We start from the raw sequence: 141,098 nt of genomic DNA on the forward strand, positions 1-141,098 counted from the left end.
GGCCGGTCCATTTATCATAGAACCAATCACAGTTATATGGATTTTAAAATCTTTTCTACTTTTCGATCTGGAAAAAAGATACACAATAGAAAATGAGAGATTATTATGAGCAGGGAAACACAAGCTGATCCGAAACCATTGAGACTTCACATATACAGCGATCCTCCCTGAGCCCAACCAGCCCTGAAAAAGCAGACAGGCTATACAGCTGGGGTGAAATGTATCAGACTCTGTAACACAAATCATATGGAAGACGACGTTCATAAGGAATATAAATCCATTCACTGATATCAAAATAGAAAAACATTCTAATCTTCTTACCATGTGATTAGAGATCAATGTAAGAAGCTGCGTACACGAAACGGGGCACACAGTCAACGACATAGGCTGCGTCCACATCTCGGGAGAGCTTCAGGCGCTTGCGCAGAACATACCTATATACCCTTATTCATTGTCATTTTGGCCTCCATCAAGGTGGTACATATAAGCATATTTTTTTTCAAACTGTTTGAAAGCATTGTACACTGCTTCTCCTTACAGGCTGGGTCAGAGTAAAAAAAAATGTTTAAAACCATTGGAGATTGCTTTTCCTTATAGACTGGGTCAGAGTGAAAAAAAAAAAATTATATATATATATATATATATATATATATATATATATATATATATATATATATATTAGTATTCTATGCCTTATACATTTTTTTTTATATCATGGCAAATGCACGACATACACCACTTTACCGCGGTATATGTCAAAGGCTACATTGGAGAATAATCATGACACGATGTAAGGCTTTAATGAGAAGTGAACACAGCCAAAGTCCTGTATAATAAGCCCTACGTGTTAAAAGTAGGATTCTCCTTTAAATAACCATATACTAGAATATACGTCCTCTGTTTCTAAAAAAATATAACAAATGTCATATGTCAGTTTTTTAAATGAGCAGATATTAGATGACAATATAATATATACAGAGATTGTTAAAAAAAAACTAGGATATGCTGAAACTGCAACAAAATACTACATTTATGGACGATCCATACAAACTCCTCTCTGAAGATACAGGTTGAAGAAATATTCACCTTCCGTGGACAGAAAACCTTCTTTCCCTATCAGCACAGTGATTATTTCCAGGTCTTGGTGTCATAACCAAGGCTTTACGTGGTATAAAAAATCCCTTCTACTAACTGATGAAATAATTCGGGGATGGCAACTTCACTGGTAACACACAATGATGGACATTTGTCAATACTGGGTCAAACAAGAAGCAAAGCCGTTGCTCAATGCAGCCACTCCAGTTTGAGATCATATTCTTCAAAATTAAGAACTGAAATCTCATTGGTTGTTATGAACAATTAATCCACTCTCGTTTGGCACTAGCTTTGATAAATCCCCATTAGCTGCGATTTCCGACACCTTGCAACTACTATATATTGTAAGTTTGAGCATGTAGTGCACTAGAAATGTTCCATAAACAATATGGCTAGGCTGGTTGAAGAACACTATGGCTAGGCTGGTTGAAAACACTATGGCTAGGCTGGTTGAAGAACACTATGGCTAGGCTGGTTGAAGAACACTATGGCTAGGCTGGTTGAAGAACAATATGGCTAGGCTGGTTGAAGAACACTATGGCTAGGCTGGTTGAAGAACACTATGGCTAGGCTGGTTGAAGAACAATATGGCTAGGCTGGTTGAAGAACAATATGGCTAGGCTGGTTGAAGAACAATATGGCTAGGCTGGTTGAAGAACAATATGGCTAGGCTGGTTGAAGAACAATATGGCTAGGCTGGTTGAAGAACATGTAATGTTCGACAATTTGCACATTGACTGACCCTAAAAAGTTTCCAAACCCTATTCTATCACTATGCGCAATTAACTAATGAACTCATCATGAAAAGAGACATTAGGTGGAAGTTACACATATTTCCCACCATAAATTTGCAAGGTGACAGCAGAATCTATATATAGTCCATCTGAGCCTCATTAACGTTGCCTATAACCAGCTATGAGCCGGGCTGAGCAGATCGCCCAAACCAACTATAGTATCCAGTGATGAGACTATTAAAAAGTTCTAAAATTAAAAAAATATATACTCTACTCAAATGAGAGAAGGTCTGGATGAGGACCCTCATTATCTAGAGTTGTTTTTCTTGGCCAAGAACTCCAGTTGGAATGATTGGCCTGCTCTTCTATAAGGTCTTCCTGGCTGATGCAGGACTTCACTCCTTTTTTGTCGGAGTTGTGAGATGATTCCCTGAGGTTTGTGTCAGGAGATTCCTTGTGAATAAGGTCAGGGACAGACAGAGCAGTCTCAGGAAAGGCTTCCTTTTGGTTCTCCGTAGACACTGAAATATCAGCTTCAGCTAGTCCATTAGGCAGTGTATCTGGTAGGCTGTTGGGCGATTGAAGATCGTTGATTTCACCAACATGTTCAGAAGTGACATCAACTGCTAAATCCAAGCTGACAGCCGTGGAAATAACCGGCTTTTCTGGGCTGCTCAGTACAGGGTTGGAAGAGATCATCATATCTTGAGTGGTCTTCAAAGCTCTGGAAACTCTCTTCTTTATTACTGGTGGTGGTGGGTCAAGTCGGGGGAAACTCTCCACAAGCTTGGATCTGTAATCATTGACAGAAAAGTGGGGAATGTATTAACTCAACAACTAGTAAAGGAATAAAAATAAATCTGCGGTTAAAACACAACCAATGTCAAATTCACAAGATGTTTATACAGCAGTTACTGTTCAATGGCTCCAAGGCCTATGGGGAAAGCCGGGTGCGAAGAGCTGCCTTGAAGCACTGGATGATCGTTTTTGTCTATTTTCTTTTCCTTGATTGGTTTAGTCTACTTTATTTCCTTGACTCAACAACTCATTGTTCTCATCACTGACCGTGTGGACATGAGCAATGTTGGGATCTACGTTATATGGGTTCCCAATAACACTGTGCATGCTGAAATCCATGTGAGATCACGTACAGATATACCTTGTCCACAGGAGACAATACCTGCGAGTAGAGAAGACCCCAAGTACAGTATGTTCCCCTGTCCGTTTATGGAACCAGAAATGGCTTCTAGCTGGAGAAATCATTAGTGGACCAAAAACTTATCTCCCTGAACACAATGTTTTAAATCAACTGCCTAGAAATAGAGTTAAACAATATATTCAGCCATGATTAGGAAGAGCTTAGAGGCCTACTGCAAATTATCGATACATGGTGTTCAACCCCTTTACCCCCGAGGGTGGTTTGCACGTTAATGACCGGGCCAATTTTTACAATTCTGACCACTGTCCCTTTATTCTGACCACTGTCCCTTTATCTGGAACGCTTCAACGGATCCCGGGGATTCTGACATTGTTTTTTGTGACATATTGTACTTCATGATAGTGGTAAAATTTCTTTGATATGACTTGCGTATATTTGTGAAAAAAATGAGAATTTAGTGAAAATTTTGCAATTTTCCAACTTTTAATTTTCATGCCCTTAAATCACAGATATGTCACACAAAATACTTAATAAGTAACATTTCCCACATGTCTACTTTACATCAGCACAATTTTGGAACCAACACTTTTTTTCGTTAGGAAGTTATAAGGGTTAAAATTTGACCAGCGATTTCTCATTTTCGGGGACATGCCATTTTTTTATTACAGCGATACCTCATTTATATAGTTTTTTAATGCTTTGGCGCTTTTATACAATGGAAACTGTTTTATAGAAAAAAAAAAAAATGTTCGCATTGCTTTATCCTGAGAGCTATAACTTTTTTATTTTTCTGGTGATGGAGCTGTATGGGGGCTCGTTTTTTGCAGGACAAGATTAAGTATTCAGCGGCACCATGTTTATTTATATCTGTTTTTTTTATTGGGTTTTATTCCACTTTTTGTACAGCAGTATAATGATAAAACATTGTTTTTTGCCTTTTTTTATGGTGTTCACTAAAGGAGTTAAATAGTGGGACAGTTTTATACGTCGGGTCGTTGAGGACGCGACAATACCAAATATGTGTACTTTTATTATTTTTTTTCACTCATTTATTTACAGATACAATATCTTTTTTTATTATTATTATTTTTTATATTTTTACAATCTACCTTTTTTTTAACTTTTTTTTTTTTTTTTTAACATTGTCCCACTATGGGACTATCCTTTTTTGCAGGCTGATTGCTTCTACAGCATGGAGATGAAGCAGCATCCCCATACTGCAGAAACTGTCAGCTCTGTACTGACAGAGAGACTTGCTCATTATGCGCCGCGCATGATCAACAAGTTTCCTAGGTCTGGTGACCCGGATGTTGACATCGGGTCACCATGGCAACGATCGGGAACCTGCGGGGTCTCGAATCCAAAGGCAGAGGGGCTGTCAGCCCTCTGCCGGCTCACGGAATGCTGCGATTGTAGCATTTTGGGGGTTAAAGTGCTGGGAGCGGTCTGTGACCGCTCCTGGCACTTAGTGCCGGGTGTCAGCTGTCAGAATCAGCTGACACTCAGTGGCGATCGCCTGTGCACCCCCCAGTGCGTTCGGGCGATCGCCTAGATGTAATGACCCGTCCCTGGTCAAATAAGTCCTGGACACATGGACGGAATATTAGGTCTCATGTCAGAAAGGGGTTAAGAAGGTATTCACATAATCAAATCCATGTCTAGAAGTCCTACAGATGAGTGGAACAATGGTCACTCGTGGATCTCAGTGGGTAGGCACTATGTTTTGATCCAGGATCCCTGGCACGGCCACTATGGTGTCACCAGGACTCCACAGTACAGACACAGCTGAATATAATGGTGGAAAAGGGAGCCACGATGACGTCACCTACTGTGTGAAGCCTCGGTCCACATACGTCACAGAGTGGGAGCGGGGCTACACAAGTAGGTCAGTACTTGGAGAGTGGGAGGGGGCTGGGTGGCCATCAACCACTGTGCGGGGACTTTTTGGTCCATCATACAAAGTGTGGGGAACTTGTGGGGTCATCATACTGTGCTTATGGGGGAGTTCACTGTGCAGGGATCATTTTTGGGATCATCATTAGTGATGAGCGAATATACTCGTTACCCGAGATTTCCCGAGCACGCTCGGGGGTCCTCCAAGTATTTTTTAGTGCTCGAAAATTTAGTTTTTATGGCCGCAGCTGAATGATTTACATCTGTTAGCCAGCATAAGTACATGTGGGGGTTGCCTGGTTGCTAGGGAATCCCCACATGTACTTATTCTGGCTAACAGATGTAAATCATTCAGTTGCGGCAATAAAAACTAAATCTCCGAGCACTAAAAAAATACTCAGAGCACCCCCGAGCGTGCTCGGGAAATCTCGAGTAACGAGTATGTTCGCTCATCACTAGTCATCATACTTTATGGAGGTCATGAATGGGGCACTGTAGTGGGTGAGAACACTAAGGCTTCAATATGCGCCACATTATGGTGTAAGGCTATGTGCACACGTCAGGATTTCTTGCAGAAATTTCCTGAACAAAACCGGACATTTTCTGCAAGAAATCCGCATGCGTTTATCTCGCGTTTTTTGCGCTTTTTTTTTTTGCGGATTTTTTGCGTTTTTTTTCCGGAGGTTCCAACTGCAATAATATAGTGGGAAATCCACAAAAAATCCACAAAATTAATGAACATGCTGCATTTTTTACCACAATGCTATTTTTTCAACGAAAAAAAAACGCAACATATGCACAAAAATTGCGGAATGCATTATAAACGATGGGATGCATATGTATGCGTTTTTTAAGCGTTTTTATAACGAAAAAAAACCGCGAAAAATCCTGAACGTGTGCACACAGCCCAAATGTCACAATATTATGACCTGTGACCTTGCCTACTCCTCTGAATAGTTTTCTTTATTATTAGGACTTTTGCTATGTGGCTCCATCATTTCTATATATGTACCTGGTTGTCATTATTGGGGAATACCTTTGTATGGCTTTAAAGGGAATCTGTCACCAGACCTTTGCCACCTAATTTGAGAGCAGCATAATGTAGGGGACACAGACCCTAATTCTAGCGATGTGTCGCTTACTGGGCTGCTTGCTGTAGTTTTCTGAAAATCACTGTTTCATCAGTAGGAGATTATATTAGAGGACTAGTAAACCTGCTGCCATATAGTCCTCCATATTCACGAGCTCTGTATAACCCCTTCCCCACCACCCACTGGCAGCTTTCTGTGTACTCTGTGTATAGGCAGAAAGTTGCCAATCAGTGGTGTGGGCAGGGTTATACAGAGCTCAGCATTCAGAGAACTGCTAGATCTGTAGCAGAGAAAAGAAGGATTTTATAAAAAAAAAAATACAACATTCAGTAAATGACACATCACTGGAAACAGGGTCTCTGCCCCCTTTATAGGGAACCTGTCACCACGCCTGGTGTTTTTAACTAAAAGAGCCACCTTGTGCTGCGCTAATGCTGCATTCTGTCTTTTATTTGGGGTCCCTTCCAACTCAGAAATATTTGTTTTTATAATTTGCCCGCCATACCTGTAGTCTGACCGGGGGGGGCACGTCTTTTCCCCTGGACACAAACGCCTCCCAACCATCACTCATTTCCTCCGGGCGCTGCCTCCTCTGCCTTCATTTACGTCCCCGGCGCCTGCGCTGTAAGTTTTTTTGGGGGCATGCGCAGTTAGCCCTGTCCTTCGACTCACATCACATGATGTCTTTATTCTCGCGCCTGCGTGTACCGCGGCCCCAGATCCCTCCCCGCAGTGTGAATAAATCAGAAGAGACTGCGGGGCGGGATCTCGGGCCGCGGGTCCATGCAGGCGTGAGAATAAAGACATCATGTAATGAGGAGGTTCAGACTTTTCTTATGGGGGTTTGTCCACAACAATACATTGTGGAAGAAAGGTCTGTGTGTTCAGTATGGTGCTGCCGTAACTAATCCTCATGCACAGCTCCATTCCTTTGATTTCCCCCTCTACAGCCCATGTGGGCTCTCTTCTCCCCGTGATTTTGAGGATTGTGTGATCTCCCACTACCTTCCCGCTGCTGTCTGCCATGGCTGCTGTCCACTCTCACTGCACAAATACAGAGCCTATTCCACCTTTTACCCCTGTAGATTAATGCGCCCTACAACTCCATTCAAAGTCAATAACGCTGAAGAATAAAGCTGAGTGTATGGGTAAGGTGGGATACCCCTTGTAGCAAAGCCTTGTAGGCTAGGATTAAGTCCTAGGGCTCCAGGTCCTGATTAGGTGTACCTGGATAGCTAGGACTAGAACCAGGCCATGGGCTCCCTGGTCAGTCAGCTGGGGAAGCGGAGCAGAGTGGATTGTGTGTTGGAGCTGGAGCGAGACAAGCCAGAATCTCTGAGAAGAGACTGCACCAAACTCCATGTATCACAGCTGTGACCGAACTGGGACTAGCTCAGCCATGTCCGAGTAGCCAGGGGCTGTATTGCTTAGCTAGTGCCTGGACAAGGCTAGGGATTTAGGTTTATGGCTTTGTTCTGTCCAGTGGAAACATTATTCCGTGTGGGATATCAAAACTCTGTGGCTTCGTGTTCCAAGCAGCTGCTCGATACAGTGAACCCTTACACCCTTTAAAGCTTTTAATAGACGTCACCTTAAAAATATACAAAGTGCAATTCTAACCATACACAATAATGGAATCCGATCAGTGCAATATTGGACTGGGACTCACATTTCTTCATTCCCAAGGCTGAGAGTCCGCTCCTTGATGGACAGCTCGGATGCTACATTCTTGTTGACTTCCATGATCCCAATATCCCCTTTGTCAGTTTCTTTTCGTCGTAGAAAATCATTCACTTTGGCTCCAACTGCTTTTCCCAAGTTCTTCAAGTGCTGGGTACTGCCTGCTAAAATGCCAACCCCCGGTATATCCGAGTTACCCGGAATAGGTTTTGTCAATTGATTTAGCGAAGAGCTCAGCTGTGGCTTTGGCATATGGGCTGCAATGGAGTTCTGGAACATGCTTTGGTCAACTGTGAAACAAACAGAGAAATAGGCTAAGTATCAGAGGACCTGGATTATCTCAACACATTGTACCCAGCAGAAGACACCGACCATCAGACAAGGTGATGCCAGCTAGGACACCCAAGCATGCGGCATACAATTTCTCTTATAACTTAGCATTATAAAGCAAATCGCCTGTAGACACTTGGACCCCCAAACCTCATACCGCCCATATGCCTATCATATATTGGAGATGCTCCTCACAAGTAAGGATCAAGTTCCTTCAAAACTCGACTTTCTATTAAGAAACAACCTATGAGATATATACAACGAAGAGACTACAAGTCGGAGTATCATTATTACCGGTAATAATAATATATTATTAATGGTCAATTTGCAGTCTTTCATTGAGCAGAAAAGCACAAGCCTATGGCCCCCAATGCAGTCTTTGAAGCCCCCGATGCAGTCTGTGAGGCCCCCGATGCAGTCTTTGAAGCCTCCGATGCAGTCTGTGAGGCCCCCGATGCAGTCTGTGAGGCCCCCGATGCAGTCTGTGAGGCCCCCGATGCAGTCTGTGAGGCCCCCGATGCAGTCTGTGAGGCCCCCGATGCAGTCTGTGAGGCCCCCGATGCAGTCTGTGAGGCCCCCGATGCAGTCTGTGAGGCCCCCGATGCAGTCTGTGAGGCCCCCGATGCAGTCTGTGAGGCCCCCGATGCAGTCTGTGAGGCCCCCGATGCAGTCTGTGAGGCCCCCGATGCAGTCTGTGAGGCCCCCGATGCAGTCTGTGAGGCCCCCGATGCAGTCTGTGAGGCCCCCGATGCAGTCTGTAAGGCCCCCGATGCAGTCTGTAAGGCCCCCGATGCAGTCTGTAAGGCCCCCCATGCAGTCTGTAAGGCCCCCGATGCAGTCTGTAAGGCCCCCGATGCAGTCTGTAAGGCCCCCGATGCAGTCTGTGAGGACCTCGAACCATGAGGACATAGGCAAATAGATATAAATTATGATTATGGAAGAATTAGAAGGCCGTATAACATGTGCATGGACAGGCCGGTTGCTTTCCTAACCAGAGTGTGACAGCTGCATAAAAATACATGCGGTCACGCTGGGGTTGGGAGAGCCACCGGCCAGAGCATTGCGTTGCGATCCTCTTCCAAGTTATACGGCCGTGTGACTCTTCCCTTACAGAGACTCATTACTGGTTGTATCAGAAGTTAATGACCTGCTTTAAGAACGCTCTTTTTCAGCTTAAAGTCACATATCGAGCATTACAAGAATATAAGGGCCCCGTACCACGATGAGCACCTCTAGCAGCAAATGAATTCCATTTAGAAAACTATTATTACTGGCAATCTTTAAGTATTATTTCACCCCCTAAAAAACTATTTATATCCCCATGTAGCCCTATCAAAACCAAGTCCAGCAATACCTTTACATGTCCAATCCATTCCTCCTTTACTGAGAAATCAGCATTTGAATTGATATGTAAATGAGGCTGACAAACTACTTGTAGATCTGGTGCCTCTGTCACTCCAGCTCTATTCCATGCCCAGCACCGCCTCCCCCTGCTTGACTGATCATCTCTATGTTGAGTGATTTCAGGAAAACGAGCTGTCAGTAAAGCGGGAGGAAGCGGCTCTGGGTGGAGAATAGAGCTGGAGTGACAGAGGCCTCAGATCTACCTTATCCATTTACATATGAATTCAAATGTGGATTTCTCAGTAACGGAGGAACGGACTGGCCATGCAAAGGTATTGCAGGTCGTGCCTTGGAAAGAGCATAAATAAGATTCGGGGTGAAATCCTGCTGACAGGCTCTCTTTAAGGTCTCCATTTGTCCTATGTGTATTTTCTTCCTTTACATGATTTCCGAAAAATCTGCTTTCCATTATTATTGATCGACATCTGTTATATAACACACATTCGGGTGAAATGATTTTCAAATATGATTAAAAATTATAGTTCTCGGCAAAACACTGTCCTGTGTAAACAGGACATGTGATGCAGTGTAAACAGGACATGTGATGCAGTGTAAACAGGACATGTGATGCAGTGTAAACAGGACATGTGATGCAGTGTAAACAGGACATGTGATGCAGTGTAAACAGGACATGTGATGCAGTGTAAACAGGACATGTGATGCAGTGTAAACAGGACATGTGATGGAGGGAACAATGATAATGGAAAGCGCACATAGTCTGTTACTGATTGGTCTGTGCACATAAGAACTGTGGCTTTCCAATGACCGCCAACTGGCTTACATTACATGTAGCTGATCGGCAGCCTTTAATTCTGTGGGTCAACAGGTCTAAATGCCCACTTAGGCACTTTCTCCGCTACCTTGGTTCTCTATGAAAAAGACATTACCAGACTCCCCTGGTGGCGGTTCAGGTCCCTGATGAACAAAAGGATTGGCCGTTGAAGAACAAAAGGATCGGCGGCTGAAATGCCAAAAGTCGGGAGACCCCCATACACACTAGAGCATAAAGTTTAGCACAGTCCTAGGTTCCCGACCCCTGTACTGAGCCTTATAGAGCCTCCTAAATAGGAGGTAGGGGGATCCTCCAGTAAGGGGCTTTCGGTGACCCATATACATTCACAATAACGGGATATGCCAACGTTACTGACAATGGGACCACACAATAATAAGATCATCACATACCTACACAAACACAATACACCAGTACTGCAAAAAGAAAGACACAAAATCACAGAAAACAGGATCCGAGTCACAGAGCAGGTTAGCCTTTCAGCCTCCACAAACACAACATTTTCACAACAGACTATCAAAGGGCAACATGAAAGTCTTACCTGACTCAGATTACTCGGATGGCAAATAAAGGAGGGAATACAAAAAAGATGTGAATCCAAGTATAATTTATAAAGAGGTTTGGCAAAAAGAAGCAGCGCACATGCAGGGGGTTATCAGAGAGACCGGCAGGTCGGACATTCGGAGGTGCAGACATAAAAGGGTTTACGATCTTATAAAAAAAAAAAGCTACTTCAATCTACCTGAATGCTCACCACACTGCGCCACCATAGGGCAGAAGTATGTTTTCTTACGACCAAGTTCTTGTACAGTTTTGTACATTATATGTGATTCGATTCTGCCATGGTTTGTTGTGGGTGACATAACCAATACAAACATCTACAGTGTCCATGATTCCTCTACGTCCAGCTGTCTGCATGCCCCTCTGTTAGAAGGTTTACGTCTATTGTGGTCATTATTCACTGGCCTAACCAGCAACACAGATCTGCTGGTTCTGGAGAACGTGCCATCTGCTGCCCAGCATGTACAACACAATCCCTCCTCAGATGGAGGAGAACTAGGGAGCAGCAGAAATGAGGGGCATGTGATGGAGGATTTCTTCTACTTCAGGGAGGAGGAAGAACTCACTATTAGTGATGGGCGAACCTGCTCGGATAAGGCTTCTTTCATACTTCAGTTGTTTGGCGTCAGTCACTTCCGACATAGTGACGGATCCGTCACAATTGTTGAGAAAACGGTTCCAACGGATCCGTTTTTTTGACGGATCCGTTACTTGGGGGTTGTCTAGGAAAAGTATCTACTTTTTGGAGCATGCGCAATTGAAAAAACGGATTGGGGCGACGGATCCGCCGAAATGATGGTCGCGACGGCTCCGTCGCCCATAGGCGGCCATTTTATGGAATGACGGACGCGACGGATCCGCTGCGAACCGTCATTTCGGCGTTGACAAAAAACGTTTCAATGTCCGTCTATATCTAGACAACGTCCGCCAAATTTCGACGGATCCGTCGCATGACGGATGGAACTGACGACCATCCGTCACAATCCGTCGCCAATGCAAGTCTATGGGAAAATAACTGATCCGCCACAAGACATGCAGCAGCGGGGACCCGAACATATTTTTCGAGCACGCCGTAGACACTGGGTTAGCACCAGAGCATGCTCAGATAACACCTTATCCGAGAACGTTCGCTCATCACTATTAACTATGTTTTAAGTCCGCAAACAAGCAAGTGATAAAGACCAGAAATAAGGCCATGTTCCTTCAGCAAGACTGGTTTGCCAAGTTATTTTTACTATGGACAGTAAATCACATAAAGTTTTAAATGATAGAAAATTCATTTAAACCATTAAAGACCTGTGACTTATAAATACGTCACAGGTCCGGTGCCAGGAATATAGAGCAGGCTCAGGAAAATAGCTCGCTTCATATATTGCAGCTGCCGGCTATATCAGAGGCAGGTGCTGCTTGTATACCTTGATCACTGCTATTTAACCATTTGAATACTGCCGTCAATATCTGGACAGTGATTAAAATGGTGCAGAGGCTCTGTTGTGCGCCCACCGCCCCTCCCCCACCCCCTAAATGCTATAGTAAAGTGCCAATAGAATAACAAGGGTCCTAGCGAACCACATTCAGCGCTGACGGTGGGTCGCATGCCACATCCAGCTCCTGCCTCACTACCAGTAGTGACACCCAGAGCCCCCCATTACCGGTATTATGACTGCCAAAGCTGAAATCACACCAAGGCAGTATGCCAAGCCCCAGGGTCTCCTATCTTACCCCCATCCAGATCTGCTCTTCTGTGCAAGCTACACACAAGTCACCATCTAGCGATCTGCTCCTAATAGCGGTTTGCTACAAATGGTGGTAATGCCCCAAGCTGACAGCCACGAGCCACACATCACGGGCCCACGAGCCAAATGTGGCTTTCAAGCTATAGGTTGGAGACCCCGATATATCTGCAGCAGAGCTACCAGTTTTGTGAATGCTAAGCCCTGTATAACCCCACCCACACCACTGATTGCCAGCTTTATGTGTACACTGTGCATAGGCAGAAAGCTGCCAATCAGTAGGGAGGGAAGCGGGCTTATACATATGGAGGACTACATGGCAACAGGTTTACTAGTCCTCTAGTAATAATCATCTGCTCATAAAACAGGGATTTTGTCAAAACTACAGCAAGCAGAATAGTAAGTGACATCACTGGAATCAGGGTCTCCGTCTCTACATTATGCTGCTTTCAGATTAGAGATTAGGTAAGAACCTGGTGACGGAATCTCTTTGGTAAAAAAAAGGGAAAAAAGTGGAGTCAGGTAATGTGTTTGCCTAATTTATCCATTTATAAAAGCCTGGAGCAAGCTGCTTTGCTGGTTTGGCTGTTTTTTCTTTCTTTAGGGAAGGGCTTGTAAATGTGAACGTTCTGGGTAAGTTGCCAACAAACAGTTATTTAATTTACTAAAAATCAGTAAAAGGTCACAGAAAAAAATTAGTTTTCCAGATAGTGGACGTCTTCTGCACATCTTCCAGGATATCTAGGTGTCAAACAAAGCAGAAGAGCGGGGGACATCTTTGGGACTTAGTCAGGGGGTGAACCAGCTTTTCTCCCATTCCCAGTCTGGTTCGTCTCTAGGTATACAGCAGTCATATCAGGAGGAGAAAATGCATTATTCTCACACATAAGCCTGGAGCAGTAGTTTGTCAGCTTTAATTTACGTCTGTATTAATGCAATGTCTGCAAGAGCTGGGTTTGCAAGGTCGGCATTTTTACGACTGGTGTAGTCAGTGACATTTTTCTTTATAGGGTATGTCAGGCCGATATTGACAGAGTTGTAGCTCATTCTTCAGCTTTCCCAGGAGAGACAGCACGGATCAATAGACATTCATTTACACAATAGATTAATCGATAAGAATATATTGGATGGGCGGCAGGAGTGAAGAGTTGGATGGTCCGGTCCAAAAAGTGATAAGTAGTACAATTATTCAGATGATGAGGATCCTTCAGTTATTCCTGGGTGTGAAAGAAATTGTCAGAAAGTATGTCTAGGTTATGTTAGAGTTACAGGGGCAAAACTACCGGGCGCGCGCAGGGGCAAAACTACCGGGCGCGCGCAGGGGCGTAACTATAGGGAGCGCTCAGGAGCGTAACTAGGAGGCGCACAGGGGCGTAACTATGGGGGCGCGCAGGGGAGAAACTATGGGGGCGCGCAGGGGAGAAACTATGGGGGCGCGCAAGGGAGAAACTATGGGGGCGCGCAGGGGAGAAACTATAAGGCGCGTGCAGGGGAGTAAATATAGGGCGCAACTATACGTGGTGCGCAAGGAGAGTAACTAGGGTGCGCGCAGGGGAGTAACTATAGGGGGCGCGCAGGGGAGTAACTATAGGGGGCACGCTGGGGATTAACTATAGGGGTGCGCAGGGGGGCTAACTGTAGGGGGTGCGCAGGTAAGCAACTATAGGAGGCGCGCAGGGGCGTAACTATATGGGGTGCGCAGGGGAGAAACTAAGGCGCGTGCAGGGGAGTAACTAGGGCGAGCGCAGGGGAGTAACTATAGGGCGCGCGCAGGGGAGTAACTATAGGGGGCGCGCAGGGGAGTAACTATAGGGGGCGCGCAGGGGAGTAACTATAGGGGGCGCGCAGGGGAGTAACTATAGGGGGCGCGCAGGGGAGTAACTATAGGGGGCGCGCAGGGGAGTAACTATAGGGGGCGCGCAGGGGAGTAACTATAGGGGGCGCGCAGGGGAGTAACTATAGGGGGCGCGCAGGGGCGTAACTATACGAGGTGAGCAAGGGTTGCAGATGTACTTAGTTCCTAATGCCTAGGGCGCCCAAAAGAGCGTGATCATAGATAAATACAAATAAAAAAATCCTTATCAAAAGTTAAAAAAAATAAAAATAAAAATATGTGTAATGCAGAATGTCTTGATAGAATATACTAAGGATAGCATGTCCAGAGAGAATCGCTTCTACTAATTCCGGGGCCCTAATTTTGGCCACTGGTTCCACTGTAGCTATGAAATCTGTGGATCCGAGTATCTTGATGTTGGGGCTGGTAGTAGCCGTCAGCCAACAATAATGGTATGGAAGAGGCCCACCTAAGCTGCATTGGTGTGAAAATGTAACTTTGCCACTTTATGGGAGTGGGTGAAAGTGGTTGGTCCTTAAAGGAAATCTGTCACCAGGTGTTTGCTACTTAATATGTGATGTATCACTTAGTTTACTGAATGCAGAAGTTGTGACACAGTTTTTAGATGTAGCAGAGCGCAGAAAGCTGACTCCAACCACAACACAGCTCTCTCTCCTAATTATGTCCGTAATTTAGTGCAAGTCTATTAAAATACTTACCGGTCCCAATCTGCCCCCTTGTCCAGTTATGATCTTCTGGCTCCTGGAAAAGTGTAAAAGTGGCCACGTGGGCCAGAGGATGCAGGAGCGGCGCTGGAAACGGCGGTAAATGGTGATTGCTAAGCGGTTTAATACACTTACATTACATAAATAATTAGGAAGGATTAGGGCAAAAAAACGTGGTAAGACATTTTCTTCATGGCGCAGTGCAGTCGGCCACCACTATACTACGATATGGAGGAATTGTGAAGTCACTTGTACAATAAAGTTAAAAAAAAAAAATGGATACAGAATTTAAAAGAGCATTCCGTTGATTTTTTTCCCTTTTTGTTAGTAATCACTTATGTAAGTGTAATGAGTGCAGTAATATATTCACCGGTTGCCATCTCCTGCCGTTTTCAGCGGCGCTCCAGTACACTACGTCGTCATATGATCACATTTGTGACCTGCTACATCTCTGAGTGTCTGACGTGTGGAGCAGAGGTCGTTTTTTAAAACTTCTCCATGTAAATCCATGAGATTTGCCTTTAAAAAGTAATGGCCGCTCCACAGCAGGGTTCAGATTTGGTCACGTGACGCTGTAGTGCACCGGTGCGCCGCTGAAAACGGCAGCGGACGACAACAGGTAAGTATATTACGACACTCATTAACATACATACGTGAGTGCTAAAAAAAAAAATGTAAAAAGTCACTGGCGGGCAACTTTAAAGCCATCCTATAAGCTCTGCCATATTGCCAGGGAAAATTAACAGCATATAGCTAACGATACAAGAGTCCAACATATGGAAGATACTGAGCAAGGATGCGCAATGCAGGACTGAGAAGAGAAAGCCACTACTTTGCGAAACACACACTGGTGCCCGTCTTCAGTTTGCTGAAGGTCACCTCAACAATCCAGAAGGCTATCGGAACAGTGATTTCAGGACAGAAGAGACCAAAACAGAAATTTTGATTGACATGAGAAAGAAAACCGCTGTATCACAGCATTAAACCTCATACCATGTGTGAAAGGCGGTTGTGGTGTCATGGCTTGGGCCTGTTTTACTGTATCTGGGCCAGGACAGCTACCATCATTGATGAAACAATGAATTCTGAATGATACCATCAAATTCTAAAGGAAAATGTCAGGACATCTGTCCATGTCTTAATGCAGTAAGAGAACGACTCAAACCGCACAAGTCGTTCTACAAAAGAATGGTGAAAGATTAAAGTGAAAGTTTTGGAAAAGTCAAGTCAAAGTCCTGATTGTAATCCTATAGAAACCGCTCATAGGAGAAATCCCACCAATATAACAAAGGTGAAGCTGTTTTGTAGGAAGAAGTGGACTTAAAGGGGTATTCCCATCTCCAGGATCCTATCCCAATATGTAGGAGGTGTAATAATAATACTATTAGCAAATACCTCCAATTGGAAATGTAGTATAGTTCTTCTCATTAACTATGCTGCTTACCCCAAGTGCAAGGCATTGCAGCAGCTTAGTAATCCATGGTTACGACCACTCATATAGTGACAGATATATAGTGGCAAATAGCAAAATATAAAAGTTATTTAAAGGAAGGAGGGTTGCAGAATAAGCTGAAAGAAATGGTAAAAGCACAATTAAAAAAAAGGAAGGATAAACTTATCTGTAAAATAATGTATTAAAGCCAAAGTAAAGAATACAGAAGACAGAGAGAAATGATAGAAATATAAGGTTTATTGTCATTGAACAAAGGAGAGGTAAGTGCACTTAATACAGACACGGAAAGTCAGCATTTCTCTAAAGAATTACCAGCACAAGGATTTACATGTATATTGGGTTTTTCACACCAGAGGGCAGCAGAGAGTCAGGTACTAAGATCAGGGCGCGGGAGGCATCACTGGTTTATCATTACTAGCGGAGTTTGTACAGCATTCGATTATTAGTACTATTACACACCGGAGAAACAGGAAACAATGCTACAGTTTTCCCAAAATGAAATATTTGGCTGCTGATGAAAAATAAAAAAAATTGACAAATAAGAAAAAAAATAAAAATACAAAAATGTATATATATATATATATATATATATATATATATATATATATATATATATATATATATATATATATATATATATATATATATATACACACACATATATATACATATATATATATATATATATATATATATATATATATATATATATATATATATATATATATATATATATATATATATATATATATATATATATACACACACACATATATATATATATATATATATACATATATATATACATATATATATATATATATATATATATATATATATATATATATATATATATATATATACACACATACATACATACATACACACACACACGCACGCACACAACAATCTTGGCTACTAAGCACGGCAGAAGAAAAAAAAAAAATCCACAGATCTATTTCTAATTTGCAAAAAAATAAAATTATCGACATAAACCTTCTCCTTCTCCCTACACATGTTGAATATGTATACACGGAGCGTATGGAGACACTGAGCACAGCCGACTGGGTCACTTTTTTGTACCATGCACTTACCATAAAAACTATTCAGCAATCATTCCCGTACAGGAGGTGTACAGTCAGGGCTGTCAATGGAAGGGACTTTGAAATAATCAATAGGACCATACAAAAAAATAAATATAGAAATGATAGGACCATAAATGAAATATATAAATGATAGATCCATAAATAAAATCCAGAATAAATAATAGTGCCATAAATAAAATCAATACAGAATAGGGCCATAAATACAGTATATACTCGAGTATAAGCCGAGAGTTTCAGCCCATTTTTTTAGGCTGAAAGTGCCCCTCTCGGCTTATACTCGAGTCGTTGTCCCAGGGGGAGCGGCAGCTGTCATATACTCACCTGCTCCCGGCGCGTCTCTGCATGTCCCTGCTTCTCCGGCGACGGCAGCTTCTTCCTATGTTCAGCGGTCACGTGGTACTGCTCATTAAATATGGACGCGACTCCACTCCCATAGGGGTGGAGCCACATATTCATTACTTTAATGAGTGGTACCACGTGACCGCTGAATATAGGAAGAAGCTGCCGGTGCCCGGAGAACCATCTGTCAGTGAGAAGCAGGGACCGCACCGGGAGCAGGTGAGTATGACAGGGGAGGGTGAGCAATCCGATATTCACCTGTCCTCGTTCCCCCGCCGGGTGCCGCTCCGTCTTCCGCATCCTCTGCCTGTGACGTTCAGGTCAGGGGGCGCGATGACGTGTTTAGTGCGCACCGCCCTCTGCCTGAACAGTCACTGCGGAGAGAAGGAAGACAGAGCGCGGCGGTGAAACGGGGACAGGTGAATATCGCAAGTGCCGGCGTTCCCGCCTGCTCAGGACAAGAGGTGAGTGTCATTTTTTTTTTTTTTTTTATCACAGCAGCATATGGGGCAAATGTTTGTATGGAGCATCTTATGGGGCCCATCATGAACTGTATGGAGCATTATATGGGGCTCCTGATTCAATATGGATATTCAAAAGCACTTAACCTACTGATGTCTCAATTAATTTTACTTTTATTGGTATCTATTTGAATTTTTGAAATTTACCAGTAGCTGCTGCATTTTCCACCCTGGGCTTATACTCGAGTCATTAAGTTTTTCCAGTTATTTGCGGTAAAGTTAGGGGGTCGGCTTATACTCGGGTTGGCTTATACTCGAGTACATGCGGTAAGATACATAATAAAAAATAGGGCTATAAATAAAATACATAATAAATAATAGGGCCATAATTAAAATAATAAAAGGGTCATGAGCAAATAAAATAATAAATAGTGCCATAAATAAAATAAATAATAATAAATAGTGCCATAAATAAAATAAATAATAATAAATAGTGCCATAAATAAAATAATAATAAATAGTACCATAAATAAAAATAAATAATAAACAATAGGGCCATAAATAAATACATAAAAAGGGCCATGAATAAAACAAAATAAATAGGACCATAAATAAAATGTTTAATAATAAATAGGACCATAAAGAAAATAAATAATAATACATAGCGTCATAAAAAAAATAAATAAATAACAGGTCCATAAATAAAATGAGTACGGTAATAGGATCACAAATAAATAAGTACGGTAATAAACTATAAAAGACTATAAAGGACTATACAACTATAAAGAAACAGAATAATAAACAATAGGACATAATTAAACAAAGGTTTTAAAAATGTAATAAATGAAAGAAGGAACACTCAATGTCTGTCTGTAGAGGTTCTGCCCAGAGAGAATCACTTATCTGCAGCCAAGACCCTCCATGCCCCATACACACTGATGGATCATTGGGCTGACCGCTCTCTCCCGCCACCCCCATACACATAGGAGAGCAGATTAAACGGCTGCAGACACCTCTGGCGGGTCCTAAATTGCAAAAATGTCGGGCAGATTGCAAAAAGAGCAGGAGGATTAAAGACCGCACACATGGAAGAGCTCCGTGCCCATAGCTGGAGGGGCCCTGTATGTGACACTCTGGTAATGGGGTCCGCTCGTTACAGGAGGGCTATAATAAATGTTATGTTACCAACTAACGCACACTCTGACCCCAATCATCATCCTAAGCTAACATGCGCCACCTGCTGGTGATGGACAGAAGTGCAGCTGACGAGGAGCACGATTCTGCTCCCAAAACCCAAAGCCAGGAGCGACAATGATCCAGCTAAGGTTTGGATTCAGTGACAGGGTGAGGGGAAGAAATGACAGCGAGAAACCAGGCTAATCAGCGCTCTTACAGAAAGGAAGAAACAAAAGGATCTCTTCAATTGGTCGCCGCATCTTCCTAAATAGATAAAACTGCAAAGTGGCTTGAAAAACATTCATCTTTGTAATTTTTTCAAGTACTGGAGGTTTATTCTATTGTGTAGTACTTATAGTCTTGGTTACCGACCACCGCTGCAGTCCTCTTCAAGGTGGCCGGATTTCTGGACATGAAGCGCAGCACTCACACTCCTTGTTATAGAGCTTGTAAGCGCTGCTATGGAACCGGCCAGCATCCGTGCCCCTACACTCCTCCAATGTTATGGAGGCAAAGAGAGAGGGCACTTTGGGCCAGCAGCGCACATAGAAGCAGAGGGGCGGGCTGTTCCAGAGTAAAAGATGATATGACAACCCCTTTAAATATCACTTTATCCATGGTCATGTTAAAAACTTGTTAAAAGATAGATCAGACATTAATATATAGGGCATCTACGTCTACAGATGGTTAAAAAAGAAAAACTAATTTACATACTTTTCTCCCATGAAGCACTACTTGTAAAACTCCATAGTCAACTGTCTCCCTAAGGCTACTTTCACACATCAGGTTTTTGCCGTTAGGCACAATCCAGCGAGTTTTGAAAAAAACATCTGTTTTTTTCTGCCGGATCCGTTTTTTTCTCATAGAGTTGTATTAGTGCCGGATTGTGCCTGATGGCCACACATTTCATCCGTTTTTTGCCGGATCCCCTCTCTCTCTCTCTCTCTTGTCCCTGGGAACAGGAAGTCCAAATTGTATGCCCAATAAACAAAAACGGATCCAGCCAAAAAACGGATCCGGGACATCAGTTTTTCACAATTTGCACCGGATCCGTTTTTTTTACACAAATAGACGGATTATGCCCGAAGGCAAAAAACTGATGTGTGAAAGTAGCCTAAAAGAGCCAGAATTTCCCCCATAAAAAAGGCTGTCATGAAAACAACAAGGATATGTCTAGAGTACAGTGCGAGCAGAGAGAAAGCAGAGTGCGAGCAGAGAGAAAGCAGAGTGCGAGCAGAGAGACGAGTGAGAGCAGAGAGAGATGAGTGTGAGCAGAGAGACGAGTGAGAGCAGAGAGCAGAGTGCGAGCAGAGAGAGATGAGTGTGAGCAGAGAGAGACGAGTGAGAGCAGAGAGAGCAGAGTGCGAGCAGAGCGAGAGACGAGTGCGAGCAGCATGAGAGACGAGTGTGAGCAGAGAGAGACGAGTGAGAGCAGAGAGAGCAGAGTGCGAGCAGAGCGAGAGACGAGTGCGAGCAGAGAGAGACGAGTGCGAGCAGAGAGAGCAGAGCGAGAGACGAGTGCGAGCAGCATGAGAGACGAGTGTGAGCAGAGAGAGAGATGAGTGCGAGCAGAGAGAGAGACGAGTGCGAGCAGAGAGAGAAGAGTGCGAGCAGCGTGCGAGCAGAGTGCGAGCAGCGTGCGAGCAGAGTGTGAGCAGTGCGAACAGAGTGAAAGAATGAGAGCAGAGAGAGAGCAGAGTGCGAGCCGAGTGCGAGCAGCGTGAGAGCAGAATTAGAGCAGAGAGAGAGAGAGAGAGTCGAGTGTGAGCAGCGTGAGAGCAGAGGGAGCAGAGAGAGAGCAGAGAGAGAGCACAGTGAGAGCTGAGTGAGAGAAGAGTGTGAGCTGAGTGAGAGCCGAGTGTGAGAAAGTTGGCAGATGATTGTTCGGCCGGTAGGCACCTAATGTTTATGGGCGACTATAAGGATGAGAACAATAAAGTAATTCAGAAACCGTAACAAGACCCAAAGTATGTAAGTAATAGAAAGTTTTGGACTCTATAGACAACAAGAACCACAGGTTTGGGTAATATCTTTCTGTCCCCCCTCTCCTCCACACTTGTGCTCCTGCACTCTCTACGATAGAGCTGCTGCCAGACTCCTCCGATGGAAATAAAAACCTCACCAAGAACAAAAGAATCAGCAGTCTGAAATCGGGCATTCCGAATCTTTATTTCCCCCAACATCATCTGTCGAGGGAGAGAGTCGGGTGCCCCCCATACACAAACACTATCTGTCGTGCCCACCGTTACTGGCAATATTGGCTGATGTCAGTCTAAAGTGTAAGGGGTCTATAGAAAGAGCCTTCCAACCAACAACTACATCCATAGAAGTGGCCGTGTGATCCGGTCAGGACTATATGGACCCCTTACTACATAGAGCGCCATTGTGGCTACCAGAATGATAAGAATGGCTCCTGCCAGCTTTAGTAAGAGCTTCTAATAGTTATGGCCCCTAGTTAAAGATGACTTTTGCCATGCAATCCCTTTTGATGAATAGACGCCTCACCTTACACAACACACCTACCTATACATCACTGTACCAGCCAGAAAGACAACTACGGAAAAGAACTCATTGGTGTCGTAAAAATCATAAAAAGGGAAGGAAGATGAAAAGGAGAATCTCCGAGGCTCAGAACTCTGGCTCTACAGACATAAGCTTGGGCGGATGTGAAACTTCTGTACATTCATTAGATAAGCCACCCGCACAGGGCTGTATACCCAAGTGGACAGCTTTATTATATAACGTTTGTGTACAATGCCTTATGACTTTATTGCATTGTGTTACGCTGTTCGGAAACTGTCCCATGAAAAATATATCTAACTTCGGCACATTAGCGGCTACCTTTTGGGAGAGCGATCTTACAAGTCCTGAGAGAGCGATCTTACAAGTCCTAATGATCAAGGGGCTCAACGACAGACGGTGCATGCCCCCCGGGTAGTCTCATACGACTGGGGTGACTATATAGAAGGCTCCGATGAACCCACCAAGTTCTTTTATACATGCCTTATATTGAACGACTTGTGGCAGATGTCCATTAGATATACCATAGCTATAATCTAATAATCTAAGAGCCAAAAGCATAAATGAACATTGGAGACGGCTACAAATCTGGCTGTCTTTTTAGGAGAAGCACGGTACTTAGTTATAGCGAACAGTGCAAATATCACAGAGTACAAATACAGCGGACGCCCCCGATGTCACAAACACAAGACCGGACCAATTCAATCTACGTTCTGGAGTCTTTCCTCTAATGTTCACACTGCGATCTCATCGTCCAGACTGTCCCCCAACATGTCTCTGTGCAGGACGTGAGCCAGCCTCCCACCCTCGTCCTGCAAGGACTCCCTCTCTTCACTCTCGTCAGTGTTGGATTCATATTCAGATGCAATTCCAGATTCTCTGAACCTATAAAGCTCGAGGCTGCCAAGAAGTTCACCAGCTCCTTCCCCCTCACCAGGAACAAAGCGGTAACACTGCACCTTCACCAAGCAGTCTGTCCTACCTAACGGGCTGCCCAGCTGGAAGGAGGGATCAGGATCGCTCAGTGGAGGCAGATCTTCTGGTTTCGGCGTAGAAGGATCGCAAAGCACTGGAAGGATGCTGGACCGGAACGTGATTTCAAGGAGGCTGTCCTGAGATCCCACTGCAAAAGGTAAGGAAATGAGATTTCCATGAGAAATATACACAGCAGAGACAATTATACACATTACTGAGGACATATAAGTAACCCACACAGGTGAAGAACAGCAAGGAGGAACTTTTACGAGGTCAAATAACTAAAGGCCATTAAATGTATTATTACACGGAACCTGTCACATTGAACACTCAGTTCCATCAGCATCTCTGAGTGATATTATTGAGAAGTGGAAAGAACCGCAGGATCCTAGCCATGAAGTGGAGACCACGAGAAGTTACAGAATGGGGACACAAGGTGCTGAGGGGCAGAAGGCATTAATATCGCCCAGGCTCTCCTGACTCCATACAAGAGAAGGTCTGAAGTCTACAGTTATGGACATCAACACAATGAGCCACAACCGGGAGCTTCATGACCACGTAGCTTCATGAGAGATTTACATCCCAAGCACAATGCCAAACGTCAGAAGGAGCAGTGTGAAGCCACCATCACTGGACTCTGGCTCAGTGGAAACATGTTTAGTGGAGTGATAGATCACAATTATCTGCTATCTGATGGAGGAGTCTGGGTTTGGTGAAGGCCAGGAGAACGTTACCTGCCTGACGGATAATGCTATGAGGATGTTTTTCAGGGGTCAGTCCAGGCCTCTTCGTTCCAGTGAAGAGACCATGAGTTTGCTCAAAACGAGGTCCATTAAGACATGTTTGGGTGAGTTTGGTGTGGAAGAACATGACTGGTTGCCCAGGGCCATGACCACAACCCCATCCAACACCTTTGGGATGAGCTAGAAAGGAGACTGTGAGCCCGTCCCTCTCCTCCATCATCAGTGTCCAACCTCACAAATGTTCTTCTGGACAAATGGGAAAAAAAAAATCCTATAGACATCTGGAAAATCTTGAAGAAAGCCTTCCCAGAGGAGTGGAAACCTTTACAGCGTCAAAGGGACAGCAGACATCCCCATATTTTATATGTTCCTTTCACACACCCTGCAAATCAGTGGCGGTGAGGAACAAATTGGGTTTTTAAAATTACAAATGCTGCCACATTGACACAATATCTGGGAGATTTGCTTTCCTGTGTGCATGAGACTGCATGGAAGACAAATCTGTAGGCTCTTAAGAAGTTTCGAGAGGCTTCATAAGAACATCTGTTTCATGAAGACTCATCTACATATGCATCATTCTGCCAAGCAGCAACAGATTGTGCCCTGATAGTGAAGAGCAGTCTATATATTAATGTGCATGGATGGCTCTCTTACTGAATGACTACCATTTCTCCTGTGTCAGCCACCGCAGAGGACAGAATAATCAGCTGCTTAACCCCGATATTATCAGTCACTTGTCCTTTCTTCTTGGGAGCTGATCTACTGATAACTTGGGCAGTTACAGATTGAAGTAGCAGTTTTCACTATAAGGGGTGTCTATCAGCATAAAATGACTGTTCAAACAAAGCGCAGGCGCTCGGCGCACCCCTGGTGTGGCCAAACACCTTATCATGGACTTACTTTCCCTTTATCTATGCTTTTCCTCTGGCTCTGGTAAAGTTAGAGCTGTCAATCAAGGAGGAGAAGTGCATACAGATAAAACAAGCAGGTAGAGAAGATGCACTCGGCTTGCCCAGGCCAAAGGTGCACTAAGCGCTTGTGCTTGGTTTGAACAGTCAAGTAAACTAACAACCACAAGTGCCCGTCTCAAGGAGAACTTACTGGGATTTTTTCCAGACAACTTGTACTCCAGTTCCTGCACTTGTTTTACCAGCAGAGATATGTGCTGCAGCAGGTCCTTATTCTGCAACAGCAGCTGATGGACCCTCGCCTGGGACTCCAGCCGGGCGGCCGCTTCTGCCGACAACTGGTCCTTCAGCAGATGAACCTGTGGGGCACAGGACATTCTCCAGTACATGAGGCATTACTGAGTTCCTCCATTGTTTTATGTGCACTATCGTTATCTCGGTCTTCTCTTACCTGCGCAACAGCAACTTGTGTCTGCTGCTGCTGTTGTTGTAGCTGCTGCTGAAGCAGCTGGATTTGGTGGTGAACAGAGAGTGGCGTTCCTGGGGAAAGCTGGCTATCTGATGGGAGCAACATCCTGGGAGAGGCTAGGACTGTTTCCTAAAGTGAAAGACAAGGTCAGTGAATGGGACCTACCACTACCACTGTTAGATTTAAAGGGGTTGCGCAAATGTAGGCCTTTTTTTTTTTTCATTTTTAGTTAAAGGGTTTTTCCCATGAACAAAGTTCATTTTAATTAATAGATCTTGGAATAATAATATAGGCTGTATAACAGCTTACGATGGGGGGCTGATGTGTCTAATAACAATCTTTGTGCAACGCTACAGAATGTGAGGGCGCTATACAAGGGAAAAAGGCTAACAGTGTAATCAGTCATTAGACCCTCATAATCTTGCTGTGACAACAGGAATCTTACGTTTATTCTCTTTTCATCAGGACAGTCATTCTCCCTTTTTACTGCATCCAAATCCGTAACACCACGATTAATTTTAGGGCGCTGGTCTCCAGGCAGAGGACTGTCCAAAGCGTCAATATCCGTCTCATCGGCATTGTGATCCACGCTGGCAACTACATGTGTTACTGAAGGACAAATGTAGAAGACACATCATGGCAAACACAGGCGTAGGGGGCAGGTGGGAAGGCAATTCCCAACATGTAAAGCTAAGTTACACACCAGTAGGGTCCAACCACTGGACCACCGCCAATCCCAAGAACTGGGCTGTAAAATGCTTTGTGGGAATGGAGCGGTGGCCATCACTCCATTCATTCTCCAGAAAAAAAAAAAAGGGGCAGTCTATGTGTCATTTCGGGCCGCTGTATACAGAATGGAGCAGCAGCGCGCATGCGCGACAGCCACGCTGTTCTGATGGGTCATCTTAGAGCCTCAATAACCTGTGGTGGTCAATCCACCAGGAGCACCATTAACTTTACATGTTGGGAAGAAACCCTTTAATGCAAGGACAACACGGACTAAGAAAATGGACATTTTTAAAATTAAGGATAACATCCGGGCAACAATCAGCACGAGCTATCCTACAAGCTATGTGACGTGGTAGGAAATGTGGCTCTTGGACGTCATTTACCTGGCACACCGGAGTCATCGGTGCTCTTCTCGCTATCAATATCCTCCCGTCCATCCCCTCCTTGTTCTGTGTGCTGCAAACTCAGCTTGTGGCAAACCTCGAACGCTTGGCCCACAGTCCGCACCACCCGCATGGCTTGGCTCTACAAAAAGGTGTAAATTCAGTATAAAAAGGCAGGTGAACGTGCAATGAACGTAGGTAGGGCTCCTACATCATCATGGGACACGTGGAGGATGAACATTCGCTAGTAGACGGCGCAAACAAGAGCAAAAATGCAAATATCCAGGACAGATTCATTCTACAGGGTTACTGAGAGGGGGTGACTGAGGATAGCCATTACTGGATATATTCCTGGCTGCATTGTGCCTCCATTTCTTCCCACCATTCTCATCCATCCGTTCCATTGACATAAGTGCAGTGCGAGCCCCCCATTCTGATGATCGCTGGGGGCAGCAGTCATGCAATCCACACCGATCTATAGATTATCACATCAATGCTAGGTGGTCATTTCCAAAGCCTGAAAGACCCCCTTTGATAACAGAATGACTACAACACTTAATCGTTTCCGCTCGAAGAACATGAAACCACTAGCAGCAGATTAGTTACTAATAGCTAGTCATGGAGGACGGAACATAATGATATAGGTACTGACCACAAAACTCTACAGATAGGGCAACCAGTAATTAGAGGGATTACCCTGGATTACCCAATCTCTCCCATTAGAGGCATCACTGAAATTGCTGAACTTATATTCAACAGGATATACACTCACTGGCCACTTTATTAGGTACACCTGTCCAACTTCTTGTTAACACTTAATTTCTAATCAGCCAATCACATGGCGGCAACTCAGTGCATTTAGGCATGTAGACATGGTCAAGACAATCTCCTGCAGTTCAAACCGAGCATCAGTATGGGGAAGAAAGGTGATTTGAGTGCCTTTGAACGTGGCATGGTTGTTGGTGCCAGAAGGGCTGGTCTGAGTATTTCAGAAACTGCTGATCTACTGGGATTTTCACGCACAACCATCTCTAGGGTTTACAGAGAATGGTCCGAAAAAGAAAAAAAATCCAGTGAGCGGCAGTTCTGTGGGCGGAAATGCCTTGTTGATGCCAGAGGTCAGAGGAGAATGGGCAGACTGGTTCGAGCTGATAGAAAGGCAACAGTGACTCAAATCGCCACCCGTTACAACCAAGGTAGGCCTAAGAGCATCTCTGAACGCACAGTGCGTCGAACTTTGAGGCAGATGGGCTACAGCAGCAGAAGACCACACCGGGTACCACTCCTTTCAGCTAAGAACAGGAAACTGAGGCTACAATTTGTACAAGCTCATCGAAATTGGACAGTAGAAGATTGGAAAAACGTTGCTTGGTCTGAGGAGTCTCGATTTCTGCTGCGACATTCGGATGGTAGGGTCAGAATTTGGCGTAAACAACATGAAAGCATGGATCCATCCTGCCTTGTATGGAGCATCTTTGGGATGTGCAGCCGACAAATCTGCGGCAACTGTGTGATGCCATCATGTCAATATGGACCAAAATCTCTGAGGAATGCTTCCAGCACCTTGTTGAATCTATGCCACGAAGAATTGAGGCAGTTCTGAAGGCAAAAGGGGGTCCAACCCGTTACTAGCATGGTGTACCTAATAAAGTGGCCGGTGAGTGTACATGTGTCGTGCACAGAACACAGACATCTACAGAGCATGTGCACAGAACACGACACCTACAGAGCATGTGCACAGAACAGACATCTACAGAGCATGTGCACAGAACACGACATCTACAGAGCATGTGCACAGAACACAGACATCTACAGAGCATGTGCACAGAACACAGACATCTACAGACCATGTGCACAGAACACGACACCTACAGACCATGTGCACAGAACAGACATCTACAGAGCATGTGCACAGAACACAGACATCTACAGAGCATGTGCACAGTACACAACATCTAGAGCATAATATATATGAAAATTTATTAGTACAAAATACAATAAAAGACTAGGTAAAAAGTTTACTATAGGACACAATAGGATGAATGTAAAGCATGCACACACCGCAAGCAAAATGCAACCGTGCAAACGTAGATGTGCAGACCAGGAAACAGATCGGACACAAGTCCGTATACATATGTAGAGAGGGAGAGGATAATTAATGAGAGACAACAGATACTGTATGTGTACAAATACTATATATGTACAGACTGCCAATATACATGTGCACAGGGATAATACCCCGTTGTGGACTTCATTACAAAATAGCTATATACCATATGGCTACAACCAATATGGAAAAAGGGATCTAACCCTCACAAAAATGGTGTCCAAGCACTATATACACTAAGAATGCAGCTGCAGCACATAGACAATGGGGTTCTATTCTATGTGCTGCAGCTGCATTCTTAGTGTATATAGTGCTTGGACACCATTTTTGTGAGGGTTAGATCCCTTTTTCCATATTGGTTGTAGCCATATGGTATATAGCTATTTTGTAATGAAGTCCACAATGGGGTATTATCCCTGTGCACATGTATTTTGGCAGTCTGTACATATATAGTATTTGTACACATACAGTATCTGTTGTCTCTCATTAATTATCCTCTCCCTCTCTACATATGTATACGGACTTGTGTCCGATCTGTTTCCTGGTCTGCACATCTACGTTTGCACGGTTGCATTTTGCTTGCGGTGTGTGCATGCTTTACATTCATCCTATTGTGTCCTATAGTAAGCTTTTTACCTAGTCTTTTATTGTATTTTGTACTAATAAATTTTCATATATATTATTCTTTGACTTTTTGTCATTTTTTCTGTGGTTTCCACACCCCTGTTGTTGCTATTGGTAACGATTAGTCATTAAACTAGTCCTATGGTAAATGACTATTATGTCATCTAATATCAATAAGGGATAATCATGTTACTATATACCATTGTTTTATTTTTAACATCTAGAGCATGTGCACAGTACACCGACATCTAAAGAGCATGTGCACAGAACACCGACATCTACAGAGCCTGTGCAAAGTACACGACATCTATAGAGTATGTGCACAGTACACCGACATCAACAGAGCATGTGCACAGTACACCAATATCTATAGAGCATGTGCACAGCACACAGACATCTAGAGCATGTGCACCGGCATCTACAGAGCATGTGCACAGAACACCGACATCTACAGAGCCTGTGCAAAGTACACGACATCTATAGAGTATGTGCACAGTACACCGACATCAACAGAGCATGTGCACAGTACACCAATATCTATAGAGCATGTGCACAGCACACAGACATCTATACAGCATGGGCACAGTACACAGATCTATAGAGCATGGGCACAGTACACAGATCTACAGAGCATGTGCACAGTACACTGACATCTACAGAGCATGTGCACAGTACACTGACATCTACAGAGCATGTGCACAGTACACTGACATCTACAGAGCATGTGCACAGTACACCGACATCAACAGAGCATGTGCACAGTACACGACAACTACAGAGCATGTGCACAGTACGCCGACATCTATAGAGCATGTGCACAGTACGCCAACATCTATACAGCATGGGCACAGTACACAGATCTATAGAGCATGTGCACAGTACACTGACATCTACAGAGCATGTGCACAGTACACTGACATCTACAGAGCATGTGCACAGTACACTGACATCTACAGAGCATGTGCACAGTACACTGACATCTACAGAGCATGTGCACAGTACACTGACATCTACAGAGCATGTGCACAGTACACTGACATCTACAGAGCATGTGCAAAAGTACACCAACATCTTTAGAGCATGAGCAAAGGTTGTACCTTGTGGACAGATTCCTGACAATTAGCACCCTGGTTAAATGACAGTCTTGATGTTGGCCAATTACATTTCAGAACAAAGTGCACACACCTGCTAATAAGAATATGGAATAAGTTTCTCTGTAGGACTCTGTTCACATGTCAGTTTTTTTGTTCCATTTCAGGAACTAACAAATGGAACAAGAGATGTTTCCTCAGTTCTGCCAGTGCAAGCAGAGGAGTCCCACTGATCACTACGGGGTTACTTTTGTGGATGATTTTTCAGAACAGAAAAAGCCATTCTAAGAAATGGATCCCATAGTAATCAGTGTGGCTCCTATGCTCCATCTCTATAAGTGATGCAACCGATCTTCTTTCCTTTTGTCTGTTCCTAAAATGGAGAGTAGACATGTGAGCGGAGAGGCGACATATATACGAGAGCACAATGCATGGGAATGAGGATTAGATTCAAGAACCCTAATAACATCAAGGGAAAAATAAAAAAAATATATAACAGGGGTGTCGAGTACACATCCTTTTATTAAGGGGGTATTCTGTTCTCAACCCCCTTGTACCCAATCACTGAGCTCAGCTGCTCTGCCGATGCAGATGGTACGGGGTGCTGAGCCCAATGATTAGCTGCAGCGGTCATACAGTGGTTACCAACAAATACCAGAGCAACAGAGGCCGCGCTGGACATGGGGAGGGCAAATAATGAAAATTATTACTTTTAGCCAGGGAAAGCAGAAAAAAGTTAACCTCTGAATTACCCTGTAACAATTGTTTTCAGCACTATTATACATAAGAGAATGGCTTCTAGGCTCTGTTCACACCAGGTGGGATAGACTGTACCTTTCACGTTTGCTGCATGCATGTAACTGTATACTCATATGCAATAAATCCACTGCAGGGGCAGTATGGAGGGAAAGGGATTTAATTAAAATGGACTAGCAATGCTTGCGAAAATATATGACCCCTGCACAGAACAATGTGAAAAACAAACTTCAGAGGACACCGATTTATTTTAGCAGCGACCCAGGAGACTTAAGATATTAAATTCTCCATGGAAACAGGCAATAATGAAATAAGGGACCACAATGTCCTCCTTTAATAACGGCAGATCTCTTGAATACTGAACTGCACAAATCAGGAAGCGGCAGCGGAAGGCTGTGAGCCAGCCGAGGTGAGGAGAACAGCTGGAGGCCGCCGCTTTGTATGCGAGTAGCCAGGGGAAGCAGAAGCTATGGCCGCTCATTAACGGCATGAAAGACTTTGTAGCCGATGGGCAGTGGCAGAAGCGATGAGACCCCCAGACAGGAGATGTAACGCTATATGCCGTACCGGTCATATACTGGGATCACAGCTACTGCAGACGGACATGGGCGACTATATACCATCCTTACACTGTTACCGCTTATTCAGACACCACTATTCTCCATGTACGGGAAAAAGAGACAAACTGCTTCTTCACCATTCTTTCTGACAGTCCGTGAAAATCAAACTACACTCAGATATCATCACATATACAGAAAAACCAAAAAGAAAAACCCTTAAAAAATACTTTTAATAGATCTATATTAAAAGATGTAAACCATCACTGAAGAAACATTTACAAAATTACAGTACAAAGTACCCACACCCCAAGTTGGGTAAGGCACTGGGTACAGGGCAAAAATATAGTACTTAGGAGGGAAAGTATGCCTGTACATATCCCCTAGGGGCTCCTAATAGGTTGACCCTTCCCTATCAGTGGGGTCATGGTTCTTCACGCAGTAAAGTCATATGCTTAATCCACCATAGTAAGTTACTTATCTGGTCATTTCTGATCATTTGTCCCAGTCTTATGTATAGCGTCCCTACGCGTTTCGCCCTCTCCCATCAGGGCTCATCAGGGGACAGTAAATAGGAGCGTGCCGAAGTGGCAATAGTGATCAAATGTGGTACTATTGCCACTTCGGCACGCTCCTATTCATTGTCCCCTGACAACAGCTTCAATAAGTCATGGTCACTGGAAAAATCATGCAGTTGGTCTCTATCTAGCACATCTAGCTTACCCAGATGATTATTTGTTAACTGTGACCCTGATACTCAGGGTTATTTTCCTATTTACAGATACACCTAGCTTTTTGTGTATACGGGGTATTTTTGTGCTCATTAGTTTTTTGCTAGATAGTGATTGTATGCGTGTGGGGTTTAGGGTGTGGGTAGTTGGCAGGGATATCCAGGGCCAGGAGGGATAGCCGACGAGGAGTGGGGGCGCCACATCGATTATAGGGTGCCAACCTCCACTGATAGGAAGGGTCAACCTATTAGTAGTCCCTAGGGGATTTGTACAGGCATACTTTCCCTCCTAAGTACCGTACTATATTTTTGCCCTGTACCCAGTGCCTTACCCAACCTGGGGTGTGGGTATTTTGTACTGTAATTTTGTAAATGTTTCTTCAGTGATGGTTTACATCTTTTAATATATATCTATTAAAAGTATTTTTAAGGGTTTTTCTTTTTGGTTTTTCTATATTATACCCTTCATCAATTTTGTTTTGGTTTTTCGCATCATCACATATACACAATGCCGCTGAGTATGAGAGCCAATCATCCATCCGATACCCATACATAAAGAGGAACAATAGGGTGCACTAGGTACAGTGGGTAAGGGGTGTTCGGGGCTGGAGCTAAATGTCTGCAGTCACATTACATCATTGGCAAAAGACGACAGTGTGTAATATGGAAACTGATTCTTATCAATTGCCGGAGAAAACAGACAATTACAAGCGATTTTGCATACTGGCAATCACGTGTTAACTTGATTATCCTCCGCTTCTCTCAATAGGACATACTGGCAGTCACATGCCGACTAGATTCTCATCCATAGGACATACTGGCAGTCACATGCCAACTAGATTCTCATCCATAGGACATACTGGCAGTCGTGTGCCGACTAGATTCTCATCAATAGGACATACTGGCAGTCACATGCCAACAAGATTCTCATCAATAGGACATACTGGCAGTCGCGTGCCGACTAGATTCTCATCAATAGGACATACTGGCAGTCACGTGCCGACTAGATTCTCATCAATAGGACATACTGGCAGTCGCGTGCCGACTAGATTCTCATCAATAGGACATACTGGCAGTCACATGCCAACTAGATTCTCATCTATAGGACATACTGGCAGTCACATGCCAACTAGATTCTCATCTATAGGACATACTGGCAGTCACATGCCAACTAGATTCTCATCCATAGGACATACTGGCAGTCACATGCCAACTAGATTCTCATCCATGGGACATACTGGCAGTCGCGTGCCGACTAGATTCTCATTAATATGACATACTGACAGTCACATGCCAACTAGATATTCTCATCAATAAGACATACTGGCAGACAAGTGCGGACTATGTTCTCATCAATAGGACATACTGGCAGTCATGTGCCGGCTAGATTCTCATCAATAGGACATACTGGCAGTCACATGCCGACTAGATTCTCATCAATAGGACATACTGGCAGTCACATGCCAACTAGATTCTCATCCATAGGACATACTGGCAGTCACATGCCGACTAGATTCTCATCTATAGGACATACTGGCAGTCACATGCCAACTAGATTCTCATCCATAGGACATACTGGCAGTCACATGCCAACTAGATTCTCATCTATAGGACATACTGGCAGTCACATGCCGACTAGATTCTCATCTATAGGACATACTGGCAGTCACATGCCAACTAGATTCTCATCCATAGGACATACTGGCAGTCACATGCCAACTAGATTCTCATCCATAAGACATACTGGCAGACAAGTGCAGACTATGTTCTCATCAATGGGACATACTGGCAGGCAGATGACCGTCCGCTCGATCTGGTTACTGAGGAGAATCCTGACAGTGAGAATAATGCTCAAAAATTTAGATCAAACCAGGAAAACCCCTTTAACTAGACCTCTACATATAGTAGCAGAAAACCAGGTAAAAAGTCATGAAAACCTATATGGTATAAGGAAGGAATAGTAGGAAACACCCAGGCAAAATGAATAGCAACACAGAGCAAAACAGGAAAAAATAAAACAAATATGTGGCAGGAAATGGCTCCAAGAACGGATCAGTGTATAAGGACATAACATGGGCAAACAGGGACAAAACCCCCTGAAATATCCCACTCCTACCACTGTGGTGAACAGAGGTGTACTGTGTTACCTGGCGTGAATGCCGCGGTTCTCCTGAGTCTGGAATGGTGCTTCTTTTGGCCCCGCACCTCTCCGGCCCTTAGATATGGCCCCTTCTTCCCTGCATATAAATTGAGTATTTTAGCCAATGGAGTGTGGTCCTCAGGAAGATGCCCAGAGAGAAGAGCTCACACCAACACCCGGTTGGCAAAGACTACAAAGGGGGTCATATCTCAGGGATGGAGGGGCGCGGGGAGTTCGGGAGCACAAGAACAGAACATGGGATTCAGGAGATAAGTGGCATTTTCACCAAGTAAGAAGTGCCCCATCTATGGCCCGCGACAGGTGGTCTCCAGAAGACATTACTTCTAACATTTTGTTGCAAAAACTTTGTGCAATCAAATCCAGCATATAGGAGGCCGACCCCCGATAGGTCACTGGTGCAACATGAAACACCCCGTCTGTGCACAGTATTAGGCTCAAGGCTGAGAATCCTGCAAATAACCCCTGAGGGCGCAAAAAAAAAAAAAATATGAAAAACACAACTAAATTGTATTCACAATTCTACAAAACTGGAAACATGAGCTGAAGGGACTGATTAGCTATGAACTCTCCTCTAACAGTGTTATAACGGAAAGTTACAAAAAAAGCCACCAATGGAGGAGAGCTTGGGTTGTCTTCATTTGGTCATTTGTTAAAAATGTAATCAAGTCTTCATTATAGGCGATAACGTGCCGGTCAACGGGGGTCTGACAGCTTGGAACACCATTAATTCCAAGGATAGTGCTCAGAGATCCCATGCTACAACAGAGTGGCGGGCGTCCATGATGGGCGTCCATGAGCGCCACCACTCCGTTCATTGTGGGATTGCTAGAAAAAGCCAAGCACTACTCTCCATTATATCCAACAGTCCTATAGAGAAGGAGTAGAGCGGTGGCGCAAGTGTGCTGCCATCACTATCGCCACTAGACGTTTCAGGGCCCCGTTCCTGGGATCACGGGGGTCCCGGCAGTTGAATCCCTACCAAATCAGAAAATTACCTATTTTATGATGGGTGATAACATTTATTCTAGAGCGTAATCTTAAAGGGTTTGTCCCCTACTCTGAAAACCCTTCTCAATCATTATAAATAATAAGATCTATACTCGCCTCTAATGTGAGCGCCATTCCAGAGGTGTCGGCACTCGCTCATCTGTGACACTTACGTCACGCGATAAGCCACCGCTTCATTCTCCTCAGGACAAATCAAGACATCTGGAGGAACTCAGATCTGTGGCTCCTCTCTCATGTTCTCCGGAGGGGAGAGGACAGTGAAGCGTCCGGTGACGGGCTGCAGGGACCGCGAGACGTAACGCCACGCATGATAGCCTCGGAAGCAACACCACTGGAACAGCGCTAGTACTGAAGGTGCGTAAAGGTGTTCTTATTTTATAAAATGGAGTTGTCCAAGTAGTGGACAACTCCTTGAAGACTTTCTATCCACTACCCTGCACGTCTCACAGAGTTCTCCCTATGCAGTGTGAGATAGAACAAGGGGTTAATCCTTCGGTCACACTTACCTTCTTCTTGGACTTGAATACATTGCAGCGGAAGGTATTACTGGAACCGTCTCTGGCGATGTAACTGAAGATCTTCAGGTCTTGGGAGTCATGAGAAACATAAAATATTCTGCACCAAGGAAATGGAGAAAGTCGGATCAGAGGTGTCGGGGTGAGTGATGGCTGCACAAACTGGATCAGCAGATTTAGGGTGTGTGCACATCCAACTTCTTTTGCGGCAAAATCGTCAGGCACTAGATCCACAGCAAGTTGTTTAAAAATTTACTGCAAATTTCACCATCCACAATGGAAATAATCTGCAGAATCAGTCAATGTCTGCTGCAGATTATCTCCATACCGTGTGGATGAGAATTTATTAAATGCTCCTTCAGACAAAGCAAAATCTGCTGCTTATCTGCCCCAGTTATAAGGGTCATCCGGCCTTTGGCTACAAGTCTATGAGGATCAACAAGTCTGCACTCCTATAGATTAACAGCAGACTTGTACTCCAAGGCCGGACCACCCCTTTAAAGAGTTTCTCCCTACTTCATGGATGGATATTGTCAGATACGGTTTGTAAAAACAAGCCGTTTTGCAATTTACGGCTTATTGAAATTTGCACCTGTTCTTGAGATGCTCACACTCTTCTCGTCAGCTTGTTGCCTGGGAGACCGACCACCGCTGCTGTCTAGCTTGTAAGCACAGTGATAAAGCTGGCTGGTATAAGAAGGTAACGGCGCTCAAGTGATTCTGGTCAGCCTCAAAACCGTTCTTACAAGATAAACAGAAAATAGATCTAGGGAAGATCTTGGAAACACTGCTCCTGATCTGATCTGCTGTCTAGTAGTGATGGTCGGTCTCCAAGGCAACCAGCTGTAAACAAAAGAAAAGTAACTTGTTAATATCTCAAGAACGGCTGACAATGTTAATAAGCAGCAAATTGCAAACTTGATTTTATTTAGAAGCACCACGGACAATACTCATTTATGAGGATGGGAAGAACGTTGTCGTATCTGGGTGGCAAATAAATTGTGTTCCTGGGTAAAAATCAACTATAAAAAGATTTCATGAGCTGAAAAGAAAAACACAATAAGAAAAAAAAAAAAGTAAAATTATGTATAAACAATCTCGTCTTTTGTCAGATGATTCCTTTTTCATGAAGAAAGCAATTTACAGGACATGGTAATAAAAGGAGGACACGAGATCTGTTTTTTGCAGTGTTGAACGGTGGCTGATGGATGCACGTAACGCAGTCATGGTACCAGTCACATCCGTTACTGTGAGCAGCTACATCCTTCTACAATTACGGTAATTGCTTTTTTTTTTTTTCCCCCCACTGGCAAAATGGAATATATTTCTTGTATGTGTTGCAGGCACCAACCTGTAGATGGGATCTTGCATGACCATCATCTTGCTTTGATCCCAGTCCCATTCCTTCTTCTGTAACAAGACACGGTTAGTCAGTAATGGTGAGCACACGGCCAGATAGCTTCTCCCTACATAATTACTCCCACAATGTCTAAACTCGATAGATATAGATTTAATTACCCCGCTGCAAAAACCTGATTAAAGAAGCACTCCTCCTCCTCCTATCAAAGTTTTTATTCTCTTAATATATTGCAGTCATCATATTACGGTATATAGCACTGTGTACTTACAATTGCTCATTTTGCCTTTCTACCCAGTAAATTCTTCTCTTTTCTCTGCTCTGTGTAGAAGCAGGAAGTCTCTTTTCCCTTCATTTATCCTTCCCCTCTTCGACTATTGACAACCAGGCAATCCCCACATGTACTCCGCCTGGCTAATAGCTGTAAATCATTCAGCTGCGGCGATGAAAACTAAATCTCCGAACACTAACAAATACTCGGAGACCACCCGAGCAACAAGTACACTCGCTCATCACTAGAAGAGAGTGAATGGGGACACAAATCCTAATAATCTGTGGGACCCCCAAGTGATCAGAAATGTATCAACTATGGTGAGGTCAGCTAAAAGAGATCTTTTCTGTTACAACCCTTTAAATATTTTAAAAAATATATATTTAACAATTAAACAAAAAAAAAAAAAAATCTAAAAAAGTTGAAATCACCAAACAAATAGCAAAATATAAAAAAAAATAACATTTAGTATTGCTGCATGTGTAACTGCTCAAACTAATAAAAAATATTTCTCATTAGGTGAACGCTGAAATAAAAAAAAAAAAAAATACACAAATGCAGCATTGCATCAAAAAAGCAAAATGCAATAAAAATTAAACAAAATTTATCAATAAAATCTACAGCTCAAGGTGTAAGGCTGCATGCACACGTGCAGGATTTTTCGCGTTTTTTCGCTATAAAAACGCGATAAAACCGCAAAAAAACACATACATTAAGCATCCTATTATTAGAATGCAATCCGAACTTTTTGAGCACATGTTGCGTGTTTTTTTATTCCGGCGTGGAAAATATACAGGTCCTTCTCAAAAAATTAGCATATAGTGTTAAATTTCATTATTTACCATAATGTAATGATTACAATTAAACTTTCATATATTATAGATTCATTATCCACCAACTGAAATTTGTCAGGTCTTTTATTGTTTTAATACTGATGATTTTGGCCTACAACTCCTGATAACCCAAAAAACCTGTCTCAATAAATTAGCATATTTCACCCGACCAATCAAATAAAAGTGTTTTTTAATACCAAACAAAAAAACCATCAAATAATAATGTTCAGTTATGCACTCAATACTTGGTCGGGAATCCTTTGGCAGAAATGACTGCTTCAATGCGGCGTGGCATGGAGGCAATCAGCCTGTGGCACTGCTGAGATGTTATGGAGGCCCAGGATGCTTCAATAGCGGCCTTAAAGGGCCACTGTCACCCCCCCCCAGGCGTTATAAACTAAAAGAGCCACCTTGTGCAGCAGTAATGCTGCAGTCTAACAAGGTGGCTCTTTTAGTTTTTGATTAAGTTATTACCGCAATAAAACGTTTTAAAAATTGGCCAAACGTACCAGCGATTGTACCGGGAGGCGGTCCGAAGCGTCCTCTATGAATCTTCAAACTGCCGTCACTCTTCTCTTCAGGGCCGATGGTACCCGCCCCCTTCGCGTTGTTGCTTCAAATCCGGCGCCTGCGCTGTGCGTGCCTGCCTGGGGCCTGCGCAGTCTTCTTTGGCCGTCATCACTCACACGCAGGGTGCCTGACTGCGTCTGTGCGGGCAGTGCGGCCGCCCTGTTACTGAATCCCCGCCCCGCACTGTGTTATTCATTATGCACACTGCGGGGCTGGCATTCCTGGGCATGCGCACTGCACTGCGCTGTTCAGGCCCTCCCCCAGCTCGGACGTTCTCCCTTGTCTGACGTTGCCCCTGCTCCCCCGCCTTCCGGCATTATTTTCGGCTGCCAGATTCCAAAATCTGGTGAGGATTAGTGTATATGGCGGCAAGCTGCTGTGTGCTTTGTCTCTCTCTATGTGTTTGTATGTTTTAATGCAAATGCATATTTACACCAGCAGCAATGAAAATTAGGTACTTGTGTGGGTGGCCATAAATTACAAAGCACTGATGATCAATACTGTTTTTTTGGGGAGCATTATAGGTTTACATTGCGTTCGGGCAATACGTTTTGCGAATATAGCTAGCGTATTGCACCAGCGCAATGTCTTTAGCGGGATTGCTTTTGCCGATCCCGCTATCGCAGATCCACAATCTGCGCTAGCGAGGAACGGAGCTGGGACGCTGAAAGCAGCATCTGAGGTCCGACTGAAAATAACGGCACATCGCAAGGGCGTGCCTAAAAAATGGCATGCGCTAGCGATGCGATCCAGATCCTAAACACATTGCCGCCAATGGGTGCGCTAACGGACCCGTTGCATGGCGTAACTTGCGACAATCACGCCATGCAGCGTACTCCTTTAGCGTTAACCCATTAACGCTTAGTGAACCTATTCGTAACGCATTGAACATCAGTAAAGGAGGAGGGGTCTGCATTATACCACATCAAAGAACAATAAACGTTGAGGGGTGACCATTATTACACCGTACTGCAGATCAATGCACGGTCAGGGGTCTGCATTATTATACCGCACTGATCATCAATAAACGGTGAGGGGGATCATTATTCCGCACTATAGATCTATAAACGGTCATGGTGGAGCATTGAGTGGAGCACTTAAATACGTGGCACTGAAATACGTGACACGTGGCACTGAAATACGTGGCACGTGGCACTGAAATACGTGGCACTGAAATACGTGGCACGTGGCACTGAAATACGTGGCACGTGGCACAGAAATACGTGGCACGTGGCACTGAAATACGTGGCACTGAAATACGTGACACGTGGCACTGAAATACGTGGCACGTGGCACTGAAATACGTGGCACGTGGCACTGAAATACGTGGCACTGAAATACGTGACACGTGGCACTGAAATACGTGGCACTGAGTGCCACGTGCCACGTCAGTGCCACGTGCCACGTATTTCAGTGCCACGTATTTCAGTGCCACGTGCCACGTATTTCAGTGCCACGTATTTCAGTGCCACGTGTCACGTATTTCAGTGCCACGTGCCACGTATTTCAGTGCCACGTGCCACGTATTTCAGTGCCACGTATTTCAGTGCCATGTGTCACGTATTTCAGTGCCACGTGCCACGTATTTCAGTGCCACGTGCCACGTATTTCAGTGCCACGTGCCACGTGCCACGTATTTCAGTGCCACGTATTTCAGTGCCACGTGTCACGTATTTCAGTGCCACGTGCCACGTATTTCAGTGCCACGTGCCACGTATTTCAGTGCCACGTATTTCAGTGCCATGTGTCACGTATTTCAGTGCCACGTGCCACGTATTTCAGTGCCACGTGCCACGTATTTCAGTGCCACGTGCCACGTATTTCAGTGCCACGTATTTCAGTGCCACGTGCCACGTATTTCAGTGCCACGTATTTCAGTGCCACGTGTCACGTATTTCAGTGCCACGTATTTCAGTGCCATGTGTCACGTATTTCAGTGCCACGTGCCACGTATTTCAGTGCCACGTATTTCAGTGCCACGTGCCACGTATTTCAGTGCCACGTGCCACGTATTTCAGTGCCACGTGCCACGTATTTCAGTGCCACGTGTCACGTATTTCAGTGCCACGTATTTCAGTGCCACGTATTTCAGTGCCACGTATTTCAGTGCCACGTGTCACGTATTTCAGTGCCACGTATTTCAGTGCCATGTGTCACGTATTTCAGTGCCACGTATTTCAGTGCCACGTGCCACGTATTTCTGTGCCACGTGCCACGTATTTCAGTGCCACGTGCCACGTATTTCAGTGCCACGTATTTCAGTGCCACGTGTCACGTATTTCAGTGCCACGTATTTCAGTGCCATGTGTCACGTATTTCAGTGCCACGTGCCACGTATTTCAGTGCCACGTGCCACGTATTTCAGTGCCACGTGCCACGTATTTCAGTGCCACGTGCCACGTATTTCAGTGCCACGTATTTCAGTGCCACGTATTTCAGTGCCACGTGTCACGTATTTCAGTGCCACGTATTTCAGTGCCATGTGTCACGTATTTCAGTGCCACGTGCCACGTATTTCAGTGCCACGTGCCACGTATTTCAGTGCCACGTGCCACGTATTTCAGTGCCACGTGCCACGTATTTCAGTGCCACGTGCCACGTATTTCAGTGCCACGTGCCACGTATTTCAGTGCCACGTGTCACGTATTTCAGTGCCACGTATTTCAGTGCCACGTGCCACGTATTTCTGTGCCACGTGCCACGTATTTCAGTGCCACGTATTTCAGTGCCACGTGCCACGTATTTCAGTGCCACGTATTTCAGTGCCACGTGCCACGTATTTCAGTGCCACGTGTCACGTATTTCAGTGCCACGTATTTCAGTGCCACGTATTTCAGTGCCACGTGTCACGTATTTCAGTGCCACGTATTTCAGTGCCACGTGCCACGTATTTCTGTGCCACGTGCCACGTATTTCAGTGCCACGTATTTCAGTGCCACGTGCCACGTATTTCAGTGCCACGTGCCACGTATTTCAGTGCCACGTGTCACGTATTTCAGTGCCACGTATTTCAGTGCCACGTGCCACGTATTTCAGTGCCACGTATTTCAGTGCCACGTATTTAAGTGCTCCACTCAATGCTCCACCATGACCGTTTATAGATCTATAGTGCGGAATAATGATCCCCCTCACCGTTTATTGATGATCAGTGCGGTATAATAATGCAGACCCCTGACCGTGCATTGATCTGCAGTACGGTGTAATAATGGTCACCCCTCAACGTTTATTGTTCTTTGATGTGGTATAATGCAGACCCCTCCTCCTTTACTGATGTTCAATGCGTTACGAATAGGTTCACTAAGCGTTAATGGGTTAACGCTAAAGGAGTACGCTGCATGGCGTGATTGTCGCAAGTTACGCCATGCAACGGGTCCGTTAGCGCACCCATTGACGGCAATGTGTTTAGGATCTGGATCGCATCGCTAGCGCATGCCATTTTTTAGGCACGCCCTTGCGATGTGCCGTTATTTTCAGTCGGACCTCAGATGCTGCTTTCAGCGTCCCAGCTCCGTTCCTCGCTAGCGCAGATTGTGGATCTGCGATAGCGGGATCGGCAAAAGCAATCCCGCTAAAGACATTGCGCTGGTGCAATACGCTAGCTATATTCGCAAAACGTATTGCCCGAACGCAATGTAAACCTATAATGCTCCCCAAAAAAACAGTATTGATCATCAGTGCTTTGTAATTTATGGCCACCCACACAAGTACCTAATTTACATTGCTGCTGGTGTAAATATGCATTTGCATTAAAACATACAAACACATAGAGAGAGACAAAGCACACAGCAGCTTGCCGCCATATACACTAATCCTCACCAGATTTTGGAATCTGGCAGCCGAAAATAATGCTGGAAGGCGGGGGAGCAGGGGCAACGTCAGACAAGGGAGAACGTCCGAGCTGGGGGAGGGCCTGAACAGCGCAGTGCAGTGCGCATGCCCAGGAATGCCAGCCCCGCAGTGTGCATAATGAATAACACAGTGCGGGGCGGGGATTCAGTAACAGGGCGGCCGCACTGCCCGCACAGACGCAGTCAGGCACCCTGCGTGTGAGTGATGACGGCCAAAGAAGACTGCGCAGGCCCCAGGCAGGCACGCACAGCGCAGGCGCCGGATTTGAAGCAACAACGCGAAGGGGGCGGGTACCATCGGCCCTGAAGAGAAGAGTGACGGCAGTTTGAAGATTCATAGAGGACGCTTCGGACCGCCTCCCGGTACAATCGCTGGTACGTTTGGCCAATTTTTAAAACGTTTTATTGCGGTAATAACTTAATCAAAAACTAAAAGAGCCACCTTGTTAGACTGCAGCATTACTGCTGCACAAGGTGGCTCTTTTAGTTTATAACGCCTGGGGGGGGGTGACAGTGGCCCTTTAAGCTCATCCAGAGTGTTGGGTCTTGCGTCTCTCAACTTTCTCTTCACAATATCCCACAGATTCTCTATGGGGTTCAGGTCAGGAGAGTTGGCAGGCCAATTGAGCACAGTAATACCATGGTCAGTAAACCATTTACCAGTGGTTTTGGCACTGTGAGCAGGTGCCAGGTCGTGCTGAAAAATGAAATCTTCATCTCCATAAAGCATTTCAGCCGATGGAAGCATGAAGTGCTCCAAAATCTCCTGATAGCTAGCTGCATTGACCCTGCCCTTGATGAAACACAGTGGACCAACACCAGCAGCTGACATGGCACCCCACACCATCACTGACTGTGGGTACTTGACACTGGACTTCAGGCATTTTGGCATTTCCTTCTCCCCAGTCTTCCTCCAGACTCTGGCACCTTGATTTCCGAATGACATGCAAAATTTGCTTTCATCAGAAAAAAGTACTTGGGACCACTTAGCAACAGTCCAGTGCTGCTTCTCTGTAGCCCAGGTCAGGCGCTTCTGCCGCTGTTTATGGTTCAAAAGTGGCTTTACCTGGGGAATGCGGCACCTGTAGCCCATTTCCTGCACACGCCTGTGCACGGTGGCTCTGGATGTTTCCACACCAGACTCAGTCCACTGCTTCCTCAGGTTCCCCAAGGTCTGGAATCGGTCCTTCTCCACAATCTTCCTCAGGGTCCGGTCACCTCTTCTCATTGTACAGCGTTTTCTGCCACATTGTTTCCTTCCAACAGACTTACCATTGAGGTGCCTTGATACAGCACTCTGGGAACAGCCTATTTGTTGAGAAATTTCTTTCTGGGTCTTACCCTCTTGCTTGAGGGTGTCAATGATGGCCTTCTTGACATCTGTCAGGTCGCTAGTATTACCCATGATGGGGGTTTTGAGTAATGAACCAGGCAGGGAGTTTTTAAAAGCCTCAGGTATCTTTTGCATGTGTTTAGAGTTAATTAGTTGATTCAGAAGATTAGGGTAATAGGTCGTTTAGAGAACCTTTTCTTGATATGCTAATTTATTGAGACAGGTTTTTTGGGTTATCAGGAGTTGTATGCCAAAATCATCAGTATTAAAACAATAAAAGACCTGACAAATTTCAGTTGGTGGATAATGAATCTATAATATATGAAAGTTTAATTGTAATCATTACATTTATGGTAAATAATGAAATTTAACACTATATGCTAATTTTTTGAGAAGGACCTGTATATATATATATATATATATATATATATATATACCGTATATATATATATATACCGTATATATATATATATATATATATACCGTATATATGTATATATATATATATATATATATATATATATATATATATATATATATATATATATATAGTAGAGGTTTGATATTGCCATAGACCTGAATAGTCATGCTTGCAATCATTTTTACTATACTATAAAAATGAAACTCAAAGAACAATGCACAATTGTGGGGGGTTATCATCTCACTGCACTTATAATTTACTGAGAATGGGGGGAAAAAAAATTATACGGTAAAACTTAAAAGGGGTATTCCCATCTCCAAGATTCTATCCTAATATGTAGTAGGGTAGTAGGTGTAAAAATAATATTTGCAAATACCTCTAAGAAATGTAGTATAGTTCTTCTGATAAGCTATGTCGCTTTTCCCATATGTAGTCATTGCAGTAGCTTATGTGTCCATGGTTACGATCACCAACAACCAACTGTCACTATATTAGTGGTCGTAACTGTGGATACCTAAGCTTCTGAAACGCGCCGCAGATGGAATAATCAGACAAACTATACTACATTTCTAATTGGAAATGTTTGCTAATATTATTACATCTACTATATATTGAGATAGGACCTCAGCGATGAAAATACCCCTTTAAAAGTGTCCTTCAAAACTACAGCTCACGCCACAAAAAAAAAAAAAGCTCTCATATGCCTATGTCAGCACAATAATAAAAAGTTTATGGGTTTTAGAAGAAAAGAAGGGAAAAGCTGCAGAGCAGAAATGAAAAATAATACAGTCCTTAAAGAGAACCTTTCATTGGATTTTTTTAAGCTTAAACTGAGTACATCCTGAAGCTGGCGCTGCACCACTGATTCTGTAACAGTTTTTCTTGTTCTTCTGTGTCCCTCAGGTCCAAAGTTCTGTTGAAGAATTAAAAATGGTGCAAATTTTGCCTTCAACTAACTGGGCGTGTACTGCAGAGTTTCTGGGGGCGTGGCCGTGTTTTTGATTGGCCAGCACCAGAGGAGAAAACACAACTGTCACCAGAGAAGTTCTATGGTACACGCCCAGTTAGTAGGAGGTACAATTTGCACCATTATTATCAGGGGTATAACTTTGGATTGAAGAGGCATAGAAGAAAAAGAAAAACTGTTCCAGAATCAATGAAGCAATGGCTGTTGGAAGAGGTACTAAAATTAAATAAAAAAAGTCAGTGAAAGGTCCCCTTTAAGAGATTAAAATTATCCCCATAGCTCAAGAAAACTGAAATGAACATACAGAAAATATGCCAGTCACCTTCTTTTTCTTCTTTAGGACCACTTTCACTCCATCTACAGACACCAGCAGGTTCACTTTCTTCTTCTTGATATTCTTTGCTTTGAATTCATACTGCAGAAAAAAAAAGATGAACGTCAATATCAAAGACTACAGAGGAAAGACACAGAGGGGTCAGCCAGTCAGGAAGAGGTCACCATCATATATCAATGAAGAAGGGAACAATACCAGATTTGGGGTTTCATTCATGCAGCTCTGGGGGGAGGTGTTGGGGACGCTAGGCAAAAGAAAGGTCCTACAAAAAGAAGAATACAGGCATCCATTTAACTTGCCATACAATGTCCCATAAACCTAAAATTAAAGGGCTTGTCTGATTTTATATTAGTGCTGCAGTGTAAAACATGGTGGAGAGCAGAGCAACAGCCTGAACCCCTAGTGAGACTACCAGAACTTCAGACGGCCTTCTTTAGGTGGTTTTCATGGAAGATTAAAATAAAGCGTACTTTATGTTCAGATATGGATATATAGCAGGAAAGTGGGTTATCCTGGACCCGGCCTTAGGGTGGATCACACGGGTGAAGGTTTTCATGCAATTTTTGAGACAAAGAAAAAATTAAAATAGGATGTAAAATGTAAAAAAAAAAAAAAAAAAGCACTTCTTGATGGCCCCAAGTCTGGATTTAAACTAATGAAGCCCGCAATCCAATACTGCATCTATGATGGTAAACCTATGGGTGATTGTACAAATGATAGCTAGAATGCAGTCAATCAGCTAAAAAATGTATAGTAAGTAAGTGACAAATTATAAGGATTTTCAATAAATTCTGGATGACTTTTTTACCATGTTCCTTCTATATGACGGATGTAACACCGGGACGCCTGCAGTTTTACCAAGGGCAGAAAATAAATTAAATAGGAAGAAAAAGGGTATGGCTATGTGCACATTGAATATTTTTGGAGCAGAAACTGTACAAATCCTCCTGAAAAACTCGTCAAAAAACATTTTTTTCCACTTTAGTTTTTGAAAAATGTCTGGTGGTGAAAAAAAAAAAAAATGTATGTCACTTCTTTAAAGCCCTACCAAAACTGCTTCAGGAAACAAAAAAACCCTCATCCAAAAAGGAGTGTTTCTTGAAGAAGTTTCAATTAGAAAACTTGTTGTTCTTGACCACCTCAAAAAAAATTCAATAAGGCTGTGTTTACACGTTGCATTTTTTTACTGCGATTTTAATGCAAATTTTAAGATGCTTTCTTCACTACCAACCACAGCTGTGAGTTTTCAGAAATCTCATACACACCATTTTTTTTTTTTTTTTTTTTACTGAATCGGAAAACTGCGGTGTTTTTAGTATAGCTATTCATTTTTCCAAAAAGAAAAAAAATTATTATTTTTTTTTAAAACAACAACAAGCAGCTGCACATTTGGCATATCACATCTATCTTATAAGTATATCCTCTCTAATTTACAGTGCTGCATTTTTTACATTTGCAGCACGTCACTTATTTCAGCGTTTTTGCAGAGCTTTTTCACCAATAAACAGCAATGCGCAAGCGCAAAAACACAGCAAAAAATGCAGGTATCAGGTTTTACTACGTTTTTAGAGAAAAAAAATAAAATACAGCAGTATGTGAAACCCATTTATTTTTCTAATTTTCCTAAAGGCCCCGTCTCACACAGCGACGCTGCAGCGATACAGACAACGATGCTGATCGCTGCAGCGTCGCTGTGTGGTCGCTGTGTGGTCGCTGGGGAGCTGTCACACAGACCGCTCTCTCCAGCGACCAACGATCAGGGGAACGACTTCGGCATCGTTGAAACTGTCTTCCCTTGCCGTCTGCTTCCTGCTCTGACTGAGCCGCCGTACACTGAGAGCAGAGCGCAGCGGTGACGTCACTGCTGTGCTCTCACTTCTCACTTTGCGGCGCTCAGTCAGAGCAGGAAGCAGACGGCAAGGGACCTGACGGGCAACAGATGGTGAGTATGTACTGTTTGTTTTTTTTACATTTACGCTGGTAACCAGGGTAAACATCAGGTTACTAAGCGCGGCCCTGCGCTTAGTAACCCGATGTTTACCCTGGTTACCAGTGAAGACATCGCTGGATCGGTGTCACACACACCGATTCAGCGATGTCAGCGGGACCTCAACGACCAAAAAAAGGTCCAGGCCATTCTGACACGACCAGCGATCTCGCAGCAGGGGCCTGATCGCTGGTACGTGTCACACATAGCGAGATCCCTACTGAGGTCGCTGTTGCGTCACAAAACTAGTGACTCAGCAGCGATCTCGCTAGCGATCTCGCTATGTGAGACGGGGCCTTAACAGCCATTCCATGTGAGGAGATTGAGACATTATGGTTTAAACTTAAGGCCCCGTCTCACATAGCGAGATCGCTAGCGAGATCGCTGCTGAGTCACTAGTTTTGTGACGCAACAGCGACCTCAGTAGCGATCTCGCTATGTGTGACACGTACCAGCGATCAGGCCCCTGCTGTGAGATCGGTGGTCGTGTCGGAATGGCCTGGACCTTTTTTTGGTCGTTGAGGTCCCGCTGACATCGCTGAATCGGTGTGTGTGACACCGATCCAGCGATGTCTTCACTGGTAACCAGGGTAAACATCGGGTTACTAAGCGCAGGGCCGCGCTTCGTAACCCGATGTTTACCCTGGTTACCAGCGTAAATGTAAAAAAAACAAACAGTACATACTCACCATCTGTTGCCCGTCAGGTCCCTTGGCGTCTGCTTCCTGCTCTGACTGAGCGCCGCAAAGTGAGAGCACAGCAGTGACGTCACCGCTGCGCTCTGCTCTCACTGTACGGCGGCTCAGTCAGAGCAGGAAGCAGACGCCAAGGGACCTGACGGGCAACAGATGGTGAGTATGTACTGTTTGTTTTTTTTTACATTTACGCTGGTAACCAGGGTAAACATCGGGTTACTAAGCGCGGCCCTGCGCTTAGTAACCCGATGTTTACCCTGGTTACCCGGGTGCTGCAGGGGGACTTCGGCATCGTTGAAGACAGTTTCAACGATGCCGAAGTCGTTCCCCTGATCGTTGGTCGCTGGAGAGAGCTGTCTGTGTGACAGCTCCCCAGCGACCACACAGCGACCACACAGCGACGCTGCAGCGATCAGCATCGTTGTCTGTATCGCTGCAGCGTCGCTGTGTGAGACGGGGCCTTTAGGATTAGTACAATTTAATTAAATTAGTGATACGCGTAAAGCAAACATTGGCCGACCAAGGTGTGAAATTGAACAATACCTTACCAACAAGGGCCGACCAAAGTGTGAAAGTAAAGTGTGTCCTACAAACTCAATGCTCTGCCAATGTCTTAGGTAAACTATTCCCGACTACTCACTTCTCACACATTTGTAATTGTGTATTATATCTTGAATTCCTATAACTTTTTTTTATTCACAATAGTCACTTTTTTCAGACAGAAAAATATTTTTCCACTAAATAATTTGATCAATTTACCCCCTTTTTTTTTTTTACCAAAAATAGTTTTATGGTTTCACACGTCGTTTATTGGTGACCTAACACCTTGCATTGTTCATGCTTCTGTGGTGGAAGCAAAGATGAACTTTGGGATCCTGAAAAACCCAACAAAGCAGCTTCTTTACTGCCGAGAGAGCAGCATGTGAACACAGCCTAAGGAAGTGGAGAATAGAAACAAGACTTTGCACGGATTTCTGTGAACTTCCTCAGAGGGAGGTGCGATACATGATGGAGCCTTCCATGACTCGTTAGTCAGCACCTCAGCATCTCCCTCAGGTTACAGACTGGGAACAAGGCCAACCGCTTATAACGTATTGACTCCAAAACGCTCCCCTGAGAACCGAGAAGATATTTAAATACACAGGATGATCTCATTTATTAAAAGCCAAGCATGAGTAGGCCGCCTATAGGAATGAAACCTTTTCATCAGAATGACGTCTGTATATTGGAATCTTAGAGGCCCATTCATCAAGACTTGCGTTCCTTATGCCAGTCTTGGAGAATATGATGCACCAAATTGTCTGTTCAGGTGCCAGCCCCTTAGGCTACTTTCACACTAGCGTTAACTGCATTCCGTCACAATGCGTCGTTTTGCCGAAAAAACGCATCCTGCAAAAGTGTTTGCAGGATGCGTTTTTTCACCATTGATTAACATTAAGCGACGCATTGTGACGGATTGCCACACGTCGTGCGACGGATGCATCGTGCAGTGGCGGACCGTCGGGAGCAAAAAACGCTACATGTAACGTTTTTTGCTCACGACGGTCCGCTTTTTCCGACCGCGCATGCGCGGCCGGAACTCCGCCCCCACCTCCCCGCACCTCACAATGGGGCAGCGGATGCGCTGGAAAAATGCATCAGTTGCCCCCGTTGTGTGGCGGAGACAACGCTAGCGTCAAGAACGTCGGCCCGACGCTAGTGTGAGAGTAGCCTTAGGCTGTGGCTACATGGGGACACATCAGAGATGATCGTACCACCTCTTTGTAGCCACTGGTGGGGATGGCAGCATTTGGACTCAACTTAATAGACAGTATTGGAACATCTTGGCAAATTGCCAGCCAACCCCTTTAAAGCAGTAGGATTGGGCATTTTTTACATGGGATTATGGAAACGGTTTCTACTAGGGGTTGTGCACACGACGGATGTTCTCGTAGTGATAACCGTGCTACCTATGATATTCGATAGGGCTCTTCATAGGTCTCTAATTTTTGTTCCTTGCACAGAGAGGTCTGTGAAAAAAAAACAGAGACATGTCCGATGGTGATCAGAGCGTCAGATCAAAATGAGCAATGCAAGTCTATGGGTCCGTGAAACAAAAAAAAATACAAATAAAATAAATCAGACAGTACTTCGGATGACATCCAAGTGCAGTTCGATTTTCACTGACTGTCAGAATAGAGAAGGGGAAAAACGTCTATTTTTTTTTCAAATGCCACTCTGATGAGAATAATACGATCATTTCACTCAGATGGAGGGCAGCACGGTGGCTCAGTCGTTAGCACTGTAGCCTTGCAACGCTGGGGTCAAGGGTTCAAATCCCACCAGATATAGTGGTAATTTGCATTTAAACTGGAGCAGTGACTACAGGGAAGAAGTGAAGTTATATTCTCCCTGCAGCCGATCGCTTTCAGTCATTAGGCCGGTGCAGGGGGCTGTTACTCGCAGCAGCTGTAATCACTTTCCCTGCACATTGACTGACAGCCTGCTCTGCACACACACACTGTCAGTCAGGGTGCAGGGGAGTGATTACTGAGAATGGGCAGCACAGTGGCTCAGTGGCTAGCACAGTAGCCTTGCAGCGCTGGGGTCCGGGGTTCAAATCCCATCAAGGACAACATCTGCAAGGAGTTTGTATGTTTCCTCCGGGTTCCTCCCACCACTCCAAAGACATACCGGTAGGGAATCTAGATTGTGAATGATGATGATGATGTCTGTAAAGCTGTGTGGAATTAATGGCGCTATATAAGTGAGTACAATAAATAAATGTGAATAAAACGGAGGTGTGACTCTACTCTGAAAGCCATGGAACTATGGTAGAGACCTTTTTATTAGGGAATTTTCTTTGGCTTTCTTTTACTTGCCTAACATAGGACGCTGAATATCGCTGTATGGGGAGGGAGAGTCCTTTCTGGCTTATAGGAGCCATCCAGTAATACGATGTTCAGCATTGTGGTATGTTTGGAGGAAAAATTGGAAATCTATTTTCAGGCATCTTCAAACCTCACAAAGACATGTCTATTGGTGCCATCAGTGGGGCCGCGGAGCACGGACTCCCAACAGTTCACAAACTGAAATAGCCATAGGGTTCCCTGAAACATCCAAGCCGTCTTAGATTTCTGCTACAAGAGTCCACGCGATTATTTCACTAGTGAAGAATCACAAGGTTCGAACCAGGAAATTCAATAGATGGAACTTTCAAGCCTTCTCCAAAATTGGTTCAGATACATCAGGAACTGGTCTAGCAGTGTCGGCCATAATGGGACCTTCACTGGTAGCAACACCTACATCTCCGTAGAAGGTAGATCCTCCTTTAAATTATCCGCTGCATGAAAGAGCCGTAACCATTAAGGTACCTTCACACGAAGCGACGCTGCAGCGATAGCGACAACGATGTCGATCGCTGCAGCGTCGCTGTTTGGTCGCTGGAGAGCGGTCACACAGACCGCTCTCCAGCGATCAACGATGCCGAGGTCCCCTGGTAACCAGGGTAAACATCGGGTAACTAAGCGCAGGGCCGCGCTTAGTAACCCGATGTTTACCCTGGTTACCAGCGTAAAATGTAAAAAAAACAAACAGCACATACTTACATTCACGTCCCCCTGCGTCCACTTCCTGACTGACTGAGCGCCGTACAGTGAGAGCAGAGCGGTGACGTCACCGCTGTGCTGCTTTCACTTTCACTTTGCGGCGCTGAGTCAGAGGAGGAAGCAGACTGCAGGGGACGCAATGTGAGTATGTGCTGTTTGTTTTTTTTACATTTTACGCTAGTAACCAGGGTAAACATCGGGTAACTAAGCGCGGCCCTGCGCTTAGTAACCCGATGTTTACCCTGGTTACCAGTGTAAAACATCGCTGGTATCGTTGCTTTTGCTTTCAAACACAACGATACACAGCGATCGGACGACCAAATAAAGTTCTGGACTTTATTCAGCGACCAGCGACATCACAGCAGGATCCTGATCGCTGCTGCGTGTCAAACGAAACGATATCGCTAGCGAGGACGCTGCAACGTCACGGATTGCTAGCGATATCGTTATAATGTCGTTTCGTGTGAAGGTACCTTCAGGCGAGAAGTGTGAAATTTAGCATAATCCAAATCATCTGCATGTCCACATGAACCGGATAAATCGCTGATCCTTAAGGTACCGTCACATAAGCGACGCTGCAGCGATAGCGCCAGCGATGCCGATCGCTGCAGCGTCGCTGTTTGGTCGCTGGAGAGCTGTCACACAGACCGCTCTCCAGCGACCAACGATGCCGAGGCCCCCGGGTAACCAGGGTAAACATCGGGTTGCTAAGCGCAGGGCCGCGCTTAGTAACCCGATGTTTACCCTGGTTACCAGCGTAAAATGTAAAAAAACAAACAGTACATGCTCACCTGCGCGTCCCCCAGCCTCTGCTTCCTGACGCTGACTGAGCTCCGGCCCTAACAGCACAGCGGTGACGTCACCGCTGTGCTTTCACTTTCAGTTTAGGGCCGGCGATCAGTAGAGTCAGGAAGCAGAGGCTGGGGGACGCGCTGGTGAGCATGTACTGTTTGTTTTTTTACATTTTACGCTGGTAACCAGGGTAAACATCGGGTTACTAAGCGCGGCCCTGCGCTTAGTAACCCGATGTTTACCCTGGTTACCAGTGTAACAGAATCTGCCCAGGGGACACACAGTGATCGTAGGTCTCTTATCTCTGTAGTATCAGGGAACCTTCAATATCTCCTGGACGTCCGCTAATAAAGCGAGTTGTGAAGACGACGTCCTCATGAGTGAATGCAGATCAGGATGTTCTCATGCGCGATGCATGGAGTAATTACCTAATAATAAAGTTGGCGGAGGCAGCTGGAGCCATACAGTATAGTGACGGTAATGGGATGTCTGGCTGTCAGGGGACGATAGAAAATGAAATACCATTTTATTGTGGCAGCTGGAGAGCTATTTCCGGCATGGCGTATAATAATGCATCTGAAAAGCGAAGAGACGGAACGAGGGAGATCGCGGTTCACACGTCAGATCGGGTGTACGGTGGTGTGAAGAGTAATAGACACTGGCACATTCGGAGGCTTAGGCTTGGTTTACGCTGGGCGATATCTCCAGTCAGACAGATGGTGATGGGAAGTCATTTTCCAGTCCAGAATCTAAAATCTGCATTTAAATTAAATATTCTCATCCAAGCAAAACAAAGCTCTGCCATTACCCCTAATTCCATTTTATGGCCAGTGGTCATTAGTAATAAGGCATTATCTGAGCTAACCGATTGTCACGTGCTAACCGATTGTCTTCGGCGTGCTCGTATACCATGTCCGAGTCCCTGCAGCTGCATGTCTCATGGCTAACAAACAACATGCAGCCGCGGGGACTCGGACATACTATTCAAGCACGCCGAAGACACTCATGAGCATGGATAACACCTCATCACAGTACGTTCGCTCATCACTAGTGGTCATATACACCTTACCACTAATGGTATGGGGGCCATGCTATGTAGGCGAGATCCAATACGTCTGTTCATAATGGGCAATCGTCACCATTTTCTGTCATTTTTAATTGTATTTAATCAACAACGATGGCATGAAAATCCAACAGGTCCAATATTTAAGAAGGAAAATAGACGTAGCCGACAAAACCCTGTGTCGCTTGAGTATTATTAATTTTCCCCCATTACCATTGCTATCGTCATGTCCAACCTGAAATCTTTCTAAAATTATAGTGATTAGTGAATTGCAGGGCCTTATACTTATTAAAACAAACCTTGAAAAAGTCCAGGCTGTTAGCAAATGACCGTTCAAGGGTCAGATGGTCGTATCCAGACGGACTAAGGGCCCGAATTAAACTTCGCCCACACGATCCTCAGGTTAACGTGAATCAATGCTTCCCCCAACAGATCTTGTTTTCAGATTTCCCTGGTATTGCATATGTGATGGATTATATTGACAGTACTAAGGAAATCCTGAAAACATGATGCTGGTGGCACTTGAGGACTGGAGTTGGTGGAACACTGACCTAGATGATGCAGCAACCCTTTACACTTGCACGTATGGCGCACGTAAAATGATTACTGTGCCCACACAAAGGCAAATACACTGCACATGCACAGGTCTTTGTCAGAAATTTATGTGCAGACCTCCATGATGTTACTGCAACAAACAAGGGACTGAGCAAGCAGTCAACACTTAATTGCAGGTGCAATGGACTTATGAGCATTCGAGGAGCGGGAGTTTTTAAAGTCCATTTTCGATGGTATGCGATGGCAATAGACTAATCTGTAGTTTAGAAAGGTCATTTTAGGTCAACAGGGTTGTGGCAATGGTTTATAAGAGTGAATACGTTTAAAAGGCCCCCTTTCTGCAGGTTCAGACAGTCGCAGGCTTGTACTGGCCCATGGGAGAACAGGAGAATCCTTTGGTGGGCCCCTGTGCTAAAGTGGGCCACCACCCTCTTATATGAGCAGTACTTGGCACAATATACTGGAATCACTATGTACAGGCAGAGGCAGCTTCTTATTCATTTAACAATTTGTCAAGTTTATTATATAAATTTGTGATTGAGGATAATGTCACATTTGTATGTAGCTGAAAAGTCCGGTCCTGGAGCTGGTTACCGGCGGGCCCTTGGCACCCCAGTCGGACACAGGACAGCCACATGTCATCCACAAATTCGCTATACAGATCTCTGTAATATATTGGGACTTTTGAGCTCATCCACTTGAGGATGGGTGCAGGAGCCGCCTGCTATGGCATGGCATGCACTATCATGGTGTGTATAAAGGATCAGAAAAGTGCATGCTGTAATCTCTTCCATGAGGTCCACTGGTCCATATGGAAAAGTTCTCTCATGCATTAGCTCCAACTAGTCGATGTGGTGTCCGTGTGCGGTCAATCACATGCATACTGAAAATACGCTCAAAATTAAAACTGCAGCACCAAGTAGGAAAAGTCATGGACTTATAGAAATCAAAGGATGGTTAGACCTATTAAAGATATGCAAATTATAAAAAAATATAAACTAAATTTTCTAAACATTTCTATTTATATTCAGCATGGAGTATGAGCGCCACCAGAAGAGGAACACGCACTTGCACGTCGTGTCTGCAGAATGTTCCTCCATGCTGAATGTACCTGGGAAAATCATCAAGATCTGTTGCTGGCAACTCCTTTTGTAATTGCTAGTTGATGATATCAGGACCAGTTTTAGAAACAGTGGGGCCCTGGGCAAAAAGTGGGGTCCCAAATGCTAACAGAAAATTTTTCAAAAGAAGGTTGTGGAGACACTGGGTCAGCGGGTGATCTAGTCAGCTATCCGAAACAGCATTGAACCTGGGCACAACCCACCGAACATCCGTTCTCCTTTTACCGTTGACATAATACTACTCAGACAACACAGAATGAGGGTAAAACAGTGTGGCAATACTTTATTGAACCACAAAAGAGATAACCTGTAGAACCCAAGATGTTGCAAAATTACACAGTCTCACCCTTCCGCTGACTCAACGGGATAAGAGCAACTGTGACTTCAGAGCTTCCAGGGCCGTCTACCCCACCTATGGCTCGCTCAGAGAGGAGATAACGACAAGCTTAGAAAGTTGACAGTCCATTGAGGTATAAGGCCAGTTGACCGGAGGGTGAAAACATGGCTTCTCCGAACATCACCATAGAACCAGGTGACCCGTGGGTCCCATTCCTGGAATATTCAAGAAGTCTCTGGGGGTTCAGGTGACAGGAGGGTCCAAATCCTGTCTACCCCAAACTTATCCATGGTTCAGTGAGGGTCAATGGAGCAGATCTGTATTCTTTCAACCGGGGCCATGGTCCCCTAAGCTGACATCCTGTAGAATGAGAAATGTGTGTCCCTCATGATGGAGCCATGATGTCTTGGGTGTTATCTTGTAAATACGGTAGTCTCTGGTTCTTTAGATCTCTGGATCTCTTGGATGTCCTCCAGTATAACTGCACAATATGTTACAACAAACGTTAACTTAAAAGTCAATATCAAAGGCTTATACGAACAAAGTCTGCTTTTCTTGACCAACCAGAAAAACACAAATTCAAAAGTCAAACATATAGATAACAGTTTATTCCTCTTGGCTTACTAGAAAATAGACATTTGGTTAATTAAGATAAAATGCTGTATCGTTACAGAGGTGTTGTGAGCGATTCCCCCTTGGTACAGGTCATACAAATTATCACCAAAAAAAGGCCCATATCTGGCACCTGTATGGCAGATTTAAAAAATAAAATAAAACTAATTAGTCATTGAAGAAGTTGGAATAAAATAACAAAAACTGGACACTTTTCACCTGGTGACAGGTCCTTAATAAAGACGGCGCCTTTGTTAGCCTGCAGTTCCATGACGGCATGAATAACAGATCAATAATAAATATATTGTAAGGCAGGGTTTTTCCCTCCATTAAGGTAGCAAGGCAGTGACACAGGTAGATTCAACATAAAGACTTTACGTGACATTTTCACAAACAAAACGCAAACCTTTCACATCCAGATCGCAGCCGGTAACGTCCATATACAGTACGCTGCCGTGGGCACCTGCACCACCGCAAAAATCTCGCATGCCGTGTTGGCTTTACCCAGGTCTCTGGCTCTGGTCGGTGTTCAACCTCACACAGCCAGGCACACAGAACCTACAGCTCTGGTGCACACAACACCAAAAACCGACACACCCAACCCTTACCTGCAGGCATAAATGTAAACTGTGGCCATGGGCTACTTGCAAAACTCAGACTGGAGGGAAAGATCTGTCCCAATACCTTCCTACAGATCTTCCCAAAAATAAAGGCCCTCATCAGGTATTCCTAAATCTGACTTGGTCAAATAACTTGACCCAGTCCACATTTTTATTTGGTGTTATAACCCCTGCTGGGACTGTGATTACAACGCTCTTCGGCGCATTCAGTGGACACGTAGCGACCCTCGTATACGATTACCCTCACTATACACGGGCTGTAAACAGAGATTGAATAATAATTAGATTTATACATGCTCAAAAATAGTGAATGAGGTATGTCCAACCCAATTGGTCAAGTCTGAGACTTTCATACTTAATTCAATATGACAAAAGAGTAAGATAAAAATGAATAAGCAGTTTGATTTTTATAAAATAAATATACCCGGTAGTTTTATTCCTTTAGGTGAGAAGATTATTACATTCCACCATTAGCCTGGTCTATACATACACGTCAGTGTGCCCCGCGTTATCCACTACGCACTGCCTACAGCCAGTCATAATGAGAAAATAAGTGGAATTAAATAACTTTAATGACATCAAAGTGAAAGACTGCGCTGCTCTCTGGTGCTATAAGAGGGCACTCTGTTTCTATGGAAACCACTGTATGTATCACGCACAGAACACAGCTGATCTGTATACACCTCTCGGATACCGGCCTCCTTATACGTGCTGGGGTTCGCTATGCCGATCTAATATATAGGGACATCAGAATGGATTACCGCAAGAGCTCCCATGTAAGCCCATGTTCAGATACACATCATGGGCGGCGCATACGGCTACCTATTGCGCTGCAGCAGGGTCACAATTGGCAATCAGATTCCTGACCGTTCCATGCGCTAATATTAACTGCATACTCACAACTGAAGCACATTAGTGGCCATATGTGTATGTGCTAGTGATGAGCGAGTATGCTCGTTCCTCGGGTTACCCAGAGCACGCTCAGGTGGTCTCTGAGTATTTGTTAGTGTTCGGAGATTTAGTTTTCATAGCCTCAGCTGAATGATTTACAGCTACTAGCCAGGCTGAGTACATGTGGGGGTTGCCTGGTGGCTAGGGAATCCCCACATGTAATCAAGCAGGCTAGTAGCCTAACAAATACTCGGAGGTCACCCGAGCGTGCTCTGGAAAACCTGAGCAACGAGTACACTCACTCATCACTAGTATGTGCAAAATATACAAGGGGTTCACCAAATGTGAGCCTACACTGTGCACCCATAGTGCTGCATTTACTGAGCAGGGGCTTGTAGTGGAGCCATGCAAGAGCTCATGTTCTGATATCAAATGCAGCGGTGGAAAGTCGTGGGATGGAGCTCAGCACATCCGGACCTCACAAATGCCCCCGACCTCACAAGCCCTCTCACCTCACGCGTGCACCCCTGGACCTCACGAGTGCGCCCCCCAACCTCGCAACCAGAGGGACTTGGTCGTCTGCTGGGGAGTCCATCATTTAGAAGCTGCCTAGGGACAGTGTCAATTTTTGAATCACGTATAACTAATAAAGTGTGCATGTCACCAACTACCTCTTGAAGCTCATCAAGAGAATGCCAAGAGTGTGCAAAGCAGTCATCAAAGCAAAAGGTGGCTACTTTGAAGATCCTAGAATATAAGACATATTTTCAGTTGTTTCACACTTTTTTGTTAAGTATATAATTCCACATGTGTTAATTCATAGTTTGGTGCCTTCAGTGTGAATGTACAATTTTCATAGTCATGAAAATACAGAAAAATCTTTAAATGAGAAGGTGTGTCCAAACTTTTGGTGTGTGTGTGTGCGTGTTTATATATATATATATATATATATATATATATATATATATATATATATATATATATATATATATATATATATATATATATATATATATATATATATATATATATATAACACGCACACACATACATACACACAGGGGTTGGACAAAATAATGGAGACACCTGGGAACATCAACAAAAGCTAGTTTAATATGGCGTAGGTCCACCTTTTGCGGCGATTACAGCCTCAATTCTCTGAGGTATGGATTCATACAAGGTGTGAATTGTTTCCAAAGGAATTTTAGCCCATTCTGCAGTTAAAACACCCTCCAGTTCTTTGAGCGACGATGGCGGCGGAAATCGATGTCTAAGACTACTTTCACACTAGCGTCGGGCTCGGCCCGTCGCAGTGCGTCGGGCCGAGGTTACCGACGCTAACGTTCTCTGCGCCGCACAACGGGGGCAGCGGATGCATTTTTCCAGCGCATCCGCCGCCCCATTGTGAGGTGCGGGGAAGTGCGGGGAGGTGGGGGCGGAGTTCCGGCCGCGCATGCGCGGTCAGAAAAAGCGGACCGTCGGCGGCAAAAAACGTTACATGTAGCGTTTTTTTGTGCCGACGGTCCGCCACAACACGGTGCAACCGTCGCACGACGGTTGCGACGTGTGTCAATCCGTCGCAATACGTCGCTTAATGTTAGTCTATGGGGAAAAAACGCATCCTGCAAGCACTTTTGCAGGATGCGTTTTTTATGCAAAACGACGCATTGTAACGGATTACAGTTAACGCTAGTGTGAAAGTAGCCTTACTTGAATCTCTAAAATCGACCATAAATGCGCAATAATGTTGAGGTCTGGGGATTGTGAAGGCCAGACGAGATGCTCAACTTCATTAGAATGTTCCTCATGCCATGCTTTAACAATTCTAGCTGTATGAATTGGTGCATTATCATCCTGAAAGATGGCGTTCCCCTCCAGGAACAGTGCTTGAACCATTGGATGCACTAGGTCACCCAAAATGCCTAAATAATCTCGGCTGTTAATTCTTCCATGAAGGGATATCATTGGCCCAGGGGATCTCCACGAAATAGCACCCCAGATCATCACAGAACCGCTACCATGTTTTACGGTTGGGAGAAGGCAGTCTGGATGGAATGCTTTTTTCGGCTGTCTCCAAACGTACACTCGGCCGGAGGTCGGAAATAGGGTAAACGATGATTCGTCTGAGAATATCACATGTTTTCACTGCTCGAGGGACCAATTCTGGAGGTTTCTACACCACTCAAAACGCTTGGAAACATTTGTCATTGAGAGCAGCGGATTTCTAATTGCAGCTCTTCCGTGGAATCCAGATTTGTGCAGCTCCCGACGAACAGTTTTCGTGGAAACTGGGTTCTGTAGGTGTTCATTGAGCTCAGCAGTGATTTTCGGAGCCGTGGTCTTGCGATCCTCTCTCACAATTCGCTTTAGAGTCCGACGGTCTCGCTCAGTCAACTTTGACTTTCAGCCGGACCTGTGCTTTGCTGCGGATGTTTTTCCTTCTCTTTCAAACACAGTCATTACTTTGGAGACAGCACCTCTTGACACGCCAAGCATTCGGGCACTTTCTGTTACACTAGCGCCTGCCATACGAGCACCAACAATTTGGCCTCTCTGAAAATCCAAGAGGTCTGCCATTGGTATCAGGTAGGGTTGAGCAACTTTTACTTTTTTAGGATCGAGTCGGGTTTCGCGAAACCAGACTTTGTCAGAAGTCGAGTGGAGTGAAATCGGGATCGACCGAAACACGAAACCCAATGTAAGTAAATGGGGAAGCAAAGTCGGCAGTGAGTGGAGGACAGGAAAACACCAACAGTGCCCATTTTAATGTCAAAAACATCAATTCGTGTCACTTAAGCTTGTGAATCTTAATTTACCTTATAATAATAGTTAGGCATTGAAAATTGGGGGTCATTTGGCTAAAGTTGTGGGGGGTGGGGGTAGGGCTGGCTCAAGTTTTTCATGGGCCCAGGAAACGCGGACTACGTCACGGTGGTGGAGCAGGGAGAGGTCAGTATTTCAACTTTGCAAGTGCTGTGATCCTGAGCAAGCAGGGGGGGCCCACTCGTTCGCATTGGCACTAGCACAGGGCCCCTCAAAGTACGGCGGTGTGTTTGACAGTGGGGGCGCCTCCCACCGGCAAAGACACTTTTGCATACTATGAGGGGCCCTGTGACAGTGACGTCGCCAACGAGTATGCCCTCCCCACCTGATGAAGGAACCTGCACACTTTCATCTGCGCCTTCCTCTTTGTCCCCGTGTAAGGTGGTATAGTATGCGGGAAGGGGAACCTGACTTTCAGCAGGGTCAGATTCTGGCTGTGTAGAGTGCAAGGGGAATGTAGTGGTCTGGGTCAATGTACCAGCAGACTTATCTAGCACTGGCTGGGCAATGGGCAGGATGAGGAGGAAACACAGATATAGTCCCAAAGAATAAAGTAGGCTAAATGCAGTTCAAAATTGGTAACAGGACTAACCAGGCAGCATTGCTTTGTTCAGTGGAGGACAACTGTAATGAGAGGCAGACACAGTTAGTAGGCCCAAATAATAAAGTGGGCCAAATAAAGTTCAAAATTGGTAACAGGAGTAAACAGGCGGCACTGCTTTGTTTAGTGGAGGAGAACACCAAGGAGCGGCAGACACCGTTAGTAGGGCCCAACCAAACTAGTAGGCCAAATGCAGTTTAAAATTTGTAAATATAGGCCGAAAGCCTGAAGATTGAAGCTCAGCTTTGTTCAGTGGAGGAGAACACCAAGGAGCGGCATATACCGTTAGTAGGCCCCAACCAAACTAGTAGGCCAAATGCAGTTTAATATCTGATATAGGACGAAAGCCTGAAGATTGAAGCTCAGCTTTGTTCAGTGGAGGAGAACACCAAGGATCGGCAGACACCGTTAGTAGGCCCCAACCAAACTTGTAGGCCAAATGCAGTTTAAAATTTGTAAATATAGGCCGAAAGCCTGAAGATTGAAGCTCAGCTTTGTTCAGAGGAGGACAGCTGTATTGAGTGGCGCAGACAGACACAGGTAGTAGGCCTTAAACAAAAAAGTTGGCTCAATGCAGTTTAAAAAAGGTTACAGGGGTACACAGGCAGCATTGCTGTTGTCAGCGGAGGACAATTGCAAGGATGGACCGCAGACAGACTTACTAGGCCTAAAATAAAAAAGTAGGCTCTATGCAGGTTTAAATAGGTTACAGGGGTACACAGGCAGCATTGGTGTGGTCAACGGAGGACGATTGCACCGAGGGGCAGACACAGTTAGTAGGGCCAAAAAAGTAATAGGCAAAATGCAGTCAAAAATAGGTTACAGGAGTACGCAGGCGGCCTAGCTTTGTTCAGTGGAGGACAACTGTTGGGAGTGTCTGACACAGTTAGTAGGCCAAAATAATAAAGTGAGGTTAATGTCTGGCAAAAAAAAAAAATCACAAATAAACAGGTGGCATACCTAGGTACAGGGGTGGGCTCCTCTGCTGAATTGCAGACAGTGGTAGTTGGCGCAAAGTATTAACTGGTGTAAATGTAGGACAAGGCCCCTGAATATTTTTACTAGCATCAATCATGTCAACAAATTGGTATTGGCAGTGCCATTGAAGGATTTAACAGCACAGACTAAACAGTGGTGGAGCAGTGAGGTAATTTTGCAAGTGGTAGAGCACTGTTTGAGCTGGGGGGGGGACACTCTCTCGTGGGCGGCGGTACTGGCCCAGGGCCCCTCATGTTATGACGGTGTGTCTGACGTTGGGTGTGCACCACCACCGCCAGAGACACTTCATTGTACTATGAGGGACCCTGTGCCAGTGCAGTCGCCCAAAATTGGGCACACTCACCTGTTCAGCCAAATGGAACTCGCACGGGTGCTTGCGCCAAGTGGTGACCACGGCCCCGTGGGGGGAATCAGCCCATTTAGGGAGGTGTAAAAATGGCCTATGGTGGACATACAGCAGCTGCAAATGGAGAAATTGGAGCAGTCAGTAAGACGAGTCCAAAAGCAAGACCTTTTTACAGGAAAGCTAGGTGTCAGCAGGGAAAGGTGGGGCAAAATAATTAGAAATCCATGATTGGTTCATTTTAATGAAGGTTAGATCATCAACATTTTGGGTAGCCAGACGAGTCCTTTTTTCGGTCAGTATTGAACCAGCAGCACTGAATACTCTTTCTGATAGCACACTAGCAGCTGGGCAAGTAAGCTCCTGTAATGCATATTCTGCCAATTCAGGCCAGGTGTCTATTTTGGATGCCCAGTATTCAAATGGGAATGACGTGTGAGGGAGAACATCGATAAGGGAGGAAAAATAGTTAGTAACCATACTGGACAAATGTTGTCTCCTGTCACTTTGAATTGATGCTGCAGTACCTGTCGTGTCTGCGGTCATTGCGAAATCACTCCACAACCTGGTCATAAAACCCCTCTGTCCAACGCCACTTCTGATTTGTGCACCTCTAACACTCCTGCCATGTTGCCCCCTGCAGCTAGTGTGAGAACCATCACCGCCGCTGTGTGCTGGGAATGCCTGAACCAAGCGGTCTACAAGAGTTGCTTGTTTGGTAGCCAATATTTGCTCAAGGTTCTCATGTGGCATGATATTTTGCAATTTCCCTTTATAGCGTGGATCCAGGAGGCAGGCCAACCAGTAATCGTCATCGGTCATCATTTTGATAATGCGGAGGTCCCTTTTTAGGATACGCAAGGCATAATCCACCATGTGGGCCAATGTTCCAGGTGTCAATTCACTGCTTGTGCTGGGTTGAGGAGCACTTTCTGGCAAATCATCATCACTTGTCTCCCTCAAAAACCCTGTACCTGACCTTGCAACGCCACCAGTTTCTATTGCCCCCTGAGAAGCTTCCTCCCATAAATATTCATCCCCATCATCCTCCTCCTCTTCATCCGCCACCTCGTCCAGGAGACTTCCCTGAGCAGACAATGGCTGACTGTCATCAAGGCTTCCCTCGTCCTCGGCTGCAGACGCCTGCTCCTTTATGTGCGTCAAACTTTGCATCAGCAGACGCATTATGATGGCGTCGTCTGCACTAACCAGGCATGTGCATTCCTCAAAACACTGAAGGACTTGACACAGGTCTTGTAGCTTCGACCACTGCACACCTGACAACTCCATGTCTGCCATCCAACTGCCTGCCCGTGTATGTGTATCCTCCCCACAAATGCATAACAGCACGCCTCTGTTCGCACAGCCTCTGAAGCATGTGCAGTGTGGAGTTCCACCTTGTTGTAACGTCGATTATTAGGCGGTGCTGGGGAAGCTTCAAAGATCGCTGATGGTTCTGCATACAGCTGGAGTGTACGGGCGAACAGCGGATGTGCGAGCAAAGTCTTCGCACCTTCAGGAGCAGGGTGGGTAACCCCGGATAACTTTTCAGGAAGGACTGCACCACCAGGTTCAAGGTGTGAGCCAGGCAAGGAATGTGTTTCAGTTGTGAAAGGGCTATGGCAGCCATAAAATTCCTTCCGTTATCACTGACTACCTTGCCTACCTCAAGATGTACACTGCCCAGCCATGACTGAGTTTCTTGCTGCAAGAACTCGGACAGAACTTCCGCGGTGTGTCTGTTGTCACCCAAACACTTCATTTGTAACACAGCCTGCTGACGCTTGCCATTAGCTGTTCCATAATGGGACATCTCGTGTGCAACACTGGCAGCTGCGGATGGAGTGGTCGTGCGACTGCGGTCTGTGGACGAGCTCTCGCTTCTGCTGGAGGACGAGGAGGAGGGTTGGCGAACGCCTACAGCCAACTGTTTTCTAGACCGTGGGCTAGGCAGAACTGTCCCAATATGGCTGTCCCCTGTGGACCCTGCAACCACCACATTAACCCAGTGTGCCGTGATGGACACGTAACGTCCCTGGCCATGCCTACTGGTCCATGCATCTGTTGTGAGGTTCACCTTTCTACTGACAGATTGCCTGAGTGCATGGACAATGCGGTCTTTGACAAGCTGGTGGAGGGCTGGGATGGCTTTTCTCGCAAAGAAGTGTCGTGTCGACTGGGTAGGTCATAGCGTGGCACTGCGTAGGCCATCAGGGCTTTGAAAGCTTCGCTTTCAACCAACCGGTAGGGCATCATCTCTAACGAGATTAGTCTAGCAATGTGGGTGTTCAAACCCTGTGTACGCGGATGAGAGGATGAGTATTTCCTTTTCCTAACGAGAGTCTCTTGTAGGGTAAGCTGGACTGGAGAGCTGCATATGGTGGAACTAGCGGGGGTGGTGGTGAACATGGCAGACTGAGAGGGTTGGTGATGGTATTCTTGCTGTTGGCCTACATACAGTGTTTCCTACCAAGAACCTGGTGATTCCCTGACTGCTTTGGCCTTGCGACGATACCTCCACATTTGCTGCAGGTGGTGTCGTAAACGGTGGGCTTACAGTGAGAGAAGGAATGTAGCGTTGCTGACTAGCTTAATTGTGAGCGGGTGCAACAACGTTACGGGACGTTAGGTAGTTAGTCCAGGCTTGCAAGTGCATGGTGGTTAAATGTCTACGCATGCAAGTTGTATTTAAATTTTTGACATTCTGACCTCAGCTAAAGGTCCTTGAGCATTTCTTACACATCACTTTACACTGATCATTCGGATCTTGGTTAAAAAATTGCCACACTACACTCTTCCTACTATAGAATACCTTTTCAGGTATTGTACACTGTGCTACTTTAACCGGATGGCCACTCTGTCCTACAACTGTTTTTGGTTTTGACACACGTTTTTGGCCAGATACGGGCCTGCCAGATGAAAGCTGTTGCGATGTTGATGCCTGCTGTGGCTCCTCCTCCTCCGCTTCAGAGCTACTGCCAGCGGCACCCTGCTCCCCCAATGGCTGCCAATTGGGGTCAACGACTGGGTCATCTATCACCTCCTCTTCTATGTCCTGTGCACCTTCCTCTGTGTCACCGTGTAAGACGGTGCTATAGCGTTCAGGACGGGGCACCATAGTCTCATCAGGGTCAGATTCTGGCTCAGTACACTGCGAGGGCAATGTTGTGATCCGAGTCAATGGAACAGCATAATAATCTAGCTGTGGCTGTGCATCTGTGCACTCCATGTCCGATTCATCTTGTAATGGGCATGGCCTGTTAACAATTTCCCTTTCTAACCCAGGCACGGTATGTGTAAAGAGCTCCATGGAGTAACCTGTTGTGTCGCCCGACGCATCCTTCACTGTTATTCTGGGTGAAGGACACACGGAAGCGACTTGTTCCTGACCAGGAGCATCCACTGACGACGCGCTGCTTTTAAATTTTGCACTTTCCGAAGAGGAGGCGAAAGAGCTAGAGGCAGAGTCAGCAAGGAAAGCCAAAACTTTTTCCTGCTGCTCCGGCTTTAAAAGCGGTTTTCCTACTCACAGAAAAGGGAGCGTTCGAGGCCTTGTGAAGCCAGACGATGACGCTGCCTCAACAACTCGAGACTTAGGTGCTATAGTGCTTTTCCCACGACCACCACCACTACCATCATTATCAGCTGGCAATGACGGCCCACGGCCACGACCTCTTCCACCAGACTTCCTCATTCTTGGGAAAATGTAACCAAACTAACAACTGTTATATGGTACTGTAAAACAAGGTAGGTGGTGTATGTAAACTTGTTGTGAATTTAAATCTCCCTTTCTATATGTGTGGGAGACTGCTGCAAAATTCAGGCCCACTGTATTACACTACACAGTTTGAGTGGCAGATATATAAAAAAATACAAGGGCTGTAGTAGAATTTCAATCTCCCTACAATGATCTCAGGACAAGTATGGCAGCAATAAAAAGGACTGCTGCACACAAGAGTGTGGACAAAGAAACAAGAGAACTGTGCAGAAAGAAGCAACAGGATTTTTGCTTTGGAAAAAGCAGTTGGTTTGCACAGCGGCGTACAAACAGCAATGCAGCTATCAGGGAGCCTTATAAGCTACAGAGCTGATGCACAGAAATCTAGCCTCCACTGTCCCTGTAAAGAAAAGGTGGTGTTGGACAGTGGAAATCGCTACAGCACAAGCGGTTTGGGGGTTAATCTTTCCTCCCTAACAATATCCCTGCTTCAGACGAAGCTGCAGCAACTTCTCCCTATGCTCAGATCGGCAGCAGTAAGATGGCGGTCGGCGTGCACGCCCCTTTATAGCCCCTGTGACGCCGCAGAAAGCAAGCCAATCACTGTCATGCCCTTCTCTAAGATGGTGGGGACCGAGACCTACGTCATCACGCTGCCCACACTCTGCGTCCACCTTCATTGGCTGAGAAATGGCGCTGAACTCGTCATATGAAACGTGACTTTGGCGCGAAGATCGCCGACCGCATGGCCGATCCCACACTGGGATCGGCTCGGGTTTCACGAAACCCGACTTTGCCAAAAGTCAGCGATTTTTTAAAATGTCCGGTCCGTTTCGCTCAACCCTAGTATCAGGTTCTCATCAATGTTCTTACAATTATGCAAAACAAACAGTTAATTTACATACACATATCACATAACACAAATAATCAACTACAAAACATTACCATACGTCACGGTTTGCATGTTTATAACATGTTCGAAGATTATGATGCCAAAACGTTAGGTGTTTCCATTATTTTGTCCAGCCCCTGCGTGTGTGTATGTGTGCATGTGTATATATATATATATATATATATATATATATATATATATATATATATATATATATATATATATATATATATATATATATATATATATATATATATATATATATATATATATATATATATATGTATATATATATATATATATATATACACACACACACATATATACAAACACACTAGATGGTGGCCCGATTCTAACGAATCGGGTATTCTAGAATATGTATGTATGTATGTATGTACGTCTTGCTGTGAGTGGGGGTTAAATTCCGCGGCAATATCGCTGATTGGTCGCTCCCAATCAGCGAAGCGTGGTTTAAATCTCGCGTCAATTCGCAGCTGGACTGTGTCTGTTGCTGATTGGTCGCAGGATGTCGGGGGTTCGGGGTGCAGGATATAGTACAGCCACGTAGTATATAACACAGCCACATAGTATGTAGTATAAAGCACAGGATATAGCACAGCCACGTAGTATATAACACAGCCCACGTACTATATAACAGACAGCCACGTAGTATATAGCAGAGCCACGTAGTATATAGCAGAGCCACGTAGTATATAGCAGCCACATAGTATATAGCAGCCAAGTAGTATATAACACAGCCCACGCAGTATATAACAGCCCACGTAGTATACAGCAGTGTGGGCACCATACCTCTGTTAAAAAAAGAATACAACTAAAAAATAGTTATATACTCACCCTCCGGCGTCCATTTTTTTAAAAATTATTTTTAACATTATATGGAGGGGGCACTGACTGCTGGGGAGTAGGGAGCGGCCATTTTGCGGCTAGACTGTGCCCGTCGCTGATTGCCGAATCAGCGACTTGGGATTTCCGTGACGGACAGACAGACAAACAGACGGAAGCGCCCCTTAGACGATTGTATATATTGTGTATATATATATATATCTAGATCTATCTATAATATAACGCTGGGAGCGTCACTCTGTCCGAAGCCTTTATAGACTGTGCAAGCGCCGGCGCAGTCTGAACCCCACAGAGTGACGCTCCCAGGAGATCGCGGTATGCGTAAACACTGAACGCACACCGCGATCTCCAACGGAGAAGCAGGGACAAGCCAGGAGGCAAAGGGTGAGTATATTTACCTGTCTCCACTGCTGCGCGCTGCTCCATCCTCCACCTGCGACGTTCAGTTCAGAGGGCGCGATGACGCGCTTAATGCGCGCCGCCCTCTGACTGAACAGTCACAGGCAGAGGACCCCGGAAGACAGAGAGGCGCGCAGCAGTGGAATGGGGGACAGGTAAATATAGCAAGTGCCGGGGGCCTGAGCTAGCGACAACTCCGGCATTTGACCCCCACAGCGCGCCGGTGTCGCCGCCTGCTCAGGCACTCAGCACAGCCGCCCGCACTCAGCACAGCCGCCCGCACTCAGCACAGCCGCCCGCACTCGGGCAGTAGAGCCAGAGAGAGAAAGATGGGAGCAACATATGGCAGAATGGAAACAGGAACAGGCAGAATGGGTGCAGCACATTACAACAGAATGGGGGCACAGGATGGGAGCAGCACATGACAGAATGGGAGCACCACATGACAGAATGGGGGCGCAGGATGGGAGCAGCACATGACAGAATGATTGCGCACGATGGCAGCAGCACATGACAGAATGGGGGCGCACACATGACAGGATGGGGGTGCAGGATGGGAGCACATGACAGAATGGGAGCAGCACATGACAGGATGGGGGCGCAGGATATGAGCAGCACATGACAGAATGATTGCGCACGATGGCAGCAGCACATGACAGAATGGGGCACACACATGACAGGATGGGGGTGCAGGATGGGAGCACATGACAATGGGAGCAGCACATGACAGGATGGGGGCACAGGATGGGAGCAGCACATGACAGGATGGGGGTGTAGGATGGAGCAGCATATCACAGGATGGGGGCGCAGGATGGGAGCACATGACAGGATGGAGACGCAGGATGGAGCAGCACATGACAGGATGGGAGAGCAAGATGGGAGCAGCACATACCAGGATGGAGACCATACACCAATATAAATGCTCGCCACCCGGGCGTAGAACGGGTTCAATAGCTAGTATATATATATATATATATATATATATATATATATATATATATATATATATATATATATATATATATATATATATATATATATATATATATATATATACACTCACACACGAGTAACACACACATTTATATGCATGTATGTATTAATTATATTGCACAGAAAGATATATAGAAGAGCTGGTAATTCATCTGCCGGCTTCTGTAAAATCGCTGCAGGAGCCGACAGGATAGAATAGATGGAATACATACAGTAAATACATACCTACCTATTCTATATCTAGATGTCAGTGATAACTACAATTAGTACAGTGTGTGTGCGCAAACTAATCAACATGTATTTAATTAATAAAAGATTATTTTACGGAAAAAAAATGGCATGGGCACCCATGCAATTTTCAAAACCAGCAGAGGGAAAGCCAGCGACTGGGAGCAGATGTTTATAGCCTGGGAAGGGGGTAATGCCCATGGAGCTTCCCAGGCTATTAATATCAACTCACAGCTGTATACTTAGCCTTTACTGGCTACTAAAATGAGGGACACAGAAAAAAAATGATGCGCAGTCCCCCCATAATTAATAACCAGCAAAGGCTATGCAGACAGCTACGGGCTGATATTAATAGCCTAGGAAGTGGCCATGGCATTTTCCCACGCTCCAGAGTTCAGTGCAAGCCAGGCTGTGAGGGAGCGCAGTGTTGTGAACTCCGTTTTCAGGCTCCCTCTTGTGGTCACAGATGGTATTGTGTGACTTTGGTTTTCTGGCTCCCCTGGTGGTTTGGTTTATTATCCTGCGGGTCTGGCTGGATCAGCTGCCTCGTTATTCACCAGGGAGGTTCCTATTTAGCTCTGCTTCACTTCCACTTGTTGCTGGCTGGCAATGTATTCAGTGCTATTCTGATTACTCCTGATTATCTCGTTTTCTGCCTCTTCAGGATAAGCTAAGTTCTGTTTGAATATTTTTTGCTCATCTGCCTGCAATATGATTTCTGTGTAAGATGAGTCTAGTCCAGCTTGCTAATATGTGATTTCTTGTTGCTGGTAAGCTCTGGGGTATGGAGTTGCTTCCCCCGCACCGTTAGTTGGTGCGGGGGCTCGAGCAATCTCTGCGTGGATATTTTGAATAGGGTTTTTTATTGACCGCACAGTTTCCTTCCTATTTTCTGCTATCTAGTATTAGCGGGCCTCATTTGCTAAATCTGATTTCATCTCTGTGTTTTTGCTTTCCCCTTAACTCACCGTTAATATTTGTGGGGGGCTATTCTATATCTTTGGGGTCTTTCCACTGAGGCAAGAGAGGACTTTCTTTCCCTCCAGGAATAGTCAGTTTCTCAGGCCGTGACGAGACATCTAGGATTTTCAGGTAACGTTCCACGGCTACTTATAGTTGTTTGCGGATAGGATCAGGTTGCGGTCAATCTAGTTACCACCTCCCCAGAGCTAGTCGTCTGTTCAGTTACTTAGCTAGTCCGTCCTGCGATCCTTGCCACTAGGATCATAACAGCGCAGCATCAGTGACGTCAGCACTAGTCTCTGAAGCAGCACCGGCATCATCTCCTCATCCATTAGGCTATGTTCACATTTGTGTTGTTGGGCGCAGCATCGGCGACGCAACCAACAACGCATGTACACAACGCAGAGTTTTGCGACGCATGCGTTGTCATAAGATCCTACAGATTGGGACTTTCAGCGCAGGGAAAACTGTTGTGAATTTGGATTCTGGGCTCCCCCGGTGGCTACTGGTGGAATTGAACTTGTGACATCATCTTCCCTGTTCACCTGTTCTGATTAGATCTGGGTGTCGCTATATAACCTGGCTTCTCTGTTAGATGCTTGCCGGTCAACAATGTTATCAGAAGCCTCTCTGTGCTTGTTCCTGCTCCCAGACATCTACTAGATAAGTTGGACATTCGTCCATGTTTTGTTTTTGTATTTTGGTTCCAGTTCACAGCTGCAGTTTCGTTACTGTGTCTGGAAAGCTCTTGTTGATCAGGAATTGCCACTCTGGTATTATGAGTTAATGCCAGAGTCCTAAAGTAATTTCTGGATGTGTTTTGTTAGGGTTTTCTACTGACCATGAAAGTATGCTTTCTGTCTTCTGCTATCTAGAAAGCGGACCTCAAATTTGCTAAAACTATTTTCCTGCTGCGTTTGTTGTTTCATCTCATATCACCGCCAATATATGTGGGGGGCTTCTGTCTCCTTTTTGGGCATTTCTCTAGAGGTGAGTCAGGTCTTATATTTCCCTCTGCTAGCATTATTTAGTTCTCCGGCCGGCGCTGGGCATATAGGGATAAAAAGTAGGACATGCTACCTGGCTACTTCTAGATGATGCGGTAGGTTTAGTTCATGGTCAGTACAGTTACATCTTCCAAGAGCTTGTTCCTATTGAGGCTTATGCTAGTTCTCTGGCCATGGAGATCATGACAGTTTGACCGGCCACTAAAGGGTTAAAATCCTTGGCTGAGAAAGGAGAGAAATAAGAAGTCTGCTGAAAATTTTTTTTTTTTTTTTTTTTTTCTCTAGTAGTTAGTGTGCTCTTAATTGGATCACTTGCCAGTCTGTCTATGCTGCAGTCTTTCTTTTTTTTCTCTCTCCTTCTAATCTTTGAATGGCTCTATGTTCACCTGTCTATAATGGATCTACAGAGTGTAACTGCAGGTTTGAATAATCTCGCCACGAAAGTACAAAGTTTGCAAGATTTTGTGGTTCATGCTCCGGTATCAGAGCCGAGAATTCCTTTGCCGGAATTCTTCTCAGGGAATAGATCTAGCTTTCAGAATTTTAGAAATAATTGTAAGTTATTTTTGTCCCTGAAATCTCGTTCTGCTGGAGACCCTGCACAGCAGGTTGGGATTGTGATTTCCTTGCTCCGCGGCGACCCTCAAGATTGGGTTTTTGCATTGGCACCAGGGGATCCTGCGTTGCGCAATGTGGATGCGTTTTTTCTGGCCTTGGGCTTGCTTTATGAGGAACCTCATTTGGAACTTCAGGCAGAAAAAACTTTGATGTCCCTATCGCAGGGGCAAGATGAAGCTGAAATTTACTGCCAAAGATTCCGTAAATGGTCTGTGCTTACTCAGTGGAATGAGTGTGCCTTGGCGGCTACTTTCAGAGAGGGTCTTTCTGATGCCATTAAGGATGTTATGGTGGGGTTCCCTGTGCCTGCAAGTCTGAATGAGTCCATGACAATGGCCATTCAGATCGATAGGCGTCTGCGGGAGCGCAAACCAGTGCACCATCTGGCGGTGTCCACTGAGAAGACGCCAGAAAACATGCAGTGTGATAGAATTCTGTCCAGAAGCGAGCGGCAGAATTTTAGACGGAAAAATGGGTTGTGTTTCTATTGTGGGGATTCTACTCATGTTATATCAGCATGCTCTAAGCGTACTAAAAAGCTTGATAAATCCGTTCCCATTGGCACTTTACAGTCTAAATTTATTTTGTCTGTGACCCTGATTTGCTCTTTGTCATCTATTACTACGGACGCCTATATCGACTCTGGCGCCGCTTTGAGTCTTATGGATTGGTCCTTTGCCAATCGTTGTGGGTATGATTTAGAGCCTTTGGAGACTCTTATTCCTCTGAAGGGGATTGACTCTACCCCATTGGCTAATAATAAACCACAATTCTGGACACAAGTGACTATGTGTATTAATCCGGATCACCAGGAGACTATTCGTTTTCTGGTGCTGTATAATCTACATGATGATTTGGTGCTAGGATTGCCATGGCTGCAGTCTCACAACCCAGTCCTTGACTGGAGAGCTATGTCTGTGTTGAGCTGGGGATGTAAGGGGACTCATGGGGACGTACCTTTGGTGTCCATTTCATCATCTATTCCCTCTGAAATCCCTGAGTTCCTGTCTGATTATCGTGACGTCTTTGAAGAACCCAAGCTGGGTTCGCTACCTCCGCACCGTGAGTGCGATTGTGCTATAGATTTAATTCCGGGTAGTAAATACCCAAAGGGTCGTTTATTTAATCTGTCTGTGCCTGAACATACTGCTATGCGAGAATATATAAAGGAGTCCTTGGAAAAGGGACATATTCGTCCATCGTCATCTCCCTTAGGAGCCGGTTTTTTCTTTGTGTCAAAAAAAGACGGCTCTTTGAGACCATGTATTGATTATCGGCTTTTGAATAAAATCACGGTTAAATATCAATACCCATTGCCGTTGCTGACTGATTTGTTTGCTCGCATAAAGGGGGCCAAGTGGTTCTCTAAGATTGATCTCCGTGGGGCGTATAATTTGGTGCGGATCAGGCAGGGGGATGAGTGGAAAACCGCATTTAATACGCCCGAGGGCCACTTTGAGTATTTGGTGATGCCTTTTGGTCTTTCTAATGCCCCTTCAGTCTTCCAGTCCTTTATGCATGATATTTTCCGCGATTTTTTGGATAAATTTATGATAGTGTATCTGGATGATATTCTGATTTTTTCGGATGATTGGGACTCTCATGTCCGGCAAGTTAAGAGGGTTTTTCAGGTTTTGCGGTCTAATTCTCTGTGTGTCAAGGGTTCTAAGTGCGTTTTTGGGGTTCAGAGAATTTCCTTTTTGGGATATATTTTTTCTCCCTCTTCCATTGAGATGGATCCTGTCAAGGTTCAAGCTATTTGTGATTGGACGCAGCCCTCTTCTCTTAAAAGTCTTCAGAAATTTTTGGGCTTTGCCAACTTTTATCGTCGATTTATTTCTGGTTTTTCGGATGTCGTTAAGCCATTGACCGATTTGACTAGACAGGGTGCTGATGTTGCTGATTGGTCCCCTGATGCTGTGGAGGCCTTTCGGGAGCTTAAGCGCCGTTTTTCTTCTGCCCCTGTGTTGCGTCAGCCTGATGTGACTCTTCCTTTTCAGGTTGAGGTCGACGCTTCTGAGATCGGGGCTGGGGCAGTGTTGTCGCAGAAAAGTTCTGACTGCGCCGTGATGAGGCCTTGTGCCTTCTTTTCCCGTAAATTTTCGCCCGCTGAGCGGAATTATGATGTTGGGAATCGGGAGCTTTTGGCCATGAAGTGGGCGTTTGAGGAGTGGCGCCATTGGCTCGAGGGGGCCAGACATCAGGTGGTGGTATTGACTGACCACAAAAATTTGATCTATCTTGAGACCGCCAGGCGCCTGAATCCTAGACAGGCGCGCTGGTCATTATTTTTCTCTCGGTTTAATTTTGTGGTATCGTACCTACCGGGTTCTAAGAATGTTAAGGCGGATGCCCTTTCTAGGAGTTTTGAGCCTGATTCACCCGGCAACTCTGACCCCACAGGTATTCTTAAGGAGGGAGTTATCTTGTCAGCCGTTTCTCCAGACCTGCGGCGGGCCTTGCAGGAGTTTCAGGCGGATAGACCGGATCGTTGTCCGCCTGATAGGTTGTTTGTTCCTGATGATTGGACCAGTAGAGTCATCTCTGAGGTGTTTTGTGTCTGCTGACCAGGATGATTGGGTTGCTTTTTTGCCATTGGCGGAGTTCGCCCTCAATAATCGGGCCAGCTCTGCCACTTTGGTGTCCCCGTTTTTCTGTAATTCGGGGTTCCACCCTCGATTTTCCTCCGGTCAGATGGAATCCTCGGATTGTCCTGGAGTGGATGCGGTGGTGGAGAGATTGCATCATATCTGGGGGCAGGTGATGGACAATTTAAAGTTGTCCCAGGAGAAGACTCAGCTTTTTGCCAACCGTCACCGTCGTGTTGGTCCTCGGCTTTGTGTTGGAGATTTGGTGTGGTTGTCTTCTCGTTTTGTCCCTATGAGGGTCTCATCTCCTAAGTTTAAGCCTCGGTTCATCGGTCCGTATAAAATATTGGAGATTCTTAACCCTGTTTCCTTCCGTTTGGACCTCCCTGCATCCTTTTCTATTCATAACGTTTTTCATCGGTCGTTATTGCGCAGGTATGAGGCACCGGTTGTGCCTTCCGTTGAGCCTCCTGCTCCGGTGTTGGTTGAGGGTGAGTTGGAGTACGTTGTGGAAAAAATCCTAGACTCCCGTGTTTCCAGACGGAGACTCCAGTATCTGGTCAAGTGAAAGGGATACGGCCAGGAGGATAATTCTTGGGTCACTGCATCTGATGTTCATGCCTCTGATCTGGTTCGTGCCTTTCATAGGGCCCATCCTGATCGCCCTGGTGGTTCTGGTGAGGGTTCGGTGCCCCCTCCTTGAGGGGGGGGTACTGTTGTGAATTTGGATTCTGGGCTCCCCCGGTGGCTACTGGTGGAATTGAACTTGTGACATCATCTTCCCTGTTCACCTGTTCTGATTAGATCTGGGTGTCGCTATATAACCTGGCTTCTCTGTTAGATGCTTGCCGGTCAACAATGTTATCAGAAGCCTCTCTGTGCTTGTTCCTGCTCCCAGACATCTACTAGATAAGTTGGACATTCGTCCATGTTTTGTTTTTGTATTTTGGTTCCAGTTCACAGCTGCAGTTTCGTTACTGTGTCTGGAAAGCTCTTGTTGATCAGGAATTGCCACTCTGGTATTATGAGTTAATGCCAGAGTCCTAAAGTAATTTCTGGATGTGTTTTGTTAGGGTTTTCTACTGACCATGAAAGTATGCTTTCTGTCTTCTGCTATCTAGAAAGCGGACCTCAAATTTGCTAAAACTATTTTCCTGCTGCGTTTGTTGTTTCATCTCATATCACCGCCAATATATGTGGGGGGCTTCTGTCTCCTTTTTGGGCATTTCTCTAGAGGTGAGTCAGGTCTTATATTTCCCTCTGCTAGCATTATTTAGTTCTCCGGCCGGCGCTGGGCATATAGGGATAAAAAGTAGGACATGCTACCTGGCTACTTCTAGATGATGCGGTAGGTTTAGTTCATGGTCAGTACAGTTACATCTTCCAAGAGCTTGTTCCTATTGAGGCTTATGCTAGTTCTCTGGCCATGGAGATCATGACAGAAAACGCTACAAGTAGCGTCCCCTGCGCCCTGTCTTGTGCGTCTATATGACGCAAGCGTCGTAAAACGCAGTACAACGCATACCGGCGCATGTCCATGCGCCCCCCATGTTAAAGATAAGGGCGCATGACACATGCGTCGGTGACGCTGCGCCCAACAACGCAAATGTGAACGTAGCCTTAGTGGTTTACAGTCGAGGCAGTCGCATCTTGGCACCGTACAGGTTGTAAACTGTATATACCCCCGATATGGATTACAGCGTGGGACACAACGATGGACAGGTATGGTATATTGTTGCCTTTTTATTTTATGTTTATTACAGGAGATTGAGGGCATCGAAGGAATTAGATGTATAATGAAATGGGAAAACTGTGTTTAGTGTTTTATTTCATTAAAAGACTTTATTCTGGCTGCGTCTTTATTAACATGTAACAACTATAGGTTAAGTAATGGATAGGTGTCTTATTGACAACTCTCCATTACTAAGCCGTGGGCTTGATGTCACCTTACAATACAAAGGTGACATCAACCCCACAACAATTACCCCACTTGCCACCGCTACATGGCAAGTGGGAAGAGCGAGGCTAAGTTCAAGAATCGGCGCACCTTAGAGATGCGCCTTTTCTGGATGGGGGGGCATATCCATGGCCCCTTCCTAGGCTATTAATAGCAGCCTGCAGCTGTCTGCATAGCCCTTGATGGTTATTAATTATGGGGGGACTGCATCCATTATAAGTTTATGCTTAAAACATACAACTTTGCCTTTCACCTCTCTAAACAAACCTATTTCAACACCCTAATCACCTCACTGTCCAATAATCCTAAACTTCTTTTTAATAATAATAATCTATATTTTATATAGCATTAACATATTCCGCAGCGCTTTACAGTTTTGCACACATTATCATCATCGCTGTCCCCGATGGGGATCACAATCTAAATTCCCTATCAGTATGTCTTTGGGATGTGGGAGGAAACCCACACAAACATGGGGAGAACATACAAACTCCTTGCAGATGTTGTCCTTGGGATTTGAACCCAGGACTCCAGTGCTGAAAGGCTGCAGTGCTATCCACTGAGCCACCGTGCTGCCCTTTGACACGTTTCATTCCCTACTCAACCCAAGAGTGCAGGCCCCAACCACGGATCTCCGCTCTGACGATCTGGCCAATTACTTCAAATAAAAAATTGACCATATCTGACAGGAAATTATCTCCCAATCCCTCATACCATGCACTCTCCTCCCTCCCCCACTGCATCTAGCTCACTCTCTGACTTTGAACCAGTCACAGAAGAAGTAGTAATCAGGCTCCTTGCATCTGCTCACCAGACCACTTGCAATAGTGACCCCATTCCGTCACATCTCCTCCAGTCCCTTTCCCCTGCTATCACCTCTCACCTACCAAAAATATTCAACCTCTCTCTCTCTTCTGGTATCTTTCCCTCCTCATTTAAGCATGCCATCATACATCCATTACTTAAAAAACCATCCCTCGACCAAAACTGTGCAGATAACTGTAGACCTGTCTCTACTCTTCCCTTCATCTCTAAACTACTCGAACGCCTGGTCCACACCCGTCTTATCCGTTATCTCTCAGAAAAAAAAAAGCTTGCCAGCAGAGGGAAGCATGAAGTGCTCTAAAATTTCCTGGTAGAAGGCTGCGCTGACTTTGGTCTTGATAAAACACAGTGGACCTACACCAGCAGATGACATGGCTCCCCAAACCAACATTCATTGTGGATACTTCACACTAGACCTTGGAAATCAAGGTCCCAGAGTCTGGAGGAAGAGTGGAGAGACCCACAATCCAAGCTGCTTGAGATCTAGTGTGAAGTTTCCACAATCAGTGATGGTTTGGGGAGCCATGTGATCTGCTGGTGTAGGTCCTCTGTGTTTTATCAAGACCAAAGTCAGCTAAGCCATCTACCAGGAAATTTTAGAGCACTACATGCTTCCCTCTGCTGACAAGCTTTTGGAGATGGAAATTTCATTCTCCAGCAGGAATTGGCACCTGTCCACACTGCCAAAAGTACCAATACCTGGTTTACAAACAATATCACTGTGCTTGGTATATACTGTATATGGATTTTTAAATCCTCAGTGTGTAAATTTCTGCTGTAAACTGGTTCTGGATATTTTGCAGATTTTCCCCACTGAGGTCAATGGGAAAGTCACAATTCACAAAAAAATGCATTAATTGTGGATTTTGCAGATTTGATCGCTAGGGATCTACCTACAGGTTCACAATATATCAAGTGACATGTTTTATCTATTAGCTGCTAAATCCTTTATTCTGGACAAGGCGAAAACCATAATAAATATTCATGAGTGGCCCCACTGATGAAACTCAGGAAAGCTGCAGCGTAAATTACTGGACTTGACTTTCAGTAAGGATTTATTTCGTCTCACTATTACAGATCATATATTTTCAGCCAAAGTATAAAAATCCTCATGCATCCTAATTATAGAAATCCCTCCATAGCCCCCAACACTGCGCTGGCCGCAAAAGTCAGTGTGTAGCCCAAGTCTTCAGCAGGGGAAATTATAAAAAAAAAATGAAGAGATCATCCAGTTCCAGAAACTTGAAAATAAACATGAGTGAATCAGATCATCTAACTCCAGAATACAATGGGACAATCAATCTTTTATCATTGTTAAAGCTTTGACAAAAGCAAATCGGAAACAGGACAAATCCAATCACCCACTGCGTTCCAATGCCTTGTGATTAATGAATGGAGGAGAAAATGTATATAAAAAATAAAAACTATGAAAAAGGGGAAAGGAATCATCAGAAAATGATCTATTGTTTAAATCGGATTTTTGTTTTCTATGGAGCTATTATATATATATTTTTTAACATTTTTTGGCAAACAGAAATCTTGCAATATTTACACTGGCCACTGGGGCTTTTTTTAGACCATTTTCCAGTTTTAGGAAACAACACATGTACATAGCCACAATGAACAGACTGTGACCCTATGTTTTGTAAAAAAAAAACATCTAATGATTGAGTGCAAAGATTATCAAGAAGGGATATAGAGTAGGGTCGGCCATATAGAAAGGTGTTCTCTGTCATTGCAATCCTGCCTCTCCTGATAAGGAGACTGCTGAAAACTCTTCCCGAAAGCACAGAAAGTATGAACTTAAAAAAACCCTAGTGACCAGAGTGAAAAATACTATTTCTTTATTTGTGGCATGTATAAGTTTGGGCACCTCTGGTTGAGATTACGGTCATTGCGAACAGTTAAGCAAGATGAAGATTACCGGTCTGATGGGTGTCGCAGGTCCAGCACCTTCCATCTTCTTGCGACGCTGCCCTCCTGCTTTTTCATCACTCCCCGGCATCGCGCTCCTGCTCCTTGTCTGCCCTGTTGAGGGCAGAGTAAAGTACTGCCGTTGCTCAGGCGCTGGGAAAGGCCAGAGAGGCCCGGCACCTGCGCACTGCAGTGCTTTACTCTGCCCTCAACAGGGCAGACAAGGAGCAGGAGCGCGATGCCGGGGAGTGATGAAAACGCAGGAGGGCAGCGTCGCAAGAAGATGGAAGGTGCTGGACCTGCAACACCCATCGGACCGGACCGCCCCCCCGGGTGAGTATAATAAAAGTTATTTTTCTTCACTTGCAGGTCGGACCGGGGGCAGACATACAGCATTATAGAATACTGTAGATAAGCCCTGAAAGGCAGTGGCCGTATCTTATAGCAGCAAAATCTGCTGACAGGTTCCCTTTGAAGATGACACACGATAGATAGATAGATAATGATGAAGCAACACACCATTCCTTTAGTACACAAAAGCTGTTTTTAATGGCCCATTGTGCGACTCTGTGTGTGCATTTTCACATTGCTTGAAGAAGGCTCACACAGAAATGTGTCACAAAACAGGCCATTAAAAACAGCCTTTTTGTACTAAAGGAATGGCGTGCTGCTTTCTCTCTATATCTATCTATCTATAGTCACTTTTTTACATTTTAAAAGTTACAAAAAAAGAAAATGGGCTGATGCTAAAGTTTGAGCACCCTAAGAGATTTGTGTGCCCAGATAACTTTGACCAAGGTTTCAGACCTTAATTCGCCTGTTTGGGTTATGGTTTGTTCAGCCTCATCACCAGGAAATACATGTAGAAAAGCCGCGGAGACACCATCACGTGTTTCTCAACGCAAGCATTGAATAGCCAGGTCTTTCACCGGGAAGGAACAACCAGGAAATTGATGCAAATTTCCCAGCTTTATGACTCCTCCAGCCTTGTGCCAAAAAAACAGCAGCCATGGCTTCTTCTAAGCAGGTCCCTAGAACTCTGAAAATAAAAATGGTGGAGGCCCACAAAGCAAGAAAAGGCTATAAGAAGATAGCAAAGCATTTTAAAGTTGCCCTTTCCTCAGTTTGAAATGAACTTAAGAAATGGCAGTTACCAGGAACAGTGGATGTCAAGATAAGGTCTGGAAGACCAAGCAAAATTTCAGTGAGAGCTGCTCATAGAATTACAAGAGAGAGGCAAATCAGAACCCCCACTTGACTGCAAAAGACTTTCAGAAAGATTTAGCAGGCTCTGGAGTTGCGGTACATTGTTCTACTGTTCAGAGACACCTGCACAAACATGGCCTTCATAGAAGAGTCATCAGAAGAAAACCTCTCCTACGTCCTCACCAAAAAATTTAATATCAGAAGAATGCAAAAGAACATCTAAACAAGTCTGATGCATTCTGGAAATTAGTCCTGTGGACCAATGAGGTTAAAATAGAACTCTTTGGCCACAATGATGAAAGGTATGTGTGGAGAAAAAAGATAACAGAATTTCAGGAAAAGAACATCTCGCCAACAATTAAGCATGGGGGTGGATAAATCATACTTTGGGGTTGTGTTGCAGCCAATGGCACAGCAAACATTTCACGGGTTGAGAGACAGTTCAATGACATTGCAACAAATTCTTGATGCAAACATAACACAATCTGTAAAAAAGCTGAATTGAAACGAGGATGACTCCTACAAATGGATAATGATCCTAAATGCAAGTCAAAATCCACATTAGACAACTTCAAATGGCGTAAGCTGAAGGTTTTACAATGGCCCTCACAGTCCCCTGATCTGAACATCATTGAAAATCTGTGGCTAGACCTCAAAATAGCAGTGCATGCAAGACCCAAGAATCTCACAGAACTGCAAGAATTTTCCAAAGAACAATGGATGAAAATCCCTCAAACATGAATTGAAAGACTCTTGTCTTTCTACAAAAAGTGTTTACAAGCTGTCCTTCTTTCAAAAGGGGGTGCTACTAGATACTAACTATGCAGGGTGCCCAAACTTTTGTATAGGCCCAATTTTCTTTTTTTAATTTTAAAAATGTAAAAAATATTTTTTTTCTGTGCCTATAATACCAAGGGAATGTGTCATCTTTAACTTTAGGCCTTTTAGAAATCATTTCATCTTCAACTTGCTTAACCGTTCACAATAACAGTCATTTTGACTAGGGCGCCCAAACTTTTACATGCCACTGTAAGAAAAATTGTCATATGGCAAAAGTTTAAAAAAAAAAAAAAAAAAAAAACATTGCCAAAATGTTTTAAAATTTAAATGTAACAAAAAAAAACCTGATTTATACAATAAGTTAGACAGAAGTTTGTAGTAAACGCCTTGTGGAACTGGAGATGCTGAAGAATCAGAGTACTCCCATAGGTAGGCATGATAAGAGCGTACCGGGAAAAATTAACAATCTCCTGGAGAATAAGATGGACAATGATCATCTAAAATTACAGGACGCAAAACACATGAAGGTGTTTACTGGAAAATTACCAGCCATTAAATTGTCCAGTGTGCACTATAAGATACACCAATCAGCCATAACACTAAAACTGCTGACCACGCAGGTCTTTATGTGGATGTTACCTCATCACTTAGCACCCACGCATTGCAGAGGCCTCTTCCAACAAAACCTGCGTACCGTCTAGAGAGGGCCTACTTCACAACTTCCAGAACTTCAAGGGGTTGTCCACTACTTGGACAACCCCTTCCGAATCCCTATGTTTTCCCCCAGTAAAATAATAACACGTATATCTCTCATCCGGTGCCGTCTCTTATTATATAGGTTCTTTGTTGTTTTTTTAAACGCCATCCATTACTACTTAGTATATTCTCTTGCGATGTAACAGCAGACCGACTAAGGCAGGCTTATATTACAGGCACAGTAGACCTGTACCTATCGGCAGCCCTGGAGGGTGTCCAAATGAGGGAAAGTTACATATGAATAGGCAGTACTGTGCAAGAGGTTTGGGCAGCTGTGAAAAACTGCAGAAAAGTAAGAAGCTTTCAGAAATAGCTCATTTGTATCAATTAACAAAATGCAAAGTGAACGAACAAAAGAGAAATCTAAATCAAATCAATATTCGGTGTGGCCGACCTTTGCCTCCAAACAGAAGAAATTCTTCTGGGGACACTCGTCACTTACACAAAGTTTAAGAAGCAACTCAGCAGGTCGTTAAAATCATTCTAGTCTGGTTTAGTGGAAGAGCGGCTGAAGGGAGAAAATTATGTTCTATTCTCCCACAGCCGCTGGCTTTCAGTCATTGGGGCGGTGCAGGGGCTGCAACACACAACGCGCACTATTATTATGCTTTGCTTTTATAGGGCCGTCATATTCTACAGCACTTTATAGACATCGGCACTGTCCACATTGGGGCTCATGGTCTAAATTCCTTATCATTATGTCTTAGCAGTGTGGCAGGAAACATGAGGAGAACATAGAAACTCCTCACAGATGATATTGTACCCAGGACCCCAGCACTGCAAAGCAACAGTGCTAACCACTGAGCCACTGTGCTACCCGTTCTGTTGTGATTTTGCTTTTTGCTCCCTCTAGTGGTCATTAGTGATTTGACTCTGGAGCGTCTGTCTTTTTCTATATCCTCACCTGGGCCGTTAGTTCAGGGGCGTTGCTATATAAGCTCCCTGGACCTTCAGTTCAATGCCTGGCATCGTTGAAATCAGAGCTAATCTGTTGTGCTCTTGTCCTCTGATCCTGGTTCCTGTTTTTCAAGCTAAGTCTGCTTCTTTGCTTTTGCTTTTGTTTTGTTTGGTATTTTTGTCCAGCTTGTTCCTATCTGTATCCTGACCTTTGCTGGAAGCTCTAGGGGGCTGGTGTTCTACCCCCGGACCGTTAGACGGTTCGGGGGTTCTTGAATCTCCAGCGTGGATTTTTATAGGGTTTTTGTTGACCAGATAAGTTATCTTGCTATATTCTGCTATTAGTAAGCTGGCCTCTCTTTGCTGAACCTGGTTCATTTCTGTGTTTGTCATTTCCTCTTACCTCACCGTTATTATTTGTGGGGGGCTTGTATCTTGCTTTGGGGTCCCTTTCTCTGGAGGCAAGAGAGGTCTTTGTTTTCTTCTCCTAGGGGTAGTTAGATTCTCCGGCTGGCGCGAGTCATCTAGCGATCACCGTAGGCATGATCCCCGGCTACTTCTAGTGTTGGCGTTAGGAGTAGCTATTTGGTCAACCCAGTTACCACAGCCCTATGAGCTGGATTTTTGTATCTTGCAGACTTACACGTTCCTCTGAGACCCTGTCCACTGGGGTCATAACACCGTTCTCAGTAATCACTCCCCTGCACCTTGACTGACAGTGTGTGTGTGTGCAGAGCAGGCTGTCAGTTTATGTGCAGGGGAAGTGAGTAACATCCCCTGCACCGGCCCAATGACTAAAAGCAATCGGCTGCAGGGAGAATATATTTCACTTCCTCCCTGTAGTCACTGCACCAGTAAGTCTGATTTAAATGCAGATTACCACTATATCTTCAAGCATTTTTGGAAGTGGAGGTTCCCTTTATGCCCTTCTCAAATCCAGACCCTGGGAATGCTACCATAAACTTCTCTCGTCCATTATGGCCACATGTTTGGCGCTCTGCGGCAATTGCTCCCTTTGCATCCCTATGTCCCTATCTGTCCTGCTATAGCGGCTCGGAGGGAACATCGCCCGTAGCTGAATCTTTACACTCTAATTATTCACAGAGTGGCTCAGCGGCTTTACATCTTACGTTAACAAAATGAGTGTCTGATTTGTAGGGCTTGAAGACAAAAAAAAATCCAATGACCTTTATAAACTGCCAAGGACATTCATTCATTCATTCCCTGGATTCTGATACTGGATCAATCAGCATCATTTTCTGTTCTCCTGGCAAGTAGCCCTGTGCCAGCCCTGCAACACAAGTCTTCTCTAACAAGCAAATACATTATCCGGAGGAGTTTTATCTATCCAGCCCTAGTACAATTCCTCCTCTAGTTCCTCTCCCAGTGACCTGCTCCCCCTTAATGGACCCTGGTCAGTAAATTCCATGCCTTGCCCTCCCACATTAAAAAATTCCACAGATTCCTTTGTGATGCTGAAGACTGGTACAAGTCTTAACCTTCCACCTCGACTCCTAACCTCCCTCTTCTGCCCTCTTCCTACAACAGAGCCCACATTTTCAGTTTCCACATACAATGCCTCACCAACATCTAGGAAATGCCAACACATTAAGCAAGAGATAATTAGAAGAAGCAGAGAGACCCCACGCTGTAAATGGACAAGACAGGCAAGAAAAGAGCTGAAAGTCAGTTTTTTTCTTGACAGCCTACTGAGTTTTACAAGTTTGAGGGAAACATCCATTTATTTTATTTCCTGTTACTTTTACAGCCAAGATCGCTGTCTGGAAAAATAAACGGAAAGAAACTTATAAAACTTAATAGTTCCTAAAAGAAGCCAAACAGAGGTTGATTGAACGAGCAAACCTTTCAATGTCAATTTGGTTGTCCAAACTTTCCTTATAGGTAGATGTCAAGGGAAAGAATGATTGGGCATGTTCTTTTTTTCATATGCCCGATCCTTCATTCTCTGCTGCTCCAAACCATTTTCCTCTCTAGACTAGTCGAGAATGCTGGTGTATGGGAAAGAGGAGAGACAGGAGACAATCATTTGTCCATAAGTTTTCTGGTGTATGGGCACTTTGGGTGAATCTATAGCATCAAAGTTAGTGATGAGAATTTGGTTCACAGTCACCAACTTACAGTACATACCAAGATCCTCTCAAATCTAAAATGATAATGTGTGCAAACTGTAAAGCGCTGCGGAATATGTTAGCGCTATATAAAAATAAACATTATTACTATTATTATTATAAATCTTATGTACCTGGTTCCAACCAATAAAGAAAATGCAAGGACATGACACCATTTTCATAATTTACTTGAATACAAGACAAACTTGTACATTAATATAGTGAAGCATATAAACTTACATTGCACCCATCTCCGATCCCTGTAGTTAAGATGGTCCTTATTACAAAGATAGCTGAGTAGGGCTTAATAAAGATGATGGAGAAGGCAATACATTACACTCACAACATTTTTGGGGGGTTACCCCTTCTCAAGTATGCTGACATGTCGCAATCTCAAACACTTGTCGGAATGAATTGTATAAATGTAGTGTTATTACATTTGCCTAGTGCTGCAATTTTCTTACTCTAGGGCTAAGGACACTAAACCGTATGAAATAAAAAATATACAATTTTCTTCTAGAAAAAAAAAATATAATTTTTCAGCTTGTTTTGTATCCAGTTTTACACTTCAGCAGTAAGTATAACTTTCAATATCAAATTCAGTTTCCCATGTTAAGAATTGTAATGTATACATAAAATTAAAAAAATAAGAAAATAGGATGCTTTACATATATCTTTTTGTGCACCCGTAGACTTGTATAGGGGAGTCTCATCTGAAATTTGGAAGAGACTGGTGCATGCTGTGATTTTCCTGTTCACACTTACATTCAGTCCGTGTGCAAAATCGGTCATCTGACTAGCTCTAGTGAACAAAACCGCTCCAAGTACCGTCCATGTGAGCTCAGTTTTTCATCACGGATAGCTCTCTGCCCGAAAATATAGTCAAGTGAAAGTAGCCTTACACCAAATGCAGCCTAAATTCATCAGGCATGGTAGAGAACAACATCATCTTGGTACAAAAGTAACCGTATTACAGAGGGTTTATTTTTTACAAATTACTTTATTATATTATTTTTTTAACAACCCGGGAGAATCCCTTTAAGATTTAACACAGGGTGCACGTAAAGTACATCTAAGGCCATGTTCACATGTTGAATTTTTGCCGCATTTTTTTTTTTTCTGCAGGCAAAACCTGTTCTCTTGGCAGTAAAGAAGCTGATTACAAAAAGCAGGTTTTGAAGAGTTTTTCAGGATCCCAAAGTTCAGCTTTACTTCCACCACAAAGGCATGAACAGTGCTTAGGTCACCAATGCAATACATATGTGAAACTATTTTGTAAAAAAAAAAATGATCAAATTGTCTGAAAAAATTGTAACTATTCTGAACAAAAAAATTCACAGGAGTTCCTGAAAAACACACATTAAAGGTACCTTCACATTAAGCGACGCTGCAGCGATAGCGACAACGATGCCGATCGCTGCAGCGTCGCTGTTTGATCGCTGGAGAGCTGTCATACAGACAGCTCTCCAGCGACCAACGATGCCGAGGTCCCCGGGTAACCAGGGTAAACATCGGGTTGCTAAGCGCAGGGCCGCGCTTAGTAACCCGATGTTTACCCTGGTTACCAGCGTAAAAGTAAAAAAAACAAACAGCACATACTCACCTGCGCGTCCCCCAGCGTCTGCTTCCTGACACTGACTGAGCTCCGGCCCTAACAGCACAGCGGCTTTCACTTTCACTTTAGGGCCGGCGCTCAGTCAGTGTCAGGAAGCAGACGCTGGGGGAGGTATGACGCTGGGTGAGTATGTACTGTTTGTTTTTTTTACTTTTACGCTGGTATCCAGGGTAAACATCGGGTTACTAAGCGCGGCCCTGCGCTTGGTAACCCGATGTTTACCCTGGTTACCAGTGTAAAACATCGCTGGTATCGTTGCTTTTGGTGTCAAACACAACGATACACGGCGATCGGACGACCAAATAAAGTTCTGGACTTTATTCAGCGACCAGCGACATCACAGCAGGATCCTGATCGCTGCTGCGTGTCAAACTAAACGATATCGCTAGCGAGGACGCTGCAACGTCACGGATCGCTAGCGATATCGTTTAGTGTGACGGTACCTTTACAAATGTAACAGCAGAGGAAGGTGAATTGGTTGGGAATAGTTTACCTAAGGGTACCGTCACACATTGAAATTTTCATCGCTGCGACGGCACGATTCGTGACGTCGCAGCGTCGTATAATCATCGCTCCAGCGTCGTAGACTGCGGTCACACGTTGCAATCATGGCGCTGGAGCGATGCCGAAGTCCCCAGGTAACCAGGGTAAACATCGGGTAACTAAGCGCAGGGCCGCGCTTAAGGTACCGTCACACTAAACGATATCGCTAGCGATCCGTGACGTTGCAGCGTCCTCGCTAGCGATATCGTTTAGTTTGACACGCAGCAGCGATCAGGATCCTGCTGTGATATCGCTGGTCGCTGAATAAAGTCCAGAACTTTATTTGGTCGTCCGATCGCCGTGTATCGTTGTGTTTGACACCAAAAGCAACGATACCAGCGATGTTTTACACTGGTAACCAGGGTAAACATCGGGTTACCAAGCGCAGGGCCACGCTTAGTAACCCGATGTTTACCCTGGTTACCAGCGTAAAAGTAAAAAAAACAAACACTACATGCTCACCCAGCGTCATACCTCCCCCAGCGTCTGCTTCCTGACACTGACTGAGCGCCGGCCCTAAAGTGAAAGTGAAAGCCGCTGTGCTGTTAGGGCCGGAGCTCAGTCAGTGTCAGGAAGCAGAAGCTGGGGGACGCTGGGTGAGTATGTACTGTTTGTTTTTTTTACTTTTACGCTGGTAACCAGGGCAAACATCGGGTTACTAAGCGCAGCCCTGCGCTTAGCAACCCGATGTTTACCCTGGTTACCCAGGGACCTCGGCATCGTTGGTCGCTGGAGAGCGGTCTGTGTGACAGCTCTCCAGCGATCAAACAGCGACGCTGCAGCGATCGGCATCGTTGTCGCTATCGCTGCAGCGTCGCTTAATGTGACGGTACCTTTAGTAACCCGATGTTTACCCTGGTTACCAGCGTAAATGTAAAAAAAACAAAATGTACATACTCACCCGTCGGTGTCCTTCAGGTCCCTTGCCGTCTGCTTCCTGCTCTGAGTGCAGCCGTACAGTGAGAGCAGATCGCAGCACCGCTGTGATCTGCTGTCACTTTCCGGCCGGCACTCAGAGCAGGAAGCAGACGGCAAGGGACCTGAAGGACACCGACGGGTGAGCATGTACTGTTTGTTTTTTTACGTTTACGCTTGTAACCAGGGTAAACATCGGGTTACTAAGCGCGGCCCTGCACTTAGTTACCTGATGTTTACCCTGGTTACAAGCGAAGACATCGCTGGATCGCTGTCACACACAACGATCCAGCGATGTCAGCGGGTGATCAAGCGACGAAAGAAAGTTCCAAACGATCTGCTACGACGTACGATTCTCAGCAGGGTGTCTGATCGCAGTAGCGTGTCAGACACAGCGATATCGTAACGATATCGCTAGAACGTCACGAATCGTAACGTCGTAGCGATGGAAATTTCAATGTGTGACAGTACCCTAAGATATGGACAGAGAATTGAGTTTATAGGACACTGTTTACTTTCACACTTTGGTCGGCCCTTGAGTTGGTCAGGTATTGTTTCATTTCACACCTTCGTTGGCCAATGTTTACTTTACTAATTTACTGTATTAATTCTACTAATTTACTATATTAATTCTAAAGGTACCTTCACACTGAACGACATCGCTAGCGATCCGTTACGTTGCAGCGTCCTGGCTAGCGATATCGTTGAGTATGACAGGCAGCAGCGATCAGGATCCTGCTGTGATATCGTTGCTCGGAGCAGAAAGGCCAGAACTTTATTTCGTCGCTGGATGTCCCGTAGACATCGCTGAATCGGCGTGTGTGACACCGATCCAGCGATGTCTTCACTGGTAACCAGGGTAAACATCGGGTTACTAAGCGCAGGGCCGCGCTCTGCACTGTGTAAGCGCCGGCCGGAAAGCAGAGCACAGCGGTGACGTCACCGCTCTGCTTTCCGGCTGGCGCTTACACAGTGCAGAGAAGCACAGCGCCGGGGGACAGACACTGGAATGTAAGTATGTAGTGTTTGGTTTTTTTTACGTTTACGCTGGTAACCAGGGTAAACATCGGGTTACTTAGCGCGGCTTAAATTAGGTTTAAACGTAGGGGGAAAGAAAAAATAGAAATAAATGAGTTTTACATCCTGCTGTACCAGCAGCAAAACCTGATACCTGCATTTTTTTTTTGCTGAATTTTTGCACTTACTCATGGCTTTTTATGCATGAAAAATGCTGCAAAACCACTGAAATAAGTGACAAGCTGCCGTTTTCAAAGACGAGGAAAAAAAAAAACACAATGTGTGTGCATGAGATTACTGAAATCTCACTGTCTTTGCTGGTACTGTAAAATGCAACTTAACATTTGCATTAAAAAAAAGCGGCAAAAAACGCATCGTGTGAACAGGGCCGAAGATTAAGTACATTGCCCGATTTGTATACAGTAAATATATTGTGCCCATTAAGGTACAACAGATGGAACAATTAATATAAAACTTAAATTATTATTTGATTATCACACCAACTACAGCAAAGCGGTTATTAAATCTATATGTAGAGAAATGCCAATACAAATAGAGCATCTGTGATCATCCTCCAGAAAACCTCAAGTAAACAAGCGGCTTAAAAAGCGAGTGCCACACCTGGAGGACCGCAGCAGAGAACACAGTGACCCAACAGTGACACTATCCTGGGCTGTAGAACGTCCCATAGTGACATGGGTGCTAGGGAAAATACACCCACCCACATGGTCCAAAAAACAATGACCTAAGTAAATTTACTGTCCACAGGTATTCAGGGATTTGGATCCCTTCTGCTGCAATATTTAGGCCATAAAAAAAGAAATACAAGCAGTATGATGGTTAAACAACCAGTGATCAAAAGATTGACAGAGTGCAATATTTCGGCACATGTTGGCCATTACTGTTCAGCCGGGCCCCACCGCGTTCAACGACACTGGACGACAAACAAAACGATCGCTCTTTCTGGGAATATTGTTTTAATGATAGATTGATAAAAATCAAGCATGGCCGTCTTTTAGACAATGATCGTGTGTGATGGGTCCTCCAAAATTATTTTTCGTTCTTTAAAGGGAATCTATCGTCAGAGTTGTGCTATTTAATCGGAGAGCAGAATAATGTAGGGGAACAGAGCCCGATTCCAGGGATATGTCACTTATGAAGCTGGGTGCTGTAGTTTCCGTACAATCAGTGTTTTAATCAGCAGATTATCACTGCAGGACTAGGTCTCACGTGCAGGACAGTCAGGCTAATCTGTGTAATCCCGCCCCCAACGCTGATTGGAGTTGCTACAGATAAGATGCTATGTAGTTAGGAGGGCGGAGCTATGCCTTTAGCCCCTCCCTCATTCCGGCTACATAGAAGTGTATCTGTAGCACCTGCCATGTGGGAACGTCTGTCTTCACTGAATACAGATTTGACCTCAAAATTGAGAATTTTGATAATGACTGATCAATTTTGGCAGAAAAGAAACAGATTTCTCTGATCAGATACATTACAAAGTTGCTAATTTTCATGTGTATTATTGATTTATGCAATAAAAATTAAAAACGACGGTTATGCTTGAAGCTGGCCCTATGACAGATAAGATGATAATTCCCACATGACTCATTGGCAGACCGTTTAGTTGTCCTTCTCATACACAGGAGCTCTCATTCAGCCAAGTACTCCTGTGTTGCTCCATGAGAAAGCCACTGCCAGAAATGTCTGGCGGTGGCTGATCTCCAGAGGAACAAAAAGTGCAAAATTGGACATGCAGGATCAATAACTTCCCTGACAAATGACTGTTGGCCAAACTTGTCGATATCTGCCGCCACTAGTCTAATGTGTATGGGGCCTCTACATCACGCCGCTATATGTGGTGACACACAAAGGCTGGAGAAGATAAATGGTTTAACACATTTATTGAAACCTCACTGCGGAAAACAGAAATGTGCAAAAAGAATAAAAAAAAAAATAGAAAGCCATGAAAAATACAAGAGCCGAGCTGTAATATCCTACATATAAATCTATATCTCATTCCCACTGGTAACATGTATATCCATGGGCGTGCAATGCTATGCATGCAGATGAGGGTAGCAGAGCCTCCCCGGCACAGCTCCATTACAGAATGATGGAGGATTAGCCGCCAGGACGCCCTGTAATCTCTGTGCTCCATGCACATTTCCATTTCATTCATCCTCTATTATTGTCCGCTTTAAAATGTAGAACATGGAGGAGATTTCAGGCTGCGGGGCTGTGCAAACAGATCCTCAGATTACTGAAGAAAAAGAAATAAAAAAACTAATCCAAAACCCCAGAGACGGGATGCGATGCCTGCAAATACTGTGATGGCCAAGGGCATAGTATATCTTCTTTCTGTACTTGTACTCACCCTCCTCCCCCAGAGACAAGCTACATTAAAATGCAAAACTTCACCGCGCTGCACCTTGTAAAACATTTCCTTTTTAATTGCTCTGCCTGTACAATCCGGAGTGTGTATAGCTTCTGATGGGTGGCTGCTCCTGCAGATGAAGAAGGGGTAAGAGGCACAACCCCCCATAATATACACAATGCCAACGAGATATTCCGGTACTGAGCCACAGATGCCCCCGTTCTACCCTGCGCTATGCAGAAAGACAAATGGGTCAGAAAGTGGCCATGATCAGTTCAATCTCCTGGATTTTTTACATTTTGCTGGGTTTGCATGTAATGACTGCAAGCAGTTACCTAATTGCCAATTGTTTAATGGCCTGTTTAGAAGGACCGCAGTTCCATACATACAGAAAAATCGCTAATACACGACTCTTCTGTGAACATGTTCGTGGCAGCACAAATCCTGAGGACGCGAGTGATGCGGAACGCGCGTTGGGGTAGTGGTGCACTGCGGTTGTGTACATTGCTATGGGTAATTACCTGCTCTCATATACCTGATATGTCTACTATAAACATGTAATATTGTTTCCTATCACACTTTATGTACTAACACAATTTTGCGTCTGGTAGTAGTTAGGGTATGTGCACACCATCAGTAAACGCTGTGGGTTGGACGCTGCATACTAGTGCAGCGTCCAACCTGCAGCATCCAGATGTTACAGCAAGGTGGATGGGATTCAAAGAAATCCCATGCCCAGCATGTTGTCCACAGACGCACGCAGATCACCTGCCGAGACGGACATGCGGCGCATCTCTCCAGACCACAGCATGTCAACTTCTCTAGAGGAGATGCGAGCCTCCGTAAGAGAAGTTTCATCCTTTTTACCCTTAGAGATTACTATTTTAAACATGTCCGGCAGACTAATTGTAAGTGGGGCTATAGGGGAAAAAAACGAAGTTATATTCTTCTGCAGCTGCTTGTTCCCAGTCATCGGGGCAGTGAAAAGTCAGAAGAGGCCGTCAGTCTAGGTGTACGGGGAGCGATTACAGCAACCTCACTGAGTTGTAAGGGCTGATCACTGTTCACTGCTCCGGTGCCGCCCCAATGACTGCAGTCCTGGCAGAGAAAGCAGCAGGTTTCTCTGGCAGGTTAGTTTACAAACTTTATTATTTTCAGGTGTATTATTACTTTAAGCAATTAAAAATAAAATGTTGGATTCTCTTTAAAACTTAATTTTCTCCTTGTTTCTACTGCAGATTTCTATAAGACCTTTATCTGACTCGGGGATTTTGCGAAACTGGTACTGATAAGTTCCACATGTCCAGAGTGGCAGCACAATGTCCGCACTGTGTGCAAGTGTCCTGACGCCCTCTGTGTCTATGAGAATGCGGAGGTCGGGTCAGGAGACCAGCGGACACTCCAGACACTTGTACTCAGAGGGTGAATGTCGGATCTGTGACAATGGCTTTAGGAAGAGCAGGAGGGAGAGGAAGGGCTTGTACACAGATCTGCAGCGGACAGGGGAGAAAACGTATGGAGAGCTTAGAAAACTGGCGATAGACAAGGGGGAAAACATGAGGAGACTAAATAAGTGCAGCACTGAAGCTATGCTGATACATGAAAGCAAGTGCGGACAGCAGCACGCAGAGATCACATCCAGCCTGTATTACTGGGAGGGACAGTCACACAAGAAGGAAATCTGACACATGGACCAGCCTGTATTACTGGGAGGGACAGTCACACAGGAAGGAAATCTGACACATGGATCAGGCTGTAAAGGAATGAAGATTGCAACCTGAACTTTACGCCAACCAACCTACTGTACAACCGTCGATCTGAAACATGATTGCCAGTCGATGATACACTGGTGATTTAGACAGGCAGACAGAGCCATCAGTAATAGAGAGTTTACTAGGCTGCCATTGTTCTGTTATCACAGGATGACGTGTCGCCATTAACCATCTCACCTGACGGATAACCATAGGGCATTTGTTGAGTGATCGGCAGTCTGTTTTCACTGCATAATTATAGGGGAGCGAGTGTTCCTAAAAACCTTTGCTCCTGGTAGGTGTCCAATATGAACTTATTTTAAGTGGTTACCCTTAGTTAAAGGGTTTGTCCATTACTCCTACAGTCCCTACTCAATTACGATATTCTCCCCATGTAAAATAAAGGCCTGTATCCCCTTCTGGTTCCATTATTATGACACTGACACGTGAGCCCTGCAGCCAGTCATTGACCACTAGTAGCCTACTTCACTCTCACGTCTTTCAGGCGAAACGAACATCCAGAGGAAATCAGAGCGCATCAGCAGCTCTTACTACCCCCAGATATTAGTTTAGTCTGAAGGAAGCGATAGTAATGTTGCCCAATATTATTATTATTTATTTATATAGCACCATTAATTACATGGTGCTGTACATGAGACGGGGTTACATCAAAATACAAATATCACTTACAGTAAACAAACTAGCAATGACAGAGGGGAGATGACCCTGCCCTTGTGGGCTTACATTCTACAGGATTATGGGGAAGGAGACAGTAGGTCGGGGGTTGCAGTAGCTCCGATGGTGCTGAGGTGGTCGTGTGGTCATTACAGGTTGTAAGCTTCTTTGAAGAGATGGGTTTTCAGGTTCCATTTGAAGGATCCAAATGCGGTTGATAGCCAGACGTGTTGGGGCACTGAATTCCAGATGATAGGAGATATTCGAGAGAAGTCTTGGAGGCGATTGGTGAGGAGCGAATAAGTGTGGGGGAGAGAAGGAGGTCTTGGGAGGACCGGAGATTGTGAGGGAAGATATTGAGAGATTAGTTCGGAAATATACAAAGGAGAAAGATTATGGATGGCTTTGTAGGTCAGTGTTAGTAGTTTAAACTGGATACGCTGGGAAATTGGGAGCCAGTGAAGGGATTTTCAAAGAGGGGAAGCAGGAGTGTAGCGAGGAGAGAGATTAGTCGGGCAGCAGAGTTAAGGATTGACTGGAGGGGTGCGAGAGTGTAGTGCCACAAAGGAGGATGTTGCAGTAGTCGAGGCGGGAGATGATTAGGGCATACAAAAGCATTTTCGTAGAGTGAGGGCTGAGGAAAGGACGGGTTCTGGAAATATTTTTGAGTTGGAGGCGACAGGAGGTGGCGACAGGAGGTGGCGAGAGCTTTGATGTGCAGTTTAAAGAACAGGGCAGAGTCAAGGGTTACTCTGAGGCAGAGGATTACCGGGACGGGGGAAAGTGTGAATTAATTTATTGTGATAGATAGACAGATCAGGTAGGGAAGGTGTGCGAGATGGGGGAAAGATAATTAGTTCGGCTTTGTACACATTGAGTTTGAGGAAGCAAGAGGAGAAGAAGTTGGATATGGCTGATAGACACTCTGGGATTCTGGAGAGCAGAGAGGTGACATCTGGGCCAGAGAGGTAGATCTGAGTGTCATCGGCATATAGATGGTACTGGAAGCCATAGGACCTTATGAGTTGTCCCAGGCCAAGCGTATAGATTGAGAAGAGGTCCTAGGGACAGAGCCTTGAGGGACACCAACAGAGAGGGGGAGAGATGAAGAGGTTGTATGGGAGTAGGAAACGCTAAATGTGCGTTTGGTGAGGTATGAGGAGATCCAGGATAGAGCGAGGTCTTTGACTCCAAAGGAAGAGAGGATCTGTAGTAGGGGGCAGTGGTCAACTGTGTCGAAGGCAGAGGACAGGTCTAGAAGGAGTAGTATAGAGAATTGTCTGTTAGCTTTGGCTGTAAGTCGTTAGTAAGTTTGGTCAGGGCCGTCTCAGTGGATTGGTGGGGACGGAACCCAGATTGTAGGTTGTCAAAGAGAGAGTTAGATGCAAGGTGAGAGGAAAGTTCAGCATGGACGTGCTGCTCAAGTAGTTTGGAAGCAAATGGGAGCAAAGATATGGGGCGGTAGCTGGGCATAACACTCAGGTCAAGGGATGGCTTTTTAAGGATAGGTGTGATTGTGGCATGTTTGAAAGCAGAGGGGAAGGTACCAGAAGTTAGTGATAGATTGAAGATATGGGTTAGGAATGGGATTAGTGTAGTGGTGAGGTTGGGGAGGAGGTGGGATGGGGTCAAGTGCACAAGTGGATGAGGTGTGATTTGGAGAGAAGATGAGCAAGCTGTCCTTCAGTGATTTTGGATAGGGAAGTTATGGGGTTAGGGCACTGGTCTGGCATACAAAGGGGTTGTGGTGGTTGGACAATAAAGACTTGCCTTGTTTGGTCTATCTTATTTTTGAAGTGCGTGGCAAAGTCCTCAGCAGAGATTAAGGACGTCGGAGGGGGCAATGGAGGGCGGAGGAGGGTGTTATAGGTGTTGAACAACTGTTTGGGGTTGTGGGATAAAGAAGATACAAAGGATGTAAAGTAGGCCTGTTTAGCAGAGGTGAGAGCTGATTTAAACGCGAGTGTTGCTTGTCTGAGTGCAGTGAAATCATCTTGCGAATGCGGTTTCTTCCAACGCCGTTCTGCAATTCTGGATACTTGCCAAAGCTCTTTAGTGATGACCAATAGCGGGCATTGATCGGCTACAGGTACAGGGCTCCTGTGACATAATGGTTCACGAGCCCTGACACCGGAGGTGGGTGCAGGCGGTTTATATTTTACATGGGAGAATATAGTAATTGAGAAGAGGTTGTCTGAGTAGAGGACAAGCCCTTTAATGAAACTACTCTAACATATGTAAAAAATGTATTTGTCCATGTCACACATATTCATAGCCTTTAAAGGTGGAAGGAACTCACCAATTTTGTCCGGACCGTCCAACCATCTTGTGTTTAAATTAAAACGCCCAACTCTCTGTTCTCCCTGGAGATTAACCCCAGCCGGGCTGTCTGGCAGCTGCTCACCCTCTTCTCCCCTCTGAAAACAGCAGAGACACAGCGGGACACACAGAGATCAGATGCGTGCTCTGGATTAACAGGTTGAGATAATCCAGAGCAGACATGCCTTTAGATCTTTTTTGCCAACTCATAACTCCAATTTTCTTCTTTCTGACGGGATCCTGTCCGTTTTGTCAAATGTTACAAAGCCTGATGCCATTCACGCTTCAGTGGAGAATAAACTCATACATGCACACGTATGTAAATGGTGAAACCTGACCGAAACAGACTGTATACAATAACCTGTTAGACCGGTTACAAGCAAATGATGCTGCTGCTGCAGCACTCAATGCCAAGCAGGAGCTGCAAAAGCAAACAAGATTTAGAAGTAAAAAAAAATATGTCCTTTTACCCCTCTATAAATCCCTGGCAAGGTCAAGTTATGAATGGGGTCCAGTTTTTGACACCACAACCAAAAGATGATAAAGCAAATCTACAGTCAAAGTAGATTATAACACGGGATGGAATGACTGTCCAATATTGTTGGTTAGAAAAGTTCAGGGAAAAAAAAATAGATGCCTTATATGCGAATTCAATTACATGTATAAATGCGTGTGGTCAATACAAAGGACGGGCACATGACTTATTCCTTCCTAAAACCGCACAAAGGACAAGAAGACATTCAGTATGTATTGTAAGAGTCATGTCAGTCTGGTAGTCGGGGGCAGGTATATCTCGCCCAGGTACTTGTCCTATGTGAATTAGGCCGCTCAGTATTTTCAGGATACTCAGGGGTTAATAAGTGTAGGAATAAAGGATGACCAGCTGGGGGTTTTTCAGCGTCAGCCTGGGGCACACAGAATGCCTGTCTGTGTGAGACAAACGTGAGTGAGAGCTGTGCTCATGATCTGTGTAATGTTAGCTGGGAGGGAGAAGCCCCCCCAGTTGTTAGATAGCAACGTATTTGTTTAGTTAGCGCCGGACAGGCTAGGATTTATTTTTATGTTTTGTTTTTTCTATTTGCTTTCACTTTAATAAACCTGACCTGAGGTCAGTCAACTTGGAAACCTGCTGTCGCCTCAGAATTCAATGCGCAAACCACGTGACCTTTGACCCCAGCAAAGGCGATCCCAGAGTGTTTTGTCACAGTATGGAGAAAAGGTGATTCTGGCATCTAAAAAGGAAAGGGTTTTTTACAGTTACAGCAGTCATATTGTGGAAAGCTCTAATGTAAGAGGTAGACTACTGGAACGGCGCCAGCACTGGAGGCGAGTATAGGCTTTTTTATTCTATAATGGCCAAATATTTAGTAGAAGAAAGGGTTGTCCTAATCGTGGACATCCCCTTTATGAAGCCTAACCAGTACTTAATACATTGAACAAACGTCTACATACCCGTATTCGTCTCATGGCCGCCACAATCTCCACTCTGCTGTTAGGACGCGGCACATCCAAGCTCCCGATGTACTGGAAAATAAAACACTTCAGTTTAGTCTCCATATTTACAGGGTGAAGAATAGAACATGGAGTGGGAAGACGTGTATGTTGGACTGATGGACACTCCCACGTTCCTGCAGCCAGTGATGTCTACAGAGGACTTGGCACAAACAGTGGAAATACAAGAAATAGTAGACGGTCATAAAATAAGGGAAATGACAAACAATAGCAGAGCATTGTGTGTCTGGAGACGGCTACGTTAGTATGAAAAGCCATCAGCAACCTGCATTATTTCAGACGAGAATGTGCGATACAATGGGCAGCGCAGGGGCGGCCGAGGCAGATGGTGACATTACCGATACCAATGCCAGCCGACAGGCCAAGGACCAGGTGCGACTGCCAACCTGCAGCCCCATGTAACCACACCATCGTCCTCAGCCAAGCCATCATAGCCCGCTAGCCCTATCCTCAGACTGATATTTCAGGGTCACTCTTGTGGCTCCTAGAATTGCTGCTTTCTTATAAGTGTTGGGTGGTTCTGGTGGGGCTTGATACACAGGCACTTCTAGGTTTCATTCTATTCTGGGAACTTCCAGGATGTTCCAGGAGAGTTGGCAACAACGTGAATACCCTACGCAAAAAGTAGCCCTTTGGGGGCATTCACAGATATGGCTTTAGAGCCCCAAATTTGGAGTTTTAAGGCTATGGTCAGAATTTTTTTTGCTGAAATTCACATTAAAGAGACAAATCTGGAGTTTTTTTGGTATTTTCTGCTGTTTTGCGCTTTTTTTTTCTTTTCTTTTTTTAATCACCATTTACCAGCAGATTACTCCTATATCTGCAGGTAAATAGCATTTCCCGAGGAGACAGGTTTGCTTTAAAGGGAATCTGACATCATCAAAAATCCTATGGGGTAATCTTCTGCTAAAACCCTATCCAGCTGGCTGACGAAATGCTGCTACTCAGAGAAAATTAAGTTTTAATAACAGGTTCCCATTAATGGTGGAAAGAATGTACTTGGCGTTGACCACATGCTCATTTGATGCCCTAGATGTGAAATTTGCTGGTTCTCTTTACGCAATATTACAAATTTTGAGATTGCAGTTTAAACATATTTTTCATGATTTGTTAAAACATGGCTGATTTCCTCCAACAATAGAGCCACACCTGACTATACAGTGGTGCTTAAAAGTATGTGAACCCTTCAGCTTTTCCCATATTCCTGCATAAATTTGACTAAGAAGTAGATGAGAACCATCTCTCTCTCTCTGTGTGAATTTTTTTATTCAAACACTCCTCCTCGGGAAGGGTAACAATAATCTTAATTTTTCTTCATTAGTCCACAATCTGCCTGACCTGCATTGGTGGAGTCCAAACTCTTTAGAGATAATTTTGTAATCTTTCTCAGCCTGAAGAGCATCAGTAACTCTTCTGAGGTCTTCAGAAATTTCCTTTGCTACATGATACAATTCCATACACGTGTTATGAATGTCAAATTTTGATATTTCCCTGTTCTAATTAACTAAACCTTTACAAGGTTTTTCATATTTCACGGAGCTTATTATTACAAACAGGGCTGTGGAGTCGGAGTTGTGGAGTCGGAGCCCATTTTGGTGGAGTCGGAGCCCATTTTGGCGGAGTCGAAGCCAGTGTCATGGAAATTGAGGAGTCGGAGGTTTGGCTTACCAACTCCACAGACCTGATTACAAGCAAATTAATGAGTCAAGCAGATCAATGAGTCTTGGTTCAGAGACCTCCACCGATCACTCAACCGGCCTGAGACCTCCACTGATAACTCAACTCGCACCTCTCCTCACTTGACGGGTGCGCAGCACACAGCTACTGGTGGTGGATGCACACAGAGTGGGATACGGATTTAATAGAAAGCATAGGTTACAAAGCCCATGTCTCCTACTGAATCCATACTCTGGCCTGTGTGTGCGCTCAGCCAGAAAGGACACACTTCTCTATGGGGGGGAAGGTGAGGAAGGTGTGAGAGATTAGTGGGGTTCTCAGGATGCAGACTCCCACCCATATGCTTGTAATAATAGAGGCTCTGAAATATGGGGGGGGGGGGAAATGTATAAAAAGATTTACTTGCTCTTTATATAAAACAAGGCGCCCGCTCCCACTGTCATACTATTGACTGAAAACACCAGACTCTAATTTCACCTTCTAATTTTTAAAAGGTTCACATACATTTGCCACTTACAGATATGTGATATTGGATCATTTTCCTAAAAAAATAAATAAATAAAAAGTTAATATTTTTGGGCTCAATTGTCAGATTTGTTTCTCTTTGTCTACTTTTAGGACTCGTCCGAAAATCTGATGTAGTTTTAGGTCAAAATTTATGATGAAATGTGTAACATTCTGAATAGTTCACAAACTTTCAAGTATCTCTGAAGGCTTTGTGTAGTATTGTAGTCTACTGCCAGTCACTTTGGTGAAGATGAGCTGGAAGATTTGATTTCTTGCTAATAATGAATAACTTTTTATAATTGTGGACAAATTCTTACAGAGAAATTAAAGCCAAAGCTTTCATAGAAATAAAATGAGAAAAAAAAAAAAAAAAAAGCTTATCCACTGGCAAATTTGTATTCTAACAGCCTACATGGCTCCTTGGTTTGCCAACATCGGAGGTCACACACATCCGACATTCATCATCAAAGTATGGATACAGAACAGACTGTGGCTTTCGTGGCCAGAACGCAATAGCCTCATATATGCCTATATGGTCCTTACATCGCTGATCAAATTCAGGCCAAAAACGCTAGCTATGTGAAGCCAACCTAAGTAGTCCTCTTTGAAGAGGTCCAAAAGTATGTATGGACTGATTGAGAGATCACGTTGAAAATAAAACAAAAAACAAACAATTAAATGGAGGTCACACGAAATATGAGAGGGTTATAAAGCCATGTGTGTGAACACCAAAACCCCACCTTGATCACAAGCTCTGTAATTGTTCTAAATATATTTTATCCAGATGAAGAAACCTATCATTCACTTATGAACCAGACCATGAAGGATTTAGAAATAAGTCTCCTGCTGCCACTATAACATGAGAGAAAGATTCGTTCAGAGCCAGTAATATCCTAATAAAAAAATACCGCAGCCCCGGGCCCTGCTGTTTGCTAAACAAGGGATACAGACAGCACTAGTCAAAACCGGATATTGCCTACCGGGAAGCCAATATTATTACTGCAACCAAAAAAAGTCTTCCCTGAAAGAATGAAGAATGCTCGAGAAGGCGTCACAAATAACCCCAGCCATTTTATAGTTACCCGTAACTCACCAAAACACGCAAATAATTACATTAAATTGGTTATCAAGTTTAGGCAGCCACTACTTAACCATCTACTGATGTAAAAGAGGGATGGTCCGAGTTTGAGAATGGATTGCAGCTTCTAAAGATTTCTCTTGCAGTGGAGGATGAGGACTATCCATGAAATGGAAAGTCTAATTATGACCATGGGAGATTGAGAGCAACGGCTGTCAAGTTCTCCTGCCAATAACAGGTCGTATTCAGGGTCGGACTGGCCCACTGGGGAACCGGAGTATTCTCAGGTGGGCCCAGGCACTTACACCTGCTGGCATACAGGGCCGGCAGCTGCCTAGGGCCCCCGCTGCTCCAGGGGCCCCCAGCCAGTGGTATGTTGCTAATAGCGGCACACCCAGCTGCTATTGGGCCCGTGAGTCGGGGTGGGGGTGCCAGCCGAGCAGCAGCTGGAGACATGAGCCTGTCCCCGCTGCTAAAGAGAAATGAATAGTCACACCTCCCACGCCCCCATGGGTGTGCAGAGGAGTGAATATTCATTTTACTTTAGTAGCGGGCAGTGTTAGCCGCAGGCTGAGGCCTACAATGCAGCAGGGTAGACGCTAGAATGTATGGGCTGCTTCCAGGTATGGTGTAATTTCCGGGAGACAGCTAGAATGTATGGACTGTAGTCAGGACCTAGAAAGAGCCCATACATTCCAGCTACAACCAAGAAAGCAGCCGGCGACAAAGATGCTGTCTGGATGTGCTGTGGCTGCGGGAAACGTGTGGAGAGGTGAGTGGTGCTGTGTGTCTGTCTGTGCGTAAGTGATGCGGTGCTGTGTGTGTGAGAGTGGTGCTCTGTGCGTGTGTATGTGTGTGTGAGAGTGGTGCTGTGCGTGTGTGTGTGAGAGTGGTGCGGTGCGGTATGTGTGTGAGTGGTGTGGTGCTCTGTGTGTATTTGAGAGGGCAATGATGTGGGTGATGGAGAGAGGAGTGATGAGGGTGGTGGGGGAGGAGGCACTGATGGAGGTGGTGGAATGGTCAATGATGGAGTGCTGGGGGAGAAGGCAATGATGGTTGTGGTGGAAAGGACAATGATGGTGGTGGAGGGGGGAGGCAATGATGGAGGAGATGGAGAGGGCAAAGATGGGAGTGATGGGGGAGAAACCAATGATAGAGGTGGTGGAATTTCGAAAAAATTATTGCTGCAAATCCCAATGTGCTAGCAGAAATAACATTATATAACATATAAGTTTTTTACATGCATTTTTGTTGCATATTTTGCCTAACTTAATAGTATGGGTGAAATACACTGCAAAAAACACTGCAACAATTGACATGATACAGAACTGAATTTGCTACAAATCTGCAAGGAAAAAAATAAGCAAGGTGTGTGAAAAATCTCATTCACTTTGCTGGTACTGTAAAACGCTGAGTATTTTCCCACAACAAAAACACAACGTATGCATTTAGGCATAAAATTAATTGAGGGGAGGGAAAGAAAGTCCTCACTGAGAGCCGAGAAGACAATGAAGACAATTCTTGAAGCAGAGGCTGAATTTTTTTCAGAGTAGCGAACCAGAGCAGTTTACAGCAAGCAATGAGCAAAACGACGAAAACATCCTGGCAGGCCTGCGGCCTCCGCTGGACTCTCGCTACCAAGTGGTGAAAGTGACGAAAGGACCGAAACTGCCGCTTCAAAAGGAGGCCAGCGAGGTTTTGGATTGGGTCACTTGTGCCACCGGTGGCCTCCTTAATAATTTGGTCCAACATGGAGTCAAACAGACAGGACCCCTGGAATGGCAGACTGGTGAGGGACTTCTTTGACGACAAGTCCGCCTGCCAGGCCTTAAGCCAAATAGTCCGTCGGATGCAACCCCCTGCATATGCACCCCCACATAGTCCCTGCGACCCCCATATACTGCAACCCCCCACATTGGTCACCCCCACAGTCCTGCAACCCCACGTAGTCCTGCAACCACTGCATATGTACGTGTGTGTGTGTGTGTGTGTGTGTGTGTGTGTGTGTGTGTGTGTGTGTGTATATATTATATATACCACCATACTCCTGCATATGTAACCCTCAGTCCTGCAACCCCCCACATAGCATGTGTACTTCTGCATATAAACCCCCCACATAGTCCCTGCAATCCCTGTATATGTACCCCCCACATAGCACTGCAACCCCCCACATTTGTACCACCCACAGTCCTGCAACCCCGTATATGTACCCCCACATAGCACTGCAACCCCCGCAATATCCCTGTATCAATGTAATCCCCTGTATATAATCCCCTGTATAAACCCAGTAATACAACATACATATCCATAGAGATACAGTGGAGAAACAAAAACACTGTATTTCTATGGTCCCTGCATACTGAGGTGAAGAAAAATGTTTTTTCCTATAAAAGTAGTAAACATAATGACCAGTTATAAAAATTATAATTTTTATTTATATATTTGCTTTTACTCCTGTGATCAGAACTTCTGCAAGACTTGAACGCACATCTACAGATAAGTCGTTGCCTTACCACTGAGCCACAGCTATTTAATGACACTTAGAGAATTCGGTCATCTTGACCTTTATTGCAGGCACTTAACCCAGGAACACAGTGTACATATCCACAGAGATACACTGGATATGTAAAAATGTATTTTTATGGTTCCGGTATACTGAGGTGAAGAAAAAATTTTTTTTCCCTATGAAAGTAGTAAAAAAACAGGAATTTTTGGTTGCTTACTGTAAAATCTGTTTCTCGGAGCCTTCATTAGGGGACACAGGAACCATGTGTGTATACTGCTGCCACTAGGAGGCTGACACTATGTACAAAAAAGTTAGCTCCTCCTCTGCAGTGTACACCCCACCGCCTGGCACTAGGTTAGGCCTCTTTCACATTTCCGTCGGCCCGACGGACGTTGTGCAAATAGTGCACAACGTGGGCAGTGGATGCAGTTTTCAGACACATCCGCTGCCCATTATGAGTTCCGGGGAGGCGTTCCGGCAGCGCTTGCGCGGTCGGAAATGGCAGTTCCGACGGACGAAAAAATGTTACATTGAACGTTTTTTCGTCACGACGGGCCGCAAAATCACAACGCATCCGTTGCACGACGGATGCGACGTGTGCCCATTCGTCACAATCCGTCATCGATAAAAGTGAATGGCAAAAAAACATCCTGCGGGCACATTTGCAGGATCCGTTTTTTTTTGCCAAAACGACGGATTGCGACGTATGGCTAAAAACGGAAGTATGAAAGAGGCCTTAATCAGTTAGTGAGAAAGCAGCAGGAGAAGCAACATATAGAATAGTATAAACAGACAACTCAAACTGTAACAACAGAACGCAGAAAAAAAGAGCTGTTAAACATGGGAGGGTTCTGTGTCCCCCAATGAAGGCTCCGAGAAACAGATTTTACGGTAAGCAACCAAAAATCCTGTTTCCTCTATCGCTTCATTGGGGGACACAGGAACCATGAGACGTCTCAAAGCAGTCCCTGGGGAGGGAACAGCGAAAGCTTCGTTCAGGTCGGAGAACTCACCACTGTCGCCTGCAAGATACTTCTCTCTAGGATGGGGTCCGCCGAGACATAGGTATGGACCTTATCTAATTTGGTGAACGTCTGGATGGAAGACCAAGTTTCCGCTTTGCAAAGTTGCAGGGCAGATGCCCTATGGTGCACCGCCCAGGAGGCACCCACTGCCCGGGTAGAGTGAGCCTTAATCCCATCCCAGGGGGGAGGCAGTCTGTTCTTGACCCGGTAAGCCTCCAAAATTGCCATTCTGATCCAGCGAGCAATCGTAGCCTTGGAGGCAGGTAGACCTCTTCGCGCACCATCTGGAGTAACAAAAAGGGAGTCCGTCTTCCTTAAGGGGGTGGTCCTAGCCAGATAGACCCTCACCGCCCTGACCAGGTCTAGCCTGTTCAACGAACGCTCCTGGGAAGAGCCGGAGCAGGCCAAAAGGAAGGGAGGACAATATCCTCATTTACGTGAAAAGCAGACACCACCTTGGGTAGGAAGGAAGAGAAAAGGACATAGGCAGCATGTGATTAGACTCAAACCAGCTGAAATAGGCTTTCCCGGTCCGATAATAGAATCTTAACAAGAGTCATGCCGAGGAAGATCTGCCAGGTCTAGGCCTGGTGGATCTACCATGGGTGTTGTGGGAACGCCAGGAAGGGGTGGGTTTGAAGGAAGCCTTTTTCCTATCCTGGCGGGCCTACGGCCTATGCAGGGGGAAGCATTCTCCGATGCTGCGAAGCGGTGAAAGGGACGGTGAAAGAGATAAAAGGACCAAAACTGACGCTTTAAAGGAGGCCAGCCAGGTTTGGACTGGGGAAGAAGGGAACTTGTGCCACCGGTGGCCTCATTAATAATTTGGTCCAACATGAGCCAAACAGACGGGACCCCTGGAATGGTGAGGGACTTCTCTGACGACAAGTCCGCCTTCCAGGCCTTAAGCCAAATAGTCCGTCGGATGGGCACAATATTGCTGGACGCCTGAGCTGCGCAAAATGCGGCATCAAGGGAGGCAGATACCATGTACTTCCCTGCATGAGGATGCACTGACGAAGTTGTTTGGCCCATCTATCTATGGACTTCAAAACCCAGCTAGAGGCAAAAGTCGGGAATAATGTAGAAGCAGCAACTTCAAAAGCCAACTTTGCCAGCTATTCTATACTCCTCTCATGGGAATCCTTGAGGGATGCTGCATTAGAAAGTGGGAGGACCGTATTGGTGGACAGTCTGGAAACTGGCAGGTGCACGGCTGGAGAAGTTGTCCAGTTAGCGGTGAGCTCAGGAGAGAAGGGATATAGGATGCCGAGGTGCTTCCCTCTTTGAAAGCATCTGGTCGGGTTTTCCCTTTCCCTGGCAAGTACCTCCTCAAATTCTCTATGTGGGGCGAAGACCTTGGAAGGTGGTCTTGACAGTCTAAACGAAACTGCCTGATCTGCGGGTTCCGCAGAGGTATCCTTGATGTTAAAGGTCTGATTGCCCGCCACAATGAGGCTCTGGACCATATCTCTCATGTTAGAGACTTGGTCTGAATCCAAGTCCAAGACATCCTCTGATAGCGAGTCCAAAAATGCGTCACCTGACTCGGGAGAGGAGGATCAAGAAGAGGCAGACCGCTGGGAAGGCCGGGGGGGCGAGATGGAGTGGCAAGAGGACCCAGAACTATGTGCCTGCCTGGATGTCTTACGACCTGTGTAGGAAGGCCCAGACGGTGAAACCTGCGACCCCCTAGCAACTGCGGGAGTCGGAAGGGACACTAAGCTAAAACTAATTAACCTAGTGCCAGGCGGTGGGGTGTACACTGCAGAGGAGGAGCTAACTTTTTTGTGCATAGTGTCAGCGTCCTAGTGGCAGCAGTATACACCCATGGTTCCTGTGTCCCCCAATGAAGTGATAGAGAAATAATAATGACCAATTATAAACATGTAATTTTATTTATATATTTGCTTTTTCTCCTGCAATCAGGACTCTGAACTCATGTCTCCACGTTCATAGGCTATTGCACTACCATTGAGCCACAGCTTATGATGAGAGCCAGGAGAGAATTTGCTGCTAAAGAGAAATGAATAGTCACACTTCCCACGCCCCCATGGGCGTGGAGAGGAATGAATATTCATTTTACTTTAGTAGCGGGCAGTGTTAGCTGCAGGCTGAGGCCAAAACTGCCTGCAGGGTAGACGCTAGAATGTATGGGCTGCTTCCAGGTATGATGTCATTTCCAGGAGACAGCTAGAATGTACGGGCTGTAGTCAGGACCTAGAAGGAGCCCACACATTCTAGCTACAACCGAGAAAGCAGTCGGCGACAAAGATTTTGTCGGGAATGTGCTGCGGCTGCGGGAATTGTGTGGAGAGGTGAGTGGTCATTGTTTTTATTTTACTTTGTGGGATCTCTTCTTTGTCTTCTATACAATTATATATGTAATAAAGTAGAATCATCTTGGTGCAACTTTAAAGAAACACTTTCTTTGGGAACTGCATAAATAACAATTCCTTAATTCGAAGTTATTATTGGAAATCTCCTTTAACCTTGGGATGTTTCAGGTAATAACATTCAGGACAAGAGCCTGGAAATGACAATTCCCAGAGCTCGTCCTCCTGAGCACACGGATACCTCGAGGAGCTGCGTGCTGACAAGCTAGCTGGCTGTTCTGAAACATTGCACATTATTACCATCAATCAGAATGCTGGGAAATATAAAATATTAATCCCAGTGCTGGGGACTCGGCACTGATCTGGCATTTGACGTCTGTGTTTAGACCCAAAAACGTCACCCTACTTCAGAGAGATGCCAGGAGACGGTGCATAATAGATGTTATTTACCAGATTAATGAATATTACCCTACACATAAAAGCTCCCTGCATTTCCACCAGACAGGAAGAAGTATGTGAAAAAATGTTCTAGTTCTTTTACTGTCATCGGCAACGACTCTGCACGTTCCAGTGGGATCAAGGTCCGGTCTAAGACGTCAAGATAAGAGAATATTTATAGGACTTATACTATAAAGTATGACACAAAGGATCCCCATTCTTTATGTCACCAGAAGGAATGCTGATTACCACTGCTGGAGTAACAGGCCATTCTGATCCTCGAAGCCTCATGTATAAAGAGCTATGTGCAAGTCATAAGGCGAAACAACCCGGAGAATAGAAGAAAAGCAAGCGGCGGCACAGTGACCCACGTCAGGAGGATGTCAGCCACTGCCAGTGACTCATGGCCTGAACCCTACAAACCAACACATCACACTTCAATAGCACAAACACCTTAAAGGGAAAGTAGCTTTTCACTTATGAACTTGTGACATTTATGCTCAAAAATAGTCTGGAAGACAAAATATATCACAACAGTGCACGATACTGAGACCTGCCAGATAATTGGTAGAATGTGGACAGAAGCTGAAAAGGGGAGGACAACCAGTATCCGCACTCTCCTTTAGGGCAGGTGGAGAAGGACGTAGATTCTTTCATCCAAGAGAATCAGACAAATTATGATGATCAGACTGCGATCAGACTGCGATCAGGCTGCGATCAGACTCTCTTGGATGAGAAGATGGAGAAAAAAAAAATTCTCCATCTTCTCCATTCTATCAGCATGTGTAAATAAAGTGTGCAGTTGGATGTTTTACACGTATTCATTCACTTGCATGGCCAAGTGCGATCTGAATATTAGTTCAAACTCGGGCATGCAATGATTCTTTTCCTTGGACGGACTCTGTCCAAGGTATAAAAAAAAAAACAGACATGTGAGTGGCCCCATAGACTAACATTGGTCTGGTGCGATACGATGTTTTGTCAGTTCGCACTTGGACTTGAAATTACACTTGTCTGTATCTCCTCTTATACAGACGTGCTATGCCAACAATAGTATTAGGACACCTACAAGAGCTTTTATAACGTCCCGTCCTACACCCATAAGCATTAACATGGGGTTGGTCGCACTCTACAGGGAAAGTGAACTACAACAGGGGAGGATTTTTGCAAATTCAGACAAAAATAGAGCTTCATGCTGGAAAAGAATTAAAGGTCTTCCCCAAAATGGTCCTACAAAGTTGGAAGATGCAATTGTCAAAAATGTATTGGTATGTGGAAGAATTAGGAGAGCACTCGGGCAATTCTTGTTGTGTTTTTTTTTTTTTTTTATTGTTAACAATCCGTAAAGTGAGTGTAGAAAGTGTATATTTTAATTGTTACTGATTGTTAACATAGGACAATAGAAAAAAAAATTATAGCGGTCCTTTACAATTTCCCTTCACTGGAATGAAAGGTACTAGCCAAACCCATGAAGACAAGCACATAGGATAACCCCTGCTCCACTAAACCTGAACTCTACAGCTGGCACAATGCAGGCAGGTGACGTCCTCCTGGCAATAGCCAAACACTGCCAAATAGAGACGCAGGATCCGTCACTCCACAGGACATGTTTCCACTGCTCCAGAATCCACTGGCAGTGTGCTTTACACCACTCCATCTGACACTTGGCATTGTGCTTGGTGATATAGGACTTTTATGCAGCTGTTGAGCCATGGAAACCCAGGACACGAAGCCCCCTGCAGTGGCATTATTTTTGTGCTGATGTTAAAGGAAATCTGCCAGCAGTTTTTTCCTATTTGAATCTGAGAGCAGCATAATATAGGAGCAAAGATCCGGATTCCAGCAATGTGTCACTTATTAGGTTGTGTGCTGTAGTTACAATACAATCAGTGTTTTATCAGCAAGCGATTATCACTAAAGGACTAGGTCTAACGTGCAAGCTAATCCAGCTAATGTGTGTAACCCTGCTTCTACCACTGATTGGCAGGTTGCAGACAGTGTACGCAGGAAGCTGCCAATCAGAGGTGTGGGCGGGGTTATACAGAGCTCAGCATTTGAGCACTGATACATCTACAGCAAAGAAAATAGGGATTCTACTAAAACTGCACCAAGCAGCCCAGTAAGTGTTATATCACTGGAATCAGGGTCTCTGCCCCTACATTATGCTGCAGTCACATTACGTAGCAAAAACTTTCCAACAGATTCTGTTTAATGCCAGAGGAGGTTTGTACTCTGCAGTTATGGAGTCAGAAGAGTGTTGGTGACTTTTATGCCCTTTGTTCCTCAGAACTTAGGGACCCCGTTCTGTAACTTTTGTGTGGTCTCGCTTCATGGCCGAGTTGCTGGGGTTCCTAAACGCTTACGCTTCTGAATAATATCACTCACAGCTGACAGCGGGATGTTTAGGAGGACATTTCATAAACTGACTTGTCACCATGGTAACGGGACTAAATAATAATCCTGAATTCAATGATTAAGAGATGCGCCCAATACTTTTGTCCCTAAAGTCTATATGGCACACCCTATAGATCGAAACCCCTTAAATTTAAATGTGTTCGTTTTAGCGGCTGACGTCCTTTAACCTTTAAATTCCTCAAATATCCTTATTGTAATAGGACCATGTTGTGTCCTGAATATTGAATATACTGCTATAATGGAGAAAGATTCCTCGTGGAATAGTAGACACGGTGTGGACATTGTTTAATGTACCATAAATCTGTAAAAAATTACACCAATCCTGGGATTAGACTGTGACAGATGCTCAGCAATTTCATCCATGTGTTCTCTAAACGTAACTGAACCCGTGGCCTTAACTTAGGACAGGGGAGCCTATTCTTATTGTCCTTAGGTTTTATTTCCAATAGCATTATGGAGCAGATTTATCAAACCCGTCTAAAAGAAGTACTGCCCCTATCAACCAATCACAGTGCAGCTTTCATGTTACTAGAGCAGGTTACAAAATCAGAGCCGAGCTCTGATTGGTTGCTATATTCAACAAAGACCGATTTTCTTTTAGACCGTTTTGATAAATGAGGCCATATATTTTGAGGTATATGAAAATGAATGAATTCCTATTTTTTTGTCCCTTCTTTATGCAAACGACTAAAGTAATCTAAAGTAATCTGCACAAAATTTGGAACAGGTGACTTTGGAAGATTTTACACCCGGTTTCAGATCTGTAGAACCTACCATTCTCAATATATTTGCCAAAAATAAACAAACGCAAATATTAATTTTACAGTCAAATGACTGGACCTAATATTTGCAACATAGGCGTTCTCGGAAGGTTTTAGACCTGATTTCAAGTTTCTAAGACTTACCGCTACGCGTCGCGCACTGTGAGGATTCTTCCGTCCTTGCGGTGAGACCGAGCGGCCATATGACTGCAAGTATGAGATGTGCATGCTTCCAGGCACATTCCAACTAGACGTACGTGGCTTTGTTCAATTCACTTGTATTAAGTGAGGTCGCCCATGTCTAGTCAGAATGTGGCCGGATATCTGCATATCAATACTTGTGGTCACATGACTGCTCGGTTTCACCGCCGACACCGGAGAATCCTCACCACTTGGGTGACGTGTGGATTCACTGGTCTGCGGTCACAGAGTAACTACAGACATTCTGGATTAACCAGCACAACGCCTTCAAACAAAATAGAAATGTGCCAAGCTGAGTATTTCTAATACTATAAGACATAAATATCTAAAAAGCACAAAAAGTCTAACAATCGGCCACAACCCTCCGAAAGAAATGCAAACCGCCCTGTTGTCAGAACAGTAGTAAGGCTGAAAAAGACCCGTGCCCTCAGTATATGCGTAAACGATGCCAACCGATGGAAAGAGATGGATTCCTCTATGGGAAAGCAGGAGACAAGGTGATGCCAGACACTTACGACAGCGGCTGTGTCCCAACACATCTCCCAAATTCACGCCTCGGTGATTTTATTTTCCATCCTCAATCATCGGACTTATCAATCAGGTTTCTAGTATACTCAAGCTTCTTCTAGGATAAGACAACAGAGATGGAGTCCGTGCAATGTCGGGTTTTTGTTTTTTTTTCACTGATCCATTCACAACAGAGGCCATGCCTCAGCAAAAAAACAAAAAAAATCACTTGCCGTGATTGCGTCAGTCAGCATTCTGCGAAAAGCATTGTCAGCACACGGACAAGAAATCCTGGCTTCACACATCAGGATTTTAGGCCACGTTCAGTATTTGGTCAGTATTTTACCTCAGTATTTGTAAGCCAAAACCAGGAGTGGTGATAAATACAGAAGTGGTGACGTGTTTCTATTACACTTTTCATCTGATTTTTCCACTCCTGGTTTTGGCTTACAAATACTGAGGTAAAATACTGACCAAATACTGAATGTGTGAGTGTGGCCTAACAGTCTGACTATTGACGCAGTTTACAGACCGTCCACGGGTCTCTTGACCCCGACTAACAACTTCACAGAAGAATAAAAGGCCGTTAATTTGGTTCAGGAGACACAAAGCTGGTCTGGAAATTGTGGGCCGTACGACAATATGTGACATGGCCAAAAACTAGCGTGAGTGTGTGAGTGTGTGTGTGTGTGTGTGTTTGAGCTCTTAATGGGGTATTCCAATGAAAACAGCTTATCACCTCTACACAGGATGGGTGATAATAACTAGTGATGAGGGAACGTGCTGGGATAAGGTGATATCCACCCATACTCGTGTACTAACTGAGTGACTTCGGCGTGCTCGAAAAATATGTAAGAGGCCCTGCGGCTGCACGTTTCATGGCTGTTCAACAGCCACAACACATGAAGGGATTCCCTATCTAACTGACAATCCATGCATGTGTGGCGACTGTTGAACAGCAATGGGATGTGCAGCCGCAGGGACTCGAACATATTTTTTCTAGTACGCTGAAGACACTCAGTTAGGCTACGTTCACATTTGCGTTGTTGGGCGCAGCGTCGGCGACGCAACCAACAACGCATGTACACAACACAGCGTTTTGCGACGCATGCGTTGTCATAAGATCCTACAGATCGGGACTTTCGGCGCAGGGAAAACGCTACAAGTAGCGTCCCCTGCACCCTGTCTTGTGCGTCTATATGACGCATGCGTCGTAAAACGCAGTACAACGCATACCGGCGCATGTCCATACGCCCCCCATGTTAAAGATAGGGGCGCATGACGCATGCGTCGATATGCGTCGACGACGCTGCGCCCAACAACGCAAATGTGAACGTAGCCTTAGGACACGAGCATGCTCAGATAATACCTTATCCGAGCACGTTCCCTCATCACTAGTGATAACGAATTGATCGGTGGGGGTCTGACTATTGGGACTTTCTTCATTCATTCTTCTCTCTGATCTTGTCAGCATGTAGTGGATGTGTGACCGCAGCTCCACTCATTCTCTATAGGGCTGCCGAGCGCTTGGCTTTTTTTCTGGCAGTCCTATATAGAATGAATGCAGCAGCAGTCAGCCATCCAACCTGTCACTACCATTTTGTAACAAGGATAGAAGTTCCCCCATCTGCTGATGGCGCAGGTCCCCGCGGTCAGACATCCACCGCTCAACAGGTCATCATCACCCATCTTACAGATAGGCGATGACTTAGTTTGACCGGACTAGCTCTTTTAGAAGTAAATCCAACATGCACTAAATTACCCTGAGAGCTGCCACTGGGGGACAGTCAGGAGACCCCTATATAAAAAGGAGATTATTGCTGGACTCTGCTGACATTACAGCAGCTGGAAATACCCAAGGGGCCCAAAAGGTGCAGTACTGTTATATATGGGAAGGGGGCGCTATTTCACCAACAGTGCAGCAATTTAACAACCCCCCACATTACACGCCACTGCGGCACCATGAGTGGGACACACAGACACACGAGCCTTTATGTCACCACAGAGGCTTCTCTAATAAGGGGCTGTGCACACAGACTTTTAGACACTGGCATACACACATCGCTTTGGAAGCAGAGGACACTAGGAAAATGCTGGCAGTGTTTTTCTTAAAAGTGTATTCTTTGTCATCTCTTTTTACCTTTTGTAAATAAAATTTCATATATAAGATAACGCACCAAGCACCCAAAGAACGGACCGGTCACATTTAGCTGCTTCACAGATTTCTAAGCCTGAAGTGGTTAAAAAAGTGACAAAAGATGCAATGTAAAGTGTGCAAAGCAATGTGGTTCTGACATCGCAGTGCGTTAGGTTTATTATTCTTGGTGCGGTTTATGAGGAATCAGCCTGAAGGGTGATCACACACTACAGGATCATCCACACCAGTGGGTTCCCTCTATTTGGGAACTGCATAGAGAAATGTCATCTAAGAGTGAACGGCAGAAGATAATATATATTATACACCTGAGCCATGATATAATATTACGTGATGACGATGTAGACATTGGACATAGAGCAGAGATCATTTAATATTTCATACATATTTCCATAGACTTGTGTGAATAACATAGGGGGTCTCCACACTGTAGATAGAGTGAAAGCCTCTCACTACAGGCGAAGACCCCCCATAGTTTTGGAGAGGTCTTATGATGCCACCTGTGGATTGTTGGGATTGGGAACGTCTCTCATACAGGAATAAATAAATCACACTTAGGTAAATCATGCAAACCAAAATACCGCCATCACTACAATGCTGTGCTCACACATAGTGCACTTTACATATAGTGATATAGTGACAACATGACGCCATTCATCACAGTGTGGAGGAAAGAAGACAACGCTCACATGTCCAGCACCTGCCAGCAGAACCAGCAGGACACAGGGCTACAAGCAGTGTGCCCACCAGCCGGGGAGCAGTGCCCACCAGCCGGGGAGCAGTGACACACACACACACACACACACACACACACACACACACAGCGGTGCCCACCAGCTGGGGAGCTGTGACCCCCAAACACACAGTGGTGCCCACCAGCAGGGGAGCTGTGCCCCCCACACACACAGCGGTGCCCACTAGCCAGAGAGTGCTGTTCACCACATACCAGTTGTGCCCCCTACATGCAGCTATGCCCACCAGCCAGGGAGCAGCACCCCCAACACACAGCTATGCCCACCAACCGAGGAGCGGTGCCTCCAAGACACAGCTTTGCCCACCAGCCAGGGAGCGGAGCCCCCCAACACACAGCTATGCCCACCAGCCAGGGAGAGGAGCCCCCCAACACACAGCTATGCCCACCAGCCAGGGAGCGGTGCCCCCAACACACAGCTATGCCCACCAGCCAGGGAGCGGTGCCCCCAACACACAGCTATGCCCACCAGCCAGGAAGCGGTGCCCCCAACATGAAGAGCTATGCCCACCAACTGGGAATCTGTGCCCCCAGAGAGGGGAGCTGAGCCCCCACACACAACTGTGCCCCTCAGTAGGGAAGCTGTGCCCCCCACACGCATCTATGTACACTAGCTGAGGATCGGTGCCCCCCACACACAGCTATGCCCACCAGCCGGCAACTGTGCCCCCCTAGCCGGGGAGCGGTGCCCCCCACAACATACATATAACGGTAGCAGCTCTCACCTTGGCCTCGAAGCAGATGCCATGCTGGAATGCCTCCTCGTTGTGCAGCGGGATCCGCAGGTCGTGCCCGTCATCCACCAGATTGTACCTGCTTTTAGTTGGCATTTTGTGGAGCCCGAGATTTCCTGGCAGGATCCCATGCAGGGCACAGGCAGTGTACCAGCAGCAGCGCTCCCGGGGCTGGAGACGGGGAGGATCCCGGGGCTGGAGACGGGGAGGATCCCGGGGCTGGAGACGGGGAGGATCCCGGGGAAGAGGAAGCACAATCCTATTGCTGGGAGGACGCTTTCCCACCGGTGTTGGGTGGACGGTTGTGCAGGCACGTCCCACTGTGGGCTGGGATTGGGGAGATTACATGGAAACGCTACCTACTGCCCTGACTCTACCAGTAGGGGGCGCGCTGAGCCTGTTATCTCCTATGATTTCCCACTAGGGGGCGCGCCGAGCCGTGCCCAATGTCACAATGAATGAGCAGTGACAAGCGGCGTGCAAATGGTTAACGATTGCTGGAGGATTACCTAGCTGCGAACTTTCCATGCAGACATAGAGTACAGACCAAAAGTTTGGACTCACCTTCTCATTTAAAGAGTTGTCTGTATTTTCATGACTATAAAAATTGTACATTCACACTGAAGGCATCAAAACTATGAATTAAGGCTAGTTTCACATTAGCGTTTAAATCCGCAGCGTTTAAAACGCATTCGCAAGTGGTGGAAAAACGCATATAAACGCGTACAAACGCGGCGTTTTTAGACGCATGCGTTGTCGCATGCGGTTAAAAAAACGCCGTGTTTGTACGCGTTTATATGCGTTTTTTCCTGCGTTTGCGTTTTTGGTGCGCATGATGAGAAATTTTACAAGAGACAATTCAAGATAACCAGACACCGCCAATGGGACTACAGGGGCGTGTATTATGGAATCTCTATATATAGACCCTAGGGCTACTGAAATTTTAACAGTTTGCTACTGTATCCTGTGTCATGATGGATCTTCGCATGGAGAGCTTTTATTTCAACCTGGATTTCAGCTTCAAGCTGTTTCTTGCTTGTGCTTTTGCTTGGGAGCAAGACAGAAATCGCGAAAGATGGAGAAGGAGGCAACGTAGGTGTTTTTGGAGGCACCCCATTATCGAACTACGTGAGAGCCGTGGAGCCTATCACACGCTGTATGCCGAGCTTAATGCCAACCCGGAGAAATTCCAGGAATACACACGAATGTCGCAAGACTCGTTCTGGGATTTGCTTTCTCGTGTCCAAGGAGCCATACGGCGACAGGACACCCAGCTCCGTAGAGCGATTCCACCGGAGGAACGTCTGCTGGTTACATTAAGGTACGTTCAAAATCTAAACCAATGACAGTCCAAATTTACTGTTTTCTGACATGTATTTTTGGGGTATTTTCCTTTCTTTCTTTAGCGTAACCACACCATAAAAAGAATAGATTGTAATGTTTTTTGTGTTTGCTTTTCTTACAGATTTCTGGCAACCGGAGAGAGTTTATCATCCCTCCCCTTCCAATACCGGCTTGGAATATCCACCCTGTCCGGAATAGTTGTGGACACCTGCCGGGCTTTGTGGAATGTAGTCCGGGATGAGTTTATACCCCTACCCACCTTGGACATGTGGCTTGAAATTGCGGAAAAATTCTGGAGTGTGTGTGATTTCCCCAACTGTTTAGGAGCGGTGGGTGGAAAGCACGTTCGCATTATCAAACCTGCCAGAACAGGATCGGAGTACTTCAATTACAAAAAATATTTTTCTGTTGTGCTAATGGCAATAGCCGATGCGAACTGTCGCTTCATCGCCGTGGACATTGGAGCTTTTGGCCGTGGCAACGATTCGCAGACTTTCAAGAACTCGGATATGGGCCGCCGTGTGTATGGCAACAATTTCAATTTTCCCCCGCCACAACCTCTCCCCAACACTCAAGGACCACCGATGCCATTTGTTATGGTTGGGGATGAGGCCTTCCAGATGTGTGAAAACCTACTGAAGCCCTATTCCAGTTGGGACTTGAACCACACTAGAAGGATCTTTAACTACAGACTGACCAGGGCCCGAAGAACAGTAGAGTGTACCTATGGCATTCTGGTCGCTAAATGGCGCATTCTTGCATCAGCCATAAATCTAAAAGTGGAAACAGTCGACGAGGTGGTCAAAGCCGGTGTGGTTCTGCATAATTATATAATAGTTAAGGAGCAACCCAACATTGAACTGGATGAACCAGTTGCACACCCACTGCCCGATTTCCAGCATCACCCGCTGCGGTCAACTGCAGCCGTTGGCCACATGCGGGACCAATTTGCTGCCTTTTTTGATTCAGATATTGGACGTGTGTCATGGCAGGACAATGTTGTGTAAATGTCCTGTTGTAATTCGATCTGTACCAGTAATTTTCTACAATGATAATAATATTTCTCATTAATAAACTTTAGTTTTGGTTGTGTTGACCGTGTCTCCTATCTTTTTCCTCTCCAAACCCAGGCTGACCTAAAACTAGCAGTATTTGGTCTGTATTTAATATCAGCATTTGTAATCCAAAACCAGGAGTGGGTGATAAAGGCAGAGGTGCTAGTTATTATGTTAATATCATAATTTACCTCTAATTGTTCCACTCCTTGTTTTGGCTTACAAATACTGATATAAAACACTGGCCACATACTGCTAGTAATGGCAGCCATGTTGCTTTATTGGTAAGCTTGTTGACGTCATTGCGTCATGATTCTCTCCTCCTGTATCCATTGGACACAAACTGAAGAGACAATCACTGTCACACTATCTATACTCATCAAGTCAGGTGTCAGAAATAATGAATTCATGATAAACATATACAGGCTCATGAATTCACAATTTCTGACACCTGTGCAGGTGAGCATAGATATGTAGTGTGTGACCACCATTGTCCCTCAAGTTGTGTGTAATAGATTATGTATGAAGAAGAGAAAATGGTGGTTGTACAAGGCAGTTCTCTACTCAACAGGTCAGGTGTCATAACTAATGAGTTTTTTGACACCTGACCTGTTCAGTAGAGGTCTGCACTGTATTTCCACCATTTTCTCTTCAGACTGGCACACTAGGCACAGACAAAAAGAGATTATGGAGATACATGTTAGATTTTTTGGCCCACCTCATATCTGTATACTAAAGACACACAAAGCTGCAGTCTTTTTATTTTTAACTACTGGAGATATGATGTGGCCCAAAAAGTAAGTGTGTGGCGAACTTTCTTAGTTGGAGCACGGTGTGTGTTGCCGGCAGCGGAAGACACAATAAACCAAACATAATTGTGGCAAATCAAACTTTTTTTATTTTGTAACAACCCAAAAATGTATTTACTGTGCCGGCTTGGGGTAGAGTGATGTAAACGGGGGGTGTGAAGTACTGAGGCCTGGCTAACCGTGGACGACGCAGAGGTGGCAGGAGAAGGAGCAATGAAACTAGAAGGGTCTGGAAGTTCGGGGATGGGGCTTGACACATGAGAGGCTTCAGACGCACTGGAAGGGTGAGACAAACCTGACATTACAGACACATTGGGAGGTGAAGGGGGAGGAATGCTAAGAGTCCTCTGGGTTTTTTTTTTTGTAATTTCTTTTTGGTTTGCCTGGTTATGGGAGGTCTTGGTGGGCTCATATGGTGTGGTGGCGGGTGACCTGTCAGGGTCCGGCTGCACTGTGCCAGAGTCCATAGTGCTCGTAGAGCGTGCAGCCATGCCAGAGTCCATAGTGCTCGTAGAGCATGCAGCCATGCCAGAGTCCATAGTGCTCGTAGAGCGTGCAGCCATGCCAGAGTCCATAGTGCTCGTAGAGCGTGCAGCCATGCCAGAGTCCATAGCGCTTGTAGAGCGGAAGGCCATGCCAGGGTCCTGCTGTATCGTGGAGGTGGCGGTACGGAAGGCCATGCCAGGGTCCTGCTGCATCGTGGTGGTGGCGGTACGGAAGGCCATGCCAGGGTCCTGCTGCATCGTAGAGGTGGCGGTACGGAAGGCCATGCCAGGGTCCTGCTGCATCGTGGTGGTGGCGGTACGGAAGGCCATGCCAGGGTCCTGCTGCATCGTGGAGGTGGCGGTACGGAAGGCCATGCCAGGGTCCTGCTGCATCGTGGTGGTGGCGGTACAGAAGGCCATGCCAGGGTCCTGCTGCATCGTGGTGGTGGCGGTACGGAAGGCCATGCCAGGGTCCTGCTGCATCGTGGTGTCAGTGGAGGAGGTCCAAGCAGGAGCAGCGGATGTCATAGTGGTGGCGGTGGGAAGTCCAACTGCACTCGGCATGGTGGTGCTGTAGTAGTGGTGTCCGGCTGTGGAAGGAATTGAGGTGGCCATGCAGTGGGATGCAGCAGAGGTCGACATTGAGGTCAATCGTGACAGTGAAGGCACAGGTGGATATGCCCCCACTGTCTGCTGGAAATACCGACTCTGCTGCATAGCCTGCACGTAAGCAGCATTGCAGGCCTGCATGACACTCAGCTGGAGATCAGGAGTAAGGTGTTCCGACATGCCCTGCTCAATTTGATTAACCCCTTTCTGACATCGGACGTACTATCCCGTCGAGGTGGGGTGGGCCCGTATGACCACCGATGGGATAGTACGTCCAGCGCGATCGGCGGCGCTCACGGGGGGAGCGCGGCCGATCGCGGCCGGGTGTCAGCTGCCTATCGCAGCTGACATCCGGCACTATGTGCCAGGAGCGGTCACGGACCGCTCCCGGCACATTAACCCCCGGCACACCGCGATCAAACATGATCGCGATGTGCCGGCGGTGCAGGGAAGCATCGCGCAGGGAGGGGGCTCCCTGCGGGCTTCCCTGAGCCCCCCGCAGCAACGCGATGTGATCGCGTTGCTGTGAGGGTCTTACCTCCCTCCCTGCCTGCTCCAGACCCGGATCCAAGATGGCCGCGGATCCGGGTCCTGCAGGGAGGGAGGTGGCTTCACAGAAGCCTGCTCAGAGCAGGCACTGTGAAGCAGCCTGCACTTCTCTCAGATCGGTGATCTGTCAGAGTGCTATGCAAACTGGCAGATCACCGATCTGTATTGTCCCCCCCTGGGGCAAAGTAAAAAAGTTAAAAAAAAAATTTCCAAATGTGTAAAAAAAAATAAAAAAAAATATTCCAAAATAATAAAAAAAAATATATATATTATTCCCATAAATACATTTCTTTATCTAGATAATAAAAAAAAACAATAAAAGTACACATATTTAGTATCGCCGCGTCCGTAATGACCCGACCTATAAAAATGGCCCACTAGTTAACCCCTTCAGTAAACACCGTAAGAAAAAAAAAAAACCGAGGCAAAAAACAACGCTTTATTATCATACCGCCGAACAAAAAGTGGAATAACACGTGATCAAAAATACAGACATAAATAACCATGGTACCGCTGAAAGCGTCATCTTGTCCCGCAAATAACGAGCCGCCATACAGTATGATCAACAAAAAAATAAAAAAGTTATAGTCCTGAGAATAAAGCGATGCAAAAATAATTATTTTTTCCATAAAATAGTTTTTATCGTATAAAAGCGCCAAAACATAAAAAAATAATATAAATGAGGTATCGCTGTAATCGTACTGACCCGAAGAATAAAACTGCTTTATCAATTTTACCAAACGCGGAACAGTATAAACGCCTCTCCCAAAAGAAATTCATGAATAGCTGGTTTTTGGTCATTCTGCCTCACAAAAATCGGAATAAAAAGCGATCAAAAAATGTGACGTGCCCAAAAAGTTACCAATAAAAACGTCAACTCGTCCCGCAAAAAACAAGACCTCACATGACTCTGTGGACCAAAATATGGAAAATTTATAGCTCTCAAAATGTGGTAACGCAAAAAATATTTTTTGCAATAAAAAGCGTCTTTCAGTGTGTGACGGCTGCCAATCATAAAAATCCGCTAAAAAACTCGCTATAAAAGTAAATCAAACCCCCCTTCATCACCCCCTTAGTTAGGGAAAAATAAAAAAAATTTATTTATTTCCATTTTCCCATTAGGGTTAGGGTTAGGGCTAGGGTTGGGGCTAGGGTTAAGGCTACAGTTAGGGTTGGGGATAAAGTTAGGGTTAGGGTTGGGGCTAAAGTTACGGTTAGGGTTTAGATTACATTTACGGTTGGGAATAGGGTTGGGATTAGGGTTAGGGGTGTGTCTGGGTTAGAGGTGTGGTTAGGGTTACCGTTGGGATTAGGGTTAGGGGTGTGTTTGGATTAGGGTTTCAGTTATAATTGGGGGGTTTCCACTGTTTCGGCACATCAGGGGCTCTCCAAACGCGACATGGCGTCCGATCTCAATTCCAGCCAATTCTGCGTTGAAAAAGTAAAACAGTGCTCCTTCCCTTCCGAGCTCTCCCGTGTGCCCAAACAGGGGTTTACCCCAACATATGGGGTATCAGCGTACTCAGGACAAATAGGACAACAACCTTTGGAGTCCAATTTCTCCTGTTAGCCCTGGGAAAATACAAAACTGGGGGCTAAAAAATAATTTTTGTGGGAAAAAAAAGGATTTTTTTATTTTCACGGCTCTGCGTTATAAACTGTAGTGAAACACTTGGGGGTTCAAAGTTCTTACAACACATCTAGATAAGTTCCTTGGGGGGTCTAGTTTTCAAAATGGGGTCACTTGTGCGGGGCTTCTACTGTTTAGGTACATTAGGGGCTCTGCAAACGCAATGTGACGCCTGCAGACCATTCCATCTAAGTCTGCATTCCAAATGGCGCTCCTTCCCTTCCGAGCCCTCCCATGCATCCAAACGGTGGTTCCCCCCACATATGGGGTATCAGCGCACTCAGGACAAATTGGACAACAACTTTTGGGGTCCAATTTCTCCTGTTACCCTCGGGAAAATACAAAACTGGGGGCTGAAAAATAATTTTTGTGGGAAAAAAATTTTGTTTTATTTTTACGGCTCTGCATTATAAACTTCTGTGAAGCCCTTGGTGGGTCAAAGCACTCACCACACATCTAGATAAGTTCCTTAGGGGGTCTACTTTCCAACATGGTGTCACTTGTGGGGGGTTTCTACTGTTTAGGTACATTAGGGGCTCTGCAAACGCAATGTGACGCCTGCAGACCATTCCATCTAAGTCTGCATTCCAAATGGCGCTCCTTCACTTCCGAGCCCTTCCATGCGTCCAAACGGTGGTTCCCCCCACATATGGGGTATCAGCGCACTCAGGACAAATTGGACAACAACTTTTGGGGTCCAATTTCTCCTGTTACCCTAGGGAAAATACAAAACTGGGGGCTGAAAAATAATTTTTGTGGGAAAAAATGTTTGTTTTATTTTTACGGCTCTGCATTATAAACTTCTGTGAAGCCCTTGGTGGGTCAAAGCACTCACCACACATCTAGATAAGTTCCTTAGGGGGTCTACTTTCCAACATGATGTCACTTGTGGGGGGTTTCTACTGTTTAGGTACATTAGGGGCTCTGCAAACGCAATGTGACGCCTGCAGACCATTCCATCTAAGTCTGCATTCCAAATGGCGCTCCTTCACTTCCGAGCCCTTCCATGCGTCCAAACGGTGGTTCCCCCCCACATATGGGGTATCAGCGCACTCAGGACAAATTGGACAACAAATTTTGGGGTCCAATTTCTCCTGCTACCCTCGGGAAAATACAAAACTGGGGGCTAAAAAAATAATTTTTGTGGGAAAAAATTTTTGTTTTATTTTTACGGCTCTGCATTATTAACTTCTGTGAAGCCCTTGGTGGGTCAAAGCGCTCAAAACACATCTAGATAAGTTCCTTAGGGGGTCTACTTTCCAAAATGGTGTCACTTGTGGGGGGTTTCAATGTTTAGGCACATCAGGGGCTCCCCAAACGCAACATGGCGTCCCATCTCAATTCCAGTCAATTTTGCATTGAAAAGTCAAATGGCGCTCCTTCGCTTCCGAGCTCTGTCATGCGCCCAAACAGTGGTTTACCCCCACATATGGGGTATCGGCGTACTCAGGACAAATTGTACAACAACTTTTGGGGTCCATTTTCTCCTGTTACCCTTGGTAAAATAAAACAAATTGGAGCTGAAGTAAATTTTTTGTGAAAAAAAGTTAAATGTTCATTTTTATTTAAACATTCCAAAAATTCCTGTGAAGCACCAGAAGGGTTAATAAACTTCTTGAATATGGTTTTGAGCACCTTGAGGGGTGCAGTTTTTAGAATGGTGTCACACTTGGGTATTTTCTATCATATAGACCCCTCAAAATGACTTCAAATGAGATGTGGTCCCTAAAAAAAAATGGTGTTGTAAAAATGAGAAATTGCTGGTCAACTTTTAACCCTTATAACTCCCTAACAAAAAAAAATTTTGGTTCCAAAATTGTGCTGATGTAAAGTAGACATGTGGGAAATGTTACTTATTAAGTATTTTGTGTGACATATCTCTGTGATTTAAGGGCATAAAAATTCAAAGTTGGAAAATTGCAAAATTTTCAAAATTTTCGCCAAATTTCCATTTTTTTTGCAAATAAACGCAGGTAATATCAAAGAAATTTTACCACTATCATGAAGTACAATATGTCACGAGAAAACAATGTCAGAATCGCCAAGATCCGTTGAAGCGTTCCAGAGTTATAACCTCATAAAGGGACAGTGGTCAGAATTGTAAAAATTGGCCCGGTCATTAACGTGCAAACCACCCTTGGGGGTGAAGGGGTTAAAAAAATGATGTGCTGGCCTCTGGAGGTCGGCTTTCACTTGATCAAGGCTTTTGCTGACCTCCTGGATACGTGCATTTAAGAGGTTATGTGAAACATCCATTCGGTCACCCAAAGCCTTGATTGCGTCGTGTAAACCGAGCTCAAGTGCAAATCTTGGGCATGAGCGACCTGTCCGAAGCCCTCTGCCGCTGCCAGGATGAGCCCAAAAAAAAGGGGGCAGTGGAAGAGGACTGCGAAAGGGGAAGACCTGATGGACCAGCTCCCTGGTCTCCAGTTAGTGTGGAAGGCCCACTTGCTGCTGCGCTGCTGGATGGCTGGGACGGATCCGTGGCTGTCGGATGAAGGACCGCTCCAGAACCTGGGCCAACAGTTGTGCTGTATGTGCTGTGAAAAAAGGAAAAAGAAAATTACTATCAAAAATTTACCAGACGCAAAATCCTGTGGAATGTAAAAATACAGATTATGACAATACAATACAACCTAATGCACGTGATAAATACTTACGTTCTCTGGGCAAGGACCGGTCTTAAAAATGACAGAATGTGATGGTATTTGTAGCGTCTGATCCTTGCTCCTGAACCACTGGGAACACGGCTCTCTTGACGCAGGTCCTTGTTGAAGCGGTCCTTCATCGAACACCAACGTGTTTTGACTTTGGATACTGTTAAAAAAAAAATTGTGGTCAGAAAAAGTACTTTTGGCCGTGCTCACACAACTGTGTGTGATGAGAGAAACTCTATCAGATCATCCTCCCGTTGTGAAACCTAAAAATTAAAGAAAGTCATTAAAGTTTGCTCAATTAACATAAGGAAAAGAAAGAAAAAAGATGCTGAGAAATGGCATGAATAGGAAAGTCAACATACAAAAGGATTCCAGAAGAAAAAAGTAAAGAAATACGAGTGGAAAGAAAGGAAGATTCAAGAATATTACACTGAGGACAGTCAGCCTTGTATACTTACCCGCTGCCGTCTTTCCACCAGACAGGTTCCCTTTAAAGACCTTGTTGAGACACTTAGTGGCAGCAGGGACTTAGAGACAGAAAGCGCAGAGTGGTAGGCTCCCACCTGACTAACCCAGGGGAACTCGCTTGTCTCTGGACTGCCCAGACTTCTCTGCCTGCCCTGTGATCTGGTGCCCTGGACTGTGGATGCTGAAGTCTTCAGTAAAGGTAAAGAGACTGCAACCTTGTGTCCTCGTTCTTCTCTGCACCTCTCACTATATCACCATCTACACACCAGGAGCCCTGGGGATATACTTCACCTGTGGGAAGATATACCATCTAGCTGCCATAACATCCCCCAGCGGACCCCTTAAAGCAGCGTCGGTCACCCTGACCAAATACCACAGGTGGTGTCACGAACATAAACTCTATCCCTTTAAAGACCTTTCCCTTTTACATGGGCACCCTGGGCCACGGACTGGGTCGCAGCTACCGTGACATCCCCCTGTGAACCGCAGGACCCGGTACCAAGTAACCCCTAGCCCGTGGGGCGACTCACATGCTTCACGGTGGGAACCAGGCATGTAGAGTCTATCCGTTCACCTTTTCTGCGTCGCACAAAGACACGGTGGTTGGAACCAAAGATCTCAAATTTGGACTCATCAGACCAAAGCACCTCCTAATGCAGGACGATGCCAGACCTCATGTGGCTGGAGTGTGTCAGCAGTTCCTGCAAGATGAAGGCATTAAAGCTATGGACTGGCCCACCCGTTCCCCAGACCTGAATACCATCCACCAACGTCACATTGCACCACAGACTATCCAGGAGTTGGCGGAAGTTTTAGTCCAGGTCTGGGAAGACATCCCTCAGGAGACCATCCGCCTCCTCCTCAGGAGCATGCCCAGGCGTTGTACTGTAGGGAGGACATACAGGCACGTGGAGGCCACACACAATACTGAGCATCTTTTCCTAGTCATGAGGCATTTCCACTGAATTTGGATCAGCCTGTAATTTGATTTTCCACTTTGATTTGGAGTATCTTTCCAAATCCAGACCTCCATGGGATATTCATTATGATTTACATTGATCATTTTTATGTTTTATTCCACTATGTAATGAATAAAGATTTGCATATGAAATATTTCCCTTTATTTTTTTGAGCAGTGTACCCCCAGACGCAGGGCCGCGGGGTACTCGGTACCGGGCCTCTCTGTCTCGGTCCTGGGGTTGTCACGGTGGCTAGACCCGGTCCGTGACCCTGCTAAGGGGCGTCCAATGAAAGGTGTGATGATGGTGCGTGGTGCAAGGTGCGATGAATAACGAGGACACAGGGTTGCAGTCTCTTTACCTCTTTACTGAAGGCTTCAGGGTCTGCAATCCAGAGTACTGCTAACAGGGCTGGCTGAGACCGGCCGGTCCGAAGGCACATCCAGAGTTTCCTTTGCAGGTGGAAATCAGTGCCTACCTTCTAGCGCCTGTGTGTTGTAGTACCTCCCTGCTGAGCACCACGGGATAGTCCTCACAACTGTTGTGTCTGTTCTGATGTTCTCTCTCTCTGTCCCCCAGATGATATGGCTAGGAAGCACCCGTATGACGGGGTAGGCCTGGAGTTATTCTGGGACCCTAGAGACACCCCTCTCCCACAATTGCCTCCTTTGTCTTCGTTAGGTGATTTAGGTGAGACAGCCAACCTATAGTTAACTGTCCTGCCGCTGTTTGAAGTAATACGTAGAGTCTCTTACTTCCTCGGTGCTCCGGCCACCGGCTACGCGCCTCAGAAGGATGTTGCCACGGTCTTAAGGGCACGAATCCTTCTGGTTCTATCTCCTCTGTGCTGTGATCTCGCTTCTCACTTCTCCGCAATATACTCCGCTTCGTGTCCTTTCTTAGGAGCCTGCCACTATAAGACTCAAGCACGGCTCCGCAACGTTCTGTCTGTCCTAGGCCGCTGTCAGGATCCCACCCCTGAGAGGTCCTCTCTCGAGCTCTCCCTAGCTACTTTCTCCCTAACTTCCTGTCCAACCCCCAGTTTTACCAGAGTGTGAGGAGTGGCCTAATAGATAGAACCACCCCCCCTGGTGGCCGGAGTGTGGAGTGTAGTGTGTGTCTGCGATACCTGGTCAGGTGAACTCATTTAGTGCAATCAGGCGTAACATCACTCCCCTTAGTGGCAGAGCGACAGCACTGCAACGACCAGGACTCTGGGGCGCTGCATATATATATTATATTACATATATATATATATTATAATATATATATATATAATACACACATCTACATACACATCAGTGCTTTGCAAAAGTTATATATATATATATATATATATATACTACCGTTCCAAAGTTAAGGGTCACTTAGAAATTTCCTTATTTTTGAAAGAAAAGCACAGTTTTTTCCAATGAAGCTAACATTAAATGATTCAGAAATACACTCTATACATTGTTAATGTGGTAAATGACTATTCTAGCTGCAAACGTCTGGTTTGTATTGCAATATCTTCATAGGTGTGTAGAGGCCCATTTCCAACAACCATCACTCCAGTGTTCTTATGGTACTTTGTGTTTGCTAACTGTGTAAGAAGGCTAATGGATGGTTAGAATACCCTTGAAAACCATTGTGCAGGTAATTTAGCACAGCTGAAAATTACATTTGTTGGTTCCATTAAACTCTCAATATGGCCAGAAAAAAAATAATTTTCATGTGAAACTCGACAGTCTATTCTTGTTCTTAGAAATGAAGGCTATTCCATGCGAGAAATTGCCAAGAAACTGAAGATTTCCTACAACGGTGTGTACTACTCCCTTCAGAGGAGAGCACAAACAGGCTCTAACCAGAGAAAAAGAGAAGTGGGAGGCCCCGCTGCACAACTGAGCAACAAGACAAGTACATTAGAGTCTGTAGTTTGAGAAATCGACGCCTCACAGGTCCTCAACTGGCAGCTTCATTAAATAGTACACGCAAAACGCCAGTGTCAATGTCTACAGTGAAGAGGCGACTCCGGGATGCTGAAAGAGGCAAAGAAAAAGCCATATCTGAGACTGGCTAATGAAAGGAAAAGACTAATATGGGCAAAAGAACACAGACATTGGAGAGAGGAAGATTGGAAAAAAGGGTAATGGACAGACGAATCCAAGTTTGAGGTATTTGGATCACACAGAAGAGTGTTTGTGTGACGCAGAACAACTGAAAAGATGCTGCAAGAGTGCCTGACGCCATCTGTCAAGCATGGTGGCGGTAATGTGATGGTCTGCGGTTGCTTTGGTGCTGGTAAAGTGTTAGATTTGTACAAGGTAAAAGGGATTTTAAAAAAGGAATGCTATTGCTCCATTTTGCAACGCCATGCCATACCCTGTGGACAGCACTTGATTGGAGCCAATTTCATCCTACAACAGGACAATGACCCAAAGCACACCTCCAAATTATGCAATAACTATTTAGGGAAGAAGCAGGCAGCTGGTATTCTATCTGTAATGGAGTGGCCAGCACAGTCACCAGATCTCAACCCCATTGAGCTGTTGTGGGAGCAGCTTGACTGTATTGTCCGCAAAAAGTGCCCATCAATCCAAAACCAACTTGTGGGAGGGGCTTCTGGAAGCATGGGGTGAAATTTCTCCAGATTACCTCAGCAAATTAACTGCTAGAATGACAAAGATCTGCAATGCTGGAATTGCTGCAAAGGGAGCATTCTTTGACAAAAGCAAAGTTTGAAGGAGAAAATTATTATTTCAAATAAAAATCTTTTTTTCAAACCTTCTCAATGTCTGGACAAGATTTTAAATTCATTTGGCAAATCATTTCATTAATAAAAGTATGAGTTTTCATGGAAAACACAAAATTGTCTGGGTGACCCTAAATTTTGTAACCGTAGTGAATACACACACACATATCTATAGTATTTATACAATAAATATACATACATTAGGGATGAGCGAACGTGCTTGGTGGTAGTTGGATATCATTCGACTATCAGGGTGCTCGGATGTGCTCATTACTCTTCGAGCATTAGCCGACGCTAGGATTTGAAGCTCCACATCTTTGGTGTCTGTTATGCAGCCAATAAACGTGTGGGGATTGCCTGCGAGTCACTGTAATGCCGTAACCATCTTGGTAGTGGCTTTACTGTGATTGGCTGGCCATGTGACATCATCAGGGGATATAAAAGAACAGGAGCCACCTGACTAATGGAGCAGGGAGAGTGGCAGAATACAGACTGTAGACAGGACTTTGGGCTTAGGGCTTTGCTTTCTGTTGCTAACCGTAGCTGCTGCATGTAACCATATTCTTTTTTGGGGGGTGAAAAAATGGACTATATTATAATCCATACACTTTAACATGCTTAGTGTTACATTATAGTGATATATAACACTGCAAAAAAAAAAAAAAAACGTTGACAATTTTTTCTGGGTTCAATTAGTCATCCATACAATTTAACGTGCTCCGTGTGAAATTATGGTGGTTTAAAATGTTTAAATACCGCTTGTCCTGCTACAGGTGACCACATGTTTGGTTCATTAAAAAATGTAGCTTCAATTAATAAAGGAAACTTCATTTCCAGAGATCTAGCAATAAGAAAATTCATAAGGTGTGCTGTAAGAGACAGGAATTGGAAGTGCTGATGATGGTGCACGTAGATGCCAAGGACTTGGGGAAGGTGCAATAATGCCTGTTGCTGGAGTGTACGACAACGACACAGTTTTTTGTCCCACTTTGCAAGGAGGCACGGTATACCACTTCTGAAGCCAGTGCAGAGAGAACAGGTGGTTGGATGGATAGCAAATAATGCTTCCAGCAGGCTTGGCAGCACCACCCAGTCTTCCACATGGTCCAGTCTCACCAGCCAAAAGTCTGAATCCTTTAATCCTCACCCTGATCCTCCTTCCACACACCATGTTGAGTCCCAAGAGACAAGTGATCTCAAATTAGGACACTCCTAGGAGCTCTTTACAACATCATTTCTTTATTGTGGCCTCTCACCCTGCATGTTCTAAGAGAGACAGTAGGACATGCAGTTTAGTGATGCACAAAACAGAGCAGCCACAAGAAGATGACAGTGGGGAACTGCAAATGTCTGGTTGTTGTCAAGTCACCAAGTCAGGAGGACCAGGGTGCGGCAGTGAAAGATGATGTGGTGGATGACGAAGTCACTGACCCAACCTGGAAAGCTGGCATGCAGAAAGAGACCAGCAGCGCTGAGGAGAAGGCATTAGCAGCACCAAAAGAATCGGAAGAGGCAGTGGGGTGACCAGAGATAGAAGACCGGCAACTGTTCCGCAGAGCACTGAAACTCGTGAATTTCTATGTCAAAGAGTTAGGTGTTCCCCAGTCTGGTACTTTTTTAAAGAGAGTTCTGAAACAAAAAAAATGTTATTTGCAACCTGTGTCATGCAAAGATCAGCAGGGGCCTGACCACTAATAGCCTAACTACCACCAGCATGATCAGGCACATGTCATCTAGGCACACAACTCGGTGGGCCAAACGCCTGAGTCCACAATTGGTGCAAGCGGGTGACATCACTGCCTCTTCCTCTGTGCTAGGTGTTTCCCAATACCCTGTCCATGACACTGGCGCAGATGCCTCCCGTTCTGCACCTGGGCTTGCACATTCTGACTTACCTTCATCAGGGACTTCCAAAAACTTGTCCCAGAACAGCATTCAGCTGTCCCTACCCCAGGCCTTGGAACCAAAAGAACATTCCCAGCCACCTACAGGCCCAAATGCTAAACAGGCACATTTCCAGGCTGCTTGCCTTGGAAATGTTGTTGTTTAGGCTTCTAGACACAGAGGATTTCCACCGACTTATGGCAGCAGACATCCCTCAGTATTCGGTCCCCAGCCACCACTATTTGTTGATGTGTGGCATCCCCGCCTTGTACCAGCACATGTCCAGGATGACCCATGCCCTCACCAACGCAGTTACAGGAATTATACACTTAATGACTGACATGGGGACAAGTGTTTATGGCCAGGGATGCTACATTTCTCTGACAGCACACTGGGTGAACATTGTGGAGGCTGGGGCCGAGTCCCACCCTGGCATGGAACATGTACTACCGACGCCAATGATTGCTGGCCCTACTTCTATCAGGGTTTCCTCCACCTCCGGTTTCTGAAAACCTACCCAGATTTGCCAGAGCTTCTGGTCAAGGTACGCCATGTCAGCACCCATTTCTGCAAGTCGGCTACAGCTGCCGCCACTCTGACAGTCCTGCAGCAGCGCATGGTCAGTTCACCAACTGTTGTGAGACATCACCACGCTCTGGAACTCCACACCACTGCACATGCGGCAAGGCTTTGTGAGCAGCAGAGGTCAGTTGTCATTCATGCCTGTCAGTATTCTGGGCAGCCTCCGCACATAACAACTGAAGAGTGGGCATGGATGTCTGACATTTGTGCGGTTTTCCAAGACTTTGAGGACTTCACAAAGTTGGTGTGCGGCAATGATGCCATAATCAGTGCAACAATCCTGCTTCTGTGCTTACTTAAGCAGTCAGTCGCTGCTCACAATTAAAGCTGAAGCTTTGCATGCTGACCAGGTGGAGATGGAGGAAGACATGAGACAGGGAGATACTGCCCAGCCTCATCTCATCTGCTCAGTGCAGATTGGGTAACAATGATGAGGTGAAGGCTGAAGGAGGAGAAACAGGAGCTGGTTGCTAGCGCAAGAGATGCTAGTACCCACACAAGCTTCATCCTCTCCTACGTGAATGGGCTGAGGAGGGGAATAAGGAATAGATGGAGAGTCATCAAAATGGAGGCGACAGGGAAGTGTTGGCTGTAGGGAGCTTGGCATATATACATATATAGACCCTCGTGTTACATTCATCTTGACCAAAAAAAAAGTACTGGTTGTTCACCCTGCTAGACCCATGCTACAAGGAAATTTTACATCTCTTCTTCCTGAGGTGGAGATTTCTACTATGTCATACTAGAAGGCCACTGTGGAAAATATGTTGAAAAAATTCCCATCACACAACGCTAGCGGCAGGGGGCAAGCTTCCTAGCCCAACTAAGGAAGCTTGACCCCTGCTTTGCCAGGTCAATTTTTACATCACAATGAATGCTGAAAAAAAAGGAAACACAAAAAATGTCTCCGCACTAGAGATTTTTCCTGAATTTCCGTAGATTCTAAGCTAAAATGAATGGTTTCAATTGATTTGGAAAAAATCAACCTCTTACATGTATATGGAAAAAAAGAAAATAAAGGTATGGCTATTAGAAGAAGGGAAGAAAAAAATCAAAGCACAAAAACTAAAAACGTTTGGGTCCCTTTGGACTTAAAGGACATACATTTCTACAAAGTAAAAAAAATAGTATGCCGACACATCCATCAGAGAAATGAGGCTGCATGGATATGTTTGGAATATATTTTCAGAGTTTTCCAGGTGCGTACGCCAAACACAGTGATATATGATCCGAGCCTCAGATGTAAGGAATAGATTTTTCAGTCGCAGAAATTTTCTGCAATGAATCAATGACAAGTGAATCTTATCTTAATAAGACACCAAGCTGTAGTACTGTCTGCTGAAACCCTAAAAGAATATTATACATTTATTATCATGTGGCAGTTTATATTAAGCAACATAAAGGGAACAGAGTGAACAATGCAAAAATGCAAAGTCGTGTTACACAGAAATAACTGTTAGGGCCCGCTCGTGTGTTAGGCTGCTTTCACACTAGTGTCGGTACGGGCCCGTCGCAGTGCGTCGGGCCGACATACCGACGCATGCTGTGAAAGAAAAGCACAACGGGGGCAGCGGAAGCAGTCTTACGACGCTTCTGCTGCCCCATTGTAAGGTCCGGGGAGGAGGGGGCGGAGTTTCGGCAGCGCATGCGCGGTCGAAAATGGCGGACTAGATGCACAAAAAAAGTTACATGTAACTTTTTTTGTGCCGGAGGTCCGCCAAAACACGACGCAACCGTCGCACGACGGTTGCGACGTGTGGCGATACGTTGCAATGCGTCGGTAATGTAAGTCTATGGGGAAAAAACGCATCCTGCAGACAACTTTGCAGGATGCGTTTTTTCTCCTAAACGACGCATTGCGACGTCCGCTGAAAAACGCTAGTGTGAAAGTAGCCTAACTCGGACGAGTGCCATCCGATGCTTTATTAGGCAGCATTCGTACCAATATTAAACTATGGGGCAGTGCAGATCTGTGATTTTGATCTGCGATTGACTCCACAAATCAGATCACGGGCACCGATTCAACTCTATAGGTGTGTGGAAAACATTGGACTTCACTCGGACACAGACAATGGAGAAGATGGAGAAATTAAGTTTTCCATCTTCTCCGCACCAGATGAGAGAATTGGATCGCAGTAAAATGACACTCAGCCCAGACTCAGATTAGAGTTTAAGGTGAGTGTCATTACCATAATAGATCCGATAATCTTGGAAGAGAGAATCATTGATTGTGTGAGTCAGCCCTTAGGTTGGACTTTCATGCATTAGTTGTGAACAAAGTTATGCACTTTGAGTAACCCTTAGGTGGTCATACTGCATGCAGTATTTTCTCATACCGCTCAGCTTTTGAAGAAGATAAAGAAAGACAAAATATGCAAATTTTCAGACATACCCCTAACCACGCCCATAGGTACACCTGTTTAGCATTTCATTCTCACCTGGCCACATTAAGAAAAGTTCAGAAAGTGATGGACAACCCTTTGAAGGCAGTGTTCACACTACTGCTAAACCTTTTTGTTGATCTGTCCATTATAGGAGCAGAACAAAGGAAAGCAGCTAGGACAGATTTGTAAGCAGTCCCCACGTACTATAATGAGCTTGGGCACCTTTCTATACAGGTGTCCATCACATTTCAAGCATAAGTTCTTGTTCCTATCAGCCAACACTTAGGCCGTCTCTTTGGTGCCCCTCCCAGCTCTCAGGCCATCTCCTCAGCTCTCCTCTCTGCCCTCGGCTTTCTCCTTAGCGCTTCTCTCTGCCCTCGGCTTTCTCCTTAGCGCTTCTCTCTGCCCTCGGCTGTCTCCTCTCTCTCCTCAGCATTCTTCTCTGCCCTTGGGATGTCAGCTCAGTCTCCTCTGCACTCCTCTCTGTCTTTGGGTTGTCTCCTTAGTCTTGTAAAAATTTTTCTTTGCTCTCGAGCTGTCTATACAGTCTCATCAACATTATTCTCTAACATTTGTCTGTGTCTCAGTCTTGTCAGCATTTCTCTTTGCCCTTGGGCTGTACCCTCAGTCTCCTCAGTGCTCCTCTCTGCCCTCGGGCTCTCTCTTTAGTGTCATCAGCACTTCTCTCTGCCCTTGAGCCGTTTCCTCAGTATGCTCCGTGCTCCTCTCTTCTCAGCATTCCTCTCTGCCCTTGGGATGTCTACTCAGTCTGCTCAACATTCATTTTTGACCTCAGGCTGTCTCCTCAGTTTCCTCAGGATTCCTCTTTGCCTTTGAGCTGTCTCTTTAGTCTTGTCAAAGGTACTCTTTGCTCCCAGGCTCTCTCCTCAGTCTCTTCAAAGTTACTCTTTGCCCTTTGGCTGTCTCTTCAGTCTCGTCAGCATTGCTCTTTGCCCTCAGGCTGTATCCTCACTTTCCTCAGTGTTCCTCTCTGCTGCCGGGCTGTCTCTTCAGACTCATCAGCGCTCCTCTCTGCTCTTGAGCTGTTTCCCAGTCTCCTCCGTGCTGCTCCTCTCTGCTCTTGGACTGTTTCCTCAGTCTCCTCCGTGCTCCTCTCTGCTCTTGGGTTCCTTTCTCAGCCTCGCCCTCAGACCAATGCAGAGAGGAGAATCTTAATAAGGATACCTCCAGATTATTATGATTGTATGGATATATATTAATATGCATTTTTTTGCTATTTAAAGGAAACATGTCAAGTCGGATAATGCTGTTAACCTGCAGATATATGGTTAATCTGCATGTTAATAACATTATGAAGAAGTCCGACCAGTGTACTGAAAGTGTGGCACCCAGGAGAAAATTAATGCTATTCCTTTGAGGAGCCTTTCAGTCACATGGATGTACCGGCACTGGATGAACGGAGTGAGACACTTGGCTTACTGAATGGGACAGTAGATAACACAAAGAATGTAAATCCCAAAGTGTCAACACAGAGGACCGTGAAATCAGGAAAAAACAAAGAAAAAAGATCCTCAAATAAATTTAAATAAAATGTAAATTTGATTGAACAATATGTAAAAAATAATTAAAAAGGGAGAGGAGATCACACAGAACAAGAAAGAAAGAGCTAATATTGAGCAGGAGGATGAATCATATTAATACAGCAAACATATGGTTGCTTGCATTATGGCCCCAGAATCTCTTCTTGCAGCCCTTCTGAGGAAGAGATTCTCAAAACGCGCATCAAGGGGTTCATTGCAGCAGTTTGGACTCTGGGTAACTATGCACTCCTATATCTAGTACACATACTTTTTACTTCCTTGATTGACAATGTATTTAGAATTTGTTCATTGCAGTTTAACTATGATGTGCAAAGAAATTTTCTTTTAATTAACCCAGTTCTGTCCTTTGGATGTTTCTTTCAATTATTTGTTTGCTTGCACCTTGCACTTTTCCCTGGTTTATTTAATAATACTTCTTTTCATCTATTTATTCAGGGACCAAAATGCAAGCAACCATATGTTTGCTGTATGATTCATCCTCCTGCTCAATGTTAGCTTTTTCTTTCTTGCTCTGTGTGATGTCCTCTCCCTTTTTAATTATTTTTTAGATATTGTTCAATAAAATTTACATTTTATTTAAATTTATTGGAGGATCTTTTTTCTTTGGTTTTGCCTGGGACAGTAGGACAGAGACCCAAATTTGAGACTGTCCCACTGGATCCAGGATGGTTGAGAGTAAGGCCATGTGCACACGTTCAGTATTTTTCCCCTTTTTTTCGCGTTTTTTCGCTATAAAAACGTGATAAAAACGCGAAAAAAACGCTAACATATGCCTCCCATTATTTTCAGTGTATTCCGCATTTTTTGTGCAAATGTAGCCTTTTTTTCCGCGAAAAAATCGCATCACGGAAAAAAAAGCAACATGTTCATTAAAATGCGGAATTGCAGGGGATTCTGCACACCTGGAAGTGCATTGATCTGCTTACTTCCCGCACGGGGCTGTGCACACCATGCGGGAAGTAAGCAGATCATGTGTGGTTGGTACCCAGGGTGGAGGAGAGGAGACTCTCCTCCACGGACTGGGCACCATATAATTGGTCAAAAAAAATAATTAAAATAAAAAATAGTCCTATACTCACCTTCGATGTCTTCCCGCCTCTCTGCTGCATGCTGCCGCTTCGGTTTCTAAAGCTGGTGTGCGGTGAAGGACCTGCGATGACGTCACGGTCTTGTGATTGGTCGAGACCGGTCATGTGACCGCTCACGTGACCGCGACGTCATGGAAGGTCCTGAACCACACCGGCATCTATAGGAACGGACGCCTGCAGGTGAGTATAACCATTTTTTTTATTTTTTTTATTATTTTTAAACATTCTATCTTTTACTATAGATGCTGCATAGGCTGCATCTATAGTAAAAAGATGGTCACACTTGTCAAACGCTATGTTTGACAAGTGTGACTAACCTGTCAGTCAGTTTTCCAAGCGATGCTACAGATCGCTTGGAAAACTTTAGCATTCTGCAAGCTAATTACGCTTGCATAATGCTAAAAAAACGCGAAAAAAACGGAAAAAAAACGCAAAAAAAAAAAGGATTTCTTGCAGAAAATTTCCGGTTTTCTTCAGGAAATTTCTGCAAGAAATCCGGACGTGTGCACATATGCTTTTTCTGATCTAAGATCAAGTTGGTACAACAGCTGATGTCAAATGACTGGGAATGATGCCATAAAATTCTAAGGGATCCTACAGGCACCAAAAGGATCTCATGTAGAAATGCTCACTTGTTAAATGATCCTGAACCAGGAGCCAGTGATAATGATCTTAAGGACCCCATATACTTTAGATTAAAGTAGGCTAACCCCCATATTGGAGATATGGGACGAGAGAAGAATCCAGACATTGAAATTTCAACTGCCGAACCTTTTATTCTATAGGAGATAATACTCTGCCAGCAGAGTGGGGTAGCAACTAGTGATGAGCGAGTGCACTCATTGCGGAGATTTAGTTTTCATTACGGCAGCTGAATGATTTACAGATACTAGCCTGCTTGATTACATGTGGGGATTCCCTAGCAACCAGACAACCCCCACATGTACTCAGCCTGGCTAATAGCTGTAAATCATTCAGCTGCCGTGATGAAAACTAAATCTCTGAGCAGTCATAAATACTCGGAGGTCACCCGAGCTTGCTCGGGAAAACCAGAGCAACGAGTACACTCGCTCATCACTAGTAGCAACTCTCTCATAGATGATGGGAGATAGGCAAAGTTGAGCATTCCTGTGTATGGAGGAGTCGGGAAAGACTGTTTGGCCAACAGTAATCTAATGTATATGGGAGCTTTTAGGTTTTGGGAGACCTGCTGTTTCTATCATTAATGACTAGGGATCCTGATTCATTGGAAGAAAGAAAATTCCCTAACAGATCGTAGTCCTTATTTGTCTTCTGCAAGTCATATGCTGTTGACCCTGTTGCTACGTTTCAGTAATGCTCTGATGGGATCCCTTGGGTCATCAGTACACAATAATAGCTGCAGCTGCCAAACAGGGAGCCACATGTCTCCTGAGCCACTGGTTAGAGAATACTGTCAGTCCTAGATCGTGACATTGTACTATTAGCTTTCATGTGCTAAATGTGGAGGTGGTAATATGTTTAGATTTTTCAACCATGATGTGGTGGGCAAATATTGAGAGCTTCAACAGGAATCATACAGTATTCACACAATGGGTTAATAAAATGTCTGCAATTATTGTAAGGTGAGATATCTACATTGACAAACAGCCAGTTTAGGAGTAATACATTTCCATACAGATAGGGGATTGTCATTTCAATATGCCACTGATCACATGTGTAAAATATTTTGAAGATGAAGATTACCACTGTTACCACAACAGTCATGGGCAAAGGGTAAGATACATGTCCTAAACACATTACAAATTATCTGGTTGCTGCCCTGCTAGCCCTACACTGTGAGCACACATTTCTGTCCAAAGTCTTGACCATAGCAGCAATCAAGAGGAGTTTTCTCAACTGGAGTTTCAACTAAATATTGAGGAAATGTTAAATTGCAAATTAATATGTAAACTGTTGACAATAAGTTATTTTCTCCTTCCACATGGCTGGTGTAGCCAAACCTGGGCTATAAGCTCCATTAAATATGTAACCTGGACCGACATCTGGAGTACAGTTGGGTCTAAGAAAGGTAAGTCCAACACTAGAAGGGCCTTTTTGGCTTGTAGGGCTTAGAACCATCTTGCAGAGGCTGCAATAGACGACATCCTTCTGCAGTTTTTGTGTTTCACACTTCATTTTTAGTAGGTAATCAAAAGCATTCTGTCACGTCCCCACCTAGACTAGAGACAACACTGTTCTGCATATTTTCAAAAGTTGTCAGGTTCCTAAATTAAAATCTGACAATGAACATTTTAATTGGCTCTTGTTTCTACGATATCAAAGAGTTTTCCTTTTACTTAAATAATTAATGCATAAAAGTTTCAGCACTTTGAAACGTTATTATTTTTCCAAATCTAAAGATGCAGAATATTTTGTTACGGCAATTTTCAAAGCTTTATTTACAGGAAACTTAGCAACAATTAAAATAACTAAAACATGTCTAAACACTACTGCAAATTATAAACAGTTACATAATTTGGTTCTCATTCAGTCCTCATTCAGTGACAACTCTTTTTGGCTTGTCTCTTGTACTCCTACATTCGATCATCTCTTACAATTGTCCAACAGTAATTTGCAAGCATTGATTGATTCCATTTTCCTTGATATCTTTTCTCCACAGCCACAATATCTTGGTGAAATCTCTCATCGTGCTCGTCACTCACTGCTCCGCAGTTTGGTGGAAAAAAGTCTAAATGCAATGTAAGAAATGAATCTTTAAAGGAAACCTATCACCCCGTTTTTTTCGGTATGAGATAAAAATACTGTTAAATATGGCCTGAGCTGTGCATTACAATAGTGTAGTTTGTGGACCTCGATTCCCCACCTATGCTGCCGAAATACGTTACCAAAGTAGTCATTTTCGCCTGTCAATCAGGCTGGTCAGGTCGGATGGGCGTGGCTTCTTCCCCCAGATATTGCGTAGTTTTCCGTTGGTGGCGTAGTGGTGTGCGCATGTCCAACGTCCCCAATCCTGCACGGGGGGGTGAAAATAGCAGCGATGTCCGTTATTCCATTGGTGGTCGGTGGGCGCGGCCATCTTCCTTTGGCCGCGCGTGCGCAGAAGCGGCGCTCTGCTGGCCGCGGCTTCAGGAAAATGGCCGCCGCAATCTCCATCTGCGCACGCGCGGCATCCCGCGGCCATTTTCCTGAAGCCGCGGCCAGCAGAGCGCCGCTTCTGCGCACGCGCGGCCAAAGGAAGATGGCCGCGCCCACCGACCACCAATGGAATAACGGACATCGCTGCTATTTTCACCCCCCCGTGCAGGATTGGGGACCTTGGACATGCGCACACCACTACGCCACCAACGGAAAACTACGCAATATCTGGGGGAAGAAGCCATGCCCATCCGACCTGACCAGCCTGATTGACAGGCGAAAATGACTACTTTGGTAACGTATTTCGGCAGCATAGGTGGGGAATCGGGGTCCACAAACTACACTATTGTAATGCACAGCTCAGGCCCTATTTAACAGTATTTTTATCTCATACCGAAAAAAACGGGGTGATAGGTTCCCTTTAAGGACATGTTACAGCCAAGATCCTTATGTTTTCAGGAGATTTTCCACCAACTCTTCATAGTTCTCTTCTCTCGAGTTTCCCCAAAAATTAGTTATCACTAATCCGAATGCTACCTATGCAGCCTTTTCCTTGCCCTGCAGCACACAAAGAAACTCCTGATCTTAAAGAAGCTTATGAGTCTGAGGTCCAATAAAGACTCCTTCCTTTATCTTTGCTTCACTCAACCTTGGAAATGTATCACTCAGTTACTTGAATGCTTTTGCATTTTTATCTATTGCCTTTACAAAGTTCCTCATTAGGTCCAACTTGATATTCAATGATGGTAACAAACTCTTATGCGGCTCAACAAATGCTGGATGCAGGACATTTTTACTCTCTGGCTGAAGTGAATGTCGGAGAGGCAAGTCTCTCCTATTGTAGTGATATTCTCTTGCACAACTATCCCGCTCACACAGAAAGCAGCAGTACTTTGTGTATCCACCCTGGGGACCAAGTTAGAGGGCAACCACCTTTAAGTCACAGTTCAGGCCCCTCAACAGCTGTTTCATGTTGTCATAGGTCTCTTTCATGTGGACTGCATAGCCAACTGTAATTGAAGGCAGCACAATGCCATTATGCAGCAAGACGGCTTCTAGGTTTGATTTGGACTAATCAATGAAGAGCCTCCATTCCTCTGGATTATGACTTATCTTCAGAGCTTCCATTAAACTGTTGATGTTGTTGCATGCCACAAGACCGCCCTCATGAAGAAGTATTGGACAAGATCTTTATCACGGTTGTGGAACAAAGAAATCTGAACATGGTAGCACGGTGGCTTAGTGGATAGCACTGCAGCCTTGCAGCGCTGGAGTCCTGGGTTCAAATCCCACCAAGGACAACATCTGCAAAGAGTTTGTATGTTCTCTCCGTGTTTGCGTGGGTTTCCTTCAGGTACTCTGGTTTCCTCCCACATTCCAAAGACATACAGATAGGGAATTTAGATTGTGAGCCCCATTGGGGACAGCGATGATAATGTCTGTAAAGCGCTGCAGAATATGTTAGCGCTATATAAAGATTATTATTTATTATCGCCTGCTACGAGCTAAGCCTTAGGCTTCTTTCACACTTCCGTCGGTACACGGCCGTCGCTAAGCATCGGCGCGACGTACTGACGGACGTTGTGAAAATTTGGCACAACGTGGGCAGCGGATGCAGTTTTTCAACGCATCCGCTGCCCATTCTAAAGTCCCGGGGAGGAGGGGGCGGAGTTCCTCCCTTGAGCGTTTTTTTGCTACGACGGTCCTCCAAATACCGACGCATCCAGTGCACAACCTATGGAACGTGTGTCCATACGTCGGGATGCATCGGTAATACAAGTCTATGTGCAAAAAACGCATCCTGCGGGCAACTTTGCAGGATGCATTTTTTGCACAGAACAA

The 141,098-nt window shown here is 45.0% G+C and overlaps 1 protein-coding gene across 4 annotated transcripts; it reads right to left on the minus strand.

The window, feature by feature from the left end:
* Positions 1-779: 779 nt before the first annotated feature.
* Positions 780-115,733, minus strand: LOC143788586 (carboxyl-terminal PDZ ligand of neuronal nitric oxide synthase protein-like). Of its 4 annotated transcripts, XR_013218673.1 has the most exons (13): positions 115,335-115,733; positions 98,193-98,264; positions 45,763-45,855; positions 37,192-37,250; positions 35,832-35,940; positions 26,292-26,433; positions 25,625-25,788; positions 25,162-25,308; positions 24,904-25,069; positions 23,067-23,207; positions 7,642-7,942; positions 1,557-2,622; positions 780-1,506 (listed from the first exon to the last, which is right to left on the minus strand). XR_013218673.1 is itself a non-coding variant. In XM_077278370.1 (12 exons), exons 1-12 carry the CDS (start codon positions 115,437-115,439, stop codon positions 2,100-2,102), a joined length of 2,022 nt encoding a protein of 673 aa, XP_077134485.1. In that variant the 5' UTR covers positions 115,440-115,733; the 3' UTR covers positions 780-2,099. The 4 variants fall into 4 exon arrangements, 3 of the variants coding, with proteins under 3 accessions (XP_077134485.1, XP_077134484.1, XP_077134486.1); XM_077278370.1 differs by having other exon boundaries at positions 780-2,622; XM_077278369.1 differs by having other exon boundaries at positions 780-2,622; positions 45,745-45,855.
* Positions 115,734-141,098: the final 25,365 nt, after the last annotated feature.

The sequence above is a fragment of the Ranitomeya variabilis genome, chromosome 8, assembly GCF_051348905.1.
Source record: "Ranitomeya variabilis isolate aRanVar5 chromosome 8, aRanVar5.hap1, whole genome shotgun sequence".
Taxonomy (NCBI): domain Eukaryota; kingdom Metazoa; phylum Chordata; class Amphibia; order Anura; family Dendrobatidae; genus Ranitomeya; species Ranitomeya variabilis.

Excerpts from the sequence above, each read along its gene's own strand:
- LOC143788586 (XM_077278369.1), bottom strand. The coding sequence starts at position 115,439 with ATGCCAACTAAAAGCAGGTACAATCTGGTGGATGACGGGCACGACCTG. Across the intron at positions 26,434-35,831 it reads TATTCAAGTCCAAGAAGAAG|AGCCAAGCCATGCGGGTGGT; the intron begins GTAAGTGTGACC and ends ACCTTTTTGTAG. Across the intron at positions 2,623-7,641 it reads AGCCTTGGGAATGAAGAAAT|ATCCAAGCTTGTGGAGAGTT; the intron begins GTGAGTCCCAGT and ends CAATGATTACAG.